This window comes from Pistacia vera, unplaced genomic scaffold (genome assembly GCF_008641045.1).
Source record: "Pistacia vera cultivar Batoury unplaced genomic scaffold, PisVer_v2 Contig152, whole genome shotgun sequence".
Lineage (NCBI taxonomy): Eukaryota > Viridiplantae > Streptophyta > Magnoliopsida > Sapindales > Anacardiaceae > Pistacia > Pistacia vera.
The window spans coordinates 400,197-544,375 of NW_022195597.1; the positions used below are offsets into that span (position 1 = coordinate 400,197).

Genomic DNA, 144,179 nt, shown 5'->3' on the forward strand with positions numbered 1-144,179 from the left:
TATTAGGTTGTGGTTTATTGATTAGGGGTGAATTTGTCTCATTTATGCTATTCAGGGGGTAAAATGTCATGTTTTCAAGGGGTTGATTTTGTCACTTTTCAATCATGCAAGGACCAAATAAAAATTTGCCACATTTTGTATAAAAAGAAAGCCAAATGTCGTAGATTGGTGGCTACTGCCCACCAAAACCCTTCACCTTCTTTGATCAAACACTGGTGACTCTTCCTCTCCCATTTCTAGCAACGTTCCAGCTTCCCCTTGCATCATCATCATCCCGCACTCACCGCTGCGATTCGCGCATTTTCCGGCAACATTTCATCTTCCAACCATTGTTGGGCTAGTTTTTGGTGACCTCTGATGACTCTTTCACTTCCCTAGTAAGCCGATCTACCTTACCCACACTCATATCCACCTTCCTTTAAGCTTTGTCAATGCCAAAATCGCCGAAATCCACCATCACTGTCGCCACTCCTTTTCGATGACCTTTCATCTGCCCAAGACCTGATTCAAACTCCCCATCACTTGAGATTTCCATTAGTACCTTTGGATCCCATTTCTCGGAAGACCCACCGCAAAACTAATGTATTTCGACGAGTTGCGACTATTGGTATTCCAGGAGTTTCGTTGGTCTTTTTCACCTCCTCATCGCATCTTCCAGCTGCTGGTCACTTGCTCTTCCCCATGACTAGCTTTGTTTCCACCATTCCAGCCTCCGTAGACACCACCATGAGCAACTGAGCTCTTAGTTGTCTGTTATGATGCAGGTGAGATCGAGATTAACACCCATGACTCTCCTCAACAACTCTCGACTAGTTAAATGAGCCCAATTGTTGGACATTTGGTTAAGTATTGTTTATCGGACTATGTTTGTTTTCGTTTCATGATTGATTACGATACTTTAATGTTGTTTGATGTGCGATTTGTGATTATTGATGTTGTCCATTGAGATTAGCTGTTGATATAAAACCTATTGCATGATAAATGTTGGTTTGAGATAATTAAATGTTGAGTATTGCTCTAAATTACTTCGCATCGATTGTAATAGAGTTATATTTGCATTTAATGCCATTTCTACTTATGTTACATTGATTGTGTAGTTGGTTGATTGGATGATACGTGTTGATAAATTGTATTTGTTCATGACATACCAACTAGTGTTGTTGACTTGTGAAGTTTTGCGGTAGTCAAAGATAGTCTTTAACCAATCGAACTTGAGCAATTGGGTGAGACAGGATAGACTATACCTAGAGTGTTGGAAAGCAATTTTATTGGTTTACCTTGCCTTGTAGGTTTAGGGGATCGTACAGTGTGGAGAAGAATTGTGAGAGTTGGTCTTGAGTCGAACTGAATTCATAGTGGCAACGCTTTTAATATTGTGTTTTAGTTAGCAATTTGTTTGATGCTTTTAATTTCTTGCAATTAATTAGTTTCCTTAGTTTTAATCAATCAATTTGCCAATTTCCTTTTCGTTAACTCAAATATACATTAGGTTGTTAGTCTTTGCTTCTTGTGGATTCGACCTTGCTTATCGCTAACTATGGTATTTAGGATTAATTTTGCGACCATGACGACTGGCTCGACAGGTAATGTCTGTTTGCCAGAATGGAGGTTCTGTTATTTCTTATTTTGGCAAAAAATTAAAAAATATGGCAGGAAATTGATGATATTTATGAATGTACTATAGAGTGTCTCAATGATATTGTGAAAGATATCACAAAGATTAATTCCCAATGTGTGTAAATTTTTTAGATGGTCTTGACCCTCAATTAGATGGGATTTGAGGTCATGTACTTTCTACCAAACCAGTTCCAAATATACAAGCTACTTATGCTATGGTTTGTATAGACACTAAACACTAATTGCCAAGATGCTATGCTTGGAGGAAAGATTGGAGAATAGGTTGTAGGAGCCTTTCAAAAAGTGAAAGAAGGATTGGAGGTGTGCTCACTATAATGGTACTAGTCATACAATGGATACATGCTTTTGACTCCATGGATATCCTGATTGGTATCCAAAAAGCAAGAAGGCTTCTTAGAACTCTTCCAATGCTAAGGAAGAGGACACCAATCCGAAAGGGAATCCAGCCACAACTCTTGGATTTACTACTAAGTCAGGTATGTTTTATACTAGAAATAATGATTAGATAATTGATTTTGGTGCAACAAACCATATGACTTGTGATGATTATAGGTTTAGTCACTTATCTCCTAAATGTTCTAAAACTACCACTACAAATGCCAATGGTGTATCATCTTAGTTATTAGAGTTGGTACAGTCTCGTTATCCCCCACCTTAGCTATCAAAGATGTATTTTTGTGCCATCATTAAATTTTAATCTTCTTTCTAATAATCAGTTAACCAAATCTCATAATTGTCTCACTCTATTTTTTCCTACTCATTGTGTTTTTTAGAATGTCCATATCAAGGAGAAGATTGGCAGTGGTTGACAAAGTGGAGGATTGTACTATATAGAGGATGAATTCTAACATTCAAACAAAAATGGGCAAGCTCACTTGGTTGAAGGAAGATTTGGTAAATAAGAAAAAGGAAGAAATTTGGTTGTGGCATAAGAGACTTGGACATCCCTCTTTTAGCTATCTTAGAAGATTATTTCCTTTCTGGTTTAGTGGATGTAATGTTTTGGATTTTATTTGTGAAACTTGTGTAATGGAAAAAAGTCACCGTATTATTTTTTGTTTGAGTGATAATATAGCAAATCTACCTTTTTTCGTTAATTCATTCTGATGTTTAGGGACCAACACCGAATTCTACTTTTAATGGGATGAAGTGGTTTGTAACTTTTGTTGATGATTGCACTCAAATGACTTGGGTTTATCAACTGAAGCACAAGTGTGATGCTTGCTTGGTTTTTTGCTTGTTTCATCAAATGGTGACTACTCAGTTTGGTATTCCAATAAAAAATTCCTTCATTTCAATAATGGGGGAGAATACTTCAAGCAAGTATTGATGAAATTCATGCACTCAGTAGGGATTATTCACCAAACAACACGTCCTTTTTCCTTTAACAAAATTGTGTTATCGGGTGGAAAAGCAGACGGTTATTGTAAGTTACTTGGTCTCTCTTGATTGGAGGTTGTTAAGCCCTCATGTGTTTTAATGTGCCAAAAATAATCAAAAAGTGTGATTAATGGACAAACAATGTGCAAAGGTAAGACACAAGTCAAAACCAAAACAAAAATGTAGAATTTCTAGATGGGTTGATCGTCCACGTAGATGGAACGCTCATTCCATTTAGTTTTTCTGAAAAAATTCTTCAATCAAGTGGTTCCACTTTGGAATGACATCTTGCCTCATGCCCATTCATAGTTCTATCCAAAACGAAGCAAAAATCCATTCAAGTAAACTCAAGTCGGAAATGTAACTACCAAACCAAACTACCATCCTAGCAAGCTATTCCAAACATATCAAGATTTATCCAAAAGAGGCTCACACAAACATCTGTGAGTTAGACATTGTTTGCGATGTAAGAAGGAATGACTAGGAAGAACGACCATTCATTCAACCCATTCCACATGAACAACGATGTTCCATCATCTCGTTTATAGCTCTGGAATCTTGACACTTTTTGTGACCTTAAGAGGAATGCCCGTTCCAAGCTGAAGTCGAGATTTTGGACTTAGAATTCTTGAGCTCAAGTCAAGGTTTAGGGAAGTTCAAGTAAATCAAGAACAATCTCAACAAACACCTGTTCCTAGAATTCTTCCAGCCATTTCTAGAAGGAACAACCCATTCTAGGAAGTCGTTCAAGGTTCTAAAAATTTTGGACATTAAGAGGTCCAAGATGGAATGCCCATTCACAATAGGGTAACGACCATTCCAAACCTTAGATTTCAAAGCAAAGTGACCATTGGTGTCAAGAACGCTCATTCCCAATGTTGGAACGCCCGTTCCCCTATGTTCTGCAACTTTTCAGAAGTGCATTAAATGCAGCAAAGGTTCTAATTTACAAAGGGTTGGTAGAGACTTTGAAAAGGCGATTTATTGCGAGAACTAAATAAAGAATAGTGCAATATCCAACATTCAATCTTGCAAATCCTAGAGCTTAAAATGAATCTCTCATTTGTACTAAAGTAATATCTTTAGGGAAAAACTTTGAAACCATTGTGTATTAGCCTAGCTTAGAGGCAATCATTCATAAAACTTTTTATCAAATATCTTTGGGTGAAATCTTTTAAATCTAAAGGTGAAATACTACGAAAACTATTGTATTGGCGAAATTCGATTTGAGTGGAACTTCAAAGAGGTTGCCTTGAAGAAGTGGATGTAGGAGGCTCATGCTTAAAGCTCCAAACCACTATAAATTCTCTGAGCATTTCTCTTATCTCTCTCTCTCTCTCTCTCTCTCTCTCTCTCATTTATTATTTGTTATTAACTTGTTCATTTATTACTTATCATTGAAGTTATTTATTGTTCTTATATTTGGGCTGTTAGAGGTTTTTATTATTCCGCATCAAATTTTTTAATCTTCTATTCACCCCCCTTTAGGAGCATTTGCTGTATTTGGGTTTTACATAGGTCATGTTCCCTCTCGCTTGTGGGTGACGCCTTGAATTTAGCAGTCTAATTAATAAACCATACACCATCTAGTGTTATCAATTCTGGAATATTATTAAATTCTCTCTCTCACTACTACACTCTTTCGCCGTTGGTCTTTTGGATCATCCAAGTTTTGGATGTGTGGTCTATGTCCACTTGCATCCACATCAACGGACCAAACTTGAGTCTCATGTTGTGAACTGTGTTTTTGTTGGAATATGGGACCAATCAAAAGGGTTATAAGTGTTACAATCCATCTTCTCAAAGTTTTATATTTCCATGAATGTTATTGTTCACGAGAAAGAAATTATCTACAGGCAACTAGCGACTGATTTCTCACTTAAGACAAAGTGATTAATCATGAAGAAGTGTAGGTGTTTTTTCCTAGAGATTTTGATTTTTTAGACGAAGGAAACTAGACGTCTATAGATGCTATGAAAAATAATTCCCGGTCTCAGAATTTTCCTGGACAACCAAAGGAAGAAAATTGGGCGATTGGTGAATTTACGGATGAAGACTTCATCTTGGATTTGTCCTGGATAACTAGAAGTGATACCTTTGATCGACCTGATAAAAAGGAATGGTCCCCAATTGCTGAACAAACGACTCCAAACTCTGAAGATGATTCTCTCCATGATAGTACAATGTCTCCTAATAATCCAACATAACCATTGGGACAATATTCTTCTAAGACTCCCTCAAAGCTATCCACTAATCCCAATTGTACAATTTTCAATGATGTTAATTTTGAATCTCCATTGTCTCAATATTGTCTTCCAACTTGTTCTAACTATGGTATACCACCCATTAAATATGAGCATGATCCTAAATCAAAGCTAGAAATCCTATTAGTAATTACGTGTCTTCCAAAAAATTTAAGTCATATACATCTTATGTGCTATAGCTATCGTCTGTCTCTATTCCTAGTGATTTAGTAGATGCTAGATGGACCCAAGCCATGGCTGAAGAACTAGCAGCACTTGAAAAAAATGCTACTTGGGAACTTGTGCCTCCACCAAAGGGAAAGAAGACATCGAGATTTTGATGGGTGCTTGTGATCACACATAAGGCTGATAGGACCATTGAACGGTACAAAGCTCAACTGGTTCCAAAAGGGTATATGCAGCCTTATGGATTGACTATCAAGACATTTTGCATCAGTTGCCAAGCTTAACATAGTTAGGTTACTCTTGTCTTTGGCGGTTTACCAAGATTGGCTACTTCTTCAATTTGATGTAAAAAATGCTTTCTTGCATGAAGATCATATAGATGGAGTGTATATGGATCCTCCTCTAGGTATAGAGAAGTACTTAAGTGTTACAATAGTATGCAAACTCAAAAAGACATTGTATGGGTTAAAGCAATCTCCAAGAGCTTGGCTCGATAGATTTACCAAATCTATGAAGAAATTCAACTATAAACAATGCAGCTCTAATCATACTTTGTTTTTAAAACATCAAAAGGGTAGAATTACTACTTTGATTATCTATGTTGACGATATGGTGATGACAGGTGATGATCAAGATGAAATTGAGAACTTACCACCACACTTGGCCTCGGAGTTTGAAAAGAAATAGCTTGGTGACTTGATGTACTTTCTTGGGATTGAGGTAGCTGATAAAACAATGGTATTTTCTTATCTCAATGGAAATAGATTATTGATTTGTTAACTAAAATAGGTATGCTTGGATATAAGCCTGCAAATAATTCACAAGTGTACAAAATCGCGCAAGTAGTAAAGTTCAAGTAAACAAGTGTCGAACCCCAAAAGAACTACCTACCAAGTACCAAACTAGTCTATTTTATTGCTATTTGATGAAACAAAATTTTAAGAATGAATTTAACGAAAAATAAAACAAACTAAAAACTAAACAAAAGCAGAATTTTATTAATACTTTGGTAAAAAGATCAATATGACTAAACCTAGGGCACATATTTCACACCAATTTAATCCTATGCATTGACAATTATTGCTAACCTAATTAAGCTTATTCTAAAGGCCAAACTCCCTAATATTCCACTAACTTTCTCTCGAACAATTAGCGAGTTAACCCTTAAGCAACAACTCAAAATATCTCTAAGTTGGATTTAGAAGCTAAGACATCATTAAGTTTTATGGAATTTACCAGAGCCTCACAAATCATGGTAACCTATCTTTAGCGTTCGCTCAATCTATTGTTTTATTACCTTAGACTAATCAGGTTTCATCTCTCGATCTCAACCCAACCCATAAAATCATTCAACTCTCAAGCCCTTAAGAATTGAAAGCATTACACACAATAATAAAACTTAGAATTAATGCTCAATTTAAAATCAACAACAATAACGTCAACACATATTCATAAATTGGGCTACATCTTTAGCCCTAGAAAAGGGATTTAGTTCATAATTGCAGTAATAAAAACAACCATTGTATTAACAAACATGAGTTCAAGAAAGAAAAATAAAAAAACTTCTCTAATTGGTGAACGAAAAACTGCAAGAATTCCGATCTCCAAAATAGTAGCCGCTCTTTCTCCTTCTCTATAATCTCCCTAAAAACTAATTAAAGACCCTTATTTATAGTGCTAGGGTTTGGAGGTTAATTAGGAAAGAATAAAATGCCTTATACCATTCAGATTCGGACTAGGAGAATACAATAAGTCTGTTGTGATCCATCACTGCAGCAATCAGAAATAGCTATTGTGATGATCGTTCTTTCTATCACATAAGTCTGGAATCTTCAAAATTTTGAAAATTCATCAACATGAACTTTGTACCTCTCTGAATAGGCTTTCCAACACCACAATAATCATCGAAGTCTGATTTCTACAGCTCAAGTTATGATCGAAACATCGAAGCATGCTCATCTTGAAAGATTTCCTGGTTTTACGTCGTCTATTCAACGCGTCACAATTTTCTCGTTTCAACTCCAATTCTTGCACCGTTTGTTCCTACTCATCATGAATTCCATAAAAATAATTCTTCTTCATTCAAATATCATTTTTAACCTGAAAATACTCAAAATACATCTGTGATCCCATAAAAGGTATTTATGAAATAATTAACTCAAATTTCACATTAAAAACACATTTTTCCACAAATAATCCTTAAATCAGTAAAAAAAAAAAAATGTATTTTCAAGCTCTTATCATAATACCCCTATTTAACAAAATCATAAGTTGTTTCATTGTTTTGATGCAAGTTCTACTGATAAGATAAGGTACCAAAGACTTGTGGGAAAATTGATTTATTTGTCCTACACTAGGCCAGATATTGCTTATGCAGTATATGTAGTGACCCAGTTTATGCATAACCCTCGTAAACCTCACATGGATGTAATGGAATGTATATTAAGGTATTTGAAGTTTGCTTCAGGTAAAGGATTACTTTTCACCAAGCATAATCATCTAAAAGTAAAAGATTACACTGATGCAAAACGAACTCTGACAATAGAAGATCTACTTCAGGATATTCTACTTTTGTAGGGGGGAACTAATGAGACCTCTACAGTGTGTGCCTATGGTAGGAAAAGCAAGAGAGTGAGTAGAGGATGGAGGCGGGATTTACTAAGCAAAGGACGGTCCTAAATTGCATATTAGTACGTGTAAGGTAGTGGGTAGATGACGTAGATTGGGTTTAAGGGAATTATGTTAAAATGAGAGATTTGTAGCTTAAAAAGGGTTGACAGGGAATGTTATAGGCATTTGAAAAATTAAAAGGGAATTTTGGGTTAGGGAGGTACTGGCCCTCGAATCTAGCTAGTTATCTTTTTTATTTACTTTTCTTCTTGTCAATTTACTATCATTTCTGGTTTGTTAATTTGTGAATATTCTTATTGATGATCGAACTTGTTGTTGTGTTGGGAATTTACTATTAATATATCAGAGGTATTTTAGTGATATTCTTGTTGTGTTGAGTATTTGTGAGTTGCAGTGAGGGAGAGTTTTGGAGAATTTGGTTGCGTTGAGTGACTAAATAGGTTGAGTTAGAAGAAGGTTTCTATCAAAGTGGTATCAAAGTGTGGTGACAATCGTGGTATGGTTGGAACAAGGACGGAAAATAGATTGGAAAATGTGGAGAGATATATAGGAAAGATAAGGGGTGCTTGTTGGAAATGCAAGCTTGGATAAGACGAAGGGATGAGGAAGAAGCTAGAAGAGCAGATAGAGAAAGCTCGACAAAAATACCTATTAACCAAAATCTAAACACAGGGGAGGAGACTGCAAACCCAACGCAAATCTAAATGGAGAAAACATAAGAACTGAACGAAGTTGACCAAAGTTTGTTGGTTGAAAAACCAAAATGACGATTTTCGTGGGAGATGATCCATGTGGCTGGTTGTTTAGAATCAAAAGATACTTTAACGTGTATCATGTGGTTGAGAAGGAGAGATTGAACATGGTGGCGATGTGTATGGAAGGAGATGTGATAAATTGGTTCCAATGGATGGAAATTCGGGCTCCGGTAACAACATGGTTGATGTTTAAATTGGCTATGCTCCATCAATTTGGTGGATCTCAAGATGTAGGGCTGTACAAAGTGTTGATGGGAATCTGGCAGACTAGCAGGGTAAAGGACTATTGCCAGAAATTTGAAGCCTTGTCTACACCATTACGTGGGGAGAAGGAAGATATACTTTGGGTTGTATTTTTAAATGGACTCAGGCATGATATAAAAGCTTAAGTGTGATTAGGCCAATCCAACTCATTGTTCCAACTTGAGCTAGCCTAGAAGGTCGAAAAGAAGAATCAAACCTTAGAGGAATTGAGGAGTGGGCTCAATAAGGAAGGAATATTTGTTGGTCTTAGTAGGTTTAATAGGATGAATTTATCCAATGTTAGTGGGTCGGTTCGCAATTATGGTCAAGTGACAATAACCCAAGAAGTCCAAATACTTCAATTTAGTTCGCAAATCCTCGTAGCACATCGACAAACTCTTTTTGATTAAACCCAGACAACGATCATCAGTGGAACCTAACCATTAATAGCTAGACTTACCAAAATTGGAATGAGTGACCTTCCAAGGCAATTTTGACCTATAGCCTTAGAAGCAGTAGCAACTCCATGCAGCAACTAATGGCAAGTTCAACCTTTAGAAGGGAATTCCCCTTCAAGTAGATGACAAAAGCGAAGATTCAAAGGAAAAGAGAGCAAGGCCTGTGCTTCCGTTGCGATGCAAAATTATTTCTTAGGCATCGATGTGGGGGAAAAGCAATTTCATATTATTTTGATTAATGTTGAAGACAACCCAGGGGTGCGAGACAGTAGTAGAGGTGAGGTAAGTGAAATAGTAGAAGATCAATTATAGANTGTTGTGTTGGGAATTTACTATTAATATATCAGAGGTATTTTAGTGATATTCTTGTTGTGTTGAGTATTTGTGAGTTGAGGTGAGGGAGAGTTTTGGAGAATTTGGTTGCGTTAAGTGACTAAATAGGTTGAGTTAGAAGAAGGTTTCTATCAAAGTGTGGTGACAATCATTGTATGGTTGGAACAAGGATGGAAAATAGATTGGAAAATGTGGAGAGAGATATAGGAACGATAAGGGGTGCTTGTTGGAAATGCAAGCTTGGATAAGATGAAGGGATGAGGAAGAAGCTAGAAGAGCGGATAGAGAAAGCTTGACGAAAATACCTGTTAACCAGAATCTAAACACAGGGGAGGAGACAGCAAACCCAACGCAAATCTAAATGGAGAAAACATAAGAACTGAACGAAGTTGACCAAAGTTTGTTGGTTGAAAAACCAAAATGACGATTTTCGTGGGAGATGATCCATGTGGCTGGTTGTTTAGAATCAAAAGATACTTTAACGTGTATCGTGTGGCTGAGAAGGAGAGATTGAACATGGTGGCGATGTGTATGGAAGGAGATGTGACAAATTGGTTCCAATGGATGGAAATTCGGGCTCCGGTAACAACATGGTTGATGTTTAAATTGGCTATGCTCCATCAATTTGGTGGATCTCAAGATGTAGGGCCGTACAAAGTGTTGATGGGAATCTGGCAGACTAGCAGGGTAAAGGACTATTGCCAGAAATTTGAAGCCTTGTCTACACCATTACGTGGGGAGAAGGAAGATATACTTTGGGTTGTATTTTTAAATGGACTCAGGCATGATATAAAAGCTTAAGTGTGATTAGGCCAATCCAACTCATTGTTCCAACTTGAGCTAGCCTAGAAGGTCGAAAAGAAGAATCAAACCTTAGAGGAATTGAGGAGTGGGCTCAATAAGGAAGGAATATTTGTTGGTCTTAGTAGGTTTAATAGGATGAATTTATCCAATGTTAGTGGGTCGGTTCGCAATTATGGTCAAGTGACAATAACCCAAGAAGTCCAAATACTTCAATTTAGTTCGCAAATCCTCGTAGCACATCGACAAACTCTTTTTGATTAAACCCAGACAACGATCATCAGTGGAACCTAACCATTAATAGCTAGACTTACCAAAATTGGAATGAGTGACCTTCCAAGGCAATTTTGACCTATAGCCTTAGAAGCAGTAGCAACTCCATGCAGCAACTAATGGCAAGTTCAACCTTTAGAAGGGAATTCCCCTTCAAGTAGATGACAAAAGCGAAGATTCAAAGGAAAAGAGAGCAAGGCCTGTGCTTCCGTTGCGATGCAAAATTATTTCTTAGGCATCGATGTGGGGGAAAAGCAATTTCATATTATTTTGATTAATGTTGAAGACAACCCAGGGGTGCGAGACAGTAGTAGAGGTGAGGTAAGTGAAATAGTAGAAGATCAATTATAGATTGATGTTGAACTTTCAATTAGCTCTGTGGTATTCTGGGCCAAAAACGATGAAATTAAAAGGAGAAATCAGTGAAGTTGACTTGATAGTGTTGATTGATAGTGGAGTGTCACACAATTTTATTAGTAAAGGTGTGGTAGAAAGGTTAGGGTAGGTGATGAATATAGGGTCAGCAATGAGGGAAAATGTAAGGGTGTTCGACTTGATATTCAGGGGATCCCAATTACAAAGAATTTTGTTTTTTTTTTTTTTTTCCATTTGAGATGAAAAGTCCGATTGCCGTTTTGGGAATTGCTTGGCTAGAAACTCTAAGGGAAACAACAGTTGATTGTACAATGCAAGAAATAAAATTCAAGTCAGGTGATTGAGTGGTGAAAATTATGAGTGATCCAACTGTAAGCAAAACACTCATTTTGTTGAAGGCCATGCTTCAAACTATTTAGAGTGAAGGGCATAGGTATTGTGTTGAATTCGGTAGTTTACAAAAGCAACCGAAGTTAGGAAGTGAAGGGGACATCCACATATTATCAATCCTAGACCAATTTTAGTTAGTGTTTACTCCTCTTTTGGGGTTAACACTGCCTAGGACCCAGGATTGTTCCATTAGACTTCTTCCTGGTACCCAACCCCTAAACATCCGACCTTACCATTACCCCTACTAGCAAAAGAATGAAATTGAGAAAGTAGTGGGTGAGATGATAGTCTCATGAATTATAAAACCCAGCCTTAGTCCCTTTTCCAGCTCAATGTTAACTAGTAAAAAAAAAAAAGGACAAGGGATGGAGGTTTTATATGGATTATAAGGCTCCAAACAAAGTGACGCCTTCAAATAAATTTCCCATTCCTATGGTGGATGAGTTGTTTGATAAACTAAGGGGTGCTACCATTTTTTCTAAGTTGGATCTAAAGTCGGGATACCATCATATTCAGGTTAAGGATGAGGATACACACAAAACGATATTTTCGACACATGAGGGACATTATGAAATCCTAGCCATGCCTTTCTGTTTGACCAATGCACCGGCTACTTTCCAAGCCTTGATGAATGACATATTTCAACCTTATTTGTGGCGGTTCAATTTAGTATTCTTTGACGACATCCTATTTTACAGTAACACAAGAGAGGATCACCTTCGGCATCTGGAAATCACCCTTCTAACACTTGAAGAAAATCAGTTGGTGGCTAACAAAAAAACATTTTTTTTGGGCAAAGGAAATTATAATATTTAAGGCATATCATTTCAGCAGATAGGGTAGCAGTGGATCCCTCAAAGGTTGAAAGTATTTTGCAGTTGCTGGTTCTTAAGGATGTTAGGATGTTAGTTTTTTTGTCATTTTATGATCTTGTTTTGAGTCAATGTGGGCACACTTGCTAAAGATGAACACCTTAACAAATGTGAGCACTTTAACGTGTGTGTGCTCACAATGCTTTTGGTAGATACTTTTCCTAAATCACACTTCTTGCACTCGTTTTACTTTTTGGACAATATTATTCCTTGTTGATATTCTGTTTTGTGCTTTTACACTTGTTCTCCTTTTATTCGCTATGGGAGAAAAGGAATATTGCTTTTGTTTTTGGTCCCAAATTTCTTATGCAAAAAGAAAAACACAAAAGTTAATATTTAAGTTTTTTGTCCCCCAACCTTTAATGCATTGATCTCTATATATTCATTCATTTATGGCTTTTCTTTAAGGAATCTGATTGCAATTGTTTTCCTCTCTGAATATTCTCTGAGGTTCTCATTTGGGTTAAGGTTTCATACTATGCTTTGGCAGGCTTATAATTACCATCTTCAATTGTCCTTGTGTGAGATCTTTTTGGATGATGTTTCCTTTGTGACGAGAGCTTGTGTGTAAGCTGCTGTCCTGTCTTCATTGTTGAATCTTGAGAGGAGCTCTTCTTCAACATGATGTTGCTATGTTCGTGAAGCTTGCTGTGAGGACTTGAAGTTCAACCAAAGAAGATAAAGTAGTTATGTAGAAAACAAGGAGTGTTTTATAACTTTGGTTATCTTGCTTTGTATTTGAACTCATAAGTATTTCATAGTGAATTTGCTTCCTCTGGACTAGGTCCCATGGATGTAGGCTTGATGTCGAACCATGTAAAAATGAGTGTGTTCTTTACTTGTTTTGATGTATGTTTTTCACAACTCATTTGCTCTAAAAATTGAACAAGCAACCCATTCCGCATAAGTTTTAATCACTTGGTAACCCTTTAAAACTTTCATTTGGCATCAAAGCACATTCTAAAGAGTTATTTAAGTTGATCTTTGCTTGTTCATCAGATCTTAAGTTTGTGGTTGTGCTTGTCTACGTTGTCTTTTATTTCATGTCTGTTTGAGCAGATCTACTCATTTCGATCTGTGTGATCACTTTATTTTGTGTGACCACATTTGTTGTCCTGTCACTATGAGTTTCTTTGGTGAAGGTGGATCTACTCATAGACCACCATTGTTAGAGGGAACTAGTTTTTCCTTCTGGAGACCTAGGATGAAAGCCTTCTTAAAATCTATTGATGAAAGGGCTTGGAATGCAGGTGTTGTTGGTTGGAAAAAAATCGTAAGTTGTTAGTGAAGAAGGTGGTAGCAAAGGAAAACCCCTAGATTAATAGACCAAAGCTGAGTTGGAAGAGTCTAATTTTAACTCTAAAGCTCTGAATACACTCTTTAATGCTGTCAGTATTGGCCAAATGAAAAATATAGCCAACTGTGAGATAGCTAAAGATGCATAAGACAAACTCCAAGTTAAGAATGAAGGAACTGACATGGTTAAAAAGACCAGACTTAGGAGATTGATTATTGATTATGAAAACCTTTTTATGCATGATGATGAGTCTATCATTGATTTTCATGGTTGGTTGTGTGATATCACGAATGAATGCTTTGCTTTGAGTAAGATTTATACTGACGTTAAACTTGTCAGGAAAGTTTTGTGTTCTCTGCTTATGAAGTTTATGTCCAAAGCAACCTTTATCGAAGAATTTCAAAATCTAGACAAAATGCAACTGGATGAACTCATTGGATCACTTTAGATCTTTTAACTCAATCTGAAACAATAGGAGAAGAAATCGGGAAAGGATCTTGCATTGAAACATGAGATAACATCTGAACCTATTGTTTGTGTTATTTCTAGTGATGGTGAGGAAGATGAGTGCGCTTTGCTCACAAAAAGTTTTGCAAAATTCTTGAAAAAGAATATGAGAAAGCCTAAGTTGGGCAAAAAGGGTAAACAACCTTTTGTGAAGAAGTCCACTAACCTAGTTGGTCAAGGTGCCTTCTCGAAACGATTTTCAAGAGATAATGACAAGAAAAACAAAGGCATTAGGTGCTATGAATGTGAAGGGTATGGACACATTCAGTCAAAGTGTGCGAACACTCTAAAGAAAAAGGGAAAAACCATGGTTGCCACACTAAGTGAAAGTAATGACAGTGAGAGTGGAGGTGACAACATAAATGAGGATGAGAACTTTTTGGTTTTTACGGCTAACCAAGAGGACAGTAGAAGCGTGTCCTTGGATGACTCAAGTGATGTTTATAAGGAGCAGCAAGAGAGTCATGGGTGAAAGCCATCAAGAAGATCAAATCCCTTGAATCTGAAAACTGCACCTTAACAAAAGATAAAAAAAGTGTTCAATGATAAATTGAAAGTTGTGTTTATTGATTTATCCAACAAGGAACTTTTGTTGAATCAAGCTTTAAATGAACTAATTGAGGCCAAGGCCACTGTTGAAAGATTGAATGCAGGTTCTTATAAACTTGATGAAGTTCTTGGCCAAGAGAAGTCTTTTGGTGACAAAATCGGGTTGGGTTTTTCTCCTAGAGCAAGTTCGTCCAAACCTGGTGTGACCACTTTCATTAAGGCAAGCACCTCAAAACCAGTTGTGATCACCACAGTCAACACAAATTTAGACCTGAATGTTTTTGCTACACTCCTGATCCTCTCTTGAAGGTAAAAAGGTTTACTTCTATTTGTCATTTCTTTCAAAAGAAAGGTCACATTAGACCAAATTGTTTCAAGTTCATTTCATACTTGAAAAGGTGCATTGGAAATCATGTTTTTCCCTCTAAAAAATCCTTGCATCAAAACAGTTTTTTCAGAAATAGAAAAATATAGATACCTAAGTCCAGTACCAACTATTTGGTTGCTCATACATCATTGCTTGCATTTCAAAATAACCAATGGTACTTTGACAGCAGGTGTTTAAGGCACATGACAGGTAACAAAGGTTTGTTGACTGATCTTGAATTTGTTGAGGCAGGTCATGTGACCTATGGTGATGGCAAAAGACGTAAAATCCTTGGCAAAGGATCTATTGTTATTCCTAGTTTCCCTATTCTGAATGATGTGTTCTATGTTGAAGGTCTTAAAGCTAATCTTATAAGCATTAGTCAAATCTGTGATAAAGGTTGTGTCGTGAAATTTTTAAAAAATTTGTGCCATGTTTTGAATGACAATAGTACTTCAATTCTTGAAGGAAAAAAATCAAATGACAATTGTTATCTTTTGACTAACAAAGTTTCTTGCTTAAGTTCCAAATCAAATTGTGTTTATATTTGACACAAAAAGCTTGGACACATGAATTTCAGAGACCTTGTGAAACTCTCCAAAAAGGATGTTGTGAAAGTTTTGCCTAAACTTGTGTTCCCAAAAGGTAAAGTATGTGGCCCGTGCCAACAAGGTAAGCAAACTAAGTTCCCACACAAATCCTTGTCTCAGCTAAGTACCTCATGTGTGTTAGACCTTTTTCATATGGACTTGATAGGTCATATGCAAACTGAAAGTTTGGGAGGTAAGAGATATGTTTTTGTGTGTGTTGATGACTTTTCAAGATACTCATGGGTTGATTTTTTAAGGGACAAGTCTGATGCATTTGAAGTTTTTCAAAATTTGATCAAAAGACTTCAAGTTGAACAAAATTGTGGAGTGAAGAAACTTGTAAGGATAGAAGTGATCATGGAAGGGAGTTTTAGAACACTAATTTTTCCAGTTTTTGTGATTCACAAGGTATATGGCATGAGTTTTCTGCTCAAAAAACACTTCACCAGAATGGAGTTGTGGAGAGAAAGAATAGAGTTCTTCAAGAAATGGCAATAGTTATGCTAAATGCCAAGAAATTACCAACAAGATTGTGGGCTGAGGCAATTAACACAGTGTGTCACATTGCAAGCAGAATTTTTCTAAGAAAATGTACCTCACAAACTCTTTATGAGTTATGGAAAGGTAAGAAGCCTGACCTGTCCTAATTTCATGTTTTTGGGTGCAAGTGCTATATGTTAATGATAGAGATGCCCTTGGAAAATTTGATTCCAAAAGTGATGAAGTTGTCTTTCTTGGATATTCTTCAAATAGTTGGTTAAGGTTTCTTACGATGCTTTGGTGGGCTTAGAATTACTTTTAATTGTCATTGTGTGAGATCTTGGATGTAGGGGTGGGAGAATCCAGTAAACGAACCGGTTATCAAAACCGAAAACCGAACCGGTTCGATTAAAAACCGATGTAAACCAATCGAATATTCGGTTCATTACCATTAACCAATTTTTAAATTATCTTTATCCTTAACAATCATCATAACAATTAATCAAAGAAAAATTGGAGGAGTATCTTTAATCCTTAACAATCATCCACAACAAGTAATCCTTAATAATCTAATTTAGTCTAATGTTGTAACTTTGGTTATATTTTGCGCCATTAACAACCTCCCAACAATTAATCAAAGAAAAATTAACAAAACAAATTAGAGAATGAAAAAGTAAACTCAGCTAGCATCCAGGGTGGGTTTGCTCACGGTGGGGTACTCTCAGGGTGGCGTGACTAGCGAGTGATGTGGGACTGTGAAGAACTGAGATAGCAAGGATCGGAGCATCGAGCGTCGTGGGTGGTGACGGCAGAGGAGCAGTTGAGGCAGTGAAGTCGTGGAGGAAGGAGGACTGAAGGAAAATGTGAGGGTGGTGGAGATCTTTGCTACCCACAGAAACGTGGCGGCGAGAGAGGCGGTGCTGAAAGATCGATGCGCGAAGAGGAGTGCCGGAATTTGGACGAAGATTGAGGAAATGGAGAGGAGAAGGCAGAATCGAAGAGGAGAGTGAGGATTGAGGAGAGATTTGGGTGTATGTCGAGAAAGAGCGACCCCCCCCCCCCCCCGGCCCAGTGCGGTTGGAAGAAGCCGAAAGAGAATCAATTTGGTGGGTGTGGACTTTGGTGGAAGGGGGGTTTGGAAGTTTAAGATCAGAAGTCTCGATATCCACTGGAGAATGGAGATTTTAGTCTTTAGATTGGAGGCGGAGAAAGACGAACTGTGAAGAGAAAATAGAGAGGAGTGTTAATTTTTTTTTTTTGCTTATATTAGGGTTAAAACTGGTTTAAAAACGATTTTGGTTAACCGGTTTGAAATATTTTTCCAATAAAACCGAACGGTTTTTCAGTTTTTTGTATTTTATAAAAGAAAACCGAAGCCGTTTGTAAAAAAAACCTAATTTTTCTGGTAGATTTCGGTCGGTTACTAGTTCAGTTTTCGGATATTTATCCACCCTATTTGGATCTGTGTTCCATTGACGACAGAGTTTGTTGGGTAAGTGTGTCCTGTCGTCATTATTGAATCTTGAGAGATCCTCTTCTTCAAGATGTCTGCATGTTCATGAAGTTGTATGTGAGGACTGCAAGTTAAACAAACAAGATAGATTATTGTGTAGGAAACCAGTGATGTGCTCTACAACTTTGGTTACGCTTGTATTTGAGCCTTATAATATTCTAGTGAATTGCTTCTGGGAGTGGGCCCATGGATGTAGCGATGTGTTGAACCATGTAAAAATGAGTGCATTTTCATTGCTTTGATGTATGTTTTTAATTAGTTTTTCACAACTCATTGCATTAAAAATTGAAGAAGAAAAACCCATTCCACAAAATTGAAACACTTGGAAATACCTTAAAACTTTCATTTGGTATCAGAGTGCGTTAAGAGTTATTCAGTTGATTCCTTGTTGTTGTTAGATCTTTATCGGAGTTGTGCGTGTCTATGCTGTGTTTCATTTCATGTCTGGTTGAGCAGATTGCTCATTTTGATCTGTGTGACACACAGTGTTTAGTGTGCCCACTTTGTTGTCATATCACTATGAGGTTTCTTGGTGAAGGTGATTACTCATAGACCACCCTTGTTGGAGGGAACTAGTTTCTCTTTCTGGAGACCTAGGATGAAAGCCTTCTTAAATCTATTGATGAAAGGGCTGGATAGGTTGTGTTGTTGGTTGGAAAGAACCGCAAGTGTGAGTGAGAAGGTGGTAGCAAGGGAAACCCCTTGTATCAATGAGACCAAAAGTGGTTGGAAGAGACTAATTTCAAACTCTAAAGCTCTCCATGCACTCTTAATGCTTCAGTATAGCCAAATGAAAAATAAAGCCAACTGGTGAAATAGCTAAAGATGCATAGGAGACATACTCCAAGTTAAGAGTGAAGGAAACTATAATGGTTAAAAAGACTACAACTTAGGGGGATTGATTGCTGATTATGGAAAACCTTTTTGATGCATATGATGCGTCTATTATTGATTTCATGGTCAGTTGTGTGATATCACCAATAGCTGTGCGGTGGGTAAGTTTATCTAATGGAATGTTAGTGTTTTTGTCATCTTATGATCTTGTTTTAAGTCCTGCACTATCTTTTCCTCTCTGCCAATGTGGGCACACTCGCTAAAGGTGAACACCTTCACAAGTGTGACCACTTTAGCGTTTGTGTGCTCACAATGCTTCTGGCAGATATTTTTCCTAAATCACACTTCTTACACTTGTTTTTCTTTTTAGACAATATTATTCCTTGTTGATATTCTATTTTTTCTTTTACACTTGTCCTCCTTTTATTCGCTATGTGAGAAAAGGAATATTGCTTTCGTTTTTGGTCCCAAATTTCATGTGCAAAAAGAAAAACACAAAAGTTAATATTTAAGTTTTTTGTCCTCCAACACTTAATGCATTGATCTCTATATATTCATTCATTTCTGGCTTTTCTTTAAGGAATCTGATTGCAATTGTTTTCCTCTCTGAATATTCTATGAGGTTATCATTTTGGTTAAGGTTTCATACTATGCTATGGTAGGCTTATAATTACCATCTTCACTTGTCCTTGTGTGAGATATTTTTGAATGATGTTTCCTTTGTGACGAGAGCTTGTGTATAAGCTACTATTTTGTCTTTATTGTTAAATCTTGAGAAGAGCTCTTCTTCAACATGATGTTGCTGTGTTTGTGAAGCTTGCTATAAGGACTTGAAGTTCTAGCAAATATGATAGAGTTGTTGTGTAGAAATCAGGGAGTGTTTTACAACTTTGGTTGTCTTGCTTTGTATTTGAACTCTAAGTATTTCATAATAAATTTGCTTCCTCTGGACTAGGTCCCATGGATGTAGGCTTGATGCTGAACCATGTAAAAATAAAAGTGTTCTTTACTTGTTTTGATGTATGTTTTGATTATGTTTTTCACAACTCATTTGCTCTAAAAATTGAACAACCAACCTATTCCGCATAAGTTTTAATCATTTGGTAACCCTTCAAACTTTCAAGGGCATTACGGGGTTTTCTTGGCTTGACAAGCTACTACAGATGGTTCATCCAAGGGTATGGAAAAGTAGTTGTTCCTCTTACTTCTTTACTTAAGAAAGATTCATTCAGATGGAATAATGAAGCACAGAAAGCCTTTGAAGAACTTAAGCGGATTATTACTTCACTTCCGATGTTGGCTATGTTTGATTTTTCTAAGGATTTTGTAACAGAGATGGATGCCTTAGGAATTGGATTAAGGGCTATTTTGATGCAGGAGGATAGGCCATTGGCATTCTTGAGCAAAGGGTTATCTTCCCAATCCAAGCTTAAGTTAGTTTACGAGAGAGAATTGATGGTGATTAGAATGGTAGTTCAGAAATCATGCCATTATTTATTGGGTCGGCGTTTCATTATTAGAATGAATCAGCGGAGTTTACATTTTCTCATGGAATAACGTGGGTGAAGACCAAAAATAATGGGTTGTGATGCTACTTGGGTTAAATTTTGTGATCCAATACAAGCCGAGAACAGAGAATAGAGTGGCTAATGCTATGATTGAACTTCGTGGGTTGTCGGTGAGTTATTTTACTGGATTGTAAGAACTTGAGGGAGCTATTCAACAAGATGACAAGTTGCGGGTGTTATACAAGACCTATTAATTGATCCTAGTGGCCACCCACCATATAAATTGGTTGGGAGCCATCTCCTTTATCATGACCGATTGGTCTTATTAAGGAAAGAGGCCTATATTCAACAACTCCTACATGAGTTTCATTCATCACCACTTGGTAGTCACTCATGATTTTTCAAGACGTATAAATGGCTCACCAGTGCAGTTTTTTAGGACGGTATGAAAAAGGATGTTCAAGAGTATGTCGAGTCTTGTTCTATTTGCTAACAAAGTAAGTATCAAGTGTTGAGTCTGGCCATATTATTACAACCTCTACGCGTGCCGGCATAGGTATGAGAAGATATTTATATGGATTTCATCGTGGGACTTCAGAAAGCCAACAATGTCAACTTTATCTTGGTGTTTGTTGATAGGTTGATCAAGTACAACCATTTTTTTGCTTCTAAGGCACTTGTACACAGCCAAGGATGTAGCGACACTATCATTAGGGAGATTGTAAGGTTACATGGGTTTTCCATGATCGATCATCTCAGATCACGATCGCATATTTGTTAGTCACTTTTGGGGTGAATTGTTTAAATAGTCTATAATGCAACTTCACATGAGTTCTGCTTACCACCCGCAAATTGATGGACAATCAGAAGTGGTTAATTTATGTGTGGAGACATATCTTCATTGTTTTTTTGGACATCAGCCGTGACATCGGCCAAAATGGATTTCGTGGGCTAAATTTTGGTTCAATACAATGTACAACAGTTCCACTAGTAGACCTCTTTTAAGGCACTTTATGGTCATGATCCATCGACTATCCTTGAACTTTCAAATTGTGGATCTACAGTAGATGAAGTAAACCATTAGTTGCAAAGTCATTTTGGAAGAGTTGAAAGATAATCTTATCAAGGCTCAAGGTCGTATGAAGTGTTATGCAGATGCAAAGTGAAGAGAAGTTAGTTTGGAAATCGAGGAATTAGACTTGAAGTTACAACCCTAGCGTCTTCGCTCCTTGGCTTGACATTACAATGAAAAACTAAGCCCTCGTTTTCATAGACCGTTTGTAGTTACGGTAAAGATTTACTCGATGGCCTACTACTAAAAGTTACTAGAAAAAACTCACATCCATGATGTTTTCCATGTCTCACAACTCAAGAAAACCAAGTACCTACCGCCTAACGCCCAAGCCCTTCCTAAAGGATGGACAAGGATCTTGTTTTGCGAGTCAAACCGAAAGAGGTGTTGCAAACCTGAAAACTCCTTAATGGAGCCAATATTGATATTCAGTTTCTTTTTTTCCACCTTGAGGACAAGGCAGCTCTCCTTGGGGGGGGGGGGGGGGGGGGGGGGGGGGGGGTGGGTGGGGGCGGTTAATGATGAACCTCTACAGTGCGTGCCTATAGTAGAAAACACGAGAGTGATTAGAGGATGGGGCAAGATTTACCAACAAAGGATGTCCTAAATTGCATATTAGTTCGTGTAAGGCAGTGGAAAAAGGCATCTACAGATTGATGTTTCACAGAATTCTATTAGAGGTGAGAGATTTTTTATCTTAAAAATGGTTGACAAGGAATGTTCTAGCATCTAACAGATTAGAACGAATTTTTTTGGGTTGGGGAGGTAATTGGTCCTCAAAGTCAGTTGGTTATCTTTTTTCTTTACTTTTCTTCTTATCAATTTACTATCATTTCTTGTTTGCTAATTTGTGAATGTTCTTATTGATGATCAAACTTGCTATTGTGTTGGGAATTTACTATTAATATATCAGAGGTATTTTAGTGATATTCTTTTTGTGTTTGTTGTGTTGAGTATTTGTGAGTTGTGGTGAAGGAGAGTTTTGGAGAATTTGGTTGTGTTGAGTGACTGAGTAGGTTAAGTTAGAAGAAGGTTTCTAACAAACCTTGTGACTTGGAGGAGTAAAAAGCAACCGGTAATAGCAAGGTCAAGTGTAGAAATTGAGTACAAAGACATGGCTTTTAGAGTGTGTGAGTTACTATGGTTGAGGAATTTGCTAAGGAAGTTGGGTGTTGACTCTCAGGATGCAATGAAGTTTTATTGTCATAACACTTTAGCTATAAAGATTGCCCATAATCCAGTTCAACACGATCAGACGAAGCATGTAGAAATTGATAGACTCTTCATTAAGGAAAAACTTGAAGCTCAAATCTTTATATTTCCTTTTTTGAAGTATAAAGATCAGCTAGTCAATGTTCTAACCAAAGCCATAGCCAATAGTGCTTTATATAACTCTTTACACAAGTTAGGCATATGTCATATTCATACTCCAACTTGAGGAGGAGTGCTAGAATTAAGGTATAATATCCTACAATTAAGAGTTTGATATGGTCAATATTCTTAATTGATATTGTTACCTGTATTTCTCTCTTAATTATAGTATATATTCTCTCTTAATTATTGTTAGCATGTGATTGAGTTTATGCAGCGGACAATTTTAAAACAAATAAAAACCAATCATATGCTTAATCCCAAATCTGGGTACAGATTATAGTGTTTATAATTTTTTTTTTTTTTTTATTACAACAATATAGTAAATCCATACAAGGATTTAGAATGCTTACACACGTTTGGAGACTCCTTTGAATATCTCTGATTACACTCATGAACACTATTCACTGGCTACTGTTCATTGACATTGTTCTCCGGATACTATTGATTAATACTGTTCATGTGATTCTTCGCTAATCGATCGAAAGTAGGATCGCACTCACGGAAATCCACACGAAGACAATCCGCAGAACCCTTAATTATTTTGCTAGAACAATCAAGGGCTTCAAGAATCAATGTTTTTTCAATGAGTCAAGAAGAGAAAGAATACTTTTCTCTTCAATCAATAGGTGGGGCGTGAGAGAGAGAGTAAAAGGGTGGCTAGGGTTTTAATTATTGAATGAATGAATATGTCAATTTTTGTTTTTAATTTAAGTTGCACTTATATAGTGCAACAATTAAAACCCTGTTCCAATAAGGAATAGCCATGGGCTCCAACCCTAATTCACCCTTGCAACCAAACACACCCTTTATGGTAATTTAATTAATTAATTATTATTATAATTAAAACCAATTAATATATAATAATATATTAACATTTAATTAATAATAATAATTCATTTAAATATATGCATAGATATATTTAAATATAATCTCACTAATTTAATTTTAATATTAAAATTAAATACAGGCAAAAACCTCAACAAATTTAATTGCACTGTGAGATTACCAAAATACTCTTTTGTCCTGAAAGACGAAAATGCTCTTCTCACAAATTGATTCTTAAATTATCTTCTAAGTGTGTGACCCGTAGGCTCCTCATCATATCGATAGTGTATAGTATCGCGATTAACACCAATTAATTGTCTCACTACATACAGACTAAGATTGGCCCCTAGCAAGGCATCATGGCCACCCAATAGATTCGGATTCAGCGAAACCGCAGCCTGTCAACAGTATGGTTACTGTGCAATCAAATTTTTTCATCAACTGTTATCTCATCGAGACTGAGGTACAGAAATAGTGTCAACCTTAGATATACTCGACATATTTGTATTCAGTTACTAGACCAATGACAAAAATATTAAATTGGATTGAGCAACAACTCAATCCATTGTGGCCATAGATTTAGTGTCATTGTCATTTACTAAATTATCTAGTGAGATAACTTCTCCCGTACCCAAGAGTGATGATTCCTTTGTCGATCCACCATAGTCTCGATGCACTTCTCAATGTAGTCAATCACTACCGTATTGATAGCCATGAATAGAACTATGTTGGATTAGTGTTAAACTACACTAATTGATACACAAGACACTCCAGTGATCTCAAGTCTAAGGATCACATGCACCACCATCCGTTAGAGGATTTATTCCATAGACATTAGGGTTACTATCCATATGGAATCCTCTGGTGGGTTTGTCCAGTGAACTTGTCTCTAGCAAGCACTCATGTGTTGCACCAAGTTGTCGGCAAACAACCTTGACAAGTGAAATCAATCACTGTCTTTCGACAAGGTCGTTCAACACTATGATAGTCTTACCATATTATCTATGTCCTTGGTCAAAATAATATTGGGGTTACGGACGTTTCTAGAATGGCCACCATATGTGATCATAGGGTTCTCACTATCAAGATTTGAAACACTTGATACCCTCGTCACAGTTATACCATCCTAAGGACATATATCATTACATATTACTATGATTTACTCGATATAGAAGAATATGTCTTTTTTATTGATAAATAAACATTTATTACATAGTCAATTTTACAATAATAGATTGACTCTAGGGCACTTACTCTAACAATTATAAGATATTTTTCGTGTCATATTTTGTAATTACTTCTTTTATTATTTCCTTGTAAATGTTATTTGTAGGTAATATATATATGATAGAATTATAATGAATGAGATATATCAAAAAATTATTCCACAATTGTGTTCTTTGGAGCTGGGACATCTATGAGAATCAAAGCAACATCATTATGCTAACCCTTATTGCTTAGCTATTGCTACTTTCTGCATTAGCGAGATGCTACATGATTATTTGTACTTGTCAATTTTAATTTGAAATCTGATTTTCAGCTGAAATAAACATTGTGTTGACATGGTCATAATTCAAGGAATAATTAAGGATGTCATAAAGATCTAATTGTGCTTTTAATTTAACACAAGAGAAATAATAAACTTGAATAAGAACATTTCCTAACAAAACTTAGTGTTACCAAACTCATTTAACATCATAAAGTTCTTGTCGCACGTACGTAATTGTATGTTTTTAAAATTAAATGTGACTTTAGGTGCTTCTTTGACACCTAAAGGTTACTTAAAAAATTACTTTATGAAGTAAATCTTATTCATATATAAGAAAAAGTAAAAAAAACAAAACAAAACGAAGTTCACATGTTTACATCGTGAAGGACCTCAAAAATAATGTGCGTAAGTATGACATGGTCTGCGAAACCTAATCTCTATGTATCTTATTTGAGTCAGCGGGCTACCATCACTTCACATCCAGCCAACAGAAATAACAGAGGATGGACCAAATATAAGTACCCCTACAAAGATATGCTTTAGGTTCAAAATTACTTTGAAGATATATCTAATATCTTAAAGAAAATATACCCAGAATAGAAAAGGGACTTAAGAGAAAGGCAATAGAAAGAAAGAGATAAGGAAACAAACAAGGAGATGAAGCCGTGCATGGAAATCTGTGAAATTGAGCCACCGGTTCTGAAATCAAATTTCACGGATTCAACTGAGCCACAGTCACGGACTATGTCTTGAAATTTGCAATGTACCAACAACACTCCAATTCACAAATTTAATTTCGCATTTGTATTCTTGGAATTCTCCACATTTCATGTTTTAATGCAAATTTTTTCGTTAATAATACTGCTAGTTTTTTTTTTTTTTTGTTTTTGTGGGGGGGCAGGGGAAGATAGGTAAGAACCAGTGACGGTGTTACCCCTAAAATTCAGCTATATAAAATCCTTCGATCGACCCCATCAAAATGCAAGCAGAATAAATTGCAAGCGACCTTTTGAGGAACCCTAAGCCATGGGTTCAAAGGTTACAGCTATGTTCTTCATCTTCATGATTTTTATGTTAAATTCACTGCTACCAATATACGCTTGTGTTCCTTGTAGACCGCCGCCATACCACCGCCCTGCCCCTCCGTCAACCCACCCTAAAATTCCCCACCCCAACCCACCAACCACCAAACACCCACCACATCATGGAGGACCATCTAAAAAGCCACCGGTTATCTCACCTCCAGTTATATATCCTCCACCACCAGAAATAATACCTCCAATTACAAATCCTCCAGTCATTACACCTCCCATCACAAACCCTCCAGTCACATTCCCTCCACCTTCTTCCATTCTTCCACCTATCATTGGCGGCCCTCCAGGTGGTGGCGGTGGAGGTGGAGGTGGAGGTGGTGGTGGTGGTGGTGGTGGTAGTGGTGGTGGTGGAATTCCAGGTCTCAACCCTCCACCAACTACTCAACCAACTTGTCCTATAAATGCACTTAAGCTAGGGCTTTGTGTGGATGTGCTTGGAGGTTTGGTGCATGTAGGGTTAGGGAACCCAGTTGAAAATGTATGCTGCCCAGTGCTAAAAGGATTGCTAGAGCTAGAAGCAGCGATTTGTCTTTGCACAACTATAAGACTTAAGCTTCTTAACCTCAATATATTCATCCCTCTTGCCCTCCAGGTCTTGATTACTTGTGGAAAGACTCCTCCTCCTGGTTTTGTATGTCCTGCTCTTTAAGTGTACCACATTTGTATTAGGGTGCATGAGTTCTTTATTATTAGCGTAGGTGGTCTTTTTTCGTTAATTTCCTTCCAGGCTTTATGTGATTTTGTTAACCTCTGTTCGTGTTTTCGTTCGATTATTGTGGTATACACTGAGGAAAATGTCTGAGCTTATTCAGCTTTAGCTAGTGCTGCTTTTGACTGTCAATAAATCTCTTATCTTAAAATTTTATCATAAATAAAATATGGTACTCTTAAAATTTACTTGGAATTTCTTTCCTAATTACTTCAATAGTTTTCATTTAACATGTACTAATATTAGGGGCATTAATTAATTAAAATATTCCATTATATCATTACATATTATTTGTGAATAACAAAATATTACAGTTTACAAAATGAAATAACCAAAACTTTATTTATAAATACAATTATTATGCGTCTTTAATATACATTTTAATGTTTCTGTTTATATAAAAATTTAAATGAGCTTTAAGAAATCCAGTTTATACCGGTATAATTTTACGCAATAGGTCGATAAACATTAAGGAATTACAATTTAAGTATATGGTAGGAAGTTTAGCAAAATTAACTTAACTATAGTGTAATGAAAGTGCATATTATATGCTTTATTGGTTAGTAATATGATCATTGACACTTACTAAGAAATAATGATGGTGTTCTAGAATCAACATAAATCTACGTACGTTATACGGTCCACATATACAGCGGATCATATTGTGGCTAAATGATCTAATATTACCATCTTTTCTATTTTTAGTCACATAATTATGGAATCTATCTTTTCTATTCCATCAATATCATGATTATGACTGCAACGATTGTGATTTTTGTTGAAGTACCATTCGATATAGATTTAGTAGTGAGATGTACGTCATAAAGTGAAAACCGCCAAAGTGCTGATGATAAAACTTTTTTATTATAAATTTCCAAAAAGAAAATTAAGATCAGAGGAAAAATTAAACATTGATTTTCTACAGGGTTAATATATATTTTTCTCATATCAACATAATTATAATTATGGCCTATTTCGTGAGATTTATCAGTATCACTATCGGTTAATATAAGGATCGATCAAGATTGTACATAAGTTTAATTTATCTATATATATTCACATGTCTTTTCTTGTTATTATATTTATAGAGTTAATTTATTTAGATATCAGTGTTAAAATGTAAAAAACAAGTAACCCCTTAGTCTGGCTGTGAATTTAACAAAAATCTATTGAAAAACTTAAGCTTTTATGAGATTCCTTGACATATGAGCCTGAACTAATGTGCCAAAGATGGTTCACGAGAGTACTACTAAGGATAGCAGGAAGCATTTGATAATTACTTTGTCATCAGAATAAAATATAAACTTTTCTATACATTCGAAACTTAAAATTATAAAAATAAGAAAAGAAAGAAAGAAACTCTGTATATGTCATACTTCAATGGCTGAATTCACTAATTTTCACATGCGGAGTGCACAGAAGTGACTGCAGAAACCTACAAACTGATATAAGAGGGTACAATTATGAGGCAATTACTCTGATAAATTAAATATTTATGACAGGAAAAAATAAAAAGAAGAAGAAGAAAATCTTATTGTAAACAATGACAACTAGGCACAGTAACAACAGAGTACTTTATTTATTTAGATTGATGTGGTAAGAGTTCTACATACGTTATTGACTAAATAAAACGTCAGCACATATCATAATGATCATCAAACTCTATCTACTTGTCATGTCAATATCATTAAGTTGCTGTTGATTTTGAACACGTACGCATTGCATTGAATGCCTCATACGACAGTCATCTATATAGTTGCATAAAATACAATATATACTATTTATCGGTTCTTATTATTAAGATTGCATGTGACTCGCTCCTCTTAGGGTTCCGCATACATAAACTAGCTTATATATATATGATGTGTTATACGTGAATGACTCATGTTTTCTAGACCAAGTGTTCTGCATACTTTGTTTCTTCATGATCTCTTGCGAGTCGCTCTCCTTTATTTAATTTGTTTAAACCTGCTGTGTGAATATCAGGTTGGAATATCATTCTTCTTTAATATTAATATGCAAATGTACAATCACTGAAGGGGAAGGGACAAAATAAAAAGCCAGAATGTGATTTTATAGATGAAGATCGAGTAGAAAGAGAAATAATATTAAAGATTGTTTTGGAAGTAAATGAAGTTTATATAGATATTTTAATATGTTAAAAATTTATGATAAAGTATATTTTGAATAAGGCTAACAGCATTACTCCCGGTTTTTTTTTTTTAATCAAGTGATTGCACTTAATAATAAATTACCGGTTTCCTGCATGAATAGTATCAGAGCCACCCATTTGAAGGTAATAATGAGTTTGTAACTTGAGCCTGCGAAGGAAGTTACTAGAAACTGAATTTGTTATACATCGCTAATTTGCTTGAGTGGGTGTTAAGAATTGAATTAATTTGGAACATCATCAAATGTTAGAAGTTGAATAATTTGGATTATCATCAAATTTTAAAAGTTGAATTTGAGACATCACCAAATTGTTAAAATTGTTATTGAAACAGTCCAAGAATTGAAGCAAGAAAATTGTTAAACTTTCCAAGGAAACAAACAGAAAAAATAACCAAAAAACAGAGTATATGAGTATTGTTGTTTCTGGAAAAATGTTTATGATTTTTCATACAATGAACGTGAAGGCAAAGTGCCTTTTTATACTAATCCTAGATGACTAACAGCAAGTGGTAGTCTTCTACACAATACACACGTGAGATGCTAAGATTACAAGTGTTCAAGAAATTGTATTTATAAATTGTACATCTTGACCATCCATTTAATCTTGAAAGTGAGTGATCTTGATTGCCGAGGATTGTTCTGCTTGTGATCATAACATCCTCCCTCAAGCTAAGCAACCTTGCTGTAAAAGCTTGGGTGAACAAAAGCAAAACAATCAATTGTAGTATAATGTCCTAATCAATTTTGATCAGGCAACATTCTTTTTCAGGTCAGACAATAAGTTGTGACAAGCAACAATTGATAGAGAGACAGACTGACTAGAAGAAGGGTGTGGAGACAGAATGCCCTTCCTTAAATCTGCAATAGAATTAGCTTTGGATTGGAAGTCCTCCTTGGACTGTAAGTCCTTCCTAGTATGTAGATCCTCTCTGGACTGTAAGTCCTTCCTAGCTTGTAAGTCCCCCCTAAAGTTGGCAAGAGAAATTAAATGAAGTTTGTTACACAACATTTGGAAACGTGTGATAGGTAAGGGTTTAGTTAGGATATCAGCCAACTAGAACTCTGAGCCAATGTATTGAACAGCCAACCTTTTTGAAAGAACTAAATCTCGAACATAATCCACATCAATTTCATTGTGTTTTGTTCGAGCATCGAAAACAGGATATGTAGCAAGTGCATTAAGCAATCTATACTCAGTTTCTGTTGAACTTAGTGCTACGACTTTTTGTTTGTGAGAAACCCAACTAACTAAGTTGCTAAGAGACATATACAAAATCCACTGGTGGACTTCTTGTCATCAAGATCTTTTGCCCAATCCGCATCTGGAAAGCCTTATAATACCAAGTTTTTAGAAGACTGAAACTGTAAACCAACGTAAAGGGTTCCTTTAATGTAGCGCAACACTCTTTTGCAGGCAACCCAATGTGAGATTGATGGATTTTGAAGGAATTGACTCAACCTATTCACAACAAAGGATAAGTCTGGTCTAGTCATAGTTAGATATTGTAAACTGCTAATAACACTCTTATAGAGAGTTGGATTTTCAAATAAGGCACCTTCATCTTTGACTAGTTTAGTGTTAACAACTATAGGAGTTGAACTAGCATTAGCATCAAACATTCTGACCTTTTCAAGTAAGTCAGCTGCATATTTAGATTGATTTAGGTGAAGACCAATAACAATTCTTACTAACTCAAAGCCAAGAAAGTAGCTTAATTCTCCTAAGTCTTTCAAGGCAAAGGTTTGATGCAACTCATGAACTAGCCGCTGAATATAGGTCAAATCATTACGTGTAATCAAATTGTCATCTACATAAACCAATAAGTAAACAACTTTTGTAGATAAGTGGTGAATGACCAAGTTGTTGTCTGAAGCAGAGTTCTAAAAATTCTTATCCAGTAAGGCTCCTTTGAGCTTTTTGGTAGCATGTCGAATGCACCAAATTAATTAACCTTACTAACCTAACTACTAAATTGCATATAGAGTGAGCAAGGGTCGATCCCACAAGGAATGATTCGATTAAATCATATATTCTATGCCAATAACCACAACGAAGACAACAGAAAAATAAAATAAAATCCTAAACAGTAAACATGACAGCAAAATAATAAAAGGGGTTGTGATCAATGCAATTTAAAGTGAAACAAATAAATCTCCAATGATAGAAAATATCAAATTAAAAATAACCAGTTCTCGGTTCAAGATCCACCTAAACATGCATTGGATATGAACTAACCGTAACATTATTCTATCTCGTTATTATGGAATTACTGACCCTAGGAAACAACAAGCTCTGTTACCCAAATTTTCCCTTAATAGTCACTACTGAAATAAGCTCTTCAATTAGATTCTAACCCTTGAACAACCTAGAATAAGCTCTCTAAGTTTAATTCAATGGCAACCTTAAGAATTAAGAAAATAGATCAATCCAAGCAACAATCACGCAAGATCGGATTATTTAACTTAGGTTATGTTATTCAAGGTGACAGACTGAAAACTTGTTCGTAATCATCTATCATCATGTGTTACTCATTGAATAGAAGTGGACAATTACGTATCACACTTCCTAATTCTAACAGATAAAATTCTGATTAAACAAGTCAGCAGGCCATTACTAAATCACCCAAACAGGAAATTATAAACAATTAAAACAGAATAACATAAACAATTCCAATAAAAACGAGATTGAGAACAATGTTACTGAAGTTAAGTTACACCAATGACATGAATTCAAGCTTGAAAATCCCTGACGTAGAAAGTAAAAGAAAACCAAAAAAAAAAAACTAAACTCTACTGCTCTCCTCTATTTAACCTAACAACTCATAAATAAATAATGTGTTTTTTCCTTAATTCTGCCAGGAATCACGGAAATTACTTTCCTAGATTTTGCTAAATGATAGACTTCCAAAACTATCAAAATCTTATCAGATCTGGAAAACACAATTCATAATCCAGATTGCACCAGGATTCTCGCAATGTAAAAGAACTTTTTTGGGCTTGGTCACTTCATAAAAATTGTAGTCCCAGATGTGTAAAAGAATCTGTGCTTTTGAATCACCTGCTTTCGATATCTGAAGCTCCAGTTAGGCCCATTCAAAGACTCAACACTCAGCCAGGAATCTTTCTGCGAGTAGGATTCCAGGTCCGACTTTGCAACAACTAATGAGGACCCAAACGTACTCAGATTCTCGTCCATAATACCTTCCTGGAAAGCTTGATTTGTCTACTTTACTTTTTTCTGAAGAACACTTTTGCAATTGAGAAATGTGACTCCATGAAAAACCTGAAAAACACAGCACTGGTCAGAATAACAAAATTCTGGAATTTCCTAACCTCAATTATTTCATAAAGTCTATCCAAATATACCAAACTTATAAAATAAACTCTAATCAACTCAACTAGGCATAACACATAACAAAAAACATAATATGGAAGGAATAAAAATATATAAATTACACTCTTATCACTTTTCAAACCATGCCCGAGGAGCATGTTTAAGGCCATAAAGAGCCTTATTTAACTTACACACATGAGCAGGTTTGTTAGTGTCAATAAATCCAGCCGGTTGTGTCATGTAAACCACCTCTATAAGATCATCATTCAAGAAGGCATTGTTGATCTCTGTTTGCTTGATTTTCTATTTGAATTGGACAGCTAGAGATAGAATGATTCGAATAGTGCAAGGCTCTACTGTTGGAGTAAAAGTTTCAAAGTAATTGACTCCAGGAGTTTGCTGAGATCCTTTTGCAACTAATCTAGCTTTATACCTCTGAATGCTTCCATCCATGTTATATTTAATGCAAAACACCCACTTGTTGTCCACTAATGTCATTTGATTATCATAAGGGACTAATGTCCAGGTGTTTTTGTCTTGCTGGGCATCATATTCCTTCTTCATGGTTGAAAACCAATTTGGAGAATTTAGTGCTTCATGAATATTGGAAGGTTCACTGACAGTAGAAGGTTTACTGACAGAGGTAGTTACAATTAGAGCATCTGTAGCATCTATCTTGCTCTTAAGTAGTGTTTTAGACCTGGTGACCATAGGATGAGTATTAGCAGCTGCTGACTATGAAACTGATGGAATTTTGTCTAAGGGCAACTGAACTTCCAAGTGAAGAGTAGGAATTGAAGTGCCATCTTGTATTACTTTGTACATTCCCTAAGATTGGTCTTCAGACTGACTTTTTGATGACACTGTAGCATCACCCAAGGCAGGTAAGGTACCTGCACTTGCTACTTTCTAAGATTGATTCGAAGCTGGTATTGGAGATTCATTCATGAGGTGATTCTCTGATTGATTTTTAGAATGACCCTTTTGTGATGTTTCTGAATTATTGACTACTACACCTAAAATGTCATAAGAGGATTCAGTAGAAAAAGTATCAGTAGGTAAAGCACATGGAATCTACCAATTGGAATAGTATATTATTGGTTCTCTTGGCTGTTGCGATGAGCTGGAATTGTTGTTCTGCAGTTCCTTGGCTAGAAAATTTGTTTCATCAAAATCAACATGTCTAGAAATATATACTCTTCCTGTCTCACTTAAACACAAATAACCCTTATGAGAAGCACTATATCCAATAAAGATACATGGCTTAGTGTGATAGTCTAGTTTACGTGAGTTATATGGCTTTAAATAGGGTAAGCACCTCCAACCAAATACTTTCAACAAATTGTAATCGAGTGCTTTATGAAATAATTTCTCAAAAAGGGACACATACTGAAGTACTGGAGTTGGCAGACAATTTATTAAGTAAATAGCAGTGTGAAATGCATGCCACTAGAATTGAAAGAGCATAAAGGATTGAGCCAACAAAGTTAAACCAATTTCTATGATGTGACGGTGCTTCCTTTCAACTTTCCCATTCTGCTGGTCAATATGAGGACATGGATGCCGAAATTTAATGCCATGGGAGTTTAAGTAAGGAATAAAGCTGCGGAATTCTCCTCCCCAATTTGAGAGAACTGAAGAGAAATGGTTTAGAAGAACAGAGAACAATCGAGAATTTTTCTATCTGATTTGTTAAAACTGAGTTTTACACGCTATTTAAAATTTATATTGATAATTTTAAGAAGAAGAACAATAACAAGTAAGTGGAGCAGTTGAGCTTAAGTTGTTGAAAAACAGAACACTACCATTTTCAACTATTATTGTTCAATGATGTCGTTTTGAGTTTTCTATCCAACCGCCTCCCTCAAGCTAGAATGCCCTACACTTTTCTTCTTCTTCTTCTTCTTCTTCTTTTTTTTTTTTTTTTTTTTTTTTTTTTTTTTTAACAACTGAAGTTAATCAAGTCTGCTACTGAAGAGACTGTAACATTCCTCATAAACTGCAGCATACTTAATTACCAACTTCCACCATTATACTGCAACGTATCTCATAAACTGCAACAGACTCAATTACCAACTTCCATCATCACACTGCAACATATCTCATAAACTACATCATATTCAATTATCATCTTCCACCATCACACTGCAACAAACCTGCATCATCACATTGTAACATACCTTATAAGCTGCAACAGATTCAATTATCAACTTCCACCATCACAATCAATCTTGCAACAAGTAATTACAACCATGTTTCAACATACTGAATCTATGTCACACTCTATTTTCAGCAAGTAAGAGCACAGTCAATCGACAGCAAGTAAAGCTACATTAATCAAGTACGATAAGGGACAATAGTTAACTTCCTTTTTAATTCTTCAAATTGAGCAGCAGGTAGAGCCTTGGTCAAAATATCTGCAATCTGCAACTTTGAAAGTGCATATTGTACAGCAATTTTATAGGCTGGAACTTGTTCTCTGATGTAATGAGTGTCTATTTCTATATGTTTGGTTCTAGCATGGAATACAGGATTAGAAGCTAAGGCTCTTGCAGTCACATTATCACACCATATTATCAGGGTTTTAATAAAAGACATTCCTCACTTAGTGAACATACTGTTGAGCCAAGTAATTTCAATGGTTGTATATGCTAATGCCCTATACTCAGCTTCAGTGGAAGAGAGAGCTACAACTTTTTATTTTCTAGAGCTCTATTGAATTAAGTTTGGGCCTAAGAATACACAATACCCACTAGTAGATAGTCTTTCCTCGATGTTACTTTCCCAATCGGCATCAGCATAACACTTAATTTCCAAGGAAGCAGCTGGTGTGAACTTAAGTCCATGATCCTTTGTACCTTGGATGTACCTCAAGACCTTTTTACAAGCTTGCCAATTGGAGGTTAGTGGGTGACTGAAGAAATTGGCTTAGTTTATTCAGTATAGCTAAGATCAAGTCTTGTTAAGGTAAGATATTGTAGGGCCCTCATTGTACTTCTGTATAGACTAGGATTGGAGAACAGTTCACTATCCCTTGGAAATAGTTTTGAGCTTATAGTCATAGGAGTGGGACATGAGTGAGCTTCAATCATTTTTGTTTTTTGTAGCAATCTGTGGCATATTTTGTTTGCCTCGGATGAATTTCAGTGGCTATTCTTGCAGCTTCAAGAACAAGAAAATATTTGACAGAGCCAAGTGCTTTTAGAGCAAATTGGTCATTAAGTTCCTACACTAGTGTATTCACATATGTCATATCAGATTCGGTTAGTAAAATGTCATCAACATAAACTAACACATAAGTTACTTGTGTATCTTGATGAAGAATGAGTAAACTGGAATCCAATACTGAATTTGTAAAACCCTTATCTAGTAAAACTTGCTAGTCTGTCAAACCAGGCTCTAGGTGCTTGTTTTAGCCCATAAAGAGCCTTGTTCAGCTTGCAGACATATTGTGATTTTGTGGGATCTTCAAATCCACAAGATTACACCATATACACCACCTCATTAAGAGTGCCATTGAGGAAAGAATTGTTCACATCAATTTGTTGAACATCCCAATTATAAGTGACAGCCAAGGTAAGAATATTCTTGATTGTTAAAGGTTTAATTACTGGACTAAATGTGTTAAGGTAATCTAAGCCAAGGGTTTGTTGAAAACCTTTGGCTACCAACCTGGCCTTGTACTTTTGTAAAGAGCCATCTGCATTGTATTTTACTCTGTAGACCCATTTGTTGCCAACAACATTCATCTCGGGTGAGAAGGGAACAAGTGTCCAAGTGTTATTTGTAATCAAAGCATCATATTCATTATGCATAGCTAATTTCTACTCAAAGCTATTTAGAGCTTCCTGAACAGAACCGGTTTTTGAATCCACTAAACCAGTAAGTATAAGAGCTATAGGTTGAACATCTGCAAGTTGAATGGATGATTTAAGTAGTAGAGAACTTAGTTTAGCTGCCTTGGACCTTGCAATCAATGAGTGGATATTACAGAGGTATCTGAGGCACTTGGAATGACAGCAAACCTGAAAAAGTCAGATCAATACCAAGAGTACATGATAATGCAGTGGTAACTGGTTTATCAGGACAAGTTGTAGAGGTAAATGGTGGATAGGCTATTAAATCTACTGTAAGGTTTCCAGGTAAATGTGTTGGATGTGTGGGATGTGATAAACGTGAGTGTTTAGGAAGAGATGAAGAGGAGGTAGAAGCCGTGTTTTGTTCAGTTTTATGGGCAAATTTGTGATAGGCTGATGTTTGAGGAACTGTTTGATGGGCTGTTTGGTAGCCTGTTAGATCTACTATAATGGTTCCAGATAAGTGTGTCAGTTGTTTGATAGGCTGTGATTTTTGTTGTTGAGCTGAAGAAGTGGCTAATTGAGGTGAAGTGATATTTGTAGGATTAGCAACTGAAGTAGAGTTCAAATGTTCACCTCTTGGTGAAGGAGAATCATTAACAGAACATACCATTGTGGGAGTAACAGAACCGACAAGACCAGCTATGTGATGTGAGGATTTTGGATGACTTGTTGACACAAATGGAAAGAATTGAGGTGTGGTATGAGTAGACTCATTGGAGGAAAAATGGTTGAACTAATGTTGGAAAAACCAGAAGAGAAAGGAAACTCACTTTCATTGAATTTTACACTTGGGATGACAAAAATCCTACCATTAGGACTAAGACATTTGTACCCTTTATAAACCAAACTATACCCTACAAAAACATATTTCATGGAATGAAAGCTAAATTTGTGTTTGTTAAAGACACGTGTAACACCTTCTTTTTCTTACTAATATACTCAAACACATACATACATAGTATATGAAATATAATTGGGCCCAAAATTTTTTTCTTTTATTTATAAAACATAATTCTTTATATTTACAAAAGTAGTATACACAAAACTTATACACAAGGGACAATGGTGCCTTTTCTCTCCGTTCCGTGACGTCCATCTGACCGCCGCTTACCTATTTCCTGCAAAACATAGAAAAACAACAGGATGAGCGCAAAAGGCTCAGTAAGTAAATCCTCTACTACTTATCCTCGCATCTTATTCTTAGTTCTTTCCTTACTCTAATCTTACTCTTCTTCATTATTTCTGTTTCTTTTCTTTCTCTGTTTCTAGTTTTCTCTGTTCTTTTCTTTCTTCTAATTCTTTCTATTCTTACTCATCATGATGAACATCATGGTAAAAATGCATGAATGCAATGCACTCACAATAATGCATAGTAATGTATTTTCTTTCTTTCTTTTCTATTCTTTTCTTTTCTTACTCAAGCTATTCTTTTCTTTTCTTTTCTTGTATGCTTGAGTTTTCTCATTCTTATTCTTAGTCTAGCTTATTCTTTCTCATTATTATTCTTAGTCTAGCTTATTCTTTCTCATTCTTATTCTTATGCCGATCGGACTCGGTTGATGCATGGATTCGAAACTCTGGCTGTGTGAGTGAGTACAGTCCTCATCTATATGCACTCTTACAGACTGTACAAATTCTTTCTTATTCTTAAGCCACTCAATTAAGATGACGTGCATGTAGGACTTTATTCTTGGTACAACCCTCATCCACATACACTCTTACGGGTCGTATGATTTCTTTCTTCTTCTTATGCCACTCAATTAAGGTGACGTGTATGTGGGACTTTCTTCTTATCACTCACGAGTTCCCCCATCACAACAACCTATTCTTTCCTTTTTCTCTAGCACTCTCTTTCTTAAATTCTTTAGTGCTATTTCTTTCTTTCTCTTTATTCTTAGCATTCTTTATTCTTTCGTACTTATGCATATGCAAAGATATACATGTGGATGGTATATGCTTATATTTCTTTCTTTAGTGCAATCATATAATGCAAATATGCAATGTTGCACAAAAATAAGTTCTCTACTCATGCATATGCTTCTCTCAAGCATTTTATCAAACAATAAGCATGCATAATTAGATTCTACTTTAACTATAGTTCTATTTCTTTCCTAGACCATCCATATATGGAGTAAAACTCCTCCATAATAATTCTAAACCTGTCAAGGGAAATCACTTCAAAAATCTCTACTCAATTTCTTCTCAAATTTGGCCAAACTTCCATTGGCCATCCCAACCTTGACTCTACTTCTCATGGCTCAAAACAACCATTCTTCAACCCAACAACTCATCCACAATTACAAACTTAGCAATCAACCTCACAATTATAAGTATATAAATACAAATCAAGTCATATAAATACACATCAAGTCATTTGATTGCTTAAATCTTAACTTGGGTTGGATTTACTTACATTTTTCTTGAATTCTTCGACAAAAGCTCTCTAGCTTGTTGGACTTGCTTCTTCTCTTAATTCCTAAGCATAAACTTAGTAAGAACTTAACCCTTACATAAATAAAACTCATATCTAGAGTAGGGATTCTTACCTCTTATTGCTTAGGATCAATTCCTCAACAAATTCCAACCAAAAACCCTCACAAATCCTTAGAAGAAGAAGTGAAGAATTGAGAGGAAAAGGAGAATGGAAGAGGCGGTGGAATGAGGAAAATGAAGGGATTTAGAAGTCTAACCCTTAATATCTCATAAATTAAGGCTTCTTTCCCATTTTACCCTTCCACTTTCTTGAAGTTCCATCCTTATCCTTTAATTCTTTACACTTGCACCCCCATTCTAAAACATTCTCCATGAAATTTCCTTGTAATTCACTCCCCACTTTGCTTTCTAATTAGGGGTAGAATGGTCACTTTACCCTTATGGAAAATTTTCTTGAAACTTCACTAGAAAAATCTACCAGTCCTTTGCCCCCGGCGAAGTTTCTTTCTTCGCCCCGGCGAAGAAATGTAGGGCATACATCGCCGCGGTGACTCTTCTTCTTCGCCGCGGCGAAGTCTGCATTTCCAAAATTTTGCAAGACTTCACCAAAATCAGGGCATCTAGACCATTCTAATAACTTAAATAACATGTCCATTTAACTTAAAATTTAAAAACAAATGATCCTTAAAGTGGATGTTACAACATGCAAAAATGGAAAACATGCACAACCAAACACTTTCAAGGTCTCATAAGAAAGTGAAAACTTAAACAACACTTGATAAGGTGATGCATATTGTAAAACTTTTGTAGGCATCCTATTAATCAAATAAATTGCAGTGACAAAGGCAAGCCACCAAATATGCAATGGCATTAATGCATGAGCCAACAAAGTTAAACCGGTCTCCATTATATGCCTATGTTTTCTCGCACTCCTTCCATTTTATTGGTGAACATAGGAACAAGAATGCCTAAATTGAATCCCTTCACTAGTTAAGTAAAGAATTAAGCTCTTAATCTCACCTCCTTGATCAAATTGGATACATTTTAGTTTGTAACCAAATTGTCTTTCGGCCAAGTGGTGAATTTTTTGAAAACAGACCTAACTTCAGCTTTGGTCCTAAGAGGAAAGAGCCAAGTGAATCGACTAAAATCGTCTAGAAATTGGACATAATATCTAAATCCTTCGGTAGAAGGAATTGGCACAGGGCCCCATAAGTCACTATGAATGAGTTCAAGAGGTAAAGTTGCTCTAGAAGATGATCTTGGAAAATTAGTTTGGTGCATTTTTCCTGGTTGGCATGCATGACAGAATTCAATAGGTTTTAAATGAAATTTACTTGGTAAAGTACTCATGATACGTTGATATGCTCTAATATGAGGGTGTCTTAATCTTTGATGCCACATTAAGGAACTAGAGTGGTTGTTTACTGTCAAAGCGCAAGCAGATAATGATTTAGTCATATGCACATGATAAGGTCGTGAATTGTTATTGTGTTGTTCAATTTGATATGAATCAGAAACAAGTAAACTTTCAGAATCAGTACTAAGATTAGGCTGAATTGCAACAGAAATAGAATCAGACATGTAGAGTGATAAACGTGTGCAGGTTTATCAGGCTTACAATATGAAGTTATTCTATTATGAGTGCAATTGAATGCATTTTGAACACAATCAACATCATAGTCAATATCACTTGTATTCTGAATAGTTTTAGTAAAAAGAACATTTGAATTATCAGCATTAGTTACACAACTTGCATTTTTATGAGTGCAATTGGATATGTTTAAAACACAATCAGCAACACAATCAATATCATTGAACTTTGAACATTTTTAGCATAAGAAACACTTGAAATGTCTTTATTTTTATTACTAAAATGTGATATACAGTCAATTGGAAAGTGATCATCTTGATCACTTGAAACATGAACAATATTCGAAACATGAACATTATCATAACAAGTAGTTGTATCTTGATCACAGTGATCACCTAAAACATGACAACTAGGAGAACCATTATCAATACTAAAATTGCTAGAATTATTTCTAGGACTCAACTCTAATGATGACCTAAAGACACTATTCATTGGACTTTGAAAGACATTGTTCACTAAATTTTGAGAGACAGGAGTATGAGACAGTACAACATTTCCAGAATGTGTACTTGACAGGTGGTTTGCTAAGGAAGTGAGGGTTGGAATTGACATATTTGGAGGTATCACCAGCTGGTAAAGCCTGGCTTTAAGGTCTCCTTATAGTAGAACTGTCCTGGTATTATTGTCCTTCACAACACAGTAGCTAGAATTAAACTCCAAAACTACATTGTTATCCTTTGTAAATTTTGAAATGCTTAATAATTTTTTTGTAATTTTTGGAACACAAAGGATATTTTTTCAGGTATAGGCATTTAGATTGTAAAGGACTAGGTAAAGAGGAGTTATCAATGTGAGAGATGTGCAACAACTCACCATTTCCTACTTGTAATTGATCTGACCCTTCATAATTTTTGCTGACATTCAACTGTACAGGATCAAGTGTGATGTGATTCGTTTCTCCTGAATCCATGTACCAAATTAGGTTAGCAGGAGTAGTTGGATTTGCAAAGGATAAAGGAGCAAACTATTATGGATGCAGAGCAATATTTGCTTGAGGACCAGGACCAGCAAACAGTTGTTGACTTGATAGACCAATGTAAGCAGATTTTTCTATATAGGAAGATGGCATGGCTGAAGATGGATTTACTGAGTGAAAGGCTTGACCAGCACTTGAAGGTACTGCTCCAGAAACAATTGAAGACTTTGTAAACTATTGATTTGGCTAAAAAATCATATTAGACATGCTTTGTTGAAGACAACGATTAGTGAACTATGGTGAGGACTAAAAACCTCCAGTTTGAAATCCATTTCTAGGTTGAAATCCACCAGTATAAGGTTGTGGTGAAGACTGAAAATTTCCAGATTGAAAACTTCCAAATTGAAAGCCATTTCCAGATTGAAATCCACAAGTATAAGAAGAGTCATACCGGTGATAGTGCTTCTGGGCTTGCCACACACTTGGCAGATTGGTCTCCCTCGGCTATTGAATCTGCCTTGGCCTCTTCCAAAATTATTAACCATTGGAGGCCTATAGTTGTTCCAAGGTGCTTCATATTGTGAATTAGGCAACTGAAATTGATTGGATAAATTCACGGGCACTAGATATGAAGAGTGGGGAGTTTGAGTGTGTAATGTACACAGAGAAGGACCATTAACATTCTCATGTTTTCTATAGGACACTTGTTGATTGGTCATGGCTATTTTAGCTGAACAATTTTAGAACTCCAGTGAGTTAAACTTCTCAAGTCGAACCTCATGTTTTTGCAATAAGAATTTCGCTTCTTATAAAGTGACAAAGTCAAGTTTTGACTCAATTCTTGAAGTAAGGTTTACAACTACCGCATCATACTCTAGACCAAGTCCATCGAGTACATATTGGAGTAAATCCTCATCAAAGATTGATTGTCCATTTGTAGATAGGCTAGATGTTATTTCCTTCATTTTCTTAATAAAGCTATCTATACTTAAATCTTTCTTTTGTGTAGTTTGTAACAAATTCTTTAAATGCAAAGCACAAGCTTTAGAATCAATCAGAAACTCATGTTCAAGAGCGGACTAGATTTCATGTGAATAATGACATTTAGAGACATACTCAAACATACTCTCTAAAATTAATGCTAATAGCCAAATGACCAAAAACTTGTCTGTACACTTCCAGTTTACATAAGCAGGATTAAGTTCCTCTTTAATTTCACCCTCTTTCTCTTTAAGATCATCAGTTTGTGCAGAAACACTTTGCTTGGTAAAAATTATAGGAGGAGGGCAAGAGATATTACCGATTAAGTAACCTCTAGCTCGTGAGCTCCAACCGCGAAGAGGACTTGCGCTCTCCAAAACCAATAGTTATCTCATGTGAGTTTAGGGTTAACAACCTGTAATCCAAACAAAAACACATAAGGAGCAAAATTGTTGGATTTGCTTGAGTTATTGAACATTTTCTCAGTGTTGAAGGGCTTAGAAGAGTAAAAAATGTCAGCCATTGATGTTTGTCAAGGCTCTGATACCATGAGAGAAGTGGAGAGAAGTGAAGAGAAATGGTTTAGAAGAACAGAGAACAATCGAGAATTTTTCTATCTAATTTGTTAAAACTGAGTTTTACACTGTTTACAATTTATATTGATAATTTTAAGAAGAAGAACAATAGCAAATAAGTGGAGCAACTGAGCTTAAGCTATTGAAAAACATAACACTACTGTTTTCAACTATTATTGTTGAATGGCGTCATTTTGAGTTTTCTATCCAACACAATCTGTTTGCATACATTTCAGTTTGGTTTCAAGTTGTCTTTCAACAAACACATGGAATTGTGTAAATATAAGAAAAGCCTCTAATTTTTTCTTTAATGGATATATCCAAGAATATCGACTAAAATCATCCAAAAACACAATGTAATATATGTATCCTTCCTTTGAAATGACTGGTGAAGAACCCCACAAATCAGCAAAAACTAATTCTAATGGCTTTGTACTTATTGTCGCAAATTGAGGAAAAGGTTGCTGATGCAACTTTCCAAATTTACCCACAGAGCATTTTTTGTAATACTAACTCTGAAGAGGCAAACTTCTTATTCAATGTAGTATGTACAACAACCTAGAGAATCTTAAAATGAGGGTGGCCAAGCCTCATATGCCATACAACTGAATTAGAATTATCTTTAACAGTAGTAGCAACATTTGTTGAAAGCAAACTTTTAGAACTTGAGTTATTGAATGAAGAAGCAACATCTGTGCAATTAAATGAAGTAAATGTGATTATTGTTGAGGTAGAATCTGCAAGTTTGTGGAATGCTGTTCCGAGAGACATGTAAGTGCAAAATCAACTGATATAGTCCATTGCTAAGCTTGTTGTAACGCCTCACTTGAGGTACGTAGTTAAGATTTGCTGTATTACTTAAATGTTCATTGATCCAGCTTCAATTGAGTTTGGATGTTGTTATTTTTGGTATGTTGAGTTGGTTGAGTGTTTGCCTTGAAATTGGTTGAGATTTGAGGAATCTTGGTATTACGGTCTTCGCCGCGGCGACGTCGGCTTTGTGTTGCGATGTCGGTTCTGTAATTTTTCGCCGCGGCGACGGGACGGCAGAAAAGTTTCTTAAGGTTTCTAGAGAATTCTCCATAGGGGTAAAATGACTATTCTACCCCTAATTAGCAGGAAAAGTGGGGAGTAAAATGTAAGGAAATTTAGTAGAGAATTTGTTGGAGTTGGGGGTGTGTTTGTAATGAATCACATGACAAAGATGAAATTTTCAAGAAAGTGTAAGGGTAAAATGGGAAAGAGTGGTTATAATATGAGCTAAATAAGGGATTAATGTAGAAAACCCTTCATTTCACCCGTTTCCACCGCCATACCCATTCTCTAATTTCTCTCAATCCTCCATTCAATCTTCCAAGACTTTCTAAGGAGTTTTAGAGAGCTTTTGGGTAGTTTTAGTAGAGATTTCATCTAAAGCATCCTAAGGTAAGGATTCTTGCTTTAGATGTAAATTTGTTTATAGTTGTATTGAAGTCTTATATTGTTGTTATTATTGTTTAAAGTTGTAGAGACAAGACAAGACAACAAGGGGAACGAAAAGTGCTAAAGAAGTTATTTACCCACAAAGTAAGTAAATCCAACCCAAGTTGAGAGTTAAGAACTCTATTGAGTAGAGATTTATGTATGAATGTGTATGTATCATGTTTATTGAAAAATTGTGATGAGATGGATGGTTATTTATATTTATTGTTGAATAAAATTGAGTTATGAGAAGAGTTGAGATTTTATGATGTTGAGTTGAGCTTGAGTTGAGTTTGATGGAAGTTGGAGAGAGTTTTGAGCCAAACCGTTTGGTAGTGTTTTTGTTTGATAGGAACTTAGAGAGTATGAGGGAGTTTCTCCCATTTTGGAATGATTAAAGAGGGGAGAAGAGTTATAGATTAATTAGAGTTTTATATGCACATGAGTTGTATGATGAAATGCTTGAGTAAGGCATGGGTAAGAGTAGAGAACCTTAATTATTGCTACATGGCATAATTGCATTTCATGAGTGCATTAATGAGCATGAGTCATCCATATGCATTTATTGCATTAGAGAAAGAGAGTTGAGAAAGAGTAGAGAACTTTGAGTGTGAGCTTCATTAAGAAAAAAGAGAGGAAAAGAGAATAGAGTAGGTTGTGCGATGGGGAACCCGTGAGTAATGGGTAGAGTATTCTCGTATGTACACTGCAAAGAGAGAGAGCGGCTTGAGTATGAGAGAGAAAAGTGGTGTAGCCCGTGAGAGTGCATGCGGATGAGGGCTATACCCTAGAGTACCCGAGAGAGAGTTTATACACTCACATGGCCAAGGGTTCCGAATCCAAGCATAACTGAGTTCGATCGGCTAGAATGAGTAGAGGTCACGGAGAGCGGGAGCGAGTCCCGGCTGTGCCTCCGGTAAGATGAGGCCGTGACTCATAAAAGAGAGTTAGTAGAAAATAGTTATGAGGAAGAGAAAATAGAGAGAAGTATAAAAGAGAGAGAGTAAACAATCATTGTAAGGAAATAATTAGAAAGAGAGTTACGGGGATATATGAGTAGTGGATTTACTTACTGAGCGTCAGTTGTGCCCACCCCGTTGTTTCCTATATTTTTGTAGGATCTAGGTGAGGACACAATCGGATGGGCGTCGGCAAGCGAGGGGAAATGGCTACACTGTCCACCTTGTTTTTGATAGTTTTGTACATGATACGAATTTTGTATAAAGAATGTATATGTTTAAATAAAAGAAAAATTTGGGCCCAACTTTTTATGCTATCTTACATGTATTTTTACTATGTATATTTTAAAACAATATGAGTAGAATGGAGTTATTACACTTGTCGTGTAGCAGAACTGCTTGTGTCTCCTTGTTGTTGATAATGCACATATTAGCAAAAAAACTCAACAACAATTGCATTGTCTTTGGTGAGTTTTGGTATGCTGATTAAGTTTTTTGTAATTTGAGGAACAACTAAGACATTATTCACTAATAAGTTTCTAGAAGACATTAAGGTAGGAAAAGAGAAGTCGCCAATATGAGTAATAGGAAGACCCTGACCATTTCTAACTTGCAACTTTTTTGTTTCTCAATAAGGATTGTTGTTATCAAGATGTTGAATAGTTGAGCTAATGTGGCTAGTAGCTCCTGAATCAAGATACCACTGAGAGTCTGCTACTAAAATTGGTTGAGCAAAGTAAGACATTGGTGTAACATTCTGAGTAACTTTCTGGGAGACTTGCTATGATGATTGAGTTGAAGTGAGCTGAGGCACATATGGTGATCTTACTTCCTTTGAAAATTCTGCAGAACCAGGATCTTTTTGCAAGAAATAAGCTTGATTAGCCTGTTCTGAGAGATCAAGATTAGTTTGATTCAATGGCAAGGGTTGCTGCTAAGTAACTTATGGATATTATGGCTATTGAGATTGATTTTTATTTTAAGGACTATTATAGGAAAGGTTGAGCCTATAATAACATTGCACAACTGTGTGATTAGGCTTTCCACACACTTGGCAAAAAATTATAGGCTTAAAAAAATTCTTGCCTCTTCCTTGTCCAGAGTTTGGATTGACTTTTCTTATGTCTTGTGCTATTAATGCATTGTGAGGGTAGAAAGAAGAAGGTGCTATGTAGTCTAATGAGGTTTGAGTATAGTTTTGGATAGGAAAGATGTTATTTGAGGGATTAAAGGCTGATACTGGTAAGTTGTGGTGTGTTGGTACTAAATATGATGTAGGTGAAACATATTGTGTTGGTATTGGTGTAATCATTGTTGCAAGATATTGTGGAATTGTGTTGGTGTATGGTAATTGTCCATAACTGATATTGTGGTAAGAATGAACAAAATTCTGTTTTTGGGCTATCAAGGCAGAATTATCATGGTACAAACTATGTGCACTATTGTACATTTCCAATCTGATTTTATGTTTATGAAGCAGAAATTGTGCTTCTTGAAGGGTAAGGTCATCACCTCTAGTTGACAGATGTACTGATACGGTATCGTACTCAGGGCTTAAGTTGTCTAAGATATAAGCAACTAACTCTCTTGTACTCAAAACAACTCTACTAGCTGAAAGAGAATCAGCATAACCTTTCATCTTAAGCAAAACTCATTAATACTTAATGATTCTTTCTTTGTGTTTTGTAATAAGTTCCTAAGGTGCATTGTTCTAGCCTTTGAATTCGGTAATGAAGTTATTTTCTAACGTTTCCTAGATTTCAAAAGAACTTGAGCACTTAGCAACATATCCAAACATTGATTCAAAAATCGAAGAGTACAACCGGCTCCAAAGGAATTGATCAATTCTCTTCCATAAAAAGTAATCAAAGTTAGGTTTCCTACCAGATCTCCAGTTTCATCAACTCCACTCAGTATAAAAGGTTCCAAACAAGGTCGCTCACCATTGACAAAACCTTCAAGTTGAAACGATGTAAGAGCTAGTAGCACTTGAGATCTCCAGTAATTGTGATTCTTTTCTCCCAATTTTATAGCAATAGTAGGTAAGGAGTTTGGAAAGCTAAAATTCTTTAACTGATCATTGTTGTGAACCATTTGTTCTAGGTCTGTCACCTTGGGCTTGCTCTTAAAGCTAGAGAGACTTTTGTCATCCATATCAGTAGTAATCGAGTAGCTTTGATACCATGAAACAATCCAAGAATCAAAGCAAGAAAGTTGTTAAACTTTCCAGGGAAACAAACAAAAAAATAATTGAAAAACAAAGCATATGAGTATTGTTATTTCTAGAAAAATGTTTATGATTTTTCATACAATGAACATGAAGGCAAAGTGCTTTTTTATACTAATCCTAGATGACTAACAGCAAGTGGCAGTCTTCTACACAATACACGTGAGATGCTAAGATTACAAGTGTTCAAGAAATTGCATTTATAAACTATACATCTTGACCATCCATTTAATCTGGAAAGTGAGTGATCTTGATTGTTGAGGATTGTTCTGCTTGTGATCATAACAGTTATAGTTGTAAGTATTTTTGTCAACTTTTGAAGTTATGTGTGTACATTCATTTATGATGTTTGCACATTTATTTAGTTAAGCACAATCATGTCTATAGTTTACACATATCATAACATTCCGCATAAATGTGTGTACATTCCCTTCATCTAATTTTATCATAAAATATGTGGGCACATAGAGTCAGATGTGTAACCATTTATCCAGTTAGACTTTTAGTACAGATGTCGAGTTTTTATTTGTTATAAAGATTTTCTCCAGTTCTGAAATATGCGTGAGTAGTCAATATACAAATGTCAAATATTTCAAATGTGGTCCTGAAATTTGTTTTGCTTTTTCAAAAGTGGTCCCAATAAGTTGTTGAAAACTTTCCTAAAATAGCCAAACATGTGTAAGGCTTGTCAATCATGTTGGGCTCACAGTGTAATATTGCAAAATGAAAAGGGTTGTCTTTGTAAAACACCAAAACGGTGGCGTTTAGAGAAGTTAGTTGAGTCTTCGTTCTTGTATATAACCTAAACTAACTTTACTCTTTTCAGTTAAGGAATACAATAGCTAAAGTTTCTTGATTCTTCCAAAAGGGGCTCAATTCACTTTTTGCTTCTTTCTTGTTCTTGAACATCTAGTGGATTAACATGGTATCAGAGTAGTGACTGGCATCAAAATGGCAAATGTTTCTGGCTCTTCTTCTCAACTACTTAAAAGTGTTGAGGAATTGTTACAGGAATCTTCAATTCGCACTACTTCAACTCTGGCTTCGAATCTACAAGTCATAAACCCTAAGCTCACTCGAAATAACTACCCTTTTTGGAGCTGATAAGTCTTGTTTGCGGTTGGTTCACACGAACTTGAGGACCACTTACTTGGTAAAGTCCCCTGTCCTTCTCCTCTTATTTTATTGAATTCTGAAATTGATAATGAATTAGCACAAATTCGTGGAGAATCTAAGACTACTAGTGACTCTGTTGGTGATAAATTCAATCTTGCTTATATCATGTGGAAATGTACGGATAAATTTCTAATAAGTTGGTTGTTGGCATGTATTTCTAAAGAAATGTCTGGTAATGTCTCAAAATGTAAATTTTCCACAAAAATTTGGTTTACATTAGAACATGCGTTTATGAATGATTCAAATGCCAAAGCTCTACACTTAAAAAATTTGTTGCAAACAACTCAAAAGTGCAATTTAAGCATTGAAGAATATGTTAAAAAGATGAAGGGAATTTCAGAAAGTCTGTCAGCTAATAGGTTGATTGTAACTGATGAAGAGTTGTTACAGTGCATACTTTATGGTTTGGGTCCAGAATATGATGATGTAGTCGTTAACCTCACATCTAGACTTGAATCGAAAGTGGACAGAGTTATTTTACAAGAGGCGTAATTTTTGTTCCAAAAGTTTGAAATCAGAATTGAGAAGTTCAACTCCACCGATCTTTATAATAGCTCTGCTAATATAGCCTCTATTAATCAAACTAGTTTTGTTAGTGAAAATAAACCTACCGCTACTCAACTTGCCTTAATTGGATCTACTGCCTCATCTGGAGGAATTCAGCCTACTTCCCATTCACTTACCAATCACACTCCTTCTCTTATCTCATTGGGAAATCCTCACTTTGCTCAAACTTATCATTTACCTATCACAAAGATTTATGGTTCAAGACAAGGTGGACATCCATATTTTTATCCTAATTCTAGTGTACCTATAAATGGTCCAAGACCATCAAGATTTCAAAACTATGGTAGAGGCATAGTTTGAGCAAATGGCATTAGCAAACTTATTTGTCAAGTCTTTCATAAAGTTGTTCACTCAGCTGCCCAATGTTACCATCGATTCAATGTTGCATACACTGGAATCTACATTGGTGGATACAATTCTAGTGGTCTCAATTCTAGTCCCAGTGGTTATAGCTCCAATGGTTATGATTTTGGTCCACAAACTCAAGGTTTCAATATGGGAAATTCTGGTGCAGCACCTCAAGGTTATACCTTCGAACAACACCCTCAAACACATGAGAATGGTCCTTATCAAAATAGCTTTTATTAGAACATTCCTCAAGCACCATCATAGGGAGGTGCCACTGTCAATACACCATTTCTTGGAGTTCCTAGTCCAAAAATGTCAAGAGGATCCAATCAAGCTTTCCTGGCCACAACTAGTGTCACATAATCCACACTCAATAGTGGTACTGGTTTGTCCTCTTTTTCTCATCAACAAGCTTAACATTCAGCATTGGCTACATCTCTTACTCCCTTAGATCATGTATGGTACATGGAATCAAGAGCTACTGATGATGTAGCATCGGATTTGAGCCATTTCAGTATAAGTCAGACCTATGATGGTGGTAATCAACTCCAAGTGGGCAATTGTGAGTGTTCACTGATTTCTCACACTGGTCAGTCTTCCTTACCTAGTTCTTTACATTCAAAATGTCTTCATCTTAGAAATATTTTGTGTGTGCCTAAAATAACAAAGAACCTTTTAAGCATTTCTAAATTTACTTAGGATAATAGTGTAGTTGTTGAATTTAACTCTGAATGTTGTGTTGTTAAGGACAAGCTAACCAGGGCAACACTATTGCAAGGGGGGCTTAAAGGAGGTTTGTATCAGTTGAGATTTCCTCATTAGAAACCCTACCATCATTCGTCAAATCTGTCTCATAATTCTTTGCAGTCTATTGGTATAAAGTCAGCTTTAGTTTCTCAAAATTCTGCATCTAGTTTTTGTTAGAGTAGATGCCCTAGAGCCAATCAATTATTGTAGAATTGACTCTTTGTAATAATGTTCATTAATCAATAATAAAAGGCATTTTATTCTATAACGTGTAAATCATTATTATTGCAATATATATTGATATATGTCTTTAGAATGGTAGAACCATGACAAAGGTATCAAGTGTTTCAAATCTTGATAGTTAGAATCCTATGAGCACATATGGTGGCCATTCTAGAAACATTCGTAGCCCTAGTATTATTCTGAAATAAGGGCACAGATAATACGGTAAGGCTATCATAGTGTTGAACGACCCTGTCAAAAGGTAGTGACTGATCTCACTTGTCAATATTGTTTGGTGACAACCTGGTGCAACACATGGGTGCTTGCTGTAGGCGGATATATTGCAGCAAGTTCACTGTACTGACCCCCCAAAGGATTCCATATGGATGGTAACCCCAGTGTCTATGGAACAAATCCTCTAACGAATGGTGGTGCATGTGATCCTTAGACTTGAGATCACTGGAGCGTCTTGTGCACCGATTGGTGCAGTTTAACACTAGCCTAACGTAGTTCTATTTAGAGCTGTCAATACAGTGGTAATTGACTGCATCAAGGAGTGTATCAAGACTATGGTGGATAGACAGAGGATTCATCACTCCTGGGTACGGGAGAAGTTATCTCACTCCACAATTCAGTATATGGTAATGACACTAAAACTGTGGCCACAGTGGGATTGAGTTGTTGCTCTATCCGGATTATAATACAGGTCATTGATCTAAAAACCGAATACATAATATCAAGAGTAACCGAAGGTTGACACTATTTCTATGCCTTCGTCTCATCGAGATAACGTATGATGAAAGGATCGAATTGTACGGTAACCATGTTGTTAACATGTAGCTACTTTGTTGAATCCGAATCTATCGGGTTGCCATGACGCCTTGCTAGGGGCCAATCTTGGTATGTGTATTAGTGAGACGATCAATTGGTGTTAATCGCGATACTGTACACTACCGGTATGATGAGGAGCCTATGGGTCACACACATAGAAGATAATTTAAGACTCAGGAAGAAAGAAGGGTGTTTTCATCTTTTTAAACGAAAGGGTATTTTGGTAATTTCACAATGCAATTAAATTTGCTGAGGTTGTAGCCTTTATTTAATTTATTAGAAAAATTAAATAAGTGAAATTACGTTTAAATATGTGTTCGCATATATTTAATTAAATCATCATTATTGTTAAATGTTAATATATAGATTAAATATCTATTAATTGATTTTAATTGAGATAATGATAAAATAAAAATAAATATCTAATTGGGAGTGTTCAGTAACATGAGGTGTTTGGGTTGGAGCCCAAGCCTATTCCATATGGGAATAGGGCAACTAAGTTTTCAATATAAAAGAAAAAGGTTATTTGTAAAATGAAGGAATTAATTCACTGTTCATTTTCTCTTTGAAAAGGAAAACATAGCAGCCCCATATTTCCTCTCCCACGGTAGGCTTGGTTTTTTCTTGAAATCAATTTCTCTTTATTTTTCCTTCTTTGATCTTAAAGCTAAAGAGGATCTAGCAAATCCCTTTTTGGTTCTTTGTGATTGTCTTCATATGGACTACGTCGGTTTGATCCTACACTTAGGTTGGTAGCAAAAACGTTCAAAGACAAATTTGGAGGAGCCTCCAAACGTGTGTATGTTTTCTAAACTCGTGATTAATTTCTGCAAATTTCTAATTAAACATAAACTGTAAAATTATACCTTCGATCTTGGCTCTTTGGAACGATCCTTGTATTATTGTTTTTGTTTTCCGCTGCGTACATGGACCGTTTCCTAACAGTTTTACTTTAGTTCCTGGTTGTATAAATAAGCCATTGAGTCTTACATCCAACTGTCCAAATATATCATCCAGTCCTAATGTCAAAGTTTGTGGTCGAACTGATCCTGGAAAGAAAATATCTGCAATATCGCACTGTACTCTTACTGTTGGTATGTCATTGTCACATGAAAAGTCTGGTCAATATAATGTTTTACCTATGAATAAAAACAATGCTTCTTCTTTAGTTTGCAATGTTTATGATAATAATTTTTCTGTTTGTACTTTTGTTGCAAGTAGTACACATTCTTCTTACATGACTTGGCATAAAAGATTAAGCCATCCTAACTTCACTACCTTGCACAAGATACTCACTACATTACCTAAACATACTGCACATCACACTAATCTATCATCAAATGCCTTAGTCGAGTTTTGTGATGCTTGTCAATTAGGGAAACTACATCACACCAGCTTCCCACCTTCTTCCTCACATGCTAGTGCACCATAAGAACGTGTTCATAGTGATGTATGGGGGTCTGCTCCTTTGCCTTCTTCTGAAGGTTTTAGATTTTATGTTCAATTCTTAGATGACTACAGTATGTACACTTGGTTATTTCCTCTTAGAACCAAGGTTGAGGTTATGTCAATTTTTATCAAATTTCATCATTTACCCAAAAGGCAATTTGGTCACAAACTCAAGTGTTTACAGTCTGACCAAGGATGAGAGTATATTGCTCTTCACTCTTATCTTACTGACTTAGGAATTCAGTTTAAACATTCATGTTCATATATATATCAGCAAAATGGAAGACCTGAAAGGAAACACAGACACATAGTCGAAACAAGTTTAACTCTTCTTGCACATGCATCCATGCCCTTACATTTTTTGTGGTTAGCTTTTGAAATAGCTGTTTTTCTAATAAATAGACTGCCTACACCTACACTTTGGAATATATCTCCTTATCACAGGCTATTTCATATTGCTCCTACCTATGATCATCCTAAGGTGTTTGGTAGCTCTTGTTTCCCTTTCCTTAGATCCACTAACACACACAAGTTTAGCTTTCACTCGGTTAAGTGTGTTTTTGTTGGTTATAACCTTGTCCACAAAGGATATAAGTGTTTAAAACCTGATGGTAAAATTTTTATCACACCAAGTGTTAAATTCAATGACTGTGAGTTTTCTTTTTCTCAAGGCAATGTGTTTGTATCATCCAATGATTGTTCTTCTTCTAACATTCAAGTTGTTGTATCATCACCTACTTCTTTTGCTTTTATTTCTGTGCATTCTCATACTTCAAACACATCTCATCATGGTTCCTCAACTAAACATGCTCCCAGTTCCTCGGCAATAACTAGCTCTCCTCCTCAGCATGTCCATCACAATACAGCAGAAGGTAATAATTCTACACCTATACTGTCTCCTGGTTCTCCCAATCTGCCACCGAGTTCTTCACAACCCTCCTCACATACTCACATACCCCTATTCACCTCCATTAGACACTACCAAACTGCTTTCACGAAAAAACACTACTGTCACATCCATACCAAACTCACTCACCCTTTCATAACCTTCCTCAAATACTCAAATAGCCCATTCACCTCTATTAGCCACTAATAACTCTAATACCTCTGGTTCCATTTCCTCCCTACCAGTTATAACCGGCCCTAATTCACTACCTTTTTGCTCGATTAAAATTTATTTATCACTATACAAGTTTGATGATGGTTTTCTTGGTTCCAAATTTGGTGCTTCTCTTGGTTCAAAATCTGGTGTTGTTAATCTTCATCCTATGATTACAAGAGCTAAAGCAGTAGCACATGTACCTTCTAGTGTCAACACACAATCACAATCTATAGCCCTTGTCACCTCACAAGATGCTATTGAACCAGAGCCTGTTTCAGCCTTTGATGCTCTTACTAGTACTAAATGGAAAGCTGATATGCAAAGTGAATTTGATGCACTAAAAAATAACAATACATAAACCCTTGTGCCATCAACTCCTGATGTTAATGTTGTAGGCAACAAGTGGGTATTTAGAGTCAAATATCATGTTGATAGGTCTTTGCAAAAGTATAAAACTAGACTTGTTGCCAAGGGTTTTCAACAAACCCCTAGCCTTGATTACTTTGAAACTTGTAGCCTAGTAATCAAGCCTTCTACCATCAAAATAATCCTCACATTAGCTATTACGAAAGGATGGGATATTCAGCAAGTTGATGTAAATAATGCCTTTCTCAATGGCACACTCACTGGGGAGTTTTATATGCAGCAACCCTTGGGGTTTGAAGATCTTGAAAAACCTTCTTACACATGTCGATTAAACAAGGCTCTTTATGGTCTCAAAAAAGCTCATAGAGCTTGGTTTGATAAGTTAAAAACAACCCTTCATAGCAAAGAATTCCAGAAATCTGTGTCAGATTCCAACCTGTTTATTCTTAAACAAAAAGGTTCACTAATCTATGTTTTGGTCTATGTAGATGACATACTTATTACTGGGTCTGATTCCTCATATGTTACTCATCTCATGCAAGAGCTCAATGATCAGTTTGCCCTTAAAACACTTGGCTCACTTCACTATTTTCTTGGTTTGAAGGCTACTCGAAATTCAAGAGGGATTCACCTAAAACAAACTAAGTATGCTTCAGATTTGTTAATCAAGACCAAGATGCAAGATGCTAATTCTTGCCTCACTCCTATGGCTACTGGAATCAAGTTGTTCTTACTGATAGTGCACCTTTTGAAAATCCTACTCTTTTTCAAAGCACCATAGGTTCTCTCCAATACCTCACTCTAACTAGACCTAATCTTAGCTTTCCTGTTAATAAGTTGAGTCAGTTTTTCTCAGCTCTTACTGAGCTACAGTGGCAGGCTTGTAAAAGAATACTCAGGTATGTGAAAGGTACTCTGGATTATGGTTTACACTTCAAACCAGCAAGAGTTTTACAAGTAGAATGCTATGCTGATGCTGATTGGGGTAGTAATCTAGAAGATATGAGGTCAACAAGTGGATATTGTGTGTATATGGGTCCAAATTTGATTCAGTGGAGTTCCAGAAAGCAGAAAGTTGTAGCACTATCCTCCATCGAAGCTAAATATTGAGCTTTAGCTCAAACTGGGACTGAAGTAGCCTGGTTACAAAGTGTTTTCAGTGAATTAGGATTGTCTTTGTCCACCACACCTGTCATTTAGTGTGATAATGTAAGTGCAGGAGATGTAGCAGCCAATTCTATCTTCCATGCTAGAACTAAGCACATAGAAATTGATGCACATTACATCCGAGAGCAAGTATTAGCTAAACAAGTTGCAATTCAGTATGTTCCCTCCAAACTTCAAATAGCTGATATATTAACCAAACCTTTATCATCAGCCCAATTTACTGATTTAAGGCATAAGCTCACTGTTGTTAGTAAACATGATTTGTTGTTCTACAGAATTATGATCAAGGGCAGAGACAAGGTTCATGCAGTTGTGGATCAGTTGTGGATTCTGTTCTTCAGTATTGCAGTTGTGGATTCTATTTTTCATAACTACAGTTGAGGATTCTGCTTCCCAGAGCTACAATTGTGGATTCTGTTTTGCATTTTTTTGGCTGATTTTTGTTGTGCAGACTTCTTGGGCAGTGCCTTAAGCCAAGGGTTCTGCATTTCATTTCCTAGCAACACTTTTACATTTCTTTGTTGTTTAGCAACTGCTTTTGTACTGCGAAAAAATATGTTGTGGTCTTGTTCTTTGAATTGCATTACTGGAAGGATTCATTACAAGGAGAAGCTTTGTATTGGCTCTGCAATTGAATTGCATTACTGAAAGGATTCACTATAGGGAAAAGCTTTGTACTGGCTCTGCAAAGGTGGATGTGTTTTGCTAACAGAAATGGATTTTATCTTGGTTCATTCTGTTTTTCAAAACAAGGTTTGATGATTGGTTGGTTAGAACAAGATTTGAGGATTGGTTGGTTAGTAGTGTTAAAGTGTGGTGTTTTAGAATTCCCACAACATTGTGTTGGTAGCCTGTGAAGTGAATATTCTCAAGTTGTGTTCATTCACGCAGCATTGTGTTGATAGCCTGTGAAGTGAATATGCTCAAGTTGTGTTCAAATTATCAAGTTGCGTTCAAATTACATTGATTTACTGGTAGCTCAGTGCAGTAGGTTTTCCACTAGTGTGGTGTTGAGTATATGTTGCCTCTGCAAGCCTGGTCAAGGAAATGCTTACACCTGGATTTAAAAACATTGTTTTTCTGCAACTAGTGAATGAAGTGGAATCTGGTCTGTTTTCAGGAGGCGTGTCAGTCAACTGTTCAGCAAGCTCTCTTTGGAAGCTCTCTTAAGAAGTAGTAACTCAAGTAGGTCATGGAGTCTGGTTTGAGGGAGCATGTCAATAATATTGGCATAAGCTCTTTCTAAAAATATCAGTTCAACTTGATCATGTAGTCTAGTTTGAGGGAGCATGTCAATCATGTTGGGCTCAAAGTGTAATATTGCAAAATGTAAAGGGTTGTCTTTGTAAAACACCAAAACGATGGCGTTTAGAGAAGTTAGTTGAGTCTTCGTTCTTGTATATAAACTAAACTAACTTTACTCTTTTCAGTTAAAGAATATAGTAGCTGAAGTTTCTTGATTATTCCAAAAAGAGCTCAATTCACTTTTTGTTTCTTTCTTGTTCTTGAACATCTGGTGGATTGACAAGGCTTTGTCAGTTAGTTGTCTAAGGGTTTCTTGCACAACGATTCGATATTATCTTCTTCATTCTTACATTTATCTTTGAACCTGAATATTCCTTTGTGTGTTCTCTAGAAATTCCTTAGAGAGTTTATTCATTCTAGGTCAGGTTCCTTTAATGGTTTTGTGCTCAAAATACTTATCTTTATTGTTAAGTGTGTGTTGGAACACGGTTCCATCGACGGAAGTGTAAAGGGATTTCAAGCTGTGGAGCTGAAGGTTGTCTTCGATATTAAAGCTTGAGTGGAGCTCGAGCTATCAAGGAGGTTTTTTGGAAGCAAGTTGTGGATGAACATTGAATCAACCAGAGGGTGACGTTAGAGTGCTATGAAATAAGGAGTATTTTATATTTGTTTGCTTATCTTCAACCCTATAATGAACTTTGAATGTTTGCTATAGTGGATTTGCTTCGTCTGGACTTGGTCCCATGAATGTCGATAGTTGGTCGAACCATGTAAAAAATCTCTTATATGCTTTACTTTATGTCCTTGATGATTGGTAATGTGTTGTTGATGAATAGCATTTCCCACAAACATAAATGAACTCAATCAACTTATTCCACAATAGTTTAATGAAGTTGGTTAATTATAAACTTTCAATAGTGTATTTATAGGTTTGAAATCCGTCCTCCCTTGGACCTAGTTTCACAAGCCCATTCATCGTGGGGAAAGAAAGCTGGCCAAAATGTATCGGGAGCTGGTTCAAGCCCTCAAATCCAGTGCTCCTCCATGTATTAAGCTTTTACTTGATCGTTAGTTCGTTACACTTTTTTCCTACGCATATTCCATAATATTGTATCATCTGGTTAAAATAATTTGACTTAACTTGTTTTGTACATGATCCAATGGATAAAAAAAAAAAAAAATTATTAAAAAAAAAAAAAAAAGACAGACAATTGATAGATGATTAGATGGTGTGTCCGTGTGCGATTATTGACCCATTCTTTTTGACATTATTATTGCAGGAAGAAAGTAGCAGATGAAAATCGATTAGTGGAATTCAAACAGTAACAGAGAAATGGAATCTTTGCCTTTTCGTATATCATGTAATGAAAGAAAACGAAAAAAACTTTGTTTTTCTTGCTTTTTGCATGTGAAGATGCGTTTACCTTACCAAACTATCAGTCACGGACTCTACTGTAGCTGCTGGTGCTTGCTATATAGACTATAGACTTTATCTAAATTTCGCGGCCCAATAATTGAACTTATTAGTATATACGACCAAATTATCCCAGGATATAACCGACATGATGTAAGAATGATGAAGACATGTTTCCCTTAGGGTATAGTCCAATTCCACTTATAAGCATCGCATGCATAATGTCTATAATCTTATATTTCTTTATTTTGAATATTAGATTTAACGTTCTTCATAAGCCAGTCATTTGGAACTAAGTAGCCGACCTGGCAAATTATTTATTTGGCAACAAAGCCTGTCCTAAGGGTTTTTGGTATCATTTTTCATCAATCTCACAACTTAATGTTTCGATTAATTTTCGTCCGGAGGCTTATGTGACATGCAATCGTAGCTGTATAATACATGCTTATATTTACAGAAGAATTTGGCTTTTGCAGAAGATCGAAGTTTGTGTTCTGTATGATTAATTAGTTCTTTGTTTTTCTCTCTCCTTAAAGGCCAAAGGAACAAGTACGCAAAAATCCAAGAACCAGTAGATGAATAAGAAACAATGTAGAAAATTTTTTTTTCCCCTATAAATACAGCCCAAATCCTAAAGAAAAGATAGGCAAAATAAAATAATATTTATATATAAGAGAGGCGTAGGAGGGAATAATAATAGATCTTCAGTGGTGAAACCAGCTGCCTCCCTCACACATTAGGTCCTTTGCTTCTTCATGATTGTTGGGGTACTACAATCTATGTTTTATTTGATGTTTGATTTTTTTCTCACGTTTTCCATTTTGTTTCATACAATTTTTCAATTTTTTTTTCAGTCTATCATGAATTTTTTTAGATCTCCTTTGAGGAGTAATATTTGTTACACCTGATTTGTTGTCATCACTTTCTTTTAAATTTTTTTCGAAAACCCTAAAAATATCTTGTCAGAAATTATTTACAGATCTTCATAAAAATTATGAAATGTTTGCATTTAAAAAAAAAATAGTATGAGATCAAGAAAACAACAATTGAAATATTTATAATAAACACGTATAAACCATGTTGAATATTATTTCCCAGAGAAGTACACAATAGTGATGACTAACAAGGGAAACAAGACAAACTTATTCACTATCAGCCCACAATCAGAATACCAGTAAACCATTACAACGAAAGTTAAACAAGCAGTAAACCACGATAACACATAATTCATAATCTTAGAACATGGAAACAAAGAAATAAAAATATTATTAGTTACACTGGAAGCCAGAGGGAGCGTTCCTAGAACAGACATTTAAAAGTAAACTGAGTGATATAGGGAGATTAAGGTTGATACCCAAAATGTTGGCTCTGATGGCAGTGCAAAGGCAAATTGCAGCCTCAAGATCAGCAAGGCCTTGAATGAGAGTGCAGCATGGAGTTACAGGTGGTGTGCCAACCGTCACATTCAGCAGGGAACCAAGCACTCTAGCGCAAACACCTAGTTTAAGAGCATCCCTGGGGCAAGAAGCTCTGCCCGTGCCCGAGCCCGAGCCCGAGCCCGAGCCAGAGCCGGAGCCGGAGCCGGAGCCGGAGCCAGAGCCAGAGCCAGAGCCCGAGCCTGAGCCTGAGCCTGAGCCCGAGCCTGAGCCCGGGGGTGGCTTTGGTTTTGGGCAAGAGCCACATGCAGTGACTACGGAAAAGAAGAGAATGTTGAGTGCAAAGAAGAGGGCAACTGATGCTGAGGTTTTTGAAGCCATGTCTAAAATCCTGACAGCTTCCAGCTTATAATAGTAGTATAGCAGAAGCTGTAGGAGAGAGTATTTGAGATTAATTGTGGTGCAAAAATTTGTTGTTAAGGGTGGGATTTTATAGGGTTCTGGAGGATGAGTCGGTTGCTTTTGATGTTAACATATAATAATTATTAAGCCGTAGAACAATCCATACACCCATGTGTACTCTTGAAGTTTTAGCTGGCAACGCAAGAGATTTTAGTGCAAAATTTTGGATGTTTGTGAGGTGGGGATTAAACTGCCAAGTTGATCCTGACCAAGCATCAATCCAAGGATGTATCTAGGACAATTTAATGGCTTGCACTGAATTTTTATCTATTATTTATGTGCATCGTAGGTGGAACCCATTTAGTCTCATCATCTCTGCCAGTTCGTAAAACTATGTACAATACCGCTGTGACGAAATAAATTTTGACCATATATTATCAATGCATGTACAATACTGGACCGTTTTCCCCTACTCGTTAGATAGTCAATATTTTCTTTTCATTTCATTTTTGTTGAATTTCATCTAGATTATCTATATTTTCTTACAGTTTCAGCTTCCTTCCAAATCAGACCACTTATTTTGGCTGGGCTCAGAGGACAAAAAGGATATATACAAAATAAAATCTTGTCCTCCTAGTTTGCCACAGTTATTCTTTCAGTAATTAATCAGTGTTATATATCGACATCAATCTTTTCTATATGGCCATCACTTGGATCCAAATATCATTTTTCTTCTTTTCCCGATATTTACACAAGATATAACATTATGAAAATTCATAATTCAGCATGACAAACGGATCCAAAAGACCTAACGCAAAGATTTCAATAATGAATATGATGAGGACACTTGATAAACCAACGCCCTCAAGATTTTTCTCATCAATTCTGTTGGTTATTCGATAATATAATGAGTCCACAGTTAGAGATAGAAGGTAGCTAGTAGTTACTTCCTTGTTGGATTAAAGTTCTTCTACAGTGAATAGTGATTTCCATATTGTCATTTTCGTAGTGGAAGTTGCTTGCTGGATTGGTGTGTCACGGGCATCTTAAGAACCTACCATATGGGCTCCACAATATCGCATCGATGAAATTGTGTGTTCATCTTAAAAAAGAATATATAAATTAAACATTGTCGTGACTTGTTATTTTTTCTTCTTTTCATATTTTGTGGAGCCATCTCAATTCTAATATCTAATATTTAGTTGTTGACTAAGACAAAATTTGTAGCTTGTGATTAACTTGAGATATGATCTTCAAAGTTGAAAAAGTAAAAAGTTTAAGTATTTTCCCCCTGCCAGAGGTCACAAAGGTTGTTAATTAAGCATCCGAAATTCAAAGGCCTCCCCATATAGACGATAGATAGTCAAGCACTTCTAACTTTTACGAGACCGATACTTAATTAGTTCCATTTCATTCTGTCGATAACAGTAGTGCTAAAATGTGTATGAAAACATCGAAACATTTATGTCTATATAAAATAATTTAAAAAGATAGCATCAAAACTGTTAGCCAAAATCAAGCAAAGCTTGATCAATGGCTTGAATTAAGCAAGACTTGATTCAAGCCATTGAATTGCTTGATCAATGGCTTGAATCGAGTCTTGCTTAATTCAAGCCATTGATCAAGCTTTGCTTGATTTTGTCTAACAAAAACAATATTATATATATTGGATAGGTTTTAAACCGTCTGGCTACATACGAAAAAAAATATATTGCCAACTTTTTTAGATCGGTGAATTGAATAAAAAATGTGCAGTTTTCTTACTTTTAAAACAGTCAGTTGCAGCTGAATTGGTCTGTTCTTATTTACGGCTATAAACGATATATATGTATAAAAAAAATTCATCTGTCCGCTTTGGATTTATTGCTCCGAATTCTCTATGCGTAATTAATTAAAGCTTTCTATCACTTCAAAGATTTTAAAAAGGTTAAATATGATTTTAGTTTGTATATATCTAAGTACTGAGACTTCAACAATGAGCTCTACCAAACTCTACATAACCCTCCATGCCGGCATATGAATGATTGAGCCAAAACTCAAAGGTAAGGATTAACATGCCATAATATACCCGATATTATCATAAACTATCCTTAAGGTTTGCGTTTTTAAAAGTGGAGAATAACTTTGCCAATTTTTATAAGGACCCTTGCAATTTTAAAAGCATATCACTACCGCCCTTTTGTCCTCAATCCATCAAATTGACATTATAATTAAACGGGTAATGTATTATAATACTTCTTAATATGTTATTTTTTTTGGTAAAATAGATGGTTGGCCACCCACTTGGTATAACTTGAACTCAAGATCTCCTGATCTTTAACCCAGCACCTCTCACTCCCCTCACCATCCGGCCACAAGTGGGTGGTTTTCTTAATACCGTATGTTATTCCACAAGTGTCTAATTGAATAATTTTTTTCAAATTACAAAAGAAAATTAAAATTAAAATAAAAGATAAAATAAAATGGAGTTAGGACAAAGGGATATCAACAATATGGTTTTAAAATTGTGAGAGCTAAATATGATAACACTTCGACAAAAAATTATAAGTATGATAAAACTTTACAATGTTATCATGAGAATGATATGCTTTTAAAACTAAAAGGGATATCTTTGACAAAAATTGACAAAATTATATAAACGTAAACTTTAGGAGTGGTTAATTTATGATAATATTCCAATAAGATATTTTGCTGATATATATGTAAATCAAAATCAGTAATTTGGACAACAAAGACCAAAGTAGTGAGCTATATCGATCGCAAAGAATGTTTTGAGGATTAAGACCTGTGATGCAATGTGTAATTTTGTTATAAAATTGTTATGTACCTATTAGACTTCAAACCAGTTAAACTTTATGACAGCAAGATATGTTATTGGCTTTTCAGTTATTGTGTATTTTACATTTATATGAATAAGAATCTAGTACTCTACCATGTTGTGTCGTTCGAAACAACTATTAGCAAGTGCACTAGTCTTAAGTAATATAGTGTAACAAAATACAGGTTATCGTACCCAAGGGTTATCGTACCCAAGGGATTGTGTAAACAAGTACTAAAATGTTAATTAGTCTTAACTTTATCTAGATAGTCAAAACTTAAAATGGTGATCTTTAAAACTAAAAATATTAAAAGCTAAAATATTATAAACGAACAATTGCAGTAAAACTAAAATTAAGAATTCAATGAGAGAAAATGGCAAAGACTTTAGGCTCATCTATAACTTCTCTGCACCCCTCAATTTACTATGGTCAATAATTTATTTAAGTAATGTGACAACGGGATTTCCTAGGTTAACCAATATTCTTTTTCAAGCAATATTAATTCTACTTCTATCTCACAACCTAGATATCTTTATATAGATTTAATGAAATAGACAAGCATTAAGCTTTATGAAATCCTCTAGCTTTCAGCACAAGTTAATCTTGCCTATGACTATTGCATGTATCAATTCATATATCTCTATATCCAATCAATCCATGGCTTATATTACTAGAGCACTCATGTTATATCTCCTCTCGGTCTCAATCACACAAAACAATTCTATTAGAAATTGATCAGGTTCCTAATAGCATTAAGCACATAATATAAGCTCGTCATTAGAAAAATAATTCACTTACCATACAGTAGAAGATTAATCACAGATCCATAAATAGACTAACCCTGGTCTTAGCCTGAGAAAATTAGTTCATAATAAAAGAAATAAGAGTAGAATCCAAGAAATAAATCATATTGAAAAAGTAAAGACAAACTCTATGATGAATTTTGTTCTTGATTCTCCTTTTTCTTTTGTTACACAATAATCTCTCTCAAGAATAGGCAAAATTTGGCCCCCTAAGAAGTAATCTTAATCACACTTAAATACCCCAAAAGAGTCATAAGCGAACAAGGAAAGAAAAACTAAAGAAAAAAAAAACCTTAAAAGTGTCCGACAAGGCCCTGGCCGTTTCCAAATGTACGTCACCACAGCCTAGGCCATGGTGCTTCCTGTCCTTGTTATTTTATCCTCATTCCACCACCATGGTCATGGTGAACCACCAAGGCAAGGCCATGGCCTTCAAAATTGTCAGCTAATCTCAATTTCTTCAAGCTTTGAATCCTAATTTCATTCCAATGCTCCAATCTACTCAATTAACGCCTGAAAATTAAAAAATTCTCCAAATAAATAGCTGACCATTCACATCGCAAACTTAACAAAAACTAACATCAAAACAAAGAAAACAAATGAGAAATTAACTAGAAGACTATAAAAACAAACCTAAAACACTAAATTTATGCAACTTATCACACCAGATTCCAAAATAATTGGACAAAAAAGTCATAGTAAAAGGAATTTTAATAATTAAATGTGGACTTTGGAAGTGTGCATGTGACTAGTGCCCATTCAGATTGTCAAAATTTGTTTTTCAATTGAGCGATTGAAAGTCAATGAATTCAGTAGTTTGAGGAAAGAATGGCAATCAGATAACAAGTTATATAAATATGTCAATGTCTTAAAAATTGTTGCAAGATAACAGATCGTAGTAGCAGGTATCCTTCTCACCAATCACTATCAAAGTTACTGTAGAATATTATATTTGTCAAACTTATGAGTTGTGTATGCAGAACAATTATGTGTGCACATTGGTTGTCAATCTTATGATTTGGCTTATGTCCTTTGTTGTGTGTATCCCATCAAGTTCTACGTACACACTGCTTGCTAGACTTGTGTCTTGGGTTGTTTCGTTCAGAGTGTGTGTGCTTAATAGTTTGTGCTTACACTCTTGCTTCAAACTTTTGCAACCTATCACAAAATTTTGCCCAACAATTAGTTAAAAAGGCAGAATGCTCAATGTTGCGGCATTATGCCGCGACACAATTTTTTTTTTTTTTTCACCTTCTTTACTTGTTCCCTACAAAACAATCAAAAGAAGTCTTAGCTAGAATACCATGACAACAAAAAAAAATAATGATCAAACATAAGAATACAACAAAATAAAAAAAATAAAAAAAAATTAATGAAATTGAGTAAAAAGAACTTGGGTTGCCTCCCAAGAAGCGCTTAGTTATCGTCCGTAGCTTGACGTTTCCTCATCTTCACTTAGGTTCATGGAGAGAAATCGAGACCCTTTCATCTTCCACTCTATTTTCAATATAGGGTTTCAATCTTTGCCCATTTACCTTGAACGTTCCTTTTTGGGGATGATGAACTTCGATAGCCCCATGTGGGAACACTTTGCTCACAATGAACGGTCCGGACCACCGTGAGCGTAACTTTCCCAGAAAAAGTCGTAGTCTAGAGTTGAATAATAATACTTTCTCACCTACTCTAAACTCCTTTTTGACGATGTGCTTGTCATGCCATTTCTTAGTCTTCTCCTTATAAATCCGAGCACTCTCGTATGCATTGTTGCGAAACTCATCCATTTCATTAAGTTGTAACAACCTCTTCGTTCCCACTAATTTTGGATCAAAGTTCAGAAACTTCATAGCCCAATATGATCTATGCTCTAACTCAACCGGGAGGTGGCATGCTTTCCCATATACCAATCTATATGGTGACATTCCTATTAGTGTTTTGAATGCCGTTCTATATGCCCATAGTGCATCGTCAGGCTTCGTGGACCAATCTTTCCGAGAGGAGTTTACTGTTTTCTCTAGGATTCTCTTTAACTCCCTATTAGACACCTCCACTTGCCCACTTGTTTGTGGATGATATGGTGTCACAACTCGATGTGTGACTCCATACTTACTTAACAAAGTCTCAAATTGTTGGTTACAAAAGTGAGATCCCCCATCACTTATGATAGCTCTAGGTGTGCCGAACCTTGAGAGAATGTTCTTCTTTATGAACTTCACAACGACACGAGCATCCTTGGTAGGTAGTGCTATGGCTTCCACCCATTTCGAGACATAATCTACAGCCATAAGAATGAAACGGTTAGAAAAAGAAGATGGGAAAGGTCCCATGAAATCTATGCCCCACACATCAAATATTTCTACTTCTAAAATGTTACTAAGAGGCATTTCATTTTTCCTAGAAATATTCCTAGCCCTTTGACATGCATCACAAGTTAAAACATAATTATATGTATCTTTAAAGAGAGTGGGCCAGAAAAATCCTGATTGAAGAACTTTGTCGGCCGTCCGTGTTGCTCCAAAATGCCCTCCGACTTCCAAAGAATGGCAATGTCTAAGTATGTTTTCCATCTCTTCCTTTGGGACACATCTCCCTATCATTTAATCAACATATTGCTTGTACAAGAATGGATCCTCCCAAAAGTAATACTTCAAGTCAGAAAAAAATCTCTTCCTCCTTTGGTATGTCATTCCGGGAGGTAACACCTTCTTTGCTAAGTAATTGGCGATGTCAGCAAACCACGGTCCATCTTGCACCGCAAATAGTTGCTCATCCGGGAAGTGTTCATTAATTGGCTTTTCGTTCCTTTGATCTTCTTCCCTTCTTTCCAAACGAGATAGATGGTCCGCCACTTGATTCTCGGTTCCCTTCTTGTCTTGAATTTCCAAGTCAAACTCTTGAAGAAGTAATACCCATCTAAGCAGTCTTGGCTTGGAGTCCTTCTTTGCTAGGAGGTACTTCAAAGTAGAATGGTCGGTGTGTACAATGACCTTTGTACCTAACAAATAAGAACGAAACTTGTCAATTGCAAAAACAACTGCTAAAAACTCTTTCTCCGTTGTGGCATAATTTAGTTGTGGTCCCGTCAATGTCGTACTAGCATAGTAAATGACATGCAATACTCTACCTTTTCGTTGCCCTAATACAGCACCTATTGCATAGTCACTAGCATCACACATCAATTCAAAAGGTAATTCCCAATCAGGCACAACAATTATAGGAGCAGATATCAATTTAGCTTTTAGACATTCAAATGCTTCTAAACACTCTTTAGTGAAATTAAAAGATGCATCCTTAACTAACAAATCACAAAGAGGTTTAGAGATTTGAGAAAAATCCTGGATAAATCTCTTATAGAAGCCAGCGTGTCCAAGGAAACTTCGAATGGCTTTTACGGAATTAGGAGGTGGTAGTTTCTCAATGACTTCTACTTTTGCTCGATCTACCTCAATTCCCTTGTTGGATATTTTATGCCCTAGCACGATTCCTTCTTGTACCATGAAGTGACACCTCTCCCAATTCAGAACTAAATTGGTTTCCACACATCGCTGCAAAACCAAAACCAAATTAGATAAACAAGTATCAAAAGAACTACCAAAGATAGAAAAATCGTCCATGAAAATTTCAATGGACTTCTCCACCATATCCGAGAAAATGGACATCATGCAACGTTGAAAAGTGGTTGGAGCATTGCATAATCCGAACGGCATTCGTCGATAGGAAAATGTTCCATATGGACACGTGAACGTAGTTTTCTCTTGATCTTCTGGCACTATTTCTATTTGATTGTACCCTGAGTATCCATCAAGGAAGCAATAGAATTCATGGCCTGCTAACCTCTCCAACATTTGATCTATGAATGGTAATGGGAAGTGATCTTTGCGTGTTGCAGAGTTAAGCTTCCAATAATCAATGCACACTTGCCACCCTGTAACTGTTCTTATCGGAATGAGTTCATTATTGTCATTTTGCACTACAGTCATTCCTCCCTTCTTTGGTACAACTTGGATCGGACTCACCCACGCACTATCAGAAATTGGGTAAATGATCCTCGCATCCAACAACTTCAAAACTTCTTTCTTAACCACTTCTTACATTGTTGGATTGAGTCTTCTTTGTGGTTGCACCGTCGGCTTATAACTTTCTTCCATTAAAATCTTGTGCATGCAAATTGAGGGGTTTATGCCTTTGATGTCTGTAATTGTCCATCCGATTGAGGACTTGTAGTTCCACAGCACCCTCAATAGCTTTTCTTCCTCTACATCACTCAAAGAAGCATTAATAATAACAGGATAAAACTTTGAATTTTCTAAAAATGCATACCTTAAGTGAGATGGAAGTTGTTTGAGTTCAAGTTTTGGGGGCTCCTTTGTCGATGAGTTGGAATGGCTCTCTACCGCATTGATTTCATGGAATTTCTTGGTGTATGGAACTTCAATTGATGGTAGAGCATTTAAGAAGCTTAGACATCCTTTCAACTCTTCTCGATCCACTTCATCTTTGCTTGTCCTAGCGTTAACTAGACAATTCTCTAAGGGGGAGCGTGGGTAATTTTCTTCTATGGTTTTGGCAATGATATCATCAAGGACACTTTTCGAAACAAGTATCTCCCTCGGATGGGTACTTCATGGCATCAAACACATTAAATTCTACTTGTTCATCCTCTACTCTTAAGATTAACTTTCCTTGGTGGACATCTATCAAAGTCTTACCCATAGGTAGAAAAGGTCTTCCTAAAATTAGAGGCACATCCCGATCTTCCGCCATGTCAAGCACAATGAAGTCTACCGGGAAAATCAATTTCTCTACTTTTATTAAGACATCCTCTAGTACTCCCCTAGGATATTTTATAGATCTATCTGCTAATTGAAGATGAACAATGGTCGGTTTTACTTCTCCTAGGCCTAGTTTCTTATAAATTGAAAATGGCATCAGATTTACACTAGCACCTAGATCACATAAAACCTTATCAAAATGGATTACCTATTGTGCAAGGAATTGTGAAACTCCCTGGATCTCTAAGCTTTTGTGGTAGTTTCTTCAATAGCAATGCACTACACTCTTCCGTAAGCATCACTATCTCATGTTCTCCAAACTGCCTTTTTTGTGTAAGGATATCCTTTAAGAACTTGGCATACTTTGGCATTTGCTCCAACATATCTACAAAAGGAACATTTATGTGTAAGCTTCTAAACATGTCCATGAACGAACCAAATTGCTTGTCCAATCTTTGTTTCTGAAGTCTATAAGGATACGGAAGAGAGACTTCCTCTTTCTTCACATCTTGGGCTTTGTTCTCAAGTTCTGATTTTGTGCCTAGGCATTGTGTTGAGGCATTCTTCATTCTGGATTTTGTGCCTAGGCATTGTGTTGAGGCATTGTTGGTTCTGTCCAATTTCGTATCTTCAGCTTTTTCCTTAATTTCTTCAGTTGTTCTTGATTCTTGTAGCTCTTTGCCACTTCTCAACATGATGGCATTGAGTTACTCCTTTGGATGTTTCTCTGTATCGCTTGGCAATGTCCCTTGAACTCTTCTCGCTAAAATATTGTGGATTTACCCAATTTGAGTCTCAAGGTTCCTAATAGATGCAGATTGATTTTGAACCAAGACGTCGGTCTTTTCAAACCTCTTGCTTGTCTCCTCAATGAACTTGGTCAATGCATTTTCCAAATTTGATTTTTGCTCTTGATGTTGAAAAGCAGGAGCTTGTTTTTGCTCATTGTTGTTGCTCCATGAAAAATTTGGGTGTTTCCTCCACGCTAGATTATACGTATTGGAATATGAATTCCCTTGCCCTCTTTGGAAATTGTTAACGTAGTTGGCTTGTTCAGGCTGAGCAAACTAGTTTCCCTCTTGGCAATCGTTCGACGCATGATTTCCTACACAAAGGTCACATGTTAGAGAGGAAGATTCAATTGCATTTATTTTCAACACATTACCTAATTGCTTCTGGATGTTCGTAAGTTGAGCAGCCAATGCAATGTAACTGTCAACTGCGTGCACTCCCGCTGATCTCCTTGTTGAATTGCTTTCTGGAGTCCTCATATAGTTGTTGTTCACCATCACCTCTATCAAACTGTATGCTTCCTCTGGCGTTTTATTGTTCAAGGCTCCCCGACTTGCAGCATCAATCATAGCTTGAATGGTTGGTAGCAACCCTTGGTAGAACGTTTGCACTTGTGAACAAATTGGTATACCATGGTGTGGGCATCTCCATAAGAGATCCTTAAACCTTTCCCATGCTTCATACAATGACTCTTAATCTTGTTGGTAAAAGTTGGTAATCTCACTCCTCAGTTTGGCCAACTTGGCAGGTGGAAAGTACTTAGTGAGGAACGCTTGAGCCAACTCATTCCATGTCGTGATATTCCCAGATGGCAATGAAATCAACCAAGCCTTAGCTTTATCCCAAAGAGAAAATGGGAAAAGCCTTAGTTTGATTGCATCCTCGGATACTCCGTTATGCTTGAATGTGTCGCACAACTCCAGAAAATTTGCGATATGCAGGTTGGGATCATCATTAGGTAACCCAGCGAATTGGATCGACTGCTGAATCATCCCGATAATTGCTGGCTTAATCTCAAAATTGTTCGCTTGAACGGTTGGTCTCCTGATGCTTGAATAACAACCATCGACAGTAGGACTAGAATAGTCCTTCAATGCTCTCTGAACTGCTTTTACACTACCCACTGCATCTCCTCCGACGATATGCTCATCCTCAACCTCTTGATTTTACACATTCGGATTGACAAATCCTGTGTTAGCCATGGCTCTTTCAGATTCAGCTTGCCTCTTTTTCTTTCTCAACTGTCTAGCGGTTTGTTCGATCTCAAAATCTAGTGGATTAAGATCACCCCTACCTCTTGAACGTAAACTCTTCAGATTCTAGCTGAAAACAACAAACAAAGCCAACGCAAATAAAAATTTCAGTAGGCAAAAATAAAAAATCAAATTAGCAATTAAATATTTCGTATTGATATTGGTAAAACAAAATAGTTCCCCGGCAACGGCACCAAAAACTTGTTGTTGATTTTCGCAAGTGTACGAAATAGTGCAAGTAATAAAGCTCGAGTAAACGAGTGTCAAATCCCAAGGGAACTACCTACCAAGTACCAAACTAGTATATTCTATTGCTATTTGATAAAACAGAATTTTAAGAATGACTTTATTGAAAAAGTAATAAACTAAAAACTAAATAAATGCAGAATTTATAAACACTTTGATGTAAAGATCAATATGGCTAAACCTAGGGCATAGATTTCGCACCAATTTAATCCTATGCATTGACAATTATCGTTAACCCAATTAAGGTTATTCTAAAGACCAAACTCCCTAATATTTCGCTAACTTTCTCTCGAACAATTAACAAATTAACTCCTAATTACTAACCCAAATTATCTCTAATCAGATTTAAGAAATTGGAGATCATTAAGTTCTATGAAATTTATCAGAGCCTCACAGATCGCGGTAACCTATCTCTAGCGTTCGCTCAATCTATGGTTTTATTACCTTAGACTAATTAGGTTTCATCTCTCGATCTCAACCTAACCGATAAAATCATTCAACTCTAGGGCCCTTAAGAATTGAAAGCTTTAAGCATAATAATAAAACTTAAAACAAAACTTAATAAAGATTAGCAACAAATAATTCAATGCATATTCATAAAATTGGGCTACATCTTAGCAATAGAAAATAAAATTAGTTCATACTTTCAGTAATCAAAGTCATTGTATTCATAAACATGAGTATAAGAAAGAGTAGAAAAACTTCTCTAATTGATGACTCAAAATTGCAGGAATTTCTAATCCCCAATCAGCCGCTGAACTTCTCTCCCTCTCCCCCTAAAAAACATCTATTTATACTCCTAGGGTTTTAGGGTTATGATTCCTACTATCCTAATCACATTAGAACTCTTAAAAAAAGGAAATACACGTCATAAATTTAAAGTAAAAAAGTCCATAATCGCAGTTGTGCCGCAACATTGTGCCTAGGCATAGTTGATTCTACCCCAGAACTCACAATCCTGACAAGATGGTGGTTTTTGAGCATGATAACGTTTGAATCTTGCCAAGTGGTAACATATGAATTGTAGCCCTTTGAATCAGCTTTCCAAAGGTTCAAGAATCATCTCAATCCAAAATCTACAGCTCAAGTTATTGTCAAATTACTGTCGCATGTTCAAAACCAGAGCGTTTTCCAGGATTTTCACTTTAACTTCAAATCACCCTAACTTCTTCGTTTCAGCTCCAAATCACGAACCATTTGATTCTTGTCATCCCAAATTCCATCGTCGATATAACCTTCATCTGAATATCATCATTAAGAACCTGAAAACACTCGAAACATCCCCGTGATCCCATAAAAGACATTTATGAAATAATTAAGTTAAATTTCACAATTTAAACACATTTTTCCACAAATAATCTAATTGAATCACTAACAAAATATGTGTTTTCAAGCTTTTATCAGTCTCTCACTTTTAGGATCTTTTTACATGTGTCATGGTATCCTTAAGTGGTCCTAGAGAATAAAGTTTCTTTTCCCAATTTGTTTTATGGTCCAGACCAAAAGAATGAATATTTTCCTTATTTGGACAAACATCGGTTAGCCCTTTGTTGGTTGACATGGCACTATAGTATTGAGCAAGAAACCCTACATTATATAATACCTTTTCTTACATGTATGAATCTAACCTTTTGATATTTTGTTTCATTTGTACTCTGAAATTTCTTAGAGTATTCTTTTTCTTAAGGTTCATAGGTTCATTTCTTTTTGTGCCAAAACCTCACCATATCAAACGTAGACTTGATGGTTCTTGGAACGTGGTTCCTTTGTTGATGCTGGTGCTTGGCATCGGTGTTTGAAGCTTAGTGGTTCACAAGCTATTTTCGAGTGTGTTCTTGACGTGAAGAAGATCCAAGGAGTTGCAACACGTTAAGGATTCAGAGTGTGGTGCTAAGCGTAAAATTGAACAGTGAGTTCTTTTTACTGTATCTTAGATCAACTTTGAACATCATCTTGTAATGTGTTTTTAACTTAGTAGATTGCTTCGATCTAGACAAAGTCCCATATATGTAGACTAAAAGTGGATTTAGCTTAACTATGTATATGGTTGTGTTCTTTATTTTCCGCACTTGTGTTTGAAGTGGTTAAATTAGAATTGTCTTAATCCACTTGGTAATATCTCCGCTATACTTAAAATGGGTAACCACTTTTTAAAGTGAGTTAAATCTACAACTCTCTCCCAACAGTTACTGTCATCAATCTTAGTGTTAATTCTATTTTCTACAGGATCTTGGTTCTTCCAGCATGGCTCAACAAGAATCAGAATAATCTGCATTTACTAGATCGATCTCCTACTCTAACTAGCCTAGTTGTCAAGAATTCACAATCAAGGCTTATTAGTGGGTCTCCCTACTCTAGGCTTTATTTGATATGAGCTGAGCGTGAATGATAATGCATTACCTAATAATGACTCCACCCTACAACGGAGTTGTTCAATAATACAAGGAATGTTATCAATAATTGTTGGCTATGATCTGTTTTATATTACATGTGTTGGGTAGTTGGACCAGAAACTACGTAACATGTATTTTGGATAATATATATCGAAACAGTGTAACAGAGTATAGATATAACACATAAAGTAAATAAAAAAAGAAATGATATGAAAAACAAAGAGAGCATAACATTAAGTAAACAATAATAGGAAGTAGAATTAGAGTGAAAAAGGCAACATTAAGTAATTTTCACTCTATTATTTATTAAGTTCAAATGGCGTTACAAAAAGAGACACGGCTAAAGTTTGTGTAAAAATCCATTTGCATTTGTAACATCCTCAAATTATCGAACCTTCATTTTATTGTTATGATGTTATCTTTCTAGATTTTTTATTCAATCTCTGTTTGAAAGGCACATTTTGGCACATTTTTCCTCAGCGTTGGTTAGGGCCGAGATGCATCATACTAGAGTTCTATTGTGAGATTTTTTTTGTCAAATATTTTGGATTAGTATAATTTCATATATGATATGTTAGAAAATTTCCTAATTATGGGCTAACATGAATTATATTTTAATTTAATCAAACCGAATAAACACATAATCTAATGAGATATTCTAATGGGCTTTGTGATCATTTATTTTGAAAGCTTTATACACTTTATATTTAATTGATTTGGATTATACTGATGTAAGTGTGGGCTACGGAATTTATTGAGCCCATAATGGGAGGGTTCAATAAATTATTATTAAAAGAGCTAGGTCCTATTTCCAAATGCACGACAGATTAGCTCCATTCCAAAATATCGTTATTTTGCACATTATTGGAAAGGAAGACAAGTCCTAAGCTCGACAATCGATCTTTTTAGATTTCAGAAAGCTTTCTACATCAACTATGGCATAATCAGGTTTGTCTTATTCCTAATTTAATTTCAGCATTTTATTACAGTTGAAACAAGCACAAGAAGAACTTCGGGAAAAGAGAAAAAGAAAAAACAGTGTTTGGCTGAAGAATTATTCAATTGAATATATTTTTTATTGTATGTGAAACAGTACAAATATAGCCATTATATATATATTATATATATATATATATATATTATATATATTATATATATTTATATATATATATATATATATATATATTCTGGAAGAAAAAGAATAACAAACTCTACCACTAATCTTTGTACAACTCAGCAACAAAATAATAGACTGTTAAATTACAATGCAGACCAAGGGCCCTTTTGTAAAGAAGTGGTGATTTGCAGCTGCATGTGATCTTCATTTTCAAGTTCATTACTATTCCCATCTTGGAAAGAAGAGTATTAAGCACATTAGAAGAAAGTGCTTCAGTGAATATATCGGCTAATTATGAGTGGCTAGGGACATGGGCAGTGGCAATGCTTCCTTCTTGAATTTTGTTTCGAATGATGTGACAATCGACCTCTATGTGCTTGGTATGTTCGTGGAAAATGGGATTTGCAGCAATAAGTAAGGTTGCTTGATTGTCACAATGGAGAATGGCAGGATTAGGATGGGGATGTTAGGAAACGATCCATTAAGGCAGCGGAAAACAAAATCAATAATAACAAGGATCGTTCCATAGAACCAAGATCAGAGTACAATTTTACAGTTCATACCAAATAAGAATCTGCAGAAAATTAATCTAGAGTTTAAGAAATCATACGCACGTTTGAAGGCTCCTCCAAGTTGTCTCTAAATGTATTTTGCTACCGACCCAATTGTAGGATCGAACCGACGTAGTCCACACGAAGACAATCACAAGGAACTAAGGAGGGATTTGCTAGATCCCTCTTTAGCCTTAAGAACAAAGAAAGGAAATGAAATGCATTTGATTTTTAGGCAAAAACCAAAACTGGCGTGAGAGTATTTTTCAAGGGGCTGTAGCTTTTCTCTTTTAATGATAATATCAAATGAATGAATCTCTAACTTTTACAAAGAGACGTTTTCTTTTATAGTGATGTTTTTAATTGCCCTATTCCCATATGGACTAGGCTTGGGCTCCAACCCAAACACTTCATGTTTGCAAACACTCCCAATTAGATATTTATTTTAATTCATCATTATCCCAATTAAAATCAATTAATATATATTTAATATATATATTAACATTTAACAATAATGATAGTTTGTTTAAATATATGCTAACACATATTTAAATGTGATTTCACTTATTTAATTTTTCTAATAAATTAAATAAAAGGCTACGACCTCAGCAAATTTAATTGCACTGTGAAATTACCAAAATACCCTTTCGCCTAAAAAGACGAAAATGCCCTTCTAACTTCCTCGCTCTTAAATTATCTTCTATGTGTGTGACCCATAGGCTCCTCATCATAACGGCAGTGTATAGTATCACGATTAACACCAATTAATCGTCTTACTAAACACAGACCAAGATTAGTCCCTAGCAAGGCATCATGGTCATCCGATAGATTCAAATTCAGTAAAGTAGCTACCTGTCAATGATATGGTTACCGTACAATTTGATCCTTTCATCATACGTTATCTCGACGAGACGAAAGCATAGAAATAGTGTCAACCTTCAGTTACTCTCGATATTATGTATTCAGTTTCTGGACCAATGACCTGTATTATAATCTAGATAAGGCAACAACTCAATCCCACTGTGGCCACAGTTTTTGTGTCATTTCCATATACTAAATTGCACCGTGAGATAACTTTTCTCGTACCTGGGACTGATAAATCCTCTATCTATCCACCATAGTCTTGATACACTCCTTGATGCAGCCAATTACCACCGTACTGACAGCTCTAAATAGAACTACATTAGGCTAGTGTCAAACTACACCAATCAGTGCACAAGGCGCTCCAGTGATCTCAAGTCCAAGGATCACATGCACCACCATTCGTTAGAGGATTTGTTCCATAGACACTGGGGTTACCATCCATATGGAATCCTCTGGTGGGTCAGTCCAGTGAACTTGCTGCGGTGTATTCACCTACAACAAGCACTCATGTGTTGCACTAGGTTGTCATTAAACAACCTTGACAAGTGAGATCAGTCACTGCCTTTCGACAAGGTTGTTCAACACTATGATAGCCTTACCGTATTATCTGTGCCCTTACTACAGAATAATACTAGGGCTACGGATGTTTCTAGAATGGCCACCATATGTGCTCATAGGGTTCTCACTATCAAGATTTGAAACACTTGATACTTTCGTCACGGTTCTACCATTCTAAGGACATATATCAATACATATTGCAATAATAATGATTTACGCGATATAGAATAAAATGCATTTTATTGATTAATGAACATTATTACAAAGAGTCAATTCTACAATAATTGATTGGCTCTAGGGCATCTACTCTAACAGGGGAATGCGCAAGTCATGAAGTATTTGACGAATCCATGTAAACTCGCAACAAGTGGTTCCATAGCACGGCACTCAGCCTCGGAAGAAGAACAAGAAACAACAGACTGTTTTTTGGATTTCCAAGAGATAAGGGATTGTCCAATGAAGAAGCAAAAACCAGTGGTTGATTTTCGGGTGTTAGGGCATGAAGCCCAATCGGAATCACAATAACCATGCAACTGAAAAGGGGAGTTAGCTTAGAGGAGAAAACCCTGACCTAGGTTGCTTTTGAGATACTTTAAAATCTTGTGTGCAGCTTGTAGGTGAAGATCACTTGGCCGAGACATGACCTGGCTCAAAAGTTAGATTGAATAATTGATGTCTGGCCTTGTGATTGTCAAGTAAAGAAGCTTACCAATGAGTCTCCTGAAAGAGCTAAGATCTTGGAGTGGAGTGTCGGAGTCTTTGTGCAGCTTGAGATTTTGATCCATAGGTAGTTTGGCAGGTTTGGAACCAAGAGTGCCAGAGTCTGGGAGTATATCCAGTGTGTATTTTTGCTGACACAAATGAATACCTTTGGTAGATCTTGCTACCCCAATGCCAAGAAAATATCGAAGTGGACCCAAATCCTTAATTTTGAAGCAAGTGTTCAGAAAGTCTTGAGAGACTCAATGCAAGCAATGGAATTGGAAGCAACAACAATGTCATCAACGTACACTAACAAAGCTATAAATGAATTTTTAGTCACCATGGTAAATAAACTATAATCGGAAGTTGACTGCGTAAAACCATAGTGAATGAGAGAATTGGAAAATTGTGCATGTCATTGACATGAAGGTTGCTTGAGTCCATATAAACTTTTGATGAGTTTGCATACCTGACCAGGTTTGCCTTTTGTATATCCGAGGGGTTTTACCATATATATGTCTTCATCCAAATCCTCGTGAAGGAAAGCATTATTGACATCGAATTGTTGTAAATGCCAGCCCTTAATGGCTGCAATAGCTAGGAGACATTGAACGGTGACAATCTTGGCCATAGGAGAAAAAGTCTCATGATAATCGATCCCTTCTTGCTAAGTATAGCCTTTGGCAACAACCCTGGCTTTTAATCTTTCTATCGTGCCATCCGAATGGTATTTTGTCTTGTAAACGTATTTACAAGCAATAGGTTGGATCCCTTAAGGAAGATCAGTCAACACCCAGGTTTTGTTTAGCTCGAGAGCTTCCAGTTCAGCCGGCATAGCCTCACACCATCTCGAGTCCTTAATAGCTTGTTTGTAAGTTTGTGGGTCAAGATGGGAAGAGATGGAAGTAGAAAAAGCATGAAAAACAGGTGATAAACGATGAAATGAAAGTGTTTTGTGTAAAGGAAAAACAATACCTACTGTAGGCATCTTGTCCAATGCTTGTGAAAAGGTGAAATGAGTCTGATTATAGTGATAATCCTATAGATAAGGGGTGCATTCTGAGTTCTTGTGGACCTACGAAGCTATGGTGAGGGTGGGGAATGGTTATGTGTGGGAGATGGGGAAGAGGGATGAGGGTTAGTTTGGGTGGTAATGTTGTCTGTTTGGGATAAATATGAAGGGGTTATAATGGAAGGTGAAGTAGCTGTGTGGACTGGTTGAGTATTTGGAATGGGGAGGGGAGAGGAGGGGAGTGGGACTAAAAGTTATGTGGAGGATATTGTTGATGAAGGAAGGGAAAAATTGTTTCATGAAAAATGACATTCTAGGAGATGAAAACAATGCGATTTTCCATATCAAGGAGCTTGTATCCTTTGATAGCGAATGAGTAGCCAATGAAAATGGCTTGCCTAGCTCGTGGATCGAATTTTGTACGGCCATTTGAAATGGTTGAAGCGAAGCATAGGCAACCGAAAGTTCTCATATGGGAGTAGATTGGAGGTTTATGAAAAAGGATTTCGAAAGGACTTTTATTGTGTAGCAAGGGAGAAGGAATTCTATTGATGATATAGGAAGCAATTAACACACATTCATTCCAAAATGTTAATGGGAGTCCAGCTTGAAATCTTAGAGCTCGTGACATGTTTAGCAAATGCTGATGTTTCCGTTCCACAAGGGCATTTTGTTCAGGTGTTTCAGTGCAACTAGTTTGATGGATGATGCCTTTTTCATTAAAGAATGAGGTCATATTGAATTCAGCACCATTATCACTTCTTAAGATTTGAACTTTGAGATTGAATTGTGTTTCCACAAGGTTACAAAAAGATTCAATGCATAATCAAGTTTGGGACTTGTTTTTGAGAAGATAAACCCATGTGCTGTGAGAGAAATGGTCAACAATAGATAAGAAATATTTTGAGCCATCATGGGCAGTGACTGAGTATGGACCCCATATATCACAAGCAACAATTTCAAATAAACGAGAAGTGGAATGTGTGCTAATGGAGAAAGGCAATCGGTGTTGTTTAGCGAGTGGACATATGCAATAAGGAATATCATTTGTATTAGAAATCTGAGAGGTTACAATAGGGTCTTTGATTAAAGAAATTCTGGAGTAAGAGGTATGGCTTAGCCTATAGTGCTAAGTATCAGATATTGAGGCTGAGACAAAGTCATGTTTATTTGAAAGAGTGGAAAGGTAGTCGACAAGAGCTGTGGAAGGCACTACAGTATGCAACAGGTGATAAAGTCCTCGCCTCACTTCACCCTTCCCAATCGTTGTCCAAGATGAAAGCTCCTGAAGAAAACAAAATTCAGAGAAGAAAACAATGCAACAAGCAAGGGAGGTGGTTAGTCGTTTAGCTGAAATTAAATTGAAATTAAAAGAGGGGACACAGAGAACATGGTGAAGAGAAATGTGCTATCCTAGATGAATGGTGCCTATATGAGTGATGGGTGCTTCAGTTCCATTCGACATTTTGACAAAGTATGAGACATTGTGAGTGATTGTGGCAAGAAGGGAGGTGCTACAAACCATGTGGTCTGTAGCACCCGTATCAATGATCCAAAGAGTATGGGAGTGCTGAGAAGAAACAGACAATGATAAGGGGTATGAACTCGAAATACTAGACATAGTTAGAGTAGTAGCAGAGTTAGCATGGGGATGAAAAACTATCTTGGATAAGGTGGTGGAGGAAGAAGGCATCAGCGGATGCTCTTTATGCTGCAACAAACTAAGGAGTTGATGATACTGGTCCTTTGCAAGGGCAACCATGGCAGAGGAGTCTTCATCTGGTTCAACGGAAGCAGAGTTTACAAACACTGGTGGGGATTTAGTTTTGTTGAAGAGTTTGTGCCCTAGGGGATAACTGTGGAGTTTATAGCACTTTTCAGCAACATGGCCACTCATGTGGCAATGAGTACAAGTGGGAGGCTCAGCATTGCTTGCTTTGAAGCAATTCTCAAGAGTGTGACCTAATAAATGGCAGTGAGTACAATAGGGGCGAGGTTTTTGTGTTTGGCCAGATTTGTTGGGTGGTTTGGAGGTGGAATAAAACTTCTTGATAGCAAGAGCCATGGAATCAGGGGAGGGGTTATTGTTGAGCATAAGGTGTTGGTGTTCTTGCTACTGGATCAGGGAAAAGACTCTACCAACAGAGGGGAGGGGATCAAGAAGCATAATCTTATCACGAGAATTGGTGAATGAGTCGTTTAGGCCCATTAGAAATTGAATAATGCAATCTCTGTGATATTGATCCGAAAGGATTTTCAATTGACCACAAGTACAGTCAAGAATGGGTCGAATGGGTTGAGTTCATCCCAAATAGCTTTCAATTTTCCAAAGTAAACGCTTACCGGATCTTGATCTTGATGAAGTCTAGCAAGTGCTTTCTTAAGGTGAAAGATTCGAGAGCCATTTTGTTGAGTGAAACGCTCTCGTAGTTCAAGCCAGACAGCAGAGGCATCATCAACGAGCGCAATGCTAGATTTGATGGAGGAAGAGATCGAGTTTTGGAGCCAAGAAGCAACCATGTCATTACAACGTTCCCATGGTTGAAATAAAGGGTCAGATGGGTTTATGGGTTTGGTAAGTTCACCATTAACAAATCCTAGTTTGTTCTTCGCTCGAAGAGCACATTGAATTGCACAGGACCAAGTGGTGTAATTGTCAATAGTAAGGAGGTCAGGGATGAGAGGAACAGAGGGATTGTCCCCATGGTCAAGTCGAAAAGGGTTGGTTGGGTCATTGAAATTAAGAAATTAGTTTGGTGGAGGAGGTGGTGGAACGCGAACAGCAGAATCATCGGAAGCCATAGATGGATTTACTACTCTGATACCATATTACAGTTGAAAGCAGAGCACAAGAAAAGCTTCGGGAAAGGAGGAAAAACAGTATTTGGCTGAATTGAAAACAAAGCGCAAGAAAAACTTCGGGAAAGGAGAAAAAGAAAAAACAGTGTTTGGCTGAAGAATTATTCAATTGAATATATTTTTGGCCGAACGACTTATACCTACCCAAGGTTTGGCGAAACGATGATTGGTACCCAAAAGGTTTCAAAATGACAAACAGGTACCTTTCATTAGTGAAAAGACTAGAATGCCCTTTGGGGAATATTAGTCTATTTTCTTAATTACTTTTAGACCCCTTACGTTTATTAATTCCATCAAATACCCCCAGAAAAAAGTTTAAAAATTAACAAAAACACCCTCACCCACCCATACTTGCCAGATTCCGGCGGCCACCGCCGGTGGTAACCGAAATCTGTCACAACAGTCTACGCCACCACCGTAAATGGCTGGTAATTCAAAGACGGCCAAATCTTGGCCGTCGTTGTCATCGTTGATAGATAACGACGGTCGTTTCTTCGGCCGTCAGTTTCAGGCCAGATCTGGCCTTTTCACGTAGATCTGGCCTTTTTCGGCCAGATCCATGGTGGATCTAGCCAAAAAAGGCCAGATCTGTGAATTACCAGCCATTTACGGTGGTGGCGTAGACCGTTATGACAGATTCCAACTACCACCAGCGGTGGCCACGGGAATCTGGCAAGTATGGGTGGGTGGGGGTGTTTTTGTTAATTTTTAAACTTTTTTCTGGGGGTATTTGATGGAATTAATAAACTTAAAGGGTCTAAAAGTAATTAAAAAATAGACTAATATTTCTCAAAGGGCATTCTAGTCTTTTCACTAACGAAAGGTATCTGTTTGTCATTTTAAAACCTTTCGGGTACCAATCGTCGTTTCGCAAAACCTTAGGTAGGTGTAAGTCGTTTCTCCTATATTTTTTTATTGCATGTGAAACAGTACAAATATAGCCTATATATATATATTCTGTACAGATGATTCTGGAAGAAGAAGAATAACAAACTCTACCACTAATCTTTGTACAACTCAGCAACAAAATAATTGACTGTTAAATTACAATGCAGACCATGACTACCCCTTCTCATCTGAAATGTGTCGAGGGCCCTTTTGTAAAGAAGTGGTGATTTGCAGCTGCATGTGATCTTCATTTTCAAGTTCATTATTGTCCAATATAAACTAATAAGTGGTTATTGAGATGTGAATGCAATGAAATTATATTGATTTTGTAGTTCAATCTTTTAGATTTCATGCATTAATTTATGTTCATATTTGTGAATAATTCTTACATGATATTGTTGCTGGTCTTTTAGAATTAAAATAATTAGGAAATTAGACCAAATTTGATTACAAATTGAAAATAAATAAAATACAGAAATCTTCTTAGCAACAACCAAATGCAGAGATTACTTCAGGCGCAGCCGAATTGTTGTTTTCTTTCCTTGGGTTCTACGTTGTTGATGAGGCAACCCGCGACTTCCTAGCAAAGAATTCACTCCAAGGAGTGTCTTTTTGCAGTCTTACACCACTGCTATACATCGAAGAAGACCAAACAAAAGTTGTGAAGATTAAAGTGTGGGACTCAAACATCTAAAGCATTAGTGAAAGGAAAGTACTTTGAAAATATTTGTGGTGAAAAGTATAAAGCAAAGAAGCCAAAAATCAACAAAGAAAAAGAAAATCCGGAAAGATTCAGAAAATTAAAAGAAGTAGCGCAAGAGGTTGATATAGTGTATCAAGTGCATCTATAAGCAGAATTTTGCAGAATTTTAGAGTTACAAGTTTTAGCAAAATGAATTGGATTTTGTTCCAAAAAAAAAAATGTGCTTTTGACCTAAATGACACCCAGAAAAGTAGAAACATCAAAGAAGAAAAAGATCTATAATAAATTAAAACAACAAAGTTGCAAGATACTATTCTCTACCCAAAAGTTTCATAGTGGTTATAACTTGGAGGGAAACTCCTTTCAAAAGCTAAAAAAACAATTGTTATCCTTTCTTTACACATCATTCATCTTTTTTCAAATAGCTGTATTATTTATTCACCAAAATTCTTGTTAAGTTCAATTATTAATTTTTTATTTAAATTTAAAAATATATTAATTTATTTCAAAAGTCATTAACAAATTTTCCAGTTTTCAAAACATTTAAACATCTTGCAATTCTAAGACTAAATCAATTGATTTAATTTAATTATCTATTTTCCTTTTCCAATTTAGTCACTATATCAGTCTTATAAACTTTCCATGTTTAAATTATTTGATTTCGCACGACATCCAATTGCTAATTTTGATATTGTTTGCAAAATCGTATTACAAATTGTTTTTTTTTTTTTTTTTTTTTCAACCTTGGTGTTGTTTGCTTTGATGGGCTTTCATAATTGCTTTTAAACGATAAATTTAATTATTTGGGTAAACTATCGTTCACTTCAGTTGATTTAGAGATGAAATGTAAACCTAATGAGCTGAAAAGAAACAGAGCAAGTGAAGAAGAAGACTGAAACTTTCATTTTTTTTTTCTTATTAAAGCTTTCACTGTTTACAAGCCTTTTATAATACAAGGCAAGGGTAAATCAGTAAATCCCAGACAAGGGTAAACCAGTAAAACCAAACTACTTTAATATTCTAATATCCTCCCTTAAACAAAACTTCTATCAGTAATAACTGTTACCAACTACTCCAACATCCACCCTTGAATCAAGCATCAATTCCTTGCTGTACCATTCAGTGGCTGCCTTTGTGGAGCTGACAAGCAATTGGTCAATAGGTAGTAATTGGTCTACAGGTTTGCACCAGAATATACAAACTGTCCAGCAGGTTTTAATTCAGCTCAAGCAACTTCAACACCACCTGCTTCCAGACAACAGACAGCACTTCCCAGAACTCTAAAATAATGCTAACAAACAGAATTCCATAATGCAGCTTTAGCTATGCAGTTCAAACAACTGCAATGTACCAAACAACCTTTACAAATAAAATGCCATAATGCAGCTTCTCCATAATGCACCAGAATATGCACCAGAATAATGCTTCAACACCAGAATTCCAGTTTCAACAGCTTCAATGCACCAAAACAGCTTCACACCAGAATTCCATAATGCAGTTTCAAACAGTTTCAACACCAGAATTCCCGTTTCAACAGCTTCAATGCACCAAAACAAGTTTCAACCAGAATTCCAATTTCAACAGCTTCAATGCACCAAACAAGCTTCAACACCAGAATTCCATAATGCAGTTTCAAATAAGTTTCAACACCAGAATTCCATAATGCAGTTTCAAACAGCTTCAATGCCCCCAAAAAAACAAGCTTCACACCAGAATAAACTGTCATAACTGAGAACAACTTCAGTCATTTCATATATTTTTTTTTTCAGTATCAATACTGATCTCAACAACCAAAACTTCATGACTGAATCAATATCTGCACCAGACCATAAATCACAAAAAATAGCAATCAACAGAATATATCGCAACAACACCACAACTGCATCAGATCATAAACTCCACCAGAACACAATCAATAGAACACATTCACATGAATCACAACTGTACCAGATCATAAAAAACTACACCAAGACAGCAAAACAACTGAACACATTCGCAATAACCACAACTGCATATTAGTCCAGTAACTACACTACCAGGTGCTTTACAGTAGTTTTTCTCGAAGTGGTTCAAACTTCGAAGCTGAAAGTGCCTTGTAAAGATACAGCTTTTTGATACTCAGTTGGAACATATTGAACCTTCACCTTGTTGGCTGTAACTTGTTCCCGTATATAGTGAGCATCTAGCTCAATATGTTTAGTCCTACCATGAAAGACAGATTGGAGGCAAGTGATCTGCACTCTGGTTGTCACACCAGTAATAGAATTTCAGTCAACTGAAGACCTTTCTCTGAAAAAAGACTGCAGAACCAGGCTATTTCAGTGGACCCTTGTGCAAGAGCCCTATATTCTGCCTCAGTGAGAAAGAGCCACTACCTTTTGCTTCCTTGAATTCCACTGAATGAGATTAGACCCAGAAACCACAGCAGCCACTAGTTGACCTTCTGTCCAGTGTATTGCAAGCCCAGTCGCATCTGTTAACACTCTAGATTAGCCTATGATTGGCACAGAATTGAAGGCCATAACTGGGGTTCCTTTAAGATATCTCAGTAGCCTTTTACAGGCTTGCCAGTGCAGTTGTGTAGGAGCTTTTAAAAATTGGCTGAGCTTATGACTGAATAAGAAATATCAGGTCTAGACAATGTCAAATACTGCAGTGCCACCCACTGTACTTCTGTAGAGTGCTGGATTTTCAAAAGGTTCCCTGTCCTCAAGTGCAAGTTTAGCTCCAGCAGCCATTGGGTATTACAAGGCTTACAATCAACCATATTTGTTTTAACCAGTAGATCTTTTGCATATTTCTCCTGATTCATATGAATTCCTGTCTTATTTCTTGTCACCTCACATCCAAAAAATACTTGAGAGATCCTAAAGCCTTTAATGCAAACTGTGTATTAGATCAGATACTGTTTTCTGAACCAGATTGGGATCATTTCCTGTGAGTAAAATGTCATCCACATACACTAGAACATACATCAATATGCCTTCTTTTTTATACACAAAATAACTAGGATCTGCTGAGAATGAACAACCCCCAACCAAGAAATGCTTTCTTAAGTTTATCAAACCAGGCCCTAGGGGCCTGTTTAAGTCCATAAAGAGCTTTGGTCAGTCTACAAACAGATGAGGATGCTGTGAATCAACAAATCCTCAGGTTGACCATATAGACTTTTTCTTGAAGATCTCCATTAAGAAAAGCATTATTAATATCTACCTGTTGGATACCCATCCAAAACTTACAGCCAAGCTCAAAATAACTCTAATAGTTGGAATTTACCACTGGACTGAATGTCTCAGATAATCTATACCAGGAGTCTGCTGAATCCTTTAGCAACCAACCTGGCTTTAAATCTCTGTATATAACCACCGGATTAGTTTTAACCTTAAACACCCATTTACAACCTACTGGATTCATATCAGAGTTAGCTAGAACAAGCTCCCAGGCTGATTGGATATCAAAGCATCATATTCAGCCTGCATAGCAGCTTTCCAGGATGGATGAGAGAGTGCTTCTGACACAGTGACTGGTTCTTTGGTATCCAGGGATGAAGAGGTCAGTAGGGCAGTGTTATGGGCTTTGGTTTTTGCTCTTGTTAGCATAGGATGTGTATTTGTTCCATAAGGTAAAGGTGCTGCTAAGGCAAGTGAACTGCAAGTGGTAAGTTTCAAAGGAGTTATTAGAGGAGATGGTTACAGGGACATCAAGAATCTTCAGTCTTAAGGTTGTGGACTCAAGTGAAGACTCAGCATTTTTAGAAATTTGGACATCAAGGCTACAGGGTATGGAAATCTGAAGTGAACTGGACTGAAGAAACTGGAGAATGTATCCTGGTTGATTTATTCCAATGATCATGTGTTGATTGACATTGTGAGGTTGGAGGTAATTATAGACTGAATTGTACTGCAGTAGGTACATCCAGGATAACTGTGGGTTGGAATGACTCAGAACTGGATGATATATAGGTGAAACTGGAGCTGAATTGTAATGTTCTGAAATGGAAAATCTGACTCATCAAACTTGACACTTTGACAAGTATAAATTCACCTAAGGAGCTAAGCACCCTATACCCTTTATGATGTAGACTATAACCAATGAAAGTACACTTGACAGTGTGAAAGTTAAACTTGTGAGTGTTATAGGTCTAAGGAAAGGGTAAACAGCACAACCAAACACTCTAATGGCAGAGTAATTAGGGACAGTATGAAACTCTCTTGAAAGGGTGAAAAATTGTTCAAAACCTGTGTGGAAGTCTGTTTGTAAATAGCAGCTGTTTGGAATCATACCACCAGAATTTAATGGCATGCCAGCTTGTGCAGAAGAGTTAATCCTTGTTCAACTAGTTGTCTATGTTTCCTCTCTACCCTCCCATTTTGTTGATGGGTGTGTGGACGGGATGCCTAAACACGATACCATTGGCTTTGAATAAGGAACTAGACTCCTATATTCACCCCCCAATCAGTTTGAACACATTTTAAGGAGGTGTCAAATGTTTTTTCAACAAGTTTATGAAATTGAGTGAAGATGGTGTAAGTTTCAGATTTGGTTTTCAGAGGAAAAATCCAGGTGAATCTTGTATGATCATCTAGAATTGAATGTAGTATTTAAAACCTTCAGGTGAAGGAATAGGTGAAGGTCCCCAAAGGTCCGAGTAAAACAGTTCGAGAGTTTAAGGCTTGAAAGGTAGATTTTGGATAGGCAGATTGATGCAATTTACCATATTGGCAGGCTGTACAAAATGTGAGGTCAGTTTTTGTGTGAAAGGGGATCTCCAAATTTTTAAGAATTTAAGTAGGACTAAGTAGTTAGGATCCCCAGCCTTTTATGCCATATCATAATGTCAGTTTTCTGGACAGGAAAAGATTGAAAATTATCTAACTTAGTGGTAACAACCTTGTCAAGAACAGAAGATTGCAAAACAGTACTTTCATTATTTGATGCTACATCATAAGAGGGTACATTGCTTGGTAGACAAACTAGAATACATGGCAAGATCAGTGTATTCTCTACAATTTTTGCCCTTATTGGACGTACAATCTTTATTACAATTATTGAGAGTTGGAGAAATCAAGGTGATTGTTGAGAAAATCAAGGAGACCTTGATTGGAAGAGCAAGAAAATGAGGCAGAGCTGGTGCTGTGATGTTGAGCATTGTGTGAGAGGACACTAAAGGAGACAAAGCTGCAATGGAAGTAGGACAGACTGGAGTTTGAAGTTGGTACAACCAGCTTTAAGAACTCCTTGAGGAGTTGCTTTGGGAGATTTGTCCTTAACAACACATGATCATTGAAAAATTCAACCAAGACATCATTATCTCTAGTTATTTGGAAACACGTAAATTTTTGGTAATATTAGGACAAACAAAACATTTCTAAGATACAAATTCCATGTGAACAGGCTAATATAGTAGAACCAGTATATGAAATAGTTAGCAACTCACCATTGCCAACCTGAAGCTGTTCTCCTCCTGTGTAATTGAGCTTGTTGTCAGTTGGAAAAATCAGAGGTAACATGGTCTGTTGCTCCAGAGTCCATGTACCAGCAGCATCTCTTACAGTGATGGTGTAGCTATGTAGTTAATGGCTGCTGGAGTCTGATTGTGTCCTGATCATAAGTCTGAGACTGAGCCATAACACCCTGATTAGACATATTTGAAGGTCCAACATTAGACAGTAAGCCAGTGTTGCTAGAGGAAGCTCCAGGGATTGTTGAAACTGGAGGTTGCTGATTCTGATAGACATTCTGAAATGGTGGTAACTGGCTCTGAAATGGTGGCAACTGGCCTGCATTGGCAGTTTGTGATTATGCTAGGAGATAGGAAGGATAAAACCCTCCATGATAAGGTTCAGTGCTCTTGCAAATCCATGAGGATTAAATTGTTCCGTACATTGAGAGTTTCCTAAGAAATTAACATCAAACCTTGGTAGCAGTTCAAAGCCAGATGACCAGTTTTACCACACACTTGACAGATAAATCTGTTTCTTCCTCCTACACGACCTCTTCCTCTGCCGCCAGAATTCCTCCAGTAAATTGTGAAGTAAAGAATTGATTCTGAGGTGGCATGAATTGATTCTGAGAGGGTGCATTCACTACTGATTCTGATTAGGGCAGCGTATGACTGTTTACCAGATTGTTGAACTTAGAGGATTGTGGAGTTGGAGCTAGATTAGTAGAGAATGTTGGTACAGATTGAACTTGTCTGTTCATTGTTCGTAGATAGACTAGCAATATTACTGAACTGTTGAATTCATTCTGAACCAAGGAATTCATTGTACTATTAGCTTTTTCCAGCCTAAGTTCTACGTCTTCAAAACAATTTGAGCTTCTTGCACAGTAATCGGATCAACCTTAGATTCAAGCCTAGTAGTTATGTTAACAACTGCCGCATCATATTCAGAATCTACCATCCATATGTAATTCAACATTCTTCATCAGTGAATAACCACCACTAGCAATCAAACTCTCAGCATAACTTTTCATCTTTAGGAAATAAGCATGCATACTTAAACCTCCTTTTTCGTGTTTTGCAATGACTCTTAACATGCATGTTTTTACTTTTGATTCGGTAAGAAATTCTTTTTCCAAGGTCGCCATATCTCGGTTGCAAACTGACACTTAGAGATCGCAGAAAACATAGACTCTGATATTGAAGATAATAACCAACTCACCATTAATTTATCATTTCTTTTCCAAAGTATCTCTGAATTAGGTTTTTTGTGAACCTCTGAACTTGAGCTATCCTTGAACACGAACAAAGGGTGCGGGACATGATACAGTCCATGAGGTGTTCTTCGAGTCCATGAGCTCCAACGGCAAACAGAATCTGTGATTTCCAGAAACGGTGGTTATCTCTTGTCAATTTTGGTGAGATTACCGGAAGTGTTGAAGAGGAGAAAGAAGAAGAATTGGAGAAATTGACTGAATCAAAGGAGTGTTTGAGACTTGAATCGTTATTTGCTTTGTCAAAGGAAGAAGAAATTGGAGATGGATCGGCCTTTTCGAGTTTGGTCAGTGGCTCTGATACCAAGTTGATTTAGAGATGAAATGTAAACCTAATGAGCTGAAAAGAAACAGAGCAAGTGAAGAAGAAGACTGAAACTTTCGTTTTTTTTTTCTTATTAAAGCTTTCACTGTTTACAAGCCTTTTATAATACAAGGCAAGGGTAAATCAGTAAATCCCAGACAAGGGTAAACCAGTAAAACCAAACTACTTTAATATTCTAATAACTTCCCAAAGAAAACAAATGAAAAAGAAAAAAAAGTAAGCATCATTATTTCATTTAAAATCTCATGATTTATTTGTACTTTGATCTATCACTTATTATCATAGAGAATAATAGTAAGCTAAAAAGAATAAAGAAAGTATGATTGAAAAATAAATTGCTATTTATTTAAAGTTAATATTTTTTATCAATTTAAAAGCTTACAAAAAGTTTGAATGGATCTTAAGTAACACCACTCTTTTGAAAATTACTCTAGATTTTACTTTTGTCAATAATAATCTTCTTCACCCTTCTAAAATCTTTTTCACAATTCCGAATTCACTATTTTTGGGGTCAACCCATTTATCTTAACATAACAGTTTTAATGTTTTTATCCAATTGAGCCTAAAATCCAATTTTATTCTATGCATAATTTAGACCTAATCACTAATCATGCTTTCCTTTTTACTTAATATAGCCTCCATGCTTCGCCCATCTAACTCAGTTTGCAATCACCGAATTGAACGTATTAGTTCTGGGAAGAATAACTATAGAATATATAAATTTATTCCTTTAATAACTGAATATTGACTTGGAAAGTATTTATAAAATGAGGCTTGAATCCCTCCATATCTTTTTCTTTCCCCTTAAATTATCAGAATATAAAAATCTCATCCTAACTCTACAGTGAATGAAATTCAATGATCCTGATAGAGATGGCAATTGTACCTGGATTTTCGGGTACCCAGCCCAGCCTGGCCCGTACTTTTTATCATTTTAAAAAAAAAAAAAAAAAGTTTTATTTTATTTGATTATGATTTTGAAATGAACTTATGATAATAATCAATTGCGATTTTAGTCAAACTCAATATCTCTTATCCATCATATTAATTTATACAACAAAAAGAATGGTGATTAACGTAAGAGATGCGATTAATTAAATTAATATGAATGACAAAGATATATAAAAAATTGCCCATGAGCAAAAAAATTATATAAATTAATATGGGTCGGGCTAGGAGTCACAAAAAGCCCGTCGCATCGGGCTTGGGCATTACCCAACATCCCTGCAACAGGCCCAAGTCATAGGGGTTGGACTCGGGCCAAGGGGTACCCGATCCCGGCCCAACCCATTGCCATCTCTAGATCCTGATGATCTGGGCCTGCAATAAGAAACCCTATCAAGAATGTATAGTTTAATTTAATTTCCAAATATTTCTTCGTAATATCTAGTGGTCTATCAAGAGCAATTTGTCATGGTAAGGTGATAACATATATGTAACGTTTCAGGCTTTCACAATCACATACACAGTATTATATGCAAAAATCTGCTTACATCAGAATAATTAAGTTTCACTATAATAATATCCATCCAGAGAAAGAAACAAATTAAAATAAGTTTCATCATGTATATCCTAATAATTTTGGACAAAATTATTGTAAAAGAAAAAGACAATATATCATATATGCTCCACAAAAAGAAAATTCATCATGACAAATAGAAACTTATACTTGACTAACCTTTTAATAATTATAATTAACTCATCTAAATATTTACACTATTTAAATTGTCCCCAATAGTTTCTTAAAAAAAAAAATACTTGTCCCCAATAAAGAAAAGACAATATACCATGCTGGACTGTTAAAGTCACGAGACTAATATGCCAATTAGTCAATCTTGTGATTCAAGTCACGGAATCAAAAACAGTATATTGAGCATATATATAATATTAACTCATATGCGGATTCTTAATTTTTAATCAACTTTGCCAGCTATAGTTGCATTCGAGGCCAGCCTTGCTTCACATGCATGGCTTGTCTCTCTTTGTAAATATTTTGTAACAACACACCTTATTATTGTATATAAGGTGTAACAATCTGGTGTTGTAGCAAGCACAAAGAGGCATCTAAGTTACCAAAGAGTGCAAGTAGAGAGGCAAGAGAAGCAACCAAAGTTGCTGAGTATGTCGAGAAAGTACAATCAAGGAAGAAGGAGAGAAAAATAATTTTTGTATATATAATTTCATGCACAGGAGTTACAATTTATACAATTGTAAATGTAAGATGTAAGGAAATCAAATAAAGGAAATAAATGTAGATCAATACATGCAAGGCAATTATCTAAACTACATATTTGGAGAATACTACAAATCTCCTAAATATGGTTTGTACAGTCATTCACATGTCAACATAAGGCCTATTTCTTCTTCAAAAAGACAAGAACAAACTAATCAAGTAGGTTTTAGCGAAGTTAGTGAAATGGATTCGAAGCGATCTTTACCAATTACTCTTTTCCTGTCTATCAACATTCTGTTTTTCGTGCTAGTTAGCGGCTGCAACACTTGTGTTCAGTCAAAGCCAAACCTAAACCCTGTAACAAATCCAACTACATCTACCAAAAGTTCTCCAAGAGATGCTCCAAACCTGGGAGTCTGCGCCAGGTTGCTTAATTGTCAAGTGGTGGGTGCAGCAGTTGGGAACCCACCTGATACTCCTTGTTGCTCAGTACTACAAGGCCTTCTCGATCTTGAAGTTGCGGTGTGCCTTTGCACTGCCATTAAAGCTAATGTTCTTGGCATTAACATAAATATCCCATTCTCGCTCAGCTTGCTTATCAACACCTGCGGGAAAAATCTCCCCTCTGACTTCATATGTGCGCCCTAGCTAGTTTCTATGCATGCATTTTCCTGTTACATACTTGTGTCTCTGTGGCACTAGTTTAATTATAATGCCGCCGGAATGTATTTTATTTTCTGCAATTCTTTTTTTTTTTAAGTTGTTCTCTAATGTTCAATAATTATTTTCACATCTTAATTCAGAAGTAAATGTAATTTGTGACTAAATAGATCTCAACATTTATTATCAGGATCTTTTTCTCATCACGTTACGGTTTGTTGATGCGCGATTTTGACACCAACGAAACGCACGTGTGAAATATTGAGTTGGCCCAAAAGACACACATGAATGAAAAGGAAAATGACAGTAAATGCAGTGAGAAAGGAGTTTTAAAGTTGTTCGGATGCTAAGGAAGCAAATCATACGTCCACTGATGGTTTTATTAATGATAAGGGTCAGGTCGTTTTAGACGACTGACTTTACGCTGATGATACAAGGTATCAAAGGCTGTCTATTCTAGAGAGAGAGAGATTGGTCAAGAGTAAATGTGCGAATCCCCTTAATGAGAGAGGAGCTCTCAACTTATAGTGGGATGCCTTGAGGTAATGATCACTGAATCTGTAATTTAGTGGGATGATTCGTGCAAATCCTTCTTTATGTCACATTATCCATCTTCTAGAGTAATTCACGTGATTTGCTGCAGGAATTGGACATGCGGGATCGTCACAACTCCTGGCTGGGCTGACGTGCACCCATTATTTTGACTGAAGCAGGCTGTGGGTGCAACCATGATCACATGACACGGTTGCGCCAGAATGTCAGTAAACTCTTCCCGAGGTCTGACCTTTCACACTTAACTGGGTGCCACGTCAGCCCTATTTTCCCAGGCATAACAGAAGTCCCCTAGTTTTTAAGGTTTGAGAATCGAACCTTGAAAACTACAAGTCATGCCGCAATTGGATGATTCCTGGAAATTCTGGAAATTCTAGTGATTCCGACCTGTCTAAAAGTAGGTTGGAACGGCACTTTTTTTGCGAACACGACCTCGCATGATCATTGTTTGCAGAGGACGAGCAACCTGATTTCGTTAGACGTCACCTGTTGTGCTTTTGATATGGGCGCATTTAATGAAACAGTCTCTGCGCTAACAGATGTGCCCTGTGCATGATAAGTGCCAGCCAGATGCATTAAATGCATTGTACGTTGACACAGTATGCCTTATCAGGACATTAAATGCGTTATACGTTGGAACGACGCCCCTTATCAGAGCATTAAATGTAGATATGAGACGCAATTAATGCTCTGAGAAAGAGAGATGGCCGTCATTTGAGCTTTTCAACAAGAAAGATGAAGGTTTGACTTCATCAAGTCGTGATGCTCACTCTTCCCCGCTGATGCACGACACGTGGCCGTGATCAACGGTGAGAAACCTTTGCTGCCCTAACACCGTTTCGATTCCAAGAAATCCAAACGCCGATTCATACGCTATAAAAACCTCGAGTCTTTCTCGGGCAATGTCACCAGAGCCTTTTTCTTAGAGAGTAAAAGATTTTTGCAAACCTGGAACCTCTGCCTTTCAAACCAACATTTTTCCAGTATTCGAAGCGGAAGCTATTCTCATACTCTGAGAGGTAAGAGCTTCTCTCTGTTTTTGTTTCATTATTTTCCATGGTTGAATGGCGTCTGTCTTCCGGTAGCTTATCCGAGACGAGATGCTTAGGTCGGGTTCGAGCCATGAATGGCGGCTCGAATCATGCCGTTAGGGTTTCCTTTGGGATATAGGGAGTTTGTTTCCTCCTACATCATCGTACGAAATAGCGTACGGCGGCTAAATGACCCTTCTGCTTATTGCTTTTGCAGACCAGCAAAATGAACCCCTCAACAACCAGATCTGAACAGGGAACCGATTCGTCCCCACAAGGTGCTCCAAGTATCCCTATCGAGGTCTTCTTGTTACTTAATAGGGATGAGCTCGAGAAGGTAATAAAACAGTATAGTATTGAGGTGGATGCTTTTCCTCGATGTGGCACACTCATCGTGATACCCGCTAAGTGGTTTGGCCACGGTCTCCGAGGAGATCATCAAGGGTGGGGGACTGATCCACTTCCATCCTTTCATCAGGTCGCTTTTGGACCACTTAGGGTTCGCACCGATGCAGCTAACTCCGAACGCGTATGCCATTGTCGTTGCAATGTACATCGCGTGCCACGAGAATGGGTTGGGCTAGCTGACCGCGACGGAGGTCGACTGCTCGTATTTTTTGAAAAAGAGCAATGACAAGGACTCTTACTACTTGTCCAGGCGACCTACTATCGCCAAGGGGATACACAGTTACCCGAGCAACGTGGGGGCCTATGAAACGAAGTTTTTCTTCTTTCATTATGATGGCCATTGTCGCTTCCAGGATTCGAGTAGGCCTCTTTTTTTTTTTTTTTTTGACAAATCCATTACACTCGAAATGTGCTCTTTCTAACGACCTGATTCCTTTCTGACAGTTAACAAGACGACTGACTTAGGGTTGCTCTTTGATAGAAGTAGGATCTTGCATTTCAGCTCCATACCTGAGGACAAGCGTGATGCGAAGAAACTTGTGACGACCGCGAATTTGCGAAAATACGGTTTCTTCAACACAAACGCGTGGTTAGAGCCCTCATTAAGTAAGTCCTGCTAACTAGTCCCTTTCTGGTCGTGAAATGAGATATCTTTGCTAATGATGCCTTGCATGCAGCGACCATGCCTCCGAAGGAGTCAGAGCAGCCGCGACGAAGGCCGCTTAATTTCCCTCAAACAAGAAAAGCCAAAGCGACCGATGCTGCTCCAACCATTCCCCCGGCTGAAGGCGCAACATCGGGCCCACCAGCGTGACCTTCCAGAACTTCTCAGGCACAATTGTCAGAGGACATACTAATACAAACCACGAAGGTCTCCCAGCCATCGCCTGCTCGCCCGAGGCTGAAGATAATGGCCCAGCGAAAGAAAAGGAGACAGATTCAGGTCGAAGACTCAGAGACCGAATCTAAGGGCGATCAATCAAAAAGGTCACGACCGAAAGAGAGGAGGTCGGGTAAGGAATCGATGGATGACACGACCACTACTAAAGCCGCGAAGAAGGATACTCCAGTGTTGCACTCGCTGGGGAACCTACCGGAGTACCTGCAACCGGTGGTCTACGCCTTATTGGAATGCGGACTCTCGGAATCATTTGAGCAGTTCGCAGATTCCAGCGACGTGGACCTAATGTCAACATCGGTCCAACACTTAAGCAAGGTGAACGAACTATCCCCGGCGAGGACTACCCTTAGCTTCTTTTAATTAGCTAACTCTATCTTTCTTTGTTTGCAGGCTCTTCTTTCCATGCGAATGTCCTTGGAGAAGGTTCAACTGGGAGCTGCAAAGGGAGGCGTTGCTCTGAAGGAAGAGAACGCAACACTCAAGCGAAGCTTGGAAGCCGCCAAAACAGAGAGAAACCTGTCTTCTGAGTCAGCGAATCGATACCTAAACGAAAGAGACACGGCTCTTTGTACGGTGGACTTCCAAAAAGCGCAACTTGAGAATCATGGAGAGGAAATAAAGGAGCTACAAAGGACCATAGCCAGACTCTCCAAGGAGGCCGGGGAGAAGGACCAAGAGCTCAAAGCGACCTCTCTACAGGCCTTGCAAACAGAACAAGAGAGGGACGCCTCCGGGAAGCGAAGGTAAGCTCTCGAAGTTAAACTTCAGGCAAGTCAAGGAAAAGTGGCTTCCTTGACACAAAAGATGCAGAATCAGGCAGCGGAGGTCGAGGAGAAGGCTGTCAAATGGGCGATCAAGTCTATTTATCCCTTGCGACTGAAGAATCTGCGACTTGACATGTCCGACCTCCCGGAAGACTAGCGAGATACACTCCTGTCCATGGCGCTGGAGGATGATGAAACGGTGGCCTCTCGAGCAGGAGATTCGGGACACACCTCGGATAAACCCTCAACCGACCAGCCCTAGGACAACGAGGTCGGCCCTCTAGGAGCCGGATTAGGGCTTATAGTCATGCCATTTTGTCTGTTGTACTCCACATTAATGAAATACATTTCAGCTTTTACAATTTCTGTTCACTTTATTATACATGTGTAACGCCCCACTTGAGGTATGTTGCTAATGTTTCTTACTTCGCTCTTAATTGAGTCGATTTTTGTGAATAGTGGTTGGTTAGTCTTAGGTTGTATTGAAATGTTGAGTTTTTGCCTTGGATTTAGTCAAAGTTAGAAGGCTTTTGATGTTACAGGGCTCGCTGGGGCGAAGGATACTCTTCGCCGCGGCGAAGAGGTGTTGAAGCTATGGGGGAAGCTGTTGGACAGTTTCGCCGCGGCGAAGGAAGATTCTTCGCCGCTGCGACGTGCCGGTTGAAAAGTTTATTAATTTTTAGATATTTTTCCCTTGGATACTATTTGACCATTTTACCCCTAATTAGTAGGAAAAGTGGGGAATAAAATGTAAGGAAATTTCATGGAGAATATGTTAGTATGGGGGTGTGTTTGTAAGGAATCAAAGGATATGGATGGAATTTCTAAGAAAGAGCAAGGGTAAAATGGGAAGAATGAGTTGTTAAGAGATATTTAAGGGGGTTTAATCTTTGAGAACTCTTCATTTTCCCATTCCACCGCCTCCTTCATTTTCCAAATTCTCTCAAATTCCTTCAATCTTCCAAGGATTTCCAAGAGCCTTTTTGAGTAACTTTTAGTAGGGTTTTAATCTAAAGCATCCTAAGGTAAGGATTCTTGCTTTAGATGAGAGTTTTATTATGTTTTGATTAGAGTCTCATGTTGTGGTTGTTGGTTAAGTTGTAAAGAAAAGGCAAGCTCCCAAATGAAGGAAGAAGTGTTAAAGAAGCTATTTCCCTATAAGGTAAGTAAATCCACCTAAGTTGAGATTTAAGAACTCTTTTAAGTAGAGTTATATATATATGTGTATTCATTAAATTGTTGAATGAGATTAGTAGTTATGATTTAGTGATACACATAAATTGAGTTATGAGAAGTGTTTTATTTGCTTGATGTTGGGTTGAGTTTGATAGAAGTTGGAGGAAGTTTTGAGCAAGCTTATGGAAGTGTTTTTCTTTTGACAGGAAATTTAGAGTTTATAAGGGAGTTTTCTCCCATTTGGTTGATTAAAGAAAAGAGAAAGGTCAGAGTTAGAGTAGAGTTTTATATGCACATGAGTTGTATGCTGAAATGCTCAAGAGAAGCATAAGTAAGAGTAGAAAGCCTTATTTGTTGCTACATGTCATAGTTGCATTTCATAAATGCATTAATGAGTATGAGTCATTTATGTGCATTAACTATGCTTTATTTATGGACTAGAAAAGAGAGTCGAGAAAGAGTAGAGACTTTTGAGTTTAGACTACTCTAAGAGTAAAGAGAAAGGGAGAATGAGCACTATAGAGTAAAAGCTAGAGTAGTGCTTAATAAGAGAATAGAGTAGGTTGTGCAATGGGGAACCTGTGTGTACAGGTAGAGTATTCCCGCATGTACGCCGCATAGAGACAGAGTATCAGAGAGAGAAGTGGTGTAGCCCGTAGAGTACATGCGGATGAGGGCTATACCCGAGTTACCCGAGAGATTATATGCACTCACATGGCCAAAGGTTCCGAATCCATGCATAACCAAGTCCGATCGGCTAGAATGAGTAGAAGTCACAGGGAGTGGAAGCGAGTCCCAGCCGTGCCTCCGGTCAGATGGGGCCGTGACTTACTAGAAAGAGAGTTAGTATAAAAGAGTTATGAGAAAGAGAAAATAGATAGTTATGGTAGGGAAAGAATGAGAGAGAGAGTTACGGGGATATTTGAGTAAATGGGTTTACTTACTGAGCATTGTTTTGTGCTCATCCAATGGTTCCCTATGTTTTTGCGGGTTCTAGATGAGGACACAGTCGGATGGACATCGGCACACGAAGAGAAATGGCTACACTGTCCACCCTATTTTGATAGTTTTGCATATGATACAAATCTTGTATATATTTGTATAAAGAATACATGTGTTTAATAAAAGAAAATTTTGGGCCCAACTTTTTATATTATTTTTACATGTACTTTTACTATGCATGTTTTCATGAGAATGGAGTCGTTACAACATGAGTACTTCCTGATTGCTTACATTTACTGGAACAAGTGTGATAACATAACACATTCACAAGAACAAGATTACGTGCAAAGATTGTTACAAGCGCACAAAATGACACTTTGCAAGGAAATTATTTACACAAATCGCAAGTTAATTTACAAGGAAAACTGAGTTTGGAATTACTGATAGTATGGTCGAAGGTGCTCAGCATTCCAAGCTCGGGGTACTCTAGGACCGTTCAGCCTTTTGAGATGATAAGTCCCCGGTCTTATCACTTTGTCAATGCGGTATGGACCTTCCTAGTTTGGTCCTAACACTCCTGCACTTGGTTCCCTGGTACCAAGAAGAACTTCCTTTAACACAAGGTCGTTGACCTGGAAGTCTCTTCACCTGACCTTTGAATCAAAAAACCTCTCCGCGCGTTGCTGATAGGCTGCTATCCTTAGCGAAGCCTTGCTACAATGTTCTTCAACAAGGTCTAGGCTTGCTCTCATAAGTGTTTCGTTGTCGGCCTCATTGTACAAGTCCCTCCGAAGTGAACCAGTTACCACCTCTACAGGGATCATCGCTTCGCATCCATATGCTAGCGAAAAAGCTGTTTCTGAGGTGGACGTTCTTGGAGTAGTTCTGTACTCCCATAGGACTTCGGGGAGGTCGTCAGCCCAATTCCCTTTGGCTGTGCCAAGTTTGGCCTTTAGAGTATGCTTGATGGTTTTGTTGATAGCTTCAACTTGGCCATTTGCTTGTGGCCTTGCGACTAAGGCAAATTATTTTATGGATGTCCAACTCGTCGTAAAACTGTTTGAATTCCTCGCTGTCGAACTGTTTCCCATTATCCCGAGATTAGGGTATGAGGAATTCCGTAGCAACACACAATATTCTTGAAAACGAAGTCTTTGAGCTTTCTGGTCGTGATCGCGGCTAGCGGTTCGGCTCCATTTAGTGAAGTAATCTATCGTGACCACGGCATATTTGACTCCCCCTTTACTGACTAGCATGAGACCGATGAGATCGATTCCCCACACGGAAAAAGGCCAGGGGCTAGTCATGGTTATCAGTTTGTGGGAGGGAGCTCGTGGTATATTCGCAAACGTTGGCATTTATCACACCTTTTGACAAAGTTGTAGGCGTCATCTTGGATTCGGGACCAATAGTACCCTTGACAAACAACCTTGTTTGCAAGAGATCGCGCGACGGTGTGATTACCGCAGATCCCTTCATGTATCACCCTCATGATGTAATCCGCTTCTTCGCTGGTTACACATCAGAGGAGAGGGGCACTCAACCCTCGTCTGTACAACTGGTCTCTGATGAGGGTGTAGCGAGTAGATCTTGTTCGCAGAACCCTTGCCTCAACCTTATCGTCAGGCAAGATCCCATCCTTGAGATCCCGAGTAATGGGGGTCATCCATGAGTCTGAACTCGTTACATTCACGGCATGTTCGATTGGGCTGATACTGGGGATTTCGATGAATTGAACATGAATGTTCTACGGTGCATCCGAGTCTAATGATGAGGCTATCCTTGCCAAGGCGTCCGCCACATAATTGTTTTCTCTAAGGATCTGAGTGATCGTGAAGTGCTTGAACGGCTCGAGTGCAACCTTAGCTTTCTTCAGATAATTGATCATGTTATCCTCCTTGGCTTGATACTCTCCCAAAATCTGGTTAACAACCAGCATGGAGTCACTGTGGACGTTGATCGCGGTTGTGCCCATCTCCCTGGCCAACCTGAGTCCAGCGAGCAAAGCTTCATACTCAGCCTCATTGTTAGTTGCTTTGAAACCGAACAAGAGAATGCCATGAATGCGGGCCCCTTCGGGACTCAACAAGAGAAGGCCCGCCTCGGCCCTCTTTCTGTTCGATGATCCATCGACGTAAAGGGTCCAAGTCAAGAGATTTTGAACAGTTTCCTGGATGACTTCGTTGGGCTGTTCTGACTCGTTTGCTGGATGATGCGACAACTCTGATATGAAGTTGGCAACAGTCTGCCCTTTAATAGTTGCTCTTGGTTTGTAATGGAGATCGAACTGGCTGAGTTCCATGACCCATTTGAGCAATTTACCCGACGCCTCTAGTTTTTGGAGGACCTGCCTGAGCGGGTAATTAGTCAATATGTGAACTATATTTGCATGGAAGTAAGGTCGCAGCTTTTAGGAAGCGATCAGCAGGGCATAGGCTAATCGCTCCATTTCTGGATACCGTATCTCGGCATCCAACAGACGCTTGCTTGTGTAATATACTGGCCATTGTGCTCTGTTCTTTTCCTAAACTAGAACAGCACTAACCGCGAACTGCGAGACGGATAGGTACAAAAGGAGGATCTCTTGTGGGAGAGGTTTGGACAGAAGTGGTGGCTTCCCGAGGTGTTCCTTTATTCTCTAAAAGGCCTGTTCGCACTTGGGAGTCCATTTTAACTTCTTATTGGCCCTGAGTACATTGAAGAATGGCAAGTAGTGATCTGTTAGCCTCGATATGAAACGACTTAACGCCGCTATACGCCCATTCAGGCTCATAACCTGTTTTTTGTTGGTCGAGCTCTTCATATCGAGGAGAGCTTGGATTTTTTCGGGGTTGATCTCAATTCCCTGCTGGTTAACCATGTACCCTAGGAATTTTCCCAAGGATACTCCGAATGAACATTTGAGGGGGTTCAACTTCATTCGGTACTGTCGGAGGATGCCGAACATCTCAGCGAGATGTGCTACATGATCTGAAGTGGCATGCGACTTCACCTGCATGTCATCTACGTAGACCTCCATCGATCTGCCTATCTGTTCGGAGAACATCCGGTTAACCAGTCACTGGTAAGTTGCACTAGCGTTCTTAAGGCCGAAGGGCATAACTTTGTAGTAATACAGTCCCCGGTCTGTAATAAAAGATGTATGCTCTTCGTCTGGCCCGTACATTGGAATTTGATTATATCCCAAGTACGCATCCATAAAACTTAACAGCTCGTGCCCTGAGGTGGCATCCACGAGCTGGTCAATTCTTGGCAGGGGAAAACTATCTTTCGGACATGCCTTGTTAAGGTCGGTGAAGTCGATGCAGGTCTGCCATTTGTCATTAGGCTTTTTTACTAGAACTAGGTTGACAACCTAGGTCGGATAGAGTGTTTCTCGGATGGATCCATTTTGGAAGAGGTTATCCACCTCAAGCTTCAAGGCAGCATATCGCTCCGGGTCCATCGCTCTCCTCTTTTAGTGAACTGGCTTGGCTTCACTGTCGATGTTTAATGCATGGCAAATAATATTCGGGCTGATCCCGACCATATCTACTTGCAACCATGCGAACACATCGATGTTTTCCCTAAGGAAGCTGGTCAGTTCGATAGCGAGCTAGGGATTGAGATTTTTACCGATCCTTAGCACCCTGCTTGGTTCGGTATGGTCGACCAGTACTTCAGTCAGGTCCTTAACTGGCCCACTGGAAGGGCAGTCCTGAATGCGAGGATCTATATTATCGTTGACTGGGCCAGGCTGTGGCTCGATCCGACTAATCGCCATTGTCTAGTTGTGATCACCGCGTGAGGTGCCTTTGCCTTTGCACGCCATCTGTACTGCTTTCACATAGCAGTCCCGAGCTACGCGCTGAGACCCGCTAGCTTCCCCAATCCCCGTCGGGGTGGGAAACTTCATCTTCAAATGGTATATTGAAGTGACCGCCTTGAAGTGTCTCAGCAGAGGTCGCCTCAAGATTCCATTAAAGGCGGATGGGCAATCCACTACCAAAAACTCAATTACTCTGGTCACCTCGTCGAAGTCACCCAACGTGACTGGGAGTGAGATCGTGCCCTTGGGGAGCAGGTGGTCCCCTATGAAGCCATATAGAGGGAACGAGGCAGGCTTCAGGTCTGCCTCGTCCAAATTCATTCTTTTGAAAGTTGAAGCGAACAGGATGTTCACAGCACTTCCGTTATCCACTAACATTCTCTGGATATTATGGCGCCTTATGAGGGGCGTGATCACAAGGGCATCATCGTGAGGATGATGCAGTCGAGCCGCATCTTTTTCAGAGAAGGAAATTTCCTCCTCCCAGCGAACCTTTTGTGGTCACTCTGCCACGCTCATCGCTCTGATGTGCTCGTGATGTGCCTCGCAAGCATACCTTTCTTGGGCACCTCGCAAGGTTTTCCGCAAAGTGCGGTCCCCCAAAAATTAAATTGAGGGTGCACACTCCTTTCTGATCGCGGCGCTTCTTACTTGGCTCCTCCTGATTTTTCTCTTGTGAGGGAGCAGAGTCATCAATATACTCCTTGAAATGTCCCTGCTTGATAAGGTTTTCGATCGCCTACTTGAGAGCTCGACATTCATCGATATGGTGCCCATTGTCCCGATGATAGCAACAATATTTTTTATTATTTCTAGCTGTCGCGGGAGTTTTCATGGGCTCGGACTCTCCGAGCAGGCTAGCCTCCTCAGATTTATCGAGAATAGCCGATACAGATGCGTTCAGTGGAGTATATTGGTTTCTGTCACGATCGCGATGAGGGACGGGAGCATAGGACTTTTTGGGCTAATAACGAGGTTTCTTCCCTCTTCGCTGATCGTCTGCGTCCCCCCTATGATCAATTCTTCTACTATCCCACTGACCAGGTGTACTGCCCGAAGCGCTATGGTCGTGACGACGGAGTGCCGCTAATGAATTTTCTATCCGAAGGTACTTCTCTGCAAGATTATAGAATCCAGTGAGGGAAAGATCGTCCTCAGCCTATAATTCTTTCCACATGTCAGTCTGTGGACGGACTCCGGCTATGATGAGAGTCCGAACAGATTCTTCGAGACTATGAGCCACCTTGTTGAGTTCTCTGTGGAAACGGTCAATGCAGGACTGGAGGGATTCATCCCTTTCTTGCCTTATATTGTTGAGGTAGCTCAAAGGCATCGAGAACTTCCGATTTGCTTGAAAATGCCTTAGGAACGTCACGCTCATCTGAGGCCACCAACTGATCGATCCCACTAGGAGTGACCTAAAGCACTGTTTGGCATGAGAGGTCAAAGTCAGTGCCAAACAACGACATTTTGCTAGACCTGAGACCTGGTGAAGCTCCATCAGGTCGTTAAATTCATACAAATGAACCTGCGGATCAGAGTTCCCATCAAACGCCTGCATGTCGGGCATCCTGAATCCTGGTGGGAGTGGAGTGGCTAACACTTCGGTAGAGAAGGGGGACGCAGATGTGACCTACCCCTGCTCGTTTTGTTGAGCTCGTAGGCTGTCTAGAGCTCACTGCAGCTCCTCAATTTGCGGCAATGGAGCCGCTTGGGGATTGCTTTCACCCGTGCGAGTTCGACCCTCGCGATTACAGTTGAGGAAAGTCCGGAGGTCGGGCTCCTCTTCGCCTCAGCCGGCAGTTCTGGCCACTCTCGACACACGTTGGCTAGAAGCGTATGATGGCGATGAAAGGTGCGGGGTATTTTCAAGACCTTCGTAGTGGTAAGAACCGCCCTGTGAAGTGTGGGACCCTCTCGCACGATGACAGTCAGGATCGTTTTGCTGGCGGTGATAGGAATCGCCCCTTCCAGCACTTTTATGGGTGTGCACTTGCGACGTGGCATGGGACAGCTCGGGCTACATCCTTTCACCGAGTCTCAACTAGACTGGTATTTTGCTTGGGACGCGGTCGGAGTTTGCTGGCCCTTTGGAGCCCGTGGGCTTGTTTTTTGCCACTTGCTTACCCTTTCTTCTACGCGCTGCAATGCTCGTGGCACGGGCTATTTCCCTTTGCCATGCTTTCATGTGACCTGCAGGCATTTTTGGCGGTTACACCACCGTAGCTGACTTGGATGGCACGCCTTGGTCCAAACGGTCCAGCCTTCGATTGACCGTCTGGAGAGTATTGTCAAACCTCTCCAGGTAGCTTCTAATAACGGGGTCAAGCTGTGAACTTGACGGGAGATCTCCTGCAACATTTTGCGGGGCTGAAGGTTTTTTGGAAGAAGTGTCCCCCTGAACTTGGGGGAACCCCTCAACGCCCTGGTTGGTTTACTCAGGTTCTGGTTGGTGGGTCATTTGTTGCTGTAGGACCGATAGGTTGGAGATTCTCCTGATGAAGGATGAACACTAAATCATCCCTCCTTCTAGTGCCAAACTGTTGATGCGTGATTTTGACACCAACGAAACGCACGTGTGAAATGTTAAGTTGGCCCAAAAGACAAACGTGAATGGAAAGGAAAATGACAGTAAATGTAGTGAGAAAGGAGTTTTAAAGTGGTTCGGATGCTATGGAAGCAAATCCTACATCCACTGATGGTTTTATTAATGATAAGGGTCAAGTCGTTTTAGACGACTGGCTTTACACTGATGATACAAGGTATCAAAGGCTGCCTATTCTAGAGAGAGAGAGAGATTGGTCAAGAGTAAATGTGTGAATCCCCTTAATGAGAGAGGAGCTCTCAACTTATAGTGGGATGCCTTGAGGTAATGATCACTGAATCCGTAAGTTGGTGGGATGATCCGTGCAAATCCTTCTTTATGTCACATTATCCATCTTCTAGAGTAATTCATGTGATTTACAGGGATTGGACACGCGGGATCATCACAACTCCTAGCTGGGATGACGTGCACCCACTATTCTGGCGGAAGCAGGTTGTGGGTGCAACCATGATCACACGACGCGGCTATGCCAGAATGTCAGTAAACTCTTCCCGAGGTCTGACCTTTCGCACTTAACTGGGTGCCACGTCAACCCTATTTTCCCAAGCATAACACGTTTTCAAATTGAAATCCACACTAATCACTATTAATGCTACTCCTCATTAAGGGTGAGATGTAAACAAAAGTATATTAATTTGATTACATTTTCTATTTGGGAGAGTGAATAGTTGTTATTGACACTAATTTCATGTATTACTGAAACATCTATAAAGAACTTTAGATGAAATCATGCGCGTAGCAGAACTTTTATTTTAATATGGGCTGAATAAATTTCTAAACAAAACATTTACTTATAAACGCTATTCTATGATTGAAATTGAATGAAAAAAAAATTAAATATAATTTGTATCAAATTTAGTTAAGAGAAATGTCAATCAACATATATATCTATAAATATATAATCTTAATAGACAATTTTATTTAACATTGAAAGAATTAGAAATATAATAAATATAATCATGAAGTGAATGAAAGTTAATTTGATTGTTTGTAAAAAAAAAATAATAATAATAATGAAATAGTTACAAACAATTTTTTTTTTAAGAGCTATATATATTATCAATTTATAAAATGTTGTCAACTGAATGAGCCATCATGCTATTATTTTGATGATAACAAACTAATATGCCCCTAAGCATGTTTGCTAATGACTATTGCTTAAGTGTGCACTTAGATAGGAAGGAAGTTTCTCAAGACATTGAAAATTTTTATCAATAATGGAAAAGACAAGCTTGGATGAAGAATCCTCAAGATTTAAAAAAGCTTAGGTCATGTTTGTTTTTTATCTGAAAGTTGAACGCATCTTTTAGCTGAATATGTATGAATATACAAGTTTAATCGATATATTTCTTTTTATTTTTTAATGTATAATTATAAGTATTGAATTGTTTGTATTTATATATGTAAACATCATAAAGTTGATATTTTAACACATTTGTGCATACTAAATGTAAGTATTTTTGTCCATTTATGAATTATGCGTGACTACATTAAGTTCTGATGTTGGGACATCATATTGTTTATGCACAATCATTTTTGTAGCCTTCTATTATCATGACACTCAATGTTAGTGTCGAGACATTCATCCAATCAAATTTCTTTTGTACATGTGGCGTTTTTAACTTGCTTGTCAAGTTAATTTTCTTTCATGATTTTTGTGTGAGAGCTAACTTTACAAGTGTCATACTATCCCAATGTGGTCCTGCAAGGTTGGTAAGGTTTTGTCCGTGGTTCCAATAAAAGTTGGAAGCTTTTATCTCTGGCCCAACAAAAGTTGGAAGGTTTTGTCTACCACATGTCTTAAAGAGATCAGTTGAGCAAGGATTATATATTATCATCTTCTTCCTTGCATTTTCTGTTGAACCCAGTGCGTCCATTGTTGTGCTCTTTGAAATTTTTTCTAGAGCTTATTCATTTACTCAAGTTCCCTTTCTTTGTTACGCATTTCTTTGAGTTTTGTTAAGCAAGGATTGTTTGTTTCCATCTTCTTCTTCCTTGTGTGTTTGAGCCTGAATATACTTCTAATAGCTCTCTGAATATCCTTTGAGGTTTTCTTTGTTTTTAATCAGGTTCCATACGCTTTGGTAAGTTTATAAATACATGACACCTCAACAAAATGGTTTATTGGAGAGAAAGAATCGGGTCCTTCAGGAGATGGCAAGAGTGATGTTAAATGCAAAGAAATTGCCAAAGAGATTAAGGGCCGAGGCTATCAACACTGCATGCCACATCTCAAATACGGTGTTCTTAAGAAAAGGTACAACACAAAATCCTTATGAGCTGTGGAAGTGTAAGAAACCAAATCTCTCATACTTTCATGTTTTTGGTTGCAAGTGTTATGTCTTGAATGATAGAGAAAATCTAGGAAAATTTGACTCTAAGAGTGATAAAAGTGTTTTTCTTGGATATTCCTCTAACAGTAGAGCTTATAGGATTTTTAACATGAGAACTGAACATATTGTTGAATCATTTAATGTTGTGTTCTTTGATTTTGAAGATTACTCAGAGTTTTCTCAGGAAGAAGAAATTATTAACATAACTGTTCCTCACAATGTGACCACCAGTCAAGATGTTGTGACCACATTGAACTCTCCTAAAGCTAAAACGAGTGTGCCGACATCCGTATTTAGTGTGAGCACAGCTAGAGCTCAACAAGGACAAGCATTAGCTTCACGAAGTGATGGACTTTTACTGATTGTTGATTTATCTGATGAGATTACTCAGAGAAAGGCGTCCATAAGGAAAGACCACCCTCATGGATCAAGAAAGCACACCTACCATCCACTGTGATTGGAAAACCCAAAGAGGTAATGGTTACTAAAATAAGAAGGTTAAGTGAAATTAACCACTTAACCATCTGGTTTGGGAGTCATTGACCTAAAGCCCACTACACGTGTTAGAGTATATGCCCTAGAGCCAATCAATTATTGTAGAATTGACTCTTTGTAATAATGTTCATTAATCAATAATAAAAGGCATTTTATTCTATATCGCGTAAATCATTATTATTGCAATATGTATTGATATATGTCCTTAGAATGGTAGAACCATAACGGGAGTATCAAGTGTTTCAAATCTTAATAGTGAGAACCCTATGAGCACATATGGTGGCCATTCTAGAAACGTCCGTAGCCCCAGTATTATTCTGAAGTAAGGGCACAGATAATACGTTAAGGCTATCATAGTGTTGAGCGACCCTGTCGAAAGGCAGTGACTGATCTCACTTGGCAAGGTTGTTTGGTGACAACCTAGTGCAACAGATGGGTGCTTGTTGTAGGTGGATATACCGCAGCAAGTTCACTGGACTGACCCACCAGAGGATTCCATATGGATGGTAACCCCAATGTCTATGGAACAAATCCTCCAACGAATGGTGTTGCATGTGATCCTTAGCCTTGAGATCACTGGAGCGCCTTGTGCACCGATTGGTGTAGTTTGACACTAGTCTAACGCAGTTCTATTCAGAGCTGTCAATACATTGGTGATTGACTGCATCGAGGAGTGTATCAAGACTATGGTGGATTGACAGAGGATTCATCACTCCCAGGTATGGGAGAAGTTATCTCACGGCGCAATTCAGTAAATGGCAATGACACTAAAACTGTGGCCACAGTGGGATTGAGTTGTTTAAATCACACTTAATCCATAAACCACAACCTAATATCAACTCATATACTTTCCAAAATCATTTCAAACACGTTAAATTCATAAGAAAAATATTAGGAAGCGATTTTCGTGAATAAATTCATAAATTCTTTAATTGTCTCAATATACTTCAATTTAATCACAAATGGGGTATTTTTATCACCAAAATAGAGTCACTTTCATGACTCTAACAAAATTACTACTAATTGTTGGTGAATCATTTGCTATGATGTAAGCCCCCCACTTATGTAATATTAATCACACAGCAATGTTATTATGACTAAAATAAGGGTTGAAATATGTTGACGTCATCAAGCACCAATTAGAATCTAGGAAAGCATTCCACAATCCAAAACATGACACATCCACAGGTAAAAGGCATATAGCTATCACAGACCCAAACCAACTCAAGAATTTGTGCCTGGGTGAATTTGATTCGAACACTTGTCCAAGTCCCATTTAATTTAAGGATATTTTTTGAGTTCTCAACGAATGGGAAGGCATGAGGGATCTTCACGGCATCAGGCCACTTGCAAAAGTGTAATCATTACCTTGAGCTAAATGGATATAAATAGGCAGCTCTCCCTCATAAAATCAGGATCTGATATTCACATATTTGACAAAGAAAATAACAAAGACACACGACTAGAAAGAGACTGACTTGACATTCTCTAAGAACACTTAGAACACCAAACACTTGTAATCCCAAGTCACAACTCGCGACCTCTTGTAAGCTTGTCTAGCGATCAGAAAGTAATTTATATTAAACAATGATAGAATTTGAGGTAACCCTGACTCCTCACCCAATAAGGTCTTATTGGGTGAGGAGTCAGACTCACCTCAAATACTATCATCTTATTGGGTGAGGAGTCAGACTCACCTCAAATACTATCATGGTATCAGAGCCCATGTTCAGTTGAGCTGAGTGCTTGACCAGTTGGTGAGGAATTAGAGCCGACAACTATCTCCAATAACAGACATGACCCAACATATGTGCTTGACCGTGAGGGGGAGTGTTGGAGTCTCATACTAACTAGGCACGCTCAAGCATACTGATTTATAAGAGAGTGTAATCCTCTCATTCAACAAGACCTTATTGGGTGAGGAGTTAGACCCACCTCAAATTCTATTTCATAGTGGAGGTAGGATTCTCTTTAAGCATCCGAACCACTATCAAAATCATCTTATCAACTTTATATTTACGTCTTTGCATGCTACTGTGCTCATAGTACCTTACCTATTCACTATAATCAACTTACATGTAACTTGTTAGCACTTTACACGTGCGAAGTCGTTGGTGTCAAAATTAAATATGTATATAAGATCGAATACTTGTTACTTACAAATTACAATTATTTAAATCAATTTATGCATAAAACTAATCCACTCCATTGTACCCTCCGGACTTTCAAGTTTAAACTCAATTGAACTTGAACTCAATCTATATATCTTATCCAATATGATCCAATTAACTTCAACCCTAATCAAGTTAATTCAAATGTGGACTTTAAAGTTTAAACTCAATTAAGTTGAACTTATGTTTCAGTGCTAGTCTAATTATAATACTCTCCAGCTGAATCTGTTTTATTTCTGCATGATGCTCTAAAGAGAAGTAGGGAAGCCTATAAATAATGGGAAGTCAAATAACTCTTTCATGGGTTGTCCTGCTTAATCTCACTTTGCTCATCAGCTGCACAAATGGCTCATCATCAGATGATCGAAAGGTTTGTTTTATATAATATTATTAGCCTACTGAGTTCATGTTCTTCAAAGTATTTTAATACTATCAAAATCTTTTAGATAATAATCTGATATGTTATTGTGTACATTGATGTTATATTTTGCTGACTTTTTTGGATGCAGGAGTATATTGTATATATGGGCGATCGTCCAGACGGTGAATTCTCAGCATCTTTATTCCACGCCAGCGTGCTACAAGAATTTCTTGGAAGGTAATAACATACAAGAACATAAATGTCAAAATGTTTTATCTGTATTGTTTTAACATGTGTGATGTGTATTCATGCCATTAACTCTGAATAACTCATCAATAGTTAACTTATTATTTGCATTAAACAGTGGCGCCGAAGAACATTTACTCCACAGCTACCATAGGAGCTTCAATGGGTTTCTTGCTAGGTTGACCCAAGATGAAGCCCAGAGATTGAAAGGTTGTTATATTATTATTTTAAGAGGTGCTTTATTAATAGAGTTCAGAAATTTATTTATTTGTTTTTTCATTATTTTGATGTTACATTTTGATTTTCAGCCATGGAAGGTGTAGTATCAGTCTTCCCTAATGGAAAGAAACAACTACACACAAGAAGATCATGGGACTTCATGGGATTTTCTCAAAATGTCACAAGAGCAACAACTACTGAAAGCGATATCATTATAGGAATGCTCGACTCAGGAATTTGGCCAGAGTCTGAAAGTTTTAATGATACAAATTTTGGTCCACCACCCAAAAAATGGAAGGGAACTTGTCAAACATCGTCCAATTTCACTTGTAACAAGTAAATCTCATTACATAGTTATTTGCATATAGGAACATGAGAAAAAATCAGACTTGAAATGATTCTAAAAAAAATGCTGCAATTTTCAGCCAAATTATTGGAGCTAAATACTACAGAGCGAATGGAACATTTGTGGCAGAAGATTTTAAGTCACCGAGAGATTCGGAAGGACATGGAACTCATACTTCATCAACAGCCGCAGGTGGCGTAGTTAGCAAGGCAAGTCAGTTTGGCCTTGGCCTTGGAACAGCACGCGGAGGGGTTCCCTCTGCACGCATTGCAATGTACAAGATTTGTTGGTCTAATGGATGCGAATGCGATGATGCCGATATTCTCGCGGCATTTGATGATGCCATTGCTGATGGTGTTGACATAATCTCTGTTTCAGTAGGGGGTGAATTTGCTTCGGATTATTTTGAAGATTCTATTTCTATTGGATCTTTCCATGCAATGAAGAATGGTATTCTAACATCCACTTCTGCTGGTAATACTGGTCCTCGTCCTGCTACAGCTGTTAACGTTTCGCCTTGGTCACTCTCTGTAGCTGGTAGCACCATTGACAGAAAGTTTGTGGCTAAAGTGACGTTGGGAAATGGTCACGTTTATGAGGTGAGAGCAATTGCTCATTTGCTTATTTTCCAGGTAAACATGTTCAATTATTTTATGACTTACCATTGCGTACGTTTAATATTTGTAGGGAATCTCTATAAATACTCTAGACCTTAAGGGAAAGATGTTCCCTCTCATCTATGGAGGAGATGCCCCTGACAGAGAAACAATAGTTTCCGAAATATCATATGCCAAGTAATATGAATATGTTGAATGCGAATGTTTTGTTATGTTTTTCTTCACTATGTTCTAGTGTACATGATATTAAGCTCCAAACATTATAAATGCATAAAATTTATCATGAAATTCAGGATCTGCTTAGAGGACTCCTTGAACGAAACCTTGGTACGAGGAAAAATGGTTCTTTGTGATGAGTTGGGAACTGGGAACGGACCAGCAAAGGCCGGAGCAGCTGGTTGTATAATGCAAGGCACAGTTTCACAAGATGTGGCCTTTTCTTATCCTTTACCTGCTTCTTACTTGAACTTGAATTATGGAAGTGAGGTTGAAAAATACTTGAACTCAACTAGGTACTTCCCTGAATTTCTCTGTTTCTATCTACTGGTGAAAGTAAAATGGTTAAATTAATAGTTTTAACTGAGTTGCATTCTTGTGAAATATCAACAGAAAGCCAACAGCTACAATTTTCAAGAGTATTATGGTGAAGGATGAATTGGCCCCTTCAATAGCTACGTTTTCTGGAAGGGGGCCTAACCCTATCACATTAGATATTCTCAAGGTATGAATTGAATAACTTTCTCCATTTTGTTTCATGCTTCTGTTAGTTCTATTAATTTGATTTGATTTCTTGGTTTCTGCAGCCTGACCTAACTGCTCCTGGAGTGGACATTTTAGCTGCATGGACACAAGCTTCAACTACGTCAGAATATAATAGAGGATCCCCTTACAATATAATTTCAGGTACATCCATGGCTTGCCCACACGTGACCACCGTAGCAGCCTACATCAAGTCTTTCCACCCAACATGGTCCCCTGCTGCTATTAAGTCTGCTCTAATGACAACAGGTAACTCTATAATTTGTTACTTATGTGTACTCGAAGTAAAATTGTTAATAGAATCAATCTTTTACTATCAATGATGATTACATTGCAGCTTCTCCCATGAGTGTCGAAGATAATAGGGATGCAGAGTTTGCATACGGATCAGGTCATCTGAATCCATTGAAAGCCACTGAACCTGGTTTGGTATATGATGTTGGGGTGCTTGATTATGTTAAATTCTTGTGCGGACAAGGATACAATGCTGAACATCTAAGGAAGTTGACTACAGACAAGACTAGTTGTTCCAAACAAAACAATGGAACCGTATGGGACTTGAACTATCCTTCCTTCGCTGTATCACCAAATTTAGGCAATCTACTTCTCGCGTCTTCCATAGAACTGTCACGAATGTTGGTTCAGCAAATTCCACTTACAAGGCAACTGTGAAGACTCAGCCTGGACTGAGCGTCCAAGTTCAACCATGTATCCTGCCTTTCAAGTCTCTCGGGGAGAAGAATTTTTTTGTTTTGACAGTTACAGCAACGATGGCGAAATCCGTGGACATGACTTCTGGTCCTTTGGTTTGGGATGATGGGGTGCATCAAGTTAGGAGCCCTGTTGTTGCCTATGTTCTGTCTAACTGATAATTTGTTGTGTTGGTTTGCAATAACTACTAGCAAGTGCACTAGTATCAAGTAATATAGTATAACAAAATACAGGTTATCGTACCCAAGGGATTGCGTAAGCAAGTACTGAAATATAAATTAGTGTTAACTTTATCTAGATAATCAAAACTTGGAATGGTGATCTTTAAAACTGAAAATATTAAAATCTGAAATATTAGAAACAAATTGCAGTAAAACTAAAATTAAGAATTCAATGAGAGAAAACGGCTAAGACTTCAGGCTCATCTATAACTTCTCTGCACCTCTCAATTTACTATGGTCAATGAATTTATTTAATTAATGTGACAACGGGATTTCCTAGGTTAACCAATATTCTTTCTCAAGCAATGTTAATTCTACTTCTATTTCACAACCTAGATATCTGTATATAGATTTAATGAAATAGATGAGCATTAAGCTTTGTGAAATCCTCTAGCTTTCAGCACAAGTTAATCATGCCTATGACTATTGCATGTATCAATTCATATATCTCTATATCCAATTAATCCATGGCCTATATTACTAGAGCACTCATGTGATATCTCCTCTCGGTCTCAATCACACAAAACAATTCTATTAGAAATTGATCAAGTTCCTAATAACATTAAGCACATAATAGCACTCATGTGATATCTCCTCTCGGTCTCAATCACACAAAACAATTCTATCAGAAATTGATCAAGTTCCTAATAGCATTAAGTACATAATATAAACTCATCATTAGAAAAATAATTCACTGACCAAAGAGTAAAAGATTGATCACAAATCCATAGATAGACTAACCCTAGTCTTAGCCTAAGAAAATTAGTTCATAATAAAAGAAACAAGAATAGAATCCAAGAAATAAATCATATTGAAAAAGTAAAAACAACCTCTTTGATGAATTTTGTTCTTGATTCTCCTTTCTCTTTTGTTACACAATAATCTCTCTCCAAGAATGGGTAAAATTCGGCCCCCTAAGGAGTAATCTTAATCATCATTAAATACCCAAAAGAGTCCTAAACGAAAAAGGAAAGAAAAACTAATAAAAACCCTAAAAGTGCCCAACACGGCCCAGGCCGTGTCTAAATGTACGTCACCACAGCCTAGGCCATGCTATTTCCTGTCCTCGTTATTTTATCTTCATTCTACCACCACGGCCGTGGTAAACCACCAAGGCAAGGCCATGGCCTTCAAACTTGTCAACTGATCTCAATTTCTTCAAGCTTTGAATTCCAATGCTCCAATCTACTCAATTAACGCCTGAAAATTACAAAAATTCTTCAAATCAATAGCTGACCATTCATATTTCAAACTTAACAAAAACTAACATCAAAACACATAAAACAAATGATAAATTAACTAGAAGGCTATAAAAACAAACCTAAAAACACTAAATTTATGCAACTTATCAGAGGGTGTAGCGAGCGGATCTTGTTCGCAGAACCCTTGCCTCAACCTTATCGTCTGGCAAGATCCCATCCTTGAGATACCGAGTAATGGGGGTCATCCATGAGCCTGAACCCGTTACATTCACGGCCTGTTCGATTTGGCTGATACTGGGGATTTCGATGAATCGAATAGGAATGCTCTCTAGTGCATCCGAGTCTAATGATGAGGCTATCCTTGCCAAGGCGTCCGCCACAGAATTCTTTTCTCTGGGGATCTAATTGATTGTGAAGTGCTTGAACGGCTCGATTGCGGTCTTACATTTCTTTAGATAATTGATCATGTTATCTTCCTTGGCTTGATACTCTCCCATAATCTGGTTAACGACTGCATGGAGTCACTGTGGATGCTGATCGCGGTTGCGCCCATTTCCCTGGCCAACCTAAGTCCAGCGAGCAAAGCTTCATACTCAGCCTCATTATTAGTTGCTTTGAAACCGAACCGGAGAATGCCATGAATGCGGGCCCCTTTGGAACTCAACAAGAGAAGGCCTACTCCGGCCCTCTTTCTGTTTGATGATCCATCGACGTAGAGGGTCCAGATCAAGAGATTTTGAACAGTTTCCTAGATGACTTCGTTGGGCTGTTCCGACTTGTTTGCTGGATGATGCGAAAACTCTGAGATGAAGTCGGCAACAGCTTGCCCTTTAATAGCTGCTCTTGGTTTGCAATGGAGATCGAATTGGCTGAGTTCCATGGCCCATTTGAGCAATTTTCCCGACACCTCCGATTTTTGGAGGACCTGCCTGAGTGGGTAATTAGTCAATACGTGAACTGTATGGGCATGGAAGTAAGGTTGCAACTTTCGGGAAGCAATCAGCAGGGTATAGGCTAATCGCTCCATTTTCGGATACCGCATCTTGGCATCCAACAGACGCTTGTTCGTGTAATATACTGGCCATTGCGTTCTGTTCTCTTCCCGAACTAGAGCTGCACTAACCGCGAATTGTGAGACGGACAGGTACAAAAGGAGAATCTCTTGTGGGAGAGGTTTGGACAGAAGTGGTGGCTTCCCGATGTGTTTCTTTATTCTCTGGAAGGCCTGTTCCCACTCGGGAGTCCATTCGAACTTCTTATTGGCCTTGAGTACATTGAAGAATGGCAAGCAGCGATCTGTTAGCCTTGATATGAAGCGACTTAGCGTGGCTATACGCCCATTCAGACTCATAACCTGTTTTTTGTTGGTCGGGCTCTTCATATCGAGGAGAGCTTGGAACTTTTCGGGGTTGATCTCAATTCCCCGCTGGTTAACCATGTACCCTAGGAACTTTCCTGAGGATACTCCGAATGAACATTTAAGGGGGTTCAACTTCATTCGGTACTATCGGAGGATGCCGAACATCTCAGCGAGATGTGCTACATGATCTGGAGCGACATGGGACTTCACCAGCATGTCGTCTACGTAGACCTCCATCGATCTGCCTATCTGTTCGGAGAACATCCGGTTAACCAGTCATTGGTAAGTTGCACCAGCGTTCTTGAGGCCGAAGGGCATAACTTTGTAGTAGTAAAGTCCCCGATCTATAATAAAACATGTATGCTCTTCGTCTGACCCGTACATCAGAATTTGATTGTATCCCGAGTACGTATCTATAAAACTTAGTAGCTCGTGCCCCGAGGTGACGTCCACGAGCTGGTCAATTCTTGGCAAGGGAAAACTATCTTTCGGACATGCCTTGTTGATGTCGGTGAAGTCGACGCAGGTCTGCCATTTGTCGTTAGACTTCTTTACTAGAATTGGGTTTGCAACCCAGGTCGGATAGAGTGCTTCTCGGATGGACTCATTTCGGAGGAGGTTATCCACCTCGAGCTTCAAGGCAGCATATCGCTCCGGGTCTATCGCTCTCCTCTTTTGGCGAACTGGCTTGGCTTTACTATTGATGTTTGATGCATGGCAAATAACATTCAGGCTGATCCCGACCATATCTGCGTGCGACCATGCGAACACATCGATGTTTTCCCTGAGGAAGCTGGTCAGGTCGGTAGTGAGCTGGGGATTGAGATTTTTACCGATCCTTAGCACCCTACTTAGTTCGGTCTGGTCGACTAGTAGTTCAGTTAGGTCCTCAACTAGCCCATTGGAAGGGCAGTCCTGAATGGATCTATATTATCCTCGACTGGGCTAGGCTATGGCTCTATCTGACTGATCGCCATTGTCTGGTTGTGATCGCCGCGCGAGGTGCCTTTGCCTTTGCATGCCATCTAAGCTACTTTCACATAGCAGTCTTGAGCTACGCGCTGAGACCCGCTAACTTTCCCAATCCCTGTCGGGGTGGGGAACTTCATTTTCAAATGGTATACTGAGGTGACCGCCTTGAAGTGTCTCAGCAGAGGTCGTCCTAGAATTCCATTAAAGGCGGATGGGCAATCCACTACCAAGAACTCAATTACTCTGGTCACTTCGTCGAAGTCACCTAACGTGACTGGGAGTGAGATCGTGCCCTTGGGGAGCAGGTGGTCCCCTGTGAAGCCATATAGAGGGAACGAGGCAGGTTTCAGGTCTGCCTCGTCCAAATTCATTCTTTTGAAAGTTGAAGCGAACAGGATGTTCACAGCACTTCCGTTATCCACTAACATTCTCTGGACATTATGGCGCCCTATGAGGGGTGTTATCACAAGGGCATCTTCATGAGGATGATGCAGTCGGGTCGCATCTTTTTTGGAGAAGGAAATTTCCTCCTCCCGGCGAACCTTCTGTGGTCGCTGAGCTACGCTCATCACTCTGATGGGCTCGTGATGTGCCTCGCGAGCATACCTTTCTTGAGCACCTCGCGAGTTTCCCGCGAAGTGCGGTCCCCCGAAAATTAAATTGAGGGTGCATACTCCTTTTTTATCGCGACGCTTCTTACTTGACTCCCCCTGATTTTTCTCTTGCGAGGGAGCAGAGTCATCAATATACTACTTGAAATGTCCCTACTTGATAAGGTTTTCGATCGCCTGCTTGAGAGCTCGACATTCATCGGTATGGTGCCTATTGTCCCGATGATAGCAACAATATTTTTTATTATTTCTGACTATCGCTGGAGTTTTCATGGGCTCGGGCTCTCCGAGCAGGCTGGCCTCCTCAGATTTATCGAGAATAGCCGATAGAGAAGCGTTCAGTGGAGTATATTGGTTTCTGTCGTGATCGCGATGAGGGACGGGGGCATATGACTTTTTGGGCTCGTAACGAGGTTTCTTCCCTCTTCGTTGATCGTCTGCGTCCCCTCTACAATCAGCTCTTCTACTATCTTGCCGACCAAGTGCACTACCTGAAGTGTCGTGGTCGCGACGGTAGAGTGCCGCCATTGAATTTTCTATTCGGAGGTATTTCTCTGTGAGATTATAGAATCCAGTGAGGGAAACATCGTCCTCAGCCTGTAATTCTTTCCACAGGTCGGTCTGTGGACGGACTCCGGCTATGATGAGAGTCCGAACAGACTCTTCAAGAATATGAGCCACCTTGTTGAGTTCTCTATGGAAACGGTCAGTGTAGGACTGGAGGGATTCATCCCTTTCTTGCCTTATATTGCTAAGGTAGTTTAAAGGCATCGAGAACTTCCGATTTGCTTGAAAATGCCTTAGGAACGTCGTGCTCATCAGAGGCCACGAACTGATCGATCCCTCTGGGAACGACCTGAACCACCGTTTGGCATGGGAGGTCAAAGTCACTGCCAAACAACGACACTTTGCTAGATCTGAGACCTGATGAAGCTCCATCAGGTCGTTAAATTCATACAAATGATCCTGTGGATCGGAGTTCCCATCAAACGCCTGCATGTCGGGCATCCTGAATCCTGGTGGGAGAGGAGCGGCTAACACTTCGGTAGAGAAGGGGGACGCAGATGCGACCTGCCCCTGCTTGTTTTGCTGAGCTCGCAATCTGTCTAGAGCTCGTTGCAGCTCCTCAATTTGCGGCAATGGAGCCGCTTGGGGATTGCTTTCACCCATGTGAGTTTGACCCTCGTGTTTATGGTTGAGGAAAGTGCAGAGGTTGGGTTCCTCTTCGACTCGGTCGTCGGTTCCGACCACTCTCGACACACGCTGGCTAGAGGCGTATGATGGCGATGAAAGGTGCGGGGTGTTTTCACGACCTTCACGGTGGTAAGAACCGCCCCGCGAAGTGTGGGACCCTCTCGCATGGTGACGATCAGGATCGTTTTGTTGGTGGTGATAGGAATCGCCCGACCAGCACTTTTATGGGTGTGCTCTTGCAATGTGGCATGGGACAGCTCGGGCTGTGTCCTTTCACCGAGTCTCAACGAGACTGGTGTTCTGCTCGGGACGCGATTGAAATTTACTGGCCCTTTGGAGCCCATGGGCTTGCTTTTTGCCACTTGTTTACCTTTTCGTCTACGCGCTGTAGTGCTCGCGGCACAGGCTATTTCCCTTTGTCGCGCTTTCACGCGATCTGCAGGCGTTTTTGGCGGTTGTACCACCGCAGCTGACTTGGATGGCGCGCCTTGGTCCAAACGGTCCAGTATTCGGTTGACTATTTAGAGAGTATTGTCAAACCGCTCCAGGTAGCTTCTAATAATAGGGTAAAGCTGTGAACTTGACGGGATATCTCCTGCAGCATTTTGTGGGGTCGAAGGTTTTTTGGAAGAAGTGTCCCCCTGAATTTGGGGGAGCCCCTCAACGCTCTGGTTGGTTTGCTCAGGCTCTGGTTGGCGGGCCATTTGTTGCTGTAGGACCGGTAGGTTGGAGATTCTCCTGATGAAGGATGAATACTAAACCAGCCCTTCCTCTAGCGCCAAACTGTTGATGCGTGATTTTGACACCAATGAAACGCACGTGTGAAATGTTGGGTTGACCCAAAAGACACATGTGAATTGAAAGGAAAAATGACACTAAATGCAGTGAGAAAGGAGTTTTAAAGTGGTTCGGATGCTAAGGAAGCAAATCCTACGTCCACTGATGTTTTTATTAATGATAATGATCAGGTCACTTTAGACGACTGACTTTACACTGATGATACAAGGTATCAAAGACTGTCTTTTCTAGAGAGAGAGAGAGTTTTTGTGAAGAGTAAAATGTGCGAATCCCCTTAATGAGAGAGAAGCTCCCATTTTATAGTGGGATGCCTTGAGATAATGATCACTGAATCTGTAAGTTGGTGGGATGATCTGTGCAAATCCTTTTTTTAGAATAATTCACGTGATTTGCTGCAGGGATTGGACACGCGGGATCATCACAACTCCTGGCTGGCCTAACGTGCACCCATTATTCTAACGGAAGCAAGCTGTGGGTGTTACCATGATCACACAACGCAGCTGTGCCAGAATGCCAGTAAGCTCTTCCCGAGGTCTGACCTTTCGCACTTAACTAGGCGCTATGTCAGCCCTATTTTCCCAGGCATAACAATATCTTTTTCATTTACGTTTACAGCAGTATATAGGAGTTTTAGGAGTGTTCAATTGTCAAGGAGGAGGATGGTGTTCTGTAACAAGAAAAAATGTTGGTTTCGCCAGGTTTTCAAACACAGTATCCTTCTTGGCTAGTCCTAATGATATTGAATGGAACAATGGAAAAGATCCGATGTCTTGTGTGAATGGAGTGAACGTATTTGCTGTTTACATGTTTCAAGAAAACAAGCTGAAGCTTCTGAAAATTTCGGATAAATTGGAGATTCCCTTGAGCCATTTAATTATGAGCTGCTTACTGTTTCTCCCGTGAAAGTCCTTCCAAAAAGATCAATCCAGTTTGCCCTAATTGGACTGGTGACCATGCTAAACTCTGGTGGTGCCATTCAGTCTCTGGTTTTCGATGAGGATGAGAATGCGGTAAGAATTGGAGTGAAGGGTTGTGGAGAAATGAAGGTGTTCGCTTCAGAGAAACCATTGATGTGCAAAATTGATGCGGTGAGTGTGGAGTTCAGTTATGATGAGCAAATGGTAATGGTCCAAGTTCCATGGCCTAACTCTTCCAAATTATCCGTGATTGAATTCTTGTTTTGAATCATGGGAAGCTTTTTTCATTAAAATTTTGTACTTATTGTGTTGATATGAATCAAATTTTGTCCTTGATGTTTTTAGGTAGCAATGTAAGTAATGAAGTTTCATTTGCTCTTTAACATCAATAATATTAGTTGAGGGCAACCTTCTACTGACTAAACTGCAGAATTGCTTTTTCTTAAACGAATCTTATGCTTACCCGAATATAATAAATACGAGAGATGTATTTGATGAGTTCAAAACTGGAAACAGTTTATTTTAAGAATGCTCAAAAATTGTTTGAAAATTTTATTTGAGATAATATATTACTTTTCATAAGAAGAGCAATTAATTTTTAAATTTCATCTCACCATCCACCAAACTGTAATTTTAATACAAAATTTAATGTTTTGGTAAAGAGGATTATTCATTTCTTAGCCACCACTCAACTCACAACATATTACATTTCAATCAAGTGCTTATAGTTATAGATATATATTTTTGAACTACTATTTAGTTTAATTTACAATTAATTAAAAAATTACAGAATTTAATCACTTTCTTTTCTATATTTTCTAGATTGGTCTCTTCTAAGAAAGCAACAATAATAATAATACTACCACCAGAGTTGAAAACGTGCTGTAAGAGTTGGTACCTTATGCTTGATAATGTTGTACCACAACCGTAATTCAACCCGGCTTTACATTCCAAGATCCGATAGTATAATTGATGATCCTTTGTTCACAACAAAGCAGTAGATAGTTGGCAGCTAAGAAATTGAAATTCCATGAGAAACCCGAATTCGTGGACGTACAAGGATAAGCTAGTAGCTGAACTTTCCGGACATGGTTTCGTAGACGAAGACGCAGACTATGAATCTGATGATTCTCTCTTCGAGGCAGTTCAGCCCAAACGCAAACCTACCAGAGTCGGCATCAATGTATCATCTCTCTCTTAAACTACTATTTGTTATTGAATTTTAACTCTTTGATTGTACTTGCCCAATTGTTAGTTTTGTATCTTTAATTGCTTAACCTTTGTTTTTCCAGCTATTAATGTTTGTTTGATATGAAACTCGAATTTGATTGCTGGATCGAAAAGAAAATTTTTAGTTTGTTTAAATTGAATTGTGAGTTGGTTAGTTTCGAGTAGACAGAATGCATTGACATTTGGACTTATAGTTTTAGGCAGTATAATTTGTGTCTGTAATGATTTATTTTTATTTGCATTCTTATCTAACCGTTTGGTCTCAAGTGTGCTGATGAATTTTGAGCTCAAGCAAATTTTGTCCTCAGGATCAAAGCCAAAGTCACTCCTACTTAATTGATTATGTACATCTATGAATGTTGGCTATGATTAAATTATGAGAGTGCATTTGTTTTTGAATAATTTTTGGTTACTGGTTTACGTTTTACATTGTTGCTTATATGTGTCTCTTAAATGGTGCTTGAATGGCGATATACAGAATAGAAGTTTTGCTGACCAAGTGGATTTGATATCTGAGATTGATCAAAAGATCAAGGAACATTTTCATAATTTGCTACATGCGGTGGAAAGCCTCAGTGCACGAGCAACTCAGTTAGAGAGTAGAATGCATCAAGTGGAGAATTTTGTTGATTATTTGAAGGAATCAATCGCATATAGTCATGGTAGGACTGATGGAAAGCTTAGGGAGGCAGAAAATATTCTGAGAGAGGTATTTTCATACTTCCACTACCTTTCATTTGTTGTGATGTGTGTGCTTTGGTTTGTATTTTTGGTTATTTAAATCAACCTTGCAAGATATTGGGAAATTTAGGTGTTGTTTTTTGGTAATAATCTTACTAGAAGCTATTTGTTTCCAATTAGACATGCTGGAGCTGTAAGTATGAAAAAATTGTCCTTTTACTCAAACACATAATTTATAAACTGTTGGAGTGTCTCTGACTTGTTGAACAAAAGACTTGGTGGTGGAAATTGATAGATTTATGGACATGAGCTCTCAATGTGAACTTAATTAATTTTGTGTCAGATAACGAAATTATACATTAAGAGTGTGAATGCTGATTTTCTAAGACACCATTATATTTAACAAGTTTGGACCATGGCAATATCATATTCAAATCTTGCCTTGAAATAGTCTAGTTTCATCTTAATCCTTTTATGTGAAATTCTTTGAATTTCAATTAATAAAAAGTTAGAAAAGGTTTGTGCCCCCAAATCCTGGCTGCATTGCCAAAAGTCATATCATATGTGTAACCTCAATAGTCAAAACATTATATTCTTGTAGAATAACAGTGGTCTCCTTTTGTTTTTTCTAAATAGTATTTGGACTAAGAATCCTTACCCTTTACCACCAGAGCCAAGTCCCAATCTGATGTAATTGAAATTAAATTCTTGGAGGGACTCTCTCTCTCTTTCCCTCTGTCTGCACTTAAAAACACCAAGAAACATGTCTTCTCATTGTTCTCACCTGTCATGTATTCTTGCATACTTGAGGACGTCAAGGGAAGTTGATTTGGTGGTTAGACCATCGTTCTCTTTAGTCTAATTAGAGTTTACTTGATTCATGAGATATATGTAATGTTGATAGGCAGAATATATATTATGTAGTTCTGTTTGTCAATACAGTTTTACATTGCAAGTTTGGTTGATAGATTTGGTCTGTTGTTGTGTAATGTGAATTTGTAATGATTGACATTTCTTAGGATGTTAAGTGGAAACTGAAGGAAAAGTTGTTTGTTCAATAAAAGCCGGAACTCCCTCAAAGTTTTTCCTTTTTGAATGGTGATAAGTGTCATATAACAACGTAGGTTCAATATTTGTGGCCACTTTTGCATTAGTGTTAGCTGGTAATTGGTCGCACAAAGCTTGTGTATCTAGTGCACCGATGACATGAAGGGTGCAATTTGTATATGATTTCTTGCAGGTTCAAGGTTGTATCAAGGATTTGAGAGATAAACAAGAGATAGCAGAGGCTCAAGTGCAGCTTGCAAAGCTTCAGTTGCCCAAGAGTGACACGCAGTCGAAAAAGCGGGGCACTACTGCTCAAACCGTTTCTATTCAAGAAGCATCGTCATTTGTCCCTCAAACCGTTTCAAATCAAGAAGCATCGTCATTTGTCCCTCAACAATCCCACCAGTTGCTTCCGAATCAAGTTGCTTGTTCACAACAGCATGCTTCTCTCCCTTCTAATATTTCTCAGAACCTACATAATCAAAGTCCTCAACAATCTCCTGTAGCAACAGCTCCACAGCTTCTTAACCAAATACCCCAGAATGTCGTCCCCTCCATTTCACAACCTCAATCGTACAACCCCTCAACTGTGCTGACTCAAGAAACCACACATCAGAATTACCATATGCCTTTTATGCAGCAGTCACAACCACCACCTTCAACATTGTATCAACCTAGTCAGTCAACACCTCCAGCATCCGCACATCAGCAGTACCTTGTAACTTCAAGTCAGCAGTCACAGCCACCAGCTCCAGGATTGTACCAACCTAATCAGTCAACACCTCCAACAACCACTCATCAGCAGTACTTTGTAACTTCAACTCAGCAGTCACAGCTACCATCTCCAGCACTGCATCAACCTTATCAACCTGCACCTCAACTTCCAACAATCTCACAGTCCACCCAACCGGCTCAATTTTCAACAATCTCACAGTCTGTCCAACTGCCTCAACTTCCAACGCCCTCACAGTCAGCCCAACCACCTCAACTGCACTCACCTGTCAATCCAGTTTATTATCAAGCCCATCTTCCATTGAGCCATCAACCTGAAGAAGTTCCTTACCTGTCATCTCAAAGCATCCAAAAATCCTCTCGGCCACCTGGTGGGTTTCCCCCAACTGAGCAGTTTTATGTTGGTTCTACCCAGCAGATCCCTGATCACTCCACAAGCAGGCATTATTTGGAGTTACCTTCTGGGTATTCAAAGCCACCAGAGCAGTCTAATCCCATCAATCTTTTTCCATATAATGAACCTTGTTTTGGCTCCAGCAGTTCAAATATGAAACCCTTTCAACGTGCATCATCACCTTCATTCCCAGGTAGTGGAAGCAGTTCCTCACAGTTGCCAACTGCCAAGATATTACCACACGCTCTTCCAACTGCCTCTATCTTGGATAGTGGATCTGCTTCCAGTGGGAACACAAACAGTGTTCAAGTTGATGATGTTGTCGAGAAGGTTGTTGCGATGGGATTCCGGAGAGACTTGGTGAGAGCTACAGTGAGGAACCTGACGGAAAACAGGCAGTCAGTAGACCTCAATGTGGTGCTGGACAAGCTGATGAATAGCAGGTAAGTTCAGCTTAAAGAGTGGTCGTTTAGCTGGTGTATTGTGTGTTACCTTGGTGCTTATATTTTCTGTATAGAATTTGGAATTACATGTCTATATCTACATTCTACAGTTAAGGTTATCCTTCATGCTATTTCACTGGGTTGTTACATAAAATAGATATTGTAATTGGCATCAATATTTCTAAATTTGATTATGAGAGAATAGAGTGTTTGATGTTTCTATACACTGTCTTGCTTTTAGTATGCTTCAACCTTTGAGTGGTTTGGTATGTTGTTGAAATAAAAATGCTTGGGTTCACAATTTTTCTTAATTCTCCCTTTTAAGCGAAAAAATAATACAATTTTATTATACTTAGGCTTATCTGATGCCGTCCAAGTAAATCATGTTTGTATTTTGATTAGTTATCATGTTAACTGATGTATATGAGTCTATCACAGATGTTTTCTCACCTATCTCGCCATTAACAAGTCATAGATTCGTTTTGATGTCTGAGTGCAAATATGTATATATTTTTCTTTTGGCCTCATTAAAAAGTGATGTATTGCTCTATTAAGAATCGGCAATAAGGCATCTGACGAAAGGAAAGTAATGGGAGAAAGTGCAATTATAGTTACAGGTGGAAATCAAATCATCTCCAAAAGTTAAAAGAATAATATATCTTCTGTGTAAACTGTGTTTCCTTTTGAGGATTATTGTAAATATGACATGAAAGGCCATGTCCAGTTGTAGCCAGATATTTACTTGGCGAAATACTGAAGAATATTGCCCCATAGCAGAGGGATTTAGCACGCATCGTTGTTGAGTCTTTGTTCTTGACATCTTTACTAAATATAGACTGAGCTGTATTATAGATAAGCCTTNGGAAAGTAATGGGAGAAAGTGCAATGATAGTTACAGGTGAAAATCAAATCATCTCCAAAAGTTAAGAATAATATATCTTCTGTGTAAACCGGGTTTGCTTTTGAGGATTATTGTAAATATGACATGAAAGCCCATGTCCAGTTGTAGCCAGATATTTACCATTGTTTTAAAAACCGAACTGGACCGGCCGGTCCAACCAGTTGGACTGTGAACTGATCACGTGTCCAGTTCGAGTCACTCTCAAACCCGCTAATATACATAGAGCCGCTTTAAACCGGTTGAAAATCGGATAATATGAGTGAACTTGGACCGGCGGAAAAACCAGTCCACAATTTAAATCCCTAATACGCGACAATCTTCTTCTCTTTCACGTAGCCCTTTCTCATCTTCTTCTCTGTCACGCAGCCGTTTCTCATCTTCTTCTCTTTCAGTCTTTCTCAGTTTTTCTCACTAAAATTTCTCAGCAAACACTCTGATCTCTGCGAAAATTCTCACGGTTTCGGCCGTGTCTTCTATTCTCTCTGAAATCCCTCCCAAATCGCATCTGAACTCTCTGAAATCGACGACGACGTCTTCCTCCCTCGCCGGAAATTGACGACGTCTTCCTCCCTCACCGGAAATTGACAACATCTTCCTCCCTCGCTGGAAATCGACAACTTCTTCCTCCCTCGCTGGAAATCGACGGCGACAGCTCCATTCGTCGATCCAGGTAACGCCATTCCTCGCTCCCTTTACATTTAAGTTAACATCCTTTACATTTTTCAATCTATAGAGCTGTTGTGGTTGTATTGTAACAATACTATTGTTTACCTTGAGTGAATCTTTGTTCATAAGTTGCTGTTTTTGACCCTTGGCTGTTGCTGGATGTCCTGATTTTTTGTTGCTATAATATTTTATAAAATTTGAGTGACAACAAGTTTGAAAGGTTTTGTGTGCGTCTGTGAATACATAATTTTGCTTGACAGAAGCATACATGCATCTGATGGAAAACACAAATTAAGATGATAATACTATTTGTGCTATTGCGATATTTTAGTTTGTTGAATCAATTTGACTTGTAACACTTGAACTGAAAATTCATTTAGAGAAAAAGAGAATGAGATTTAACTTATGATTTATATTTCTAAGTATCAAATCATTTTATATACGTGTGAAGGACATAATCCATGTTTTATACATTCTAGGTGGAAATGAGTTAGATAACATAAAATTTTTACGAATTATTAAAGTAAATAGAATGAACTCTTAAGTTTAAAACACCAGATCACCAATCTTGGAACTCACTCATGCAGAGATTGGGTTATGAACTTACCAAGCTCACCCCTCCCAGGACCTAGTATTAGGAGACCAGCATCTGGTAATGACCTCTATGGTGATGCAGGAGTTGGTTCATACCATAGTTTAGCTCACCACCAATATTCTTCCCTTTTTGCAATCTGACTGAACCTTGCATCTCTACTTGATCAGTTCTGAAAATGGTTTGATTTTGAATTAATTTGTTTTATCAGAATGATTGAATAAACTTACTATGCAATTCAAGATGTTCCCTCTTTTATGTGAGGATTGAATTTCAGATTTCGTTGCAATCTTTAAGCAGGAGTTGACAACATTTCCTGCTTGATTGAGATTTTGCATGACCATCTAAGCCCTTAGCTGTTTAAACTTTTAATGTTCTTAAAAGGGATTGGTTTTCGTGGAATGATTGACCCTATACCTCTGAATTTGAACTTTCCCCTCTGCATTTGCACTCTGTAGATGAACTGTTTAAAATATCAATTTTCTGTGGCTTCTTTAAGGATTTAACCGCTGCGTAGATTTTTCTCTCTCAGATCACATTAAGTGATTTTGAATGGATGTTTTGGATAGATCGACACATCTTGTTTTCCTTCTCTCTCTCATATAATGAACCCCCAACCCCAACCCCAACCCCAACCCCACAACCCACCTTTAGCTTTTGCTCCCTGTACACAAAGGATGTTCACTTTTTATATCGCTGCTTTGAGAATTGATTGCTGTCTACATCTTCCTCTAAAATTTCGTTCTATTTGAAATCTTTAACCATAGTTTTTATCTCCAGGGATGCTTATTAATATCTTTCCAAGCCCAACCTAAATGATTTAATAATCTGGTTTCTGATTTGGTTGTTTCTTCAAGTGCAGGCTGTGATGTCAAGTGATTTTTCAATAGCTCAATTTCGTTATTTGGAACGTCTGTTGCTGGTGCATGGCCATTGGTGTTACAGACGAATAGCAATGATGGTAAAACTGTCTTCATGATCTTTGGCTGCTCTCTAGAAATAAATTGGATAAGCTTTCTGGTTTATATATAAGAAACTGAATGAAATTTTGGCAACAATCAACACAATGCTTCCTCTGAGTTTCATCTATTAATTTATATTAACTTAGTATCTATTTAAATTACAAGTTTTAACTTATGATTTCTATTTTTTACTGAAATTTGCGTAGATGGTGGTGATGGTTATGATGATGATGATGGTGATGATGGTGATGAATTTTGATGCTAGTGTGTGAAGCTCAATCAACATGGAGACGGATCAAAGAAAAAACACTTGCATCAAATGTTTTGTTATTAATTATTATGTATTTTGTCATTTGATATGTAAATACAGCATCATGTTTGGATTTGGATTTGGATTTTGAATTGTTTTTAAATATTTAAATTATGTTAGGATTGTTGTTGAATTGGAACTTTGAATCATGTTGAACAGTAATTAAGTTGTTATTGTCTTATTGAAAAATAGAAATCTAAAAAAAAAAAATTATTTTTTTAAAAATGTGTTGACGTCATTATGATGTGTAATGATATCACCAGTCCAACTGACGGTCCAATCGGTTGGACCAGTTGAATTGTGATCCGGCCATCAGAGTGGGTTGTTCTTCGGTCCGATTTTTAAAACAATGATATTTACTTCGCGAAATACTGAAGAATATTGCAGTTAATGATTTTAAGTCTTGGGTCACATTTTTAGATTGTTATGGGGTCCCCCATAGCAGAGGGATTTAGCACGCATCGTTGTTGAGTCGTTCTTGACACCTGTACTAAATATAGACTGAGCTATATTATAGATAAGCCTTGAACAGTTCTTTGACAATTCATCATGGGTCCTATGGTAGGAATGTAAGTACCTGGGTTAGGCTAGGGTTGCATTTAAAAATGCAAGCTTATGCTTTGGAAATAGAGCTGCGCATTTGGGACTGGGTCCAAAAACCGATCCCAGCAGGCCTGGTCCTTGAGAGGATTGGTCCTAGCAGGCTTAGTCCCAAAACCGGACCAGACCTAAGGAGGAGGGCTCGGTCCCAAGCCCGAGCTCAAACCCTTTTGGTTTATTTATTTTAGCCTCTAGATAATTACATAAAACCCCTTGTAAATTTTGAAATAGAAAGAAATTGTAGGGGTTAAATTTTTTTTTACAAAATTTAAAAAATTTGCATTTAATACCGTTGGCTGTTGCCCCTGAAAATTACTAATCTACCCTTAAAAATTACATAAACCCCTCTACAGAAATCTTGCAGACCCATAGGATCGGTTTAGGTCCTACAATTGCTCGTGGGCCTGGGACCGATCCCAAGCCCATGAGCGATTGGTCCCATTTTGGTCCTAAATGGGACTAGTCCCAAACGAGCCTAGGCTCGGGTCTGCTTGGGACCGGTCCTTGACCAGCTCTATTTGGAAAATCCCCTTTGTTTGACCTAGGCTTGTTGAACTGAGAAGGATTTTTTTTTTTTTTTTTTTTTTGTAATTTTGGTTTATATATGGGGCTAGATGTGTAGTGTTGCAGAGGGTTGTTTGTAAACGGTTTTCATAACGAGCAATGCTAGTTTTACAAAGATACATACAAAGGGGGCATGCAAAGACAATCCCCACCCTAGATTTTTATTATTTCTCTTTCTCTTTCTTTCTCTTTTTTTATTTTTTCTTTGTTTTTTTCTTCTGGATGATGTCACTTTATAACCTTATTTGTATGAGTCTTTGTGAAAATAGCATTTTTTTTCATAATTACCTTTTTTGTATGAGTCTTTAAGGATAACATTTTTCTTTCATAATTATTATTGTAGGAATAGGACTATAGGAGGTGGCTAAAGTAGTTTCCCAGGGCTTAATTATTATTAAAGTTTCAAATAATATACCTGGGCCTGGTTTTTCAGGCCCGACGTGGGTTTTTATTATACTGCTATGATATGGGGATATTGAAAGCGGTTTTAGTCTCCTTTTCAGAAATAATTTGTTTTTTGTTGAAATACGTAAATAATTTATCTGTTTTTCGATTGTGACGTGGATGATAGAATAATGTGATGAATGAGATATTGTGTAAATCTAGTATTAATGTGCACAATCAAAATAAATTTGCTGTAATTTTACATAATCTTTTTTAGGTCAATTTATGGTGTATGTTGACCTGCTATAAATTCATTTGCTGGGACAAAGCGTGATGATAGGTTGGTCCATACAAATTCTAGGGCTCCACTCCATCACGAGTGTGCATGAGCCTTTCATTAAAACAAACAATATGTTAAGACTTTTGCTCTTATATAAAAGAACTTGTGCTATTATCCACCTTTGTTAGAGAATAGACTATAGAGATTACTTCACCAATCTCGTGCCCATAATAATCACCCCACGTGTCAGAAACCCAATTGGGGACCTTATTTTTATTACTAGACGACAAAATAAAAAATGTGCAGTTAGCTCTATAGAAATTTTGATAGCTATAACCACCATTTAGTCGATGGTAAAAAAGTAAAGAAGGATCTAGCATAGTTTTTTTAGTTTGAGTCCCTTTGATGGTAAAAGAATAAGAGAAGGATTTAACATGGTCTGATAAAAGAGTAAGAGGAAGATCTAACAAGGTCTTCCGAGTTTGAGTCCCCACGGTTGATAATAAGAGTAGTCACTGGAGTTGATACCGGTCAATCTTTTCAGGATCTCGAAGAATTAGTTGAGGACTTGAGGCATGCGTAAATTGGTCTGGACACCTTCGATAATTAAAAAAAAAAAAAAAAAAAAAAAAAAAAAGAATTTGATAGCCATGTTTGCAACTTGGAACATTTAAGGACCATCATCTTAATTGCATGCAGCAGCAGCTTCGGGATTTGCAATCCTATATACAAGAAGAGGACCACTTTTTCTTAAATGCTTTAAAATTCAGCCATCAAAAACCATATCAACTAGAGCTTGTTTTACATAATCTGAAGAAGATTACTCTGACTGAGCTCTCAAAATCTTCTTCTTTATATTACTTTTCCAGAGTTCTGATCTGGGTGGACCCAAATCAGCTGAGGTCCAGGCTATTTGTATGTTAGGAATATAGTTGTGTAATCCCTTTCATCTTTATTTCATTCAGATTGTTTTTCAGAAAAATACAATTCAGAGATGGGGCTGGGTCGACATTTTTGTAATTGTAATTGGACTTCCACTAGCAAAACTCAATACTCAAATTTTATATCAGTAAATGGAGTGTTACGCAAAGTATGAAGCAGTGGTGGGTCTTCAACGATTTTAAAACAAAAGTATTATGAGAAGAATATATTGACCTTACCTGAGCATAACATTCTCTAGTCTCCAATAACAGCGGCTGAGCAAATCCTAGATAAAATTAGTGCATTGACCTTTGATAAAAACTAAAAGTAAAACTCACCATCTTCGCTATTGGAATCATAAACTGATGAAATGAAATGACTTTTTGTTTTGTTTTTTGAGTTACTTTGTCTTTGTGAAGGAATATCTTATGCTTTCCAGAGTTGGAGTTCATTTAATAATACAACAAGGTCAAACCACTAAGCTATTCTACTCTGAGTATTTGAGAATTCAACAATTCAGTGAACTAAGTTTCCACTTTCCACTCAGTAATTATCAATTGAGGTATCAAGTTATTGCTTTGACTTGACGTGGAACTCTTCGATTTAATCGTCAACAGGTCCAAAAATGAAATGATTGTATATAATAGAGTCCAAGATTAATGCAACGATGATTAATGGGACGGTGGCTTTCATTGCAGTTCTTAATTGGACGGGGAGCATTTCCAGTCTGTTCAAACTATTTATTTAATCAAATACTTACAAAAAAACAATATGATATTTTTAAGATATGGGAGACTTGACATAAAAAAAAGTAGTCACTAAAAAAGAGGATAAAAATCAAATGAATTTGACAACTAATCTTAAGTTAACTGGAAAGACTGTCCTGTAAAGAGCATAGAGAGAGTTATTGATTAATAATGAAATTGGAAAAAAGAAAAAAACTCGACTGGAAATATCAAATAAGTTACAGAACACAAATAAAACACTCCGTCTCTCACTAATCTCTGTCTCAATCTTGTTTTAGTTCCAGGCACAATCAGAAACTCTATTTGTTTAAAACTGAACAGTACAGTATAAGGAAAAAAAAGCAAATAAATACATAATAAACAACAAAAAGAAAAAAGAAAAGAAAAAGCTTACTGGTTACCGAGAACGCAAATTGCAAACACAGTACATGAAAGCAGCTTTTCGCTAAGCATACCTGGCCATCCAACTCCTTTTTCTCGCCCTTCTATACAAGTACTTCCATCATCTCTATTTATATTACTATTTATACACTTATTATTATGGAACAGTGAATCTACACTTAGTTTAAGTTCAGGCTTTAGTGTTTGTATTCTTCTTTTCTTCTTTTTCCTTTTTTTAAGATCTGGCATCGAGAAACTGCAAAAATCTCCGTGGGATTTCTTGATTCTTGAGATTAAATATCTTGTCGGAAGTGTTTTCAAGGCTGCTTCTTAAACTCCCACCTCATTTTTCATTATCGTTTTTCTAGGAAGGGTGAGAATTAAGAAATGGTTTCATACGTGTATTTGATTCTTGATCTGTCAAAGCTCGTTAAGGAATGGTAGTTGTTTATGTTTTCTTGGTGCATATGTTTTGAATCCTTATTTTGCTATTTCTAATATCCGTTCAAGTCAATTTAAAAATATCATTTTTAAAGAAAATTTATGAAGTTATGAACCATAGACCCGTTTTCCATGCACAAAGCTTATTAGACTCTAGCTAGAACCCAATATATCTGACAGAGTAGCAATCAGTCTGTATTTATTGGGTTTCACAAGTCTTGCAAAAACTTCCCGGATCATTTGAAACTTCTTAGTTCTTATCGTATTTTGTCAAGGTTGTTTGTTTTTTTTTTTTGTTCTTTGAAGACTCACTACACGACATAGAATTTTGTGTTCATTTACTTCTCAGTTCTCATCAACCATTTAACACTTCAAAATCTAGTACCCATCTTCTGGGTTTTTCCATTAATCCATCTTTTTGGCTCTCAAGTGCCATACACTCACTTAAAGAAGTTTGAACTCTGTTCTTGCATTCTAGAGTTCTGAGTTTTTGAGAGAGAGAGATGGCCAAGAATTTGCCTGTGTTTACATTGAAACACTTTTTGGTGTTATCCTTAGCCTTGAATGTGAGTCTGATCTTGAGGGCGATGTATGAGAGTGAAAAAGGGAGTCTTTATCGTGTGCTGTCACTGCAACAACAGAGAAGCTCTGTAATCGCTGGTTGTGGGTCTCAAGAAGAGGCGCACGTTAGCAAGAAGAAGCATCTCTCCATTTCATTACCTTCGTTGGATACTACTACTAGTACCGGCATTGAAGCTGAAGCTGAAGCTGAAGATGGCGGGGAAAGAATTATCAATCTTGACCAGTAAGTGTTGGTAAAAACACTGTTTTTGTTTTCTTGTTTTTTGTTTTCTTCCTGTGTGTAGAAAATATCAAACACTGTCCTTGGAGGCTTACAGGCATATCGTCAGTCGTCACCGGCCTCCAGTTGACATTTGACATTTCTTTCTGTCATATTATTGTTAACCTTTTCTTTCATATGGGTAAGTTGGTAATTTCACAAGCAAAAGGACTGGATTTCAATATAATTTCACATAGAGGCAAAGGGGAAAAATGGTATTTTATGTTTAGGAGTTTTCAATTCCCCAGTACATAGGCTTGTAGCGTTAATGAGGTGTTTGCCAGGATAGACTAAGACAGGAGAGTGCTTAAGTTTAGAGTTTCTATGGTGCATGTTAGAGATGAATGAGCTTTTATTTATTTTTTGGAACTTGATCACTGTTTTTGTCTTCTCGCTGTTCCCGAGTTGAGGGGGTGAGGTGAGCTGGTGAGGTGATGCTTAATTACTTAAGATTCTAAAATAACATGCACCATAGGAAGTGCTCATTGCTATTTTGACCAAACGCCATCATTATGTAGCTTACTTTGTGGACTTCAGTCCCACAAAACCTTCAGTTTATAGCAACTTGGAGAGATCCCCAAGGTGCATGTTAGTGCTGAGCACAAGACACAATGGGTAGGTGTGTGACAGCGTCAGAACAAAAAAAATTAAAGAATAAAAAGATGCATTTTAGTAAATGGGGGCCATTTGGTTTTTGTGGGTTTGCGCGCACTGCATGTAGACATCCTTTTGTGGCCTTTGGGAAGATCTAAAGACTAAAAAATTTGTGAACTTTGGCCGCCTATATTGCTAAAAATTTATAGCTTCTTCAAGTGTTTTTGATATCATGGAAACTGGTATTGCCTGGATCTGAATTTTTGCGGGTCCTGTTTGTTTTGATGCATTCCAAATGCAAACCCATCTCTGGGATTTGCTTATTTGTGCATACGTATTATTTGATCTGATGTAAGCCATTCCATGCCATGCATACATATCTAATCATTCCTCTGTTTATAGATAGAGACACTGGACCCGCCATTACTGCCTTCTCATAACTACCCTCCATTCGATTTAAGAATCCCAATGCATTAACAGTTCATTAGGCTTTTACAGTTTGATTTGCAATTGGGTTAATTCTCGATGTGAAATAACATTTAATGATTGAATATAATATTGTAATGCAGCGGGGATCCAACTATGTACGAAAAATATTGGCAGCAAGTGGGTGACAAGACCACAATTGTGATTCCTGGGTGGCAATCACTGAGTTATTTCTCTGATGTGAGTAACCTTTGTTGGTTTCTTGAACCTGAATTTGCTAAAGAAGTTGTTAGATTGCACAAAGTGGTCGGGAATGCAATAACAGAGAATCGTCACATTGTTGTTGGGACGGGTTCAACGCAACTATTCCAGGCTGCCCTTTATGCTCTGTCTGCGCAGGATGCATCGGAACCCATCAGTGTTGTTTCTGCAGCTCCTTACTATTCTGTGAGTGTTTGGTTCTGTCTGCTAGCTTTACTTTTTTTTTTTTTTTGCTTCAATTTGATGCTCTAGGAATTTTTAATCAAAGTTTAAGGGAAGGAAATTGGAATATTCTGCTTTGTTATTTCGATATTTATTTGTTTGATCAATGATTCACCCAACATGGTGGATCTTATAATAAGATATTCATGTGCATTAAAAATGTGGCTATGTGACTTTGTTGTTTGTTTGGAGTTTTCAAAAAGATTGCTGCAAAAATTATTACTAGCATGAAAGTTTTGTCTCCTTGTATTTACAACCCTTTAAGTTCTGGTCTGCTCTATGTTGGTTTGACATTGATTTACTAATCACTTGCAGTCCTATCCTTCAATTACTGATTGCCTCAAGTCTGGGCTGTTCAAATGGGCTGGTGACGCTCAAAGGTTTGACAAAGATGGTCCATACATTGAACTTGTCACTTCCCCAAATAACCCTGATGGATTTGTAAGGCAATCTGTGGTGAATCGCAGCGGGGGAATATTGGTTCATGACCTTGCATATTATTGGCCACAATATACTTCAATATCATTTCCTGCAGACCATGATCTTATGCTGTTTACTGTTTCAAAAAGCACTGGTCATGCCGGGATGCGAATTGGGTAAGTCAATCATGGTATATTATTACTAGAAGTAAAATTCCACTACCTCATATGATATAAATTTGTTGATTGTTGCTCTGAGGGAGATCAGATTTTATTATGTAACCATTTAAATGACTGTAACAGACCTTTGGTTTAAGACCTTGGACATTTGAATCTCTGTAAAAAGAAAATGTCAGCATAGAATTTTTTTTAAACTCTACAACTTGTTTTACTGCATAATGGTTATTAGGAGCATTCCTTACAGCTACGGTATTTGTTTGCCTTTACTAACAAAGAGTTATATGTGGTTGCATTTATTAAATTTTCACATATAATATCTTTCAGTTGGGCTCTTGTCAAAGACACCGAGGTTGCAAAGAAAATGACAAAATTCATAGAACTCAACACCATTGGTGTGTCTAAGGATTCACAGCTCCGAGCAGCCAAGGTTTTGAAAGTTGTTTCTGACAGCTGCGAACCATCCAGCAGTGAAATTGAATGCTTCTTTGCGTTCAACCACCAACAAATGGACATGAGGTGGAAGCAACTGAGAGTGGCAGTGAAAGAGAGTGGTCTATTCAGTGTGCCTGACTTCCCCCCTCAATTCTGTACGTTCCTTGGCCGTGCCTTTGAGCCTCAGCCCGGTAACAACTCATTCAATTATTTGATGTGCCATTCTCATCAATTACTGTTATTTGATGCAGACTGATGTAGTACCAATCACTTATATAATTGTCATTTGCAGCTTTTGCATGGTTAAAATGTGAAGAAGACATAAACGACTGTGAAGGCTTCCTTAGGGACAAGAAGATCTTGACAAGAAGTGGGAAGCATTTCGGCTTTAGTCCAAAATATGTGCGAATAAGCATCTTAGATCGTGATGAAATTTTCAATCTTTTTATACATAGACTGTCCAAGATCATTTCATAACAGCACAGCAACTCAAGATGCGTTTTGCAAAAGAGGAGCCACTCTTGTATATGTTAAAAAGGAGTTTAACAAAATTTTATGGATCTACTTGTAAGAACTCTATTAATTTTGATTCTGCTGTTGTTAGAGTTCATCTATAAGTGGAATAATGGGTCAGGGTCTATTAATTCTTATTGATTATTGATTTCATGTAGGTTCCAGTTTGCTTCAGGGGAAAGAGGAAAGTGTAAAACAGCAGCTATAGAATGTAGAATTTGTCTTTTTATCTTACTATTTTCTTTGTTATTTTGCTCTTCAGAACTTTCAACATGAAAAGAAAATGGCTACTGAAAGTGACTCAACTGATTTTATTGATAAAATATAAAAAGAAATTATCATCTACATCTTCAATAAACTCAAATAACTTTTATTTCTTCATCTTCAAGAAACTCCGCACCTTTCAGAAGCTGGCCAATTTTTGAAGAATAGAATGCCCCCATCCGGATTTTAGCCAAATTCGCAAAGCTTAGAACTATGGGCTATGGGCTGTCATGGACGCAACTGTTCTTCGTATAATTGTAGCCGCAACCTGCAAAATTAATTAAAAAAAAAAAAAAAAATTGATTAAACAGGACAATTACAATTAATCACATTTTTTTATAAGAATGTTCATATAATTTTTACCCTTCTTTGCTTCAACATCACTCCTGGCAAGAGCTGTAAATTAAACCACAACAATGTATCAATTGCTTGCTTAATTTTACATGTTAAATTACCTAAATCAATAAACTCACTTAACATAAATTGACATAATAATAATAATAATAATAATAATAATAAAGAAATATGAACCTTCTTGACAAAGAAATATAAAATATAAAATATTTTTGATATTCATCATATCAAGAGAGCATATGATGTGCTCTCGTTTTTTCTACACTATCCATTTCTACAAGGTAACAAGTTTTTTTTTGGAGAAAACTTAAACCTATTTTGAATTTTGAACCATAATTTTTCATAAATAAAAATGTTATAACACATTTGGAATTCATTGCAAGTTTTGTGATTTAGAAAGATGAATGAGATTGAATTTATGAGTTAAGGTGGACTACGCGAGGTAATTTACAAAATGAATAGGGCGAAATAAATAAGGTAACTTATGAAAAAAGGTTTGTTTAAATTTAAATCTAAAAACATCCACTAGGTTTTACATGTTTATGACACATTTTTCTATGTAACGTATTTCTTTAATTGACAAATGGTGAATTCATGATTCAATTTATCTAATAAAATTCAAAATCTAACACTCCTTGAAATCCAAAATTAGTTTCATGTGACTTTATATATTTATGATACACTTATTATGCAACATACATCTTTCATTGACAAGAGATATATTTATGATACACTTTTTATGCAACATACATCTTTCATTGACAAGAGTTTTTCATACAAAAATTTATCTCAATCACTAAAAAAAGTGTATTTATGATTTAACCTCTATACATAACACATCTTATTTATTAACAAGTACTAAATTCATAATATAGAATTGAGTAGAATTCAAGATCCAAAACTCATTGAGATATGAAAAATATCACTTAATTTTACCTATTTATAATACATTTCTATGGTGGGAGGCGAACTATGTATTGGACNACAAAAATTTATCTCAATCACTAAAAAAAGTGTATTTATGATTTAACCTCTATACATAACACATCTTATTTATTAACAAGTACTAAATTCATAATATAGAATTGAGTAGAATTCAAGATCCAAAACTCATTGAGATATGGAAAATATCACTTAATTTTACCTATTTATAATACATTTCTATGGTGGGAGGCGAACTATGTATTGGACTAGGCTGATCACCCAGGTGCACAAAATTTTTAAAAGAGTAATGTTACGTCAACAATATTTTCTCACAAATTTCTCTTACAATTCTTATGTGGCAGTTGAGTTGGTGCTTATGTCAAAATGACTTTGATTAGAACAACGATCGTTCCTTCATAGGGAACAGCTGTTCCTCACGGAAGGAATGACTGTTCCTTATGAAGGAACAACCAAAGAGATGATAGTTCATAAATAAGGAACAATCAATCCTAATAGTGTTCATATTAAGGAACAATCAAATGAATGACTCTTTCTTCATAAAGAACAATCGTTTATTATGAAAGAACGACCATTTGTTTCTAGTAGTGACATTGGTGCCTAAGGTGTAGTGGGAGCTGACGTGACAGTACCAATCTGTTGCCATGATTGTAAGAGAAAGTTGTGATATTGGGTTATAAACGTAACATTTTTTCTTTTCGAAATTTACACATAATTATTTTTTACCAAGTAAATATTTACTTTTTTTACTTTTGGCCACCCCATTTGCTAAAAAGTTGACACTTTAACCTCATTAATGCAACTTTCTAAATTCATTTTTGTATAGATTATAGATCCCCTAAGGATTTTGTAATAACAAAAACCCCCTTCCTGGATATGAACGTTAGTGAGCCGTTAAAAGTATAAGGTTAATAACAATAATTCCTTTTGGGTTTAATCAAATGACAAAAATCCCCCTATAGATAAAGAAACAACATAAACTCCCCTACTATTAATGTTTTGGTGTTAAAATAAACTACATAGGGGCAATTAAGTAAACATTGATTCACTTATCATGTTATAAACTCTGACGATACAAACGGTACGGCAATTTTGATTGTTTCTAAAATCTCAGGGAGACTTTATATTTGATTAAAGCTTAAGGGGCTCAAGAAAACCCTTAAAATTTATGATGTTATGAGTTTTTAAATATTATCAAATTACTCTTAAAATTTATGATGTTATGAGTTTTTAAATATTATCAAATTACTCTCGTACCATTTATTTTAACACCTAAAATTAATCATTTTAGGATGGGATGTGATTTTAAATAAATTATAAATCATAATTATTAATGTAAGGTTACCGTGTTACCCACAAATTTTTAAATTGACAATGAAGTATTAACATATAACAAATGAGAGGGGGTCTTGAGTTTTTTCTGCAACGAGAGGAGATTTATTATTAGACATATATCTTAGAGTTAGAGGTTTAGAGTAATATTCTCGAGTTTCATATTAATTGATATCATGTATTTGAAATAAACTCTAACATAAAAAATGTTACCCTAATATATATACATCATAAAGTTCAAAACTATGGGCCAAGGTTAGTAGTAGACGCAACTATTCTTCGTATAACTGTAACCTCAAACCGTAAAATCAATTAAAAAAGATGATTGGATATGATGATTACAATTAATCACATTTTTGTTAGATAATGTTCATATTATTTTACCTTTCTCTCGAAGCTTTTGTCTTGGTAAGAGCTGTATATTAAACCACAACAATCTATAACGCTCCGTTTGGTTCACTTTTTTACACTTTTAGAAAAGTTTTTGGAAAAAAGTTAAAAAAAGTTGAATTGGACGGATATTACGATGTAGGATTTGAAAATGAATAAAAATACCCTCTATATTTGTTTATTTACTAAACACCCCTTATGTTTGTTTATTTACTAAACACCTCTATAATAAAACATTAAAAGTTAACAAAAACACCCTCAACCCACCCATTAAATATGGACAGCCGGCCACCACTGCTGAAGGGTGGTCGGAGTCGTCGTATCGGCACATGACCAGCTGGATCTTGTCGGTCGTGCCCCGATATGGCCTTTTTCGGTCAGATCCACGGTGGATCTAGCCGGCAAAGGCCAGATCTACGGCTAGATCTGGCCATTGACGATCAGATCTGGCCGTATTTCCTCGTCAATGACAGCCAAAGATACAACCGTCGTTGATGGTCAACGACGGCCAGATCTTTGGCCTTCGATCTGGCCTTTTTCGGCCAGATCCATCGTGGATCTGGCCTTTTCCGGTCAGATCAATCGTGGATCTGGTCGGAAAAGGCTAGATCGGTGTACTACCAGCCAGATTCAGCCGGTAGTGCGCCATTATACCAGATTCCAGCCATTTTCTGACGGTGGTGGCCGGAATATGGTAAATATAGGTTGCTGGGGTTTTTTTGTAATTTCTAAAAAAAATTTAGGGGTATTTAATTAAATTAACAAATTTAAGGGGTTTAAAAAAAGTTGAATAATATTAAATAATATTGTGAGTTTTTGCAATTTTACTGTTTAACTTTATTGAGTATTCCCAAATATGAGCCAAACGAAGCCTAAATTTCTTGCTTAAATTTACATGCTAAATTACCTAAAGTGACCATTTTTGTGAGTAATTAAGAGATAAAATATTCTTTGGCAACATAATTAATATAGGCAATGGAAATCATTAATTCACTAAACATAAATAGATAGAAAAACATTAACGAAGAAAGGAATAAGAACCTTCTTGATGAAGAAATATGAAATATTTGATATCACGAGAGCATCTTATGTGCTCTCGTTTTTCCACGTCATTTATTTCAATAAGGTAATAAGCTTTTTTGGAGAAAACTTGAACCTGTTTTAAATTTTTAATCATAATTTTTCATAAATAAAGACACTAAGTGTTCGTTTGTTTTAGTATTTTGGATAGTATTTTTAAAAAAGTAAGAGTTGGGTGGGAATAACGAGGTAAAATTTAAAAATTACCAAAAACATCCCCTATATTTTTTAATTCACTAAACACCCCTGTAATAAAAACATTGAAAATTATAAAAACACATTTATCCACCCATTAAATACCGGTAGTTGGCCACCACCGCTGGAGGGTAGCCGAAGTCACCGTATTGACGCACGATCGACTAGATCTAGACAGTCGTACATCGAGATGACATTTTCTAGCCAAATTCACTGTAGATTTGGCCGAAAAAAACCAGATCTATGGCTAGATATGGCCATTGATAGCCAGATCTAGCGGTTTTTGGTTGTCAACGACGGCCAAAGATATGGCCGTTGTTGATGGTCAACAATAGCCATATCTTCCATCAACGACCGCCATATCTTGGCTATCGTTGACGACTAGCTACGGTCAGATCTTTGGTCATAGATCTGACCTTTTCCAGCTACATCCACAGTGGATCTGGCTTGAATAGGCTATATCGATGCACTACCGGTCATATCCAGCTGGTAGTGCGTCATTATACCAGATTCCGACCATCTTCTGGCGGTGGTGGCGGGAATCTGGCAAATGTGGGTAGGTGGGGGTGTTTTTGTCAATTTCTAAACTTTTTTTAGGGGTGTTAAGTTAAATTAACAAACCTAGGGGTTTAAAAAAATTGAATAAGATTTTCAGAATAGGGAAACAAATGTGTATTTTTGGAGGTTTGGAACTTTTCCAAAAACAAGAAGGGGTTTATTGATGAGGTATATCTAGAAGGATTAAGAATAATATTCCCAAGTTTCCTAATAGTTGATACAGTTAATAACAATGTTGCCCTTGTAGTTTAATCAAATAAAAAAATCTCTTTGAGGTTTTTGAAATAACAACTATAGAATGTGAGTACTGCTATGCCTTAAAAGTCACGCTTATGTCAACCTAATAAATGTTTTTTTGTATTAGCTGCCAAGCCTATATCTCTTCAAAGATATTCATATCAACCCTATCTCATTTCAAGAGATGAATGGACGAGAGCCTTTCATGTGTCAAGGCAACTTGCAAAACACTCATTAAATTGAGTGCAAAGGTGTATAAATTGACATTTCTCTTCCCGAAAATGGAGGCTAGGCATATGAGAGCTAAGCATAGATTTGAGCTCGATTTTTTCTCTCTATAAACACTGTGTTTCTTCATCTTTGTATGCCTTACGGACAATATCATAGAAATAGTCAGAGATCAATAAAATAACAGTGGATGTAGGAGTCACTTGTTTGAGCCTCCGAACTACTATAAAAACCTCTCTTGTTAGCTTATTATTTATGTTTTCTGCAACATATATAATCACAGCTCTATATTCAAATCTCATGGATCTATCGCGTGTAATTTCTAAGGCTCTCTTAGCACTTTGCACGTGTGAGTCGTTGGCGTCCAAAATCAAGCGTTAACAAGTGCCTAGGAGATAAATATTATTTGACAACTTAACTAATATAGATATTAAAGAAAAAAAAAAACAACCTATAATGAAAATCATTAAACTCCCTTAACATAAATTGACTGAAAAACATTGATAAAGAAAGGAAAATGAACCTTCTTGACGAAGAAACGTGAAATAATTTTGATATTCTTTATATTAAGACAGCATCTGATGTGCTCTTGTTTTTCCCATACCATCCATTTTTATAAGGCAACAAGTTTTTTTGGAAAAAAGTTGAACCTATTTTAAATCTTGAACCGTAATTTTTCACAAATAAAGACATTCTAATATATTTTGAACTCATTATGAGTTTTGTGGTTTGGGAAGGTGTATGAGATTGAATTTATAGAGAGTTAGGGTGAACTCAACGAGATATTTGGGTGAACTAAACGAGGTAACTCATTAAATGAATTTTGTTTAACTTAAATTTTAAATTTGAAACTCACAACATTTCTGATACACTTTTCATATAAGGTTTATCTTTAATTGAGAAATGGTAACTTATAATTCAATTTTTCTAACGAAATTCAGAATCTGACACTATGAAATCCAAAATTAATGTCACATGATTTCATATGTTTATGATACACTTTTTATATAATGCACATATGTAATTGACAATGATGAATTCATGATTCAGATTCTCTAATAAAGCTCAAAATCTAAAAATAATATTTTTCATATCACAAAGTTTTTTATCTTCAACTGTTTTAAAGTTTATAACATGAATTCACTATAGTGGTTAAATCATAAATACATTGATTAAAAATACTATAATTGTTTGAAAGCTAAGATTTACAGAAACTATTAAGGGTAATTGATTTTTACTCTTTCTATATGTTACCCAATTTTTTTTTTACTTTTTTACAAAATACCATTTAAATGACTGTAACAGACTAAGACCTTGGACATCTGAATCTCCTTAAAAAGAAAAATTCAGCATAGAATTATTTTAACTCTACAAATTGTTTCACTGCAAAATGGTTATTAGGAGCATTCCTTAGGGACAAGAAGATCTTGACAAGAAGTGGGAAGCATTTCGGCTTTAATCCAAAATATGTGCGAATAAGCATCTTAGATAGCGAATTTTTTTTCAATCTTTTTATACATAGACTGTCCAAGATCATTTCATAACAGCACAGCAACTCAAGATGCGTTTTGCAAAGGAGGAGCCACTCTTGTACATGTTAAAAAAGAGTTTAACACCTTTTTATGGATCTACTTGTAAGAACTCTATTAATTTTGATTCTGCTGTTGTTAGAGTTCATCTATTAATTCTTATTGATTGTTGATTTCATGTTGGTGCCATTTGCTTCTGGGGAAAGAGGAAAGTGTAAAACAGCAGCTATAGAATGTAGAGTTTTTCTTTTTATGTTACTATTTTCTTTGTTATTTTGCTCTTCAGAACTTTTAACATGAAAAGAAAATGGCTACTGAAAGTAACTGAACTGATTTTATTGATAAAAATTGAACACCATTACACATTTGATAAAATCTGAAAAGAAATTATCATCTACATCTTCAATAAACTCAAATTTTATTTCTACATCTTCAAGAAACTCTGCACCTTTCAAAAGTTGGCCAATTTTGAAGAAGAGAATGCCTCCATCCTGATTTTAGCCAAATTCACAAAGCTCAAAACTATGGGCTATGGCTATCATGGCCGCAACTGTTCTTCATAAAATTGTAGCCTCAACCTGCAAAATTAATCAAAAAAAAAAAAAAAAAAAAGATTAAATACAACAATTACAATTAATCACATTTTTTATAGATAATGTTCATATAATTTTTACCCTTCTTTTCTTTGCTTCAACATCACTCCTGGCAAGAGCTGTAAATTAAACCACAACAATGTATCAATTGCTTGCTTAGATTTACATGCTACATTACCTAAATCATTTTTGTGAATGATTAGGAGATATGATATTCTTTGACAACTTAATTAATATAGGTTTTAAGGAAAAAAGCAACCCATAATGAAAATCAATAAACTCACTTAACATAAATTGACAAAAAGAAAAGAAAAAAGGAAAACACTAATGAAGAAAGAAATATGAACCTTCTTGATGAAGAAATATGAAATATGAAATATTTTTGATATTCTTCATATCAAGAGAGCATCTGATGTGCTCTCGTTTTTCCTATACCATCCATTTCTACAAGGTAATAAGCTTTTTTGGAGAAAACTTGAATCTGTTTTGAATTTTGAACCATAATTTTTCATAAATAAAGACATTTTAACATATTTTGAACTCATTGCAAGTTTTGTGATTTAGAAAGATGAATGAAATTGAATTTATAAAGAAGTAAGGCGGACTACACGAGGTAATTT

General features: G+C 37.2%; 5 protein-coding genes, 1 non-coding gene and 1 pseudogene across 8 annotated transcripts; 6 read left to right on the forward strand and 1 right to left on the reverse strand.

Annotated features, from left to right (window-relative positions):
- Positions 1-25,977: 25,977 nt before the first annotated feature.
- On the forward strand, positions 25,978-91,962 carry LOC116124389 (pEARLI1-like lipid transfer protein 2). The gene is made up of 3 exons (XM_031410116.1): positions 25,978-26,522; positions 37,036-37,045; positions 91,769-91,962. The coding sequence occupies exons 1-3, from the start codon at positions 26,010-26,012 to the stop codon at positions 91,960-91,962; spliced, it is 717 nt and encodes a 238-aa protein (XP_031265976.1). The 5' UTR covers positions 25,978-26,009.
- LOC116124487 (putative lipid-binding protein AIR1) lies at positions 59,030-59,813 on the reverse strand. The gene has a single exon (XM_031410228.1). The coding sequence runs from the start codon at positions 59,747-59,749 to the stop codon at positions 59,261-59,263; it is 489 nt and encodes a 162-aa protein (XP_031266088.1). The 5' UTR covers positions 59,750-59,813; the 3' UTR covers positions 59,030-59,260.
- On the forward strand, positions 69,581-69,687 carry LOC116124507. Its single transcript, XR_004127219.1, has one exon. It is a non-coding gene; the product is annotated as a small nucleolar RNA R71 (small nucleolar RNA).
- Positions 91,963-106,033: 14,071 nt separating the features above from the next.
- LOC116124372 lies at positions 106,034-107,071 on the forward strand. The gene is made up of 2 exons (XM_031410093.1): positions 106,034-106,418; positions 106,659-107,071. Exons 1-2 carry the CDS (start codon positions 106,262-106,264, stop codon positions 106,949-106,951), a joined length of 450 nt encoding a protein of 149 aa, XP_031265953.1. The 5' UTR covers positions 106,034-106,261; the 3' UTR covers positions 106,952-107,071.
- Positions 107,072-109,663: 2,592 nt separating this feature from the next.
- On the forward strand, positions 109,664-112,577 carry LOC116124506 (annotated as a pseudogene).
- Positions 112,578-120,568: 7,991 nt separating this feature from the next.
- Positions 120,569-127,600, forward strand: LOC116124483 (polycystic kidney disease protein 1-like 3). Its single transcript, XM_031410223.1, has 5 exons — positions 120,569-120,877; positions 121,403-121,633; positions 122,846-124,221; positions 127,243-127,341; positions 127,549-127,600. The coding sequence occupies exons 1-4, from the start codon at positions 120,725-120,727 to the stop codon at positions 127,247-127,249; spliced, it is 1,767 nt and encodes a 588-aa protein (XP_031266083.1). The 5' UTR covers positions 120,569-120,724; the 3' UTR covers positions 127,250-127,341; positions 127,549-127,600.
- Positions 127,601-131,695: 4,095 nt separating this feature from the next.
- On the forward strand, positions 131,696-136,070 carry LOC116124469 (tryptophan aminotransferase-related protein 2). 3 transcript variants are annotated; one of them, XR_004127215.1, is made up of 6 exons: positions 131,696-132,774; positions 133,974-134,277; positions 134,629-134,909; positions 135,237-135,535; positions 135,637-135,911; positions 136,016-136,070. XR_004127215.1 is itself a non-coding variant. In XM_031410207.1 (5 exons), the coding sequence occupies exons 1-5, from the start codon at positions 132,473-132,475 to the stop codon at positions 135,819-135,821; spliced, it is 1,371 nt and encodes a 456-aa protein (XP_031266067.1). In that variant the 5' UTR covers positions 131,696-132,472; the 3' UTR covers positions 135,822-136,066. The 3 variants fall into 3 exon arrangements, 2 of the variants coding, with proteins under 2 accessions (XP_031266067.1, XP_031266068.1); XM_031410207.1 differs by having other exon boundaries at positions 135,637-136,066; XM_031410208.1 differs by lacking the exon at positions 131,696-132,774 and adding an exon at positions 133,642-133,755 and having other exon boundaries at positions 135,637-136,066.
- The last annotated feature ends 8,109 nt before the right edge of the window (positions 136,071-144,179 follow it).

Bases quoted from the DNA above. Each gene is read 5' to 3' on its own strand.
- LOC116124483 (XM_031410223.1), top strand. From the start codon at position 120,725: ATGAGAAACCCGAATTCGTGGACGTACAAGGATAAGCTAGTAGCTGAA. The intron at 120,878-121,402 runs GTATCATCTCTC...GGCGATATACAG, and splicing joins CTACCAGAGTCGGCATCAAT to AATAGAAGTTTTGCTGACCA. The intron at 121,634-122,845 runs GTATTTTCATAC...GATTTCTTGCAG, and splicing joins CAGAAAATATTCTGAGAGAG to GTTCAAGGTTGTATCAAGGA.
- LOC116124487 (XM_031410228.1), bottom strand. From the start codon at position 59,749: ATGGCTTCAAAAACCTCAGCATCAGTTGCCCTCTTCTTTGCACTCAAC.
- LOC116124389 (XM_031410116.1), top strand. From the start codon at position 26,010: ATGGGTTCAAAGGTTACAGCTATGTTCTTCATCTTCATGATTTTTATG.
- LOC116124469 (XM_031410207.1), top strand. From the start codon at position 132,473: ATGGCCAAGAATTTGCCTGTGTTTACATTGAAACACTTTTTGGTGTTA. The intron at 134,278-134,628 runs GTGAGTGTTTGG...AATCACTTGCAG, and splicing joins CTGCAGCTCCTTACTATTCT to TCCTATCCTTCAATTACTGA. The intron at 134,910-135,236 runs GTAAGTCAATCA...AATATCTTTCAG, and splicing joins CATGCCGGGATGCGAATTGG to TTGGGCTCTTGTCAAAGACA.
- LOC116124372 (XM_031410093.1), top strand. From the start codon at position 106,262: ATGACACCTCAACAAAATGGTTTATTGGAGAGAAAGAATCGGGTCCTT. The intron at 106,419-106,658 runs GTACAACACAAA...TTGATTTTGAAG, and splicing joins TACGGTGTTCTTAAGAAAAG to ATTACTCAGAGTTTTCTCAG.